This window comes from Scomber japonicus, chromosome 12 (genome assembly GCF_027409825.1).
Source record: "Scomber japonicus isolate fScoJap1 chromosome 12, fScoJap1.pri, whole genome shotgun sequence".
Taxonomy (NCBI): domain Eukaryota; kingdom Metazoa; phylum Chordata; class Actinopteri; order Scombriformes; family Scombridae; genus Scomber; species Scomber japonicus.
Genome location: NC_070589.1, coordinates 32,288,957 through 32,399,362, shown reverse-complemented (window position 1 = coordinate 32,399,362; position 110,406 = coordinate 32,288,957). Strand labels below are relative to the sequence as shown.

Here is a 110,406-nt window from a genome sequence, read left to right as displayed (position 1 = left end):
AAGGAGGGAGGAAGGAAGGAAGGAAGGAAGGAAGGACGGAGGAAAGAAGGAAGGAAGGTAGGAGGAGGAAGGAGTGAAGAAAAGAAGGAGGGAGGGAGAAAGGAAAGAAGGACAGAGTTAAGAAGGAAGGAAAGAAGGAAGGAAGGAAGGAAGAAAAGGGCGAGTAGGAAGGAAGGAAAGGAGCGAAGGAGAAAGGAGCTGTGGTGGAAGTATAGTAACAAAAAGACTTTGATACTAAAAACACTGAAACGTTGAAACATAGAAGATGAAGATGAAGATGAAGATGAAGACTCTGAAGCTTCATATTAAACTTAAAAGTATAATTTTGGGGTTTAATGGAAGATTTAGTTTGCATGTAAGCTAATAAATGGAAACTACAACAGCTACTGATCCCATTTCTAACTCTAAAACACTCATAATTAATAAATAAATACTTAATAAATCACATTTAAAGTAACTTCCTCACCTGTTCATGTGTAACTCTGAGTCTCTGAGTCCCGCTGAAGCTCAATTATCTCCTTTATCTCCTTTCCCGTGGATCCACCATGTTGCTTCTTGTTTACCGTCTCTGCTCAGGTAAAAGGGTGCGTCCCAATTCTCTTACATCATTGCATCCTCGTGCCCCCTCACCTGCGTCTGCGTCTTACTCCCGCCGCGCGTGCGTGCACGAATCAAACCAAGCGAGGAGAGAAAAGAGACATTTCAATTAATAGAAATGAGACGCACCCAGAAATGGTTGCAGCGGCCTGGAGGATGTCAGTCAGTCAGCGGGTCACGCCTCCTCAGTCATCCCGCCACCGGAGGGTTGAAGGCGGCTGCAGAGACTAACACCCCCCCCCCCAAAAAAAGGTAAAGGGCCTGAGGGCCTGATCTACTAAAGGTATGTATGTGCAAGCTGATCTACTAACGCAACTGTGCATGATATTAGCACGCGCTGTTTATTAAGTACGTTTACCGTAATGAATGTAATATGAGGAGTTTAGCTTACATTTACTCTGGGTAACCATGGAGACCAGGAAACATTTACAGTAATTATTAGTATAAGTCCACTTAACCTTTGTGTCGTCCTCCCGGGTCAAATTGACCCCGTCTGTTTTGACTGTTCCTTCTTTCCTCCCTTCCTTCCTTCCATCTGTTCTTCCTCCTTTCTTCCTCCCTCCCTCCTTTCCTTCCTTCCTTCCATCTGTCCTTCCTCCCTCCCTCCCTTCCTCCCTCCCTTCTTCCTTCCTTCCTTCCTTCCTTCCTTCCTTCCTTCCTTCCTTCTTCCTCCCTCCCTCCCTCCCTTCCTTCCTCCCTTCCTTGACTCAAGGAGGGTTAAATACACTGTAGGTGATAAAACATTTAATATTTATCATTATTTAGTGGTTACACCATTTGACATTTTCAGGAGCATTCAGTCTTACTTTTGATTAAAAATGGTGCAAATGTCATTTAAATGATATAAAACCAACAAAAATACTAAATGTACATTTTAACAAACCTGATGCTGCTTTTAACACTATTATTTACATCTGTATTTCTTTGATGGATAAAAGCATAAAGGAGTTAAATCATCTAGAAGATAAAACCATGAGCATCTCTCAGGGTTTGTGTCAGACGATCAGCTGATCAGCAGGTCTCATGTTCAGCGCTGACGAGTCGTCATGTAACAGGAAACAAACCGGTCTGAAGACGCTTTCACTAAAATAAGGTGCTGAGCTCAGGGATTGTTTTCTGCTGCTCTGATGAAACTGAATCTTTTCTCCTTCAGTTTTCAGAGCTGAAGGAGTTTGTCAGAAATCAGCTGTCGACTAAGCACTTCCTGCTCATGAGATGCCTTAATTACTGTCTAGTTTTTATTTACATGAAAATCACAGTAATGTATTAATGTGTTTCTACAACAAATCAGACAAAATATTACTATTAATGCAATATTTTAATGTAAAATTACGATATGACACTTTAATTACTGTAAATTCACAACAATTCACATTAATATGACAGAAACATATTTTCTTTTCACTTTAACCACAAAAAACACAAAATTACTGTAAAACTATAATATTTAAAGTCTGTGTAAAGCTGCGAGTCCGCTGAAGCCCCGCCCCCTACCAAGTGTCACCTGTCAAAGTCACCACCTCTACCAGAAACATGGACGCTACGTCTGAGAGCTTTCTGCGGCTAACTCGGCTGCTAGCTCAGTGGCTAACTCGGCTGCTAGCTCGGTGGCTAGCTCAGCTGCTAGCTCGGTGGCTAGCTCAGCTGCTAGCTTGGCTGCTAACTCAGCTGCTAGCTCAGCTAACTGGCTAACTGTAGACTGTAGTAGTAGTAGTGTGTGCTGAATGTATTTCTACCTCTACAGCAGCAGGGGCGGGTTTATGCTAATCACTAAATCCTGAACACAGAAATCTTGAAACACAGATTGTGAAGCCTAGCTCCACAATTCAAATCTAAATGGTTGAAATGCTTTTTACACCTTTTTTAGAAATACATTTTAATGACTAAATTACTGTAAAACTACAATATTTAATGAATAAAATACTCTCTGGTGCTGAACCTTTATCACAGTAATTACTTAAAATTTAGTTTATTGTAATAATCTGTATAAAAATCTGGTGATTATTAAAATGCTAAAATCATAAAATCTTCCTCTACTACTGTAATGTGCTAAAAAAATGCTTTAATATACCTTTTATTATCTTCTCAATGCCACTTTAAATCCAACCAAAGCTGCATATTATTTTCTTATTTAATTAATATTTTTTTCGGAGTGTAATTTCCTCCATTACGTCCGGTTGACCCTCCTCAGCCACCGTAGTGATTTTTCCAAGTTGCCTTTTTGTGTGTTTTTAACCTCGTACGATGAAAGTTGGATGAAGCCGATAAATAAAACATGTCGACCACATCATGCAGATATAACAAGGCGGCTTTAATTATTCACCAGCTGGAACTCTGACAGAGACGACGCTGCTAATACTCACACAGGAAACTAAAAGAAAAAAAATCAGTCGCCATGGTTACAAATATCTGTCAACATCCCAAAAGTGGAAAAAAACCCAAAATTGACCCGTTTAAAGATATTTCAGTATCACCTTACAGACAAAGATCCTTCCTTCCTTTTTGTCTTATCTTCTCTTCCTTCCATCTGTCCTTGCTCCCTTCCTTCCTTCCTTCCATCAGTCTTCTCTTCCTTCCTTCCTTCTTTTCCTTCCTTTTTGTCTTATCTTCTCTTCCTTCCATCTGTCCTTGCTCCCTTCCTTCCTTCCTTCCATCTGTCTTCCCTTCCTTCCTTCCTTCCTTCCATCAGTCTTCTCTTCCTTCCTTCCTTCTTTTCCTTCCTTTTTGTCTTATCTTCTCTTCCTTCCATCTGTCCTTGCTCCCTTCCTTCCATCCATCTGGCTTCCCTTCCTTCCTTCCTTCTTATCTTCTCTTCCTTCCATCTGTCCTTGCTCCCTTCCTTGCATCCATCTGGCTTCCCTTCCTTCCTTCCTTCTTGTCTTCTCTTCCTTCCATCTGTCCTTGCTCCCTTCCTTCCTTCCTTCCTTCCTTCTTCTCTTCTCTTCCTTCCATCCGTCCTTGCTCCTTTCCTTTCCCTCCCTCCTTCATTTCTTCCTTCCATCTGTCTTCCCTTCCTTCCTTGCTTCCTTCCTTCTTGCCTTCTCTCCTCTTCCTTCCATCTGTCCTTGCTCCCTCCCTTTCTTCCTTCCATCTGTCTTCTCTTCCTTCCTTCCTTCTTTTCCTTCCTTCTTGTCTTCTCTTCTCTTCCTTCCATCTGTCCTTGCTCCCTTTCTTCCTTCCTTCCAGCTTTCCTTCCTGTATTCTCTTTCTTCTCCTCCTTCCTTCCTTCCTTCCTTTTAATGATCCGGCCCACATGAGATTAAATTGTTCTGTATGTGACCCCTCCGATGCATTGATCGACTTCTGATGATTGATTTGATGTAAAAAAAAAAAAAAAGAAAAAAAAAGGAAATCATATTTGTGTAGTTGTAATAATCTGAAAGGTGTTTGCTGTGAGATCAATAAGAGCTGCAGCAGCGATGTGAATGAGATGTGAACTGAAGTGTGAAGGTGTGAAGGTGGAGGAAGAGGTGGAGGAAGAGGAGGTGGAGGTGGAGGTTCAAGTCCTTCACTGCTTAGTCAGGAGAGAGAAAAACCAGATCCTCACAAAGCTGCTGAATCAGCTTTTCTTTCAGCGTAATGAGGAAATGTTGATGCTGAACATACGAGAGGAATAATTAGAGATATGATTTTGTTCTTTTCCTCTCAAAACAGAGGAGTCAAACTAATTTTCATTCAAGGGCCACATACAGAACAATTTGATCTCATGTGGGCCGGATTATTAAAAGGAAGGAAGGAAGGAAGGAAGAAGGAAAAGAAGGAGAAGGAGGAGAATATAGGAAGGAAAGCTGGAAGGAAGAGAAGACAAGACAAGAAGGAAGGAAGGAAGGAAGGAAAGAAAGAAGGAAGGAAGGGAAGACAGATGGAAGGAAGGAAGGAAAGAAAGAAGGGAACACATGGAAGGAAGGAAGGAAGGGAGGGAGCAAGGAAGGAAAGAAGGAAGGAAGGAAGGGAGGAAGGATGGACAGATGGAAGGAAGAGAAGAGACAAGAAGGAAGGAAGGGAAGAGGAATAATTAGAGATATGTTTTTGGGTTTTTTCCTCCAAACTATCAGATGTATCACATTATCTGTTAGTAGGGCTTCAAATGGATTAACCCTCCTGTTGTTCTCGAGTCAAGGAAGGGAGGAAGGGAGGGAGGGAGGAAGGAAGGAAGGAAGGGAGGAAGGAAAGAAGGAAGGGAGAAAGAAAGGAAGGAAAGGAGGAAAGAAGGAACAGTTAAAACAGACAGGGTCAATTTGACGACAGGAAAGGAAGGTAGGAGGGAGGGATGGAGAAAGGAAAAGAGGAAGGAAAGAAGGAAGGTAGGTAGGAAGGAATGAAGGACAGAAGGAAGGAAGGAAGAAAGGAAGGACAGAAGGAAGGAACAGTTCAAACAGACGGACGACAGGAAGGTTAAACTACACCCATCTCTTTCTGAGAGTAGAAACATTTACCAAACCTGATAGTAACTGCCTCTATAAATAAAACCTTTGAAGGACAGGTATATTAACCAGCTGTTACCATGGAGACGAGGAGACGGAGACACAATGACAGGAAACACACAGGACAGATGTTTTTCCACCTGTGTTAATATTATAAGTTTGTCACTAATGCTGCTCGTCCAAACTCTCCATTAAGACACAAAACCTTCATTTAAATCCTTCTGTCTGCTCCTGGTTTCATTTAGTAGATCACACACACACATGTTAATACCCTTTATGAAAGATGGTCAACATCTTCATTCAACCACACAAACTTCTTTATTAAACTGAACCTGATTCAGTCATTTAAACCTTAACTCACTCAGGACTGATGAAGAAGGAAGGAAGGAGGGAGGAAAGGAGGAAGGAAGGTAGGGGGTAAGGGAGGATGGAAGGTAGGGAGGAAGGAAGGAAGGAAGGAAAGGAGTACAGGAAGAAAGGGAGGCTCAAAAGAAGGGAGAGAGGAAAGATGGAAGGGTGAAAGGAAGAGGAGAGAAGACGGTAAGGAAAGCTGGAAGGAAGGAAGGAAGGAAGGAAGGAGAGATTGAAGGGATCAAGGGAGGAAGGACAGATGGAAGGAAGAGAAGGCAGGATCGAAGGGAGGTAGGGAGGAAGGAAAGAAGCAAGGAAGGATGGAAGGAAGTGAGGAAAGAAGTATGGAAGGAGGGGAAGAACGAAGGTAAAATTAAAGAAAGAGGGCGGAAGGAAGGAAGGAAGGAAGGAAGCAAGGAAGGAAGGAAGGAAGGAAGGACGGAACAGTCAGGAGGACGACAGGAGGGTTAAGCCAAGATGTCTAAATATGTAACTCAGGACTCAGGTCTATGAGGGTTAGGGTTCTTCTATAGCTGATGAAGAAGGAAGGAAGGAGGGAGAGAGGGAGGGAGGGAGGAAAGGAGGAAGGAAGGTAGGGAGTAAGGGAGGAAGGAAGGAAGAGAAGACAGGAAGAAAGGCAGGATCGAAGGGAGGTAGGGAGGAAGGAAAGAAGCAAGGAAGGATGGAAGGAAGTGAGGAAAGAAGTATGGAAGGAGGGGAAGAATGAAGGAAAAATTAAAGCAAGCGGGCGGAAGGAAGGAAGGAAGGAAAGCAGGAAGGAAGGAAGGAACGAACAGTCAAAAGAGATGGGGTCGATTTGACCCTGGAGTTTAGGTTGTTCTATCGTAGCTGATGGCGTCGGCCTTTTCATCAGCTGATCACTTTAATGAGCTTCAATCTGTGAAGACTCTCAGCAGCTCGGTTTGGTTCAGATGTCGACAGTAATGAAACGTTTCCTCCTGCAGAGAACCGCTCATCACCACTCTGTCTCTCTCTGAGAGAGGGAGAGAGAGAGAGAGAGAGAGAGAGGGGGGAGAGAGAGAGAGAGGGGGGAGAGAGAGAGAGAGAGAGAGATGGGGGAGAGAGAGAGAGAGGGGAGAGAGAGAGAGAGAGAGAGGGAGAGGGAGAGAGGGAGCGAGAGAGAGAGGGGGAGGGGGCGATAGAGAGAGAGATAGATAGATAGATAGAGAGAGCGGGAGAGAGAGGGAGAGAGAGAGAGGGAGAGGGAGAGAGAGAGGGGAGAGAGGGAGAGAGAGAGAGAGGGGGAGGGGGCGATAGAGAGAGAGAGAGAGAGAGAGAGAGAGAGAGAGAGAGGAGGAGGTGCAGTGGGGGTTTACTCTGAAGAGAAGGGTTAAATAATTCATCCCAGAGAGGAAAAAGAGGGAGGGGAGGATGGAGAGTCCAGAGAGAGAGAGAGAGAGAGAGAGAGAGAGAGAGAGAGACCACTCAGGAAACAAAACGTCTTGGGTTCTCTTCACATTAACGCTCGTCGAGTCCAAATCTGCCCCGCATCATTTCTGCTTCCTGTGAGGACGTGAACCCGGGCCGAGCGTTACCGTGGCGATAATTAAACCGTAACCGTAGCTACACCTCACGTTTAAACTCCTATAGCTTTTGCCTGACCAGCGACACCGAGCCGAAACAAAAAGCTCCCATCAGCCCCTGGGGCAGCGAGAGACGCGGCCGTCCTAATTCATCACGCAGACAGCTGTGCTAATGCTGCTAATGCTAACGGCTCTGCAGGGGTCAAAGGTCACATCAACACCGTCTGACTGGACTCGTCACTTTGGTCTCATTCAGGGCCACATACAGCCCAATGTGATCTTATGTGGGCTGGTCCATTAAAAAGATGGAAAGAAGGAAGGAAGGAAGGAAGGAAGGAAGGAAGGAGAGATTGAAGGAAGCAAGGGAGGAAGGACAGATGGAAGGAAGAGAAGACAGGAAGAAAGGGAGGATCGAAGGAAGGGAGGGAGGAAGGATGGAAGGAAGAGGAGAGAAGACAGTAAGGATAGATCCCTTCCATCCATCCAACTTCCTTCATTCTTTCTACTCGTCCTTCTTCCCTTTCTTTCATCTTTTCTTCCTTCTGTCTGTCCATCCTTCCTTATTTCCTTCCATCTGTCCCTTTTCTCTTTCTTCCATCTTTCCTTCCTATCACATTTCCTTCCTTCTGTCTCTGTCCTTTTTTCATTTCTTCCTTCCCTCAATCTGTCCTTCCTTCTTCCCTTCCTTCTATCTTTTCTTCTTGTCACCTTCTTTCCTTCCTTTCTTCCATCTATCGAAGTTCCTTCATTCTCTCCTCTCTCCTTTCCTTCCTTCCTTCCATATTTCCTTCCTCCCTTCTGTTCTTTCTTCCTTCCTTCCCTCCATCTGTCCTTCCTTCCATTTTCTCTTCCTGTCACCTTTACCTTCCTTCCTTTCTTAATCTCTTCCCTCTGTCCCTTTTTCCTTCCTTCCTTCCTTCCCTCCATCTGTCCTTCCTTCTTCCCTTTCTTCTTGTCACCTTTCCTTCCCTTCTTCCATCTATCCAAGTTCATTCTTTCTTCTCTTCCTTCCTTCCCTCCATATGTCCTTCCTTCCTCCCTTCCTTGCTTCTGTCCTTCCTTCCTTCCCTCCCTCTGTCCTTCCTTCTGCCCTTCCTTCCATTTTGTCTTCCTGTCACCTTTACCTTCCTTCCTTCCTTCCTTCCTTCCCTCTATTCTTCCTTCCACTTTTTCTTCCTGTCACCTTCCTTCCTTCCTTTCATTTTTTCTTCCTGTCACCTTTACCTTCCTTCCTTCCCTCCCTCCATATGTCCTTCCTCCCTTCCTTGCTTCTGTCCTTCCTTCCTTCCCTCCCTCTGTCCTTCCTTCTGCCCTTCCTTCCATTTTGTCTTCCTGTCACCTTTACCTTCCTTCCTTCCTTCCCTCTATCCTTCCTTCCATTTTTTCTTCCTGTCACCTTCCTTCCTTCCTTCCTTCCATTTTTTCTTCCTGTCACCTTTACCTTCCTTCCTTTCCTCCCTCCATATGTCCTTCCTCCCTTCCTTCCCTCCATATGTCCTTCCTCCCTTCCTTGCTTCTGTCCTTCCTTCCTTCCCTCCCTCTGTCCTTCCTTCTGCCCTTCCTTCCATTTTGTCTTCCTGTCACCTTACCTTACCTTCCTTCCTTCCTTCCACTTTTTCTTCCTGTCACCTTCCTTCCTTCCTTCCTTCCTTCCTTCCCTCCCTTCCTTCCATTTTGTCTTCCTGTCACCTTACCTTACCTTCCTTCCTTCCTTCCACTTTTTCTTCCTGTCACCTTTACCTTCCTTCCTTCCCTCCCTCCATATGTCCTTCCTCCCTTCCTTCCCTCCATATGTCCTTCCTCCCTTCCTTGCTTCTTCCTTCCTTCCTTCCTTCCTTCCTTCCTTCCTTCCTTCATATTGAGTTATTCTCTCAGAGAGCAACATTCAGTATTTGTGTATTTTTGTTAACATCGATATTCCTGAAATCTGAATCTGAACCCAAAAGATGGATTTGGTGTGAAGTATCACTTTAAATCTGCTGCATTGATCTGATCCTCAGATATCTGCACAGGTTTCACACACACACACACACACACACACACACACACACACACACACACACACACACACACACACACACTCTGACACGAGACACTCAGAGAAGCTTCCTCTCAAATTAATTGTCAGATATCGATAATGAATCATTTCCCACCGATTAAAAGCCTCTCTGATAATGACTCCAACAGTGTGTGTGTGTGTGTGTGTGTGTGTGTGTATATGTGTGTGTGTGTGTGTTGTATCTGCACAGCCACAGAGCAGAGCAGGAATATTAGTTATTAATAATGAATGAGGCAGAGCAGCTAACAGACCTCAGATCAGCTGTGTGGTCTCAGATCTGGGTCACAGACATATTTATATATAATTAACCTTCTTGTGTTAAACTTTATATTTCACTATTTATTAAAACTTTATATTTATGTTTTATATTCTCTCCACATGAAACACTGAGACTCTTATCTTAGTTAACATCTGTTTAGATGAAGATGAAAATGTATCAATGAGATCAAATCAAACTTGTTTTTCTTAGAATCTGAATATTTGATCAAGGTTTAAGCAACAAGTACCAGGAAATACACACACACACACACACACACACACACACACACACACACACACACACATATATATATATATATGTGTGTGTGTGTATAAAGGTCAGTGATAAATAAGTGTTGGTGAGATGATCAATAAAAAAAATCAGTTAAACTAGTTATAAAAGTTCCTTCCTTCCTCCCTCATTCCCTTTCTTCTTCCTCCCTTCCTCCTTTCCTTCCGTCTTCCCTTCCTCCTTTCCTTCCTTCTTTCCTTCCTTCCTTCCTTCTTCCTCCCTTCCTCCTTTCCTTCCTTCTTTCCTTCCTTCCTTCCTTCTTCCTCCCTTCCTCCCTCCTTCTTCCCCTCCTCCCTCCTTCCTTCTTCCTCCCATCCTTCTTTCCTTCCTTCGTCCTTCCTTCCTCCCTCCCTTCTTTCCTTCTTCCCTTCCTCCCTCCCTCCTTGCCTTCCTTCTTCCTCCCTTCCTCCCTCCTTCTTCCCCTCCTCCCTCCTTCCTCCTCCCTCCCTTCTTCCTCCCTTCCTTCCTTCCTCCCTCCTTTCCTTCCTTCTTCCCTTCCTCCTTCCTCCCTCCCTCCTTCCTTCCTTTCCTTCCTCATTCCCTTCGTTCTTCCTTTCCTTCCTTGCTCCCTCCCTCCTTTCCTTCCTTCTTCCTCCTTTCCTTCCTTCCTTCCTTACTCCCTCCTTTCCTTCCTTCCTCCCTTCCTTCCTCCCTTCCTCCTTTCCTTCCTTCTTCCTCCCTCCCTCCTTTCCTTCCTTCTTCCTCCCTCCCTCCCTCCCTCCTTTCCTTCCTTCCTCCCTACCTCCTTTCCTTCCTTCCTACCTCCTTTCCTTCCTTCTTCCTCCCTTCCTTCTTCCTCCCTTCCTTCCTTCCTCCCTTCCTTGACTCAAGGACACTAGGAGGGTTAAATATCTATAATAATAAAACATGTTGAGATATGAATCTACCCCTCTGTTGAAACAGAAGCAAACATCAGACTCTCTGGATGATTTGAGCCACGCAGTCCAAATATAGACGAGGAGAGAACAGTGAAGCTGTCAGGAGGAGAAACGCTCCAACGCCAAAAACCTGCTCTCAAGGCGAAACTGCTGCCAAGAGAGGACGGAGGAGAGGAAGAGGAAGAGGAAGCAAGCTGAGACCTCTGAGCTTTGTTCAGAGAACTCCTCTTCCTCTTCCTCTTCCTCCTCCTCTTCTTCCTCCTTCTTCTTCCTCCTTCTTCTTCTCCTTCCCCTCTTCCTCTTCCTCATCCCCTTTTCCTCTTCTTTCTCCTCCTTCTTCTCCTCCTCCTCCTCATAGTCCTCTCCCTCTTCCTCCTCCTTCTCCTCCTCTTCTTCCTCCTCCTCCTTCTCCTCTTCCTCCTCCTTCTCCTCTTCCTCTTCTTCCTCCTGCTCCTCCTTCTTCTTCTCCTCCTCCTCCTCCTCCTCCCTCTTCTTCTTCCTCCTCCTCCTCCTCTCTTCCTCCTCCAACTCTTCCTCCTCTCTCTTCTTCTTCCTCTTCCTCCTCCTTCTCCTCTACCTCATCCTCTTCTTCTTCCTCCTCCTACTTCTTCTCCTCCTCCTCTTCTTCTTCCTCTTCCTCATCCTCTTCTTCTTCCTCCTCCTACTTCTTCTCCTCCTCCTCTTCTTCTTCCTCTTCTTAATAATACATTTAATTTGTATTGCACTTTACCTCCTCCTCTTCCTCCTCTTCCTCCTCCTAATTCTCCTCTCCTCCTCTTCCTCCTCCTTCTCCTCCTTCTTCTTCTCCTCCACCTCTTCCTCCTCTTCCTCCTTCTTCTCCTCCTCCTCCTCCTCCTCCTCCTCTTGGCACAGAGAGGAGTCTCAGTGATCAAAGTCTGGCAGCATCTCTCTCTCTCTGGGCTTTGAGGAGAACACTCGGGACGAGCATCACAAACAAACGGGTGAAGTACATCAGCTTCCAAAAAGCAAACAGGCCACAGGCGAAGCCGACGAACACCATCGATTCTGTTGCTGGTTTTCTTTTTCTTTTTTTCTTTTCTTTTTGCTCACTGAATGTTGCCCAAAAGTTTAGAGGGTGAAAAACGGAAACATCAGCCAAAAGTAACAAAAAGACATTTTATATCCAGCCTCAACATCAGACCTTTACTGAGGTTTAACAGTGAAAACCAACACTCAGTTTAAAAGTTAAGTCATATAATTATTCTCCTTGTTCAGGTTAATTCAAGTCTTTACAACAAAGTCAATGAAAAACATCCATATTCTCGAATTTCTTACCTGGAATCTGAGACGCTCTTTTTTACAACAACAAATGACAACTTTACAGATACATACGATGAGCAGGAACATCTGCATCAGGACTTAACATCGATGTTTGTTTCGTTTCTTTGTGTGAAGAAGAAATATGTTTTTAAAAAGTTGATTTTCTATCTTGAAACGTATCCGGATGGGACATTAGCTGCAGATGAAGGTTTGCTGATGTCATCAGCGGCACAAAGTCATTTAAAAAGGTTCAAATAATTCTGTTTCAATCCTCAAAGACTCAAATTTATATAATATTTTCATAGCGATCCTTCAGCTAGCAACTTAGCTCATGTGTCACTCTGATGTTAGGAGAGTTAGAGCCTCTAATCAGTCTGTTAAGCTTCCTGACTTCCTCCAGGGTCAAATTGACCCCGTCTGTTTTGACTGTTCCATCTGTCCTTCCTCTCTCCTTCTATCTTTCTTTCCTTCCTCTCTTTCCTCCCTTCCTTATTTCCTTCCTTCCTTCCTCCCTCCCTCCTTCTTTCCTTCCTCCTTTCCTTCATTCCTTTCCTTCCTCACTTCCTTCTTTCCTCCCTCCCTCCCTCTTCTTTCTTTCCTCCATCCTTCCCTCCTCCCTTCCATCCTTCCTTCCTTCCTCCCTTCCTTCTTCCCTCCTCCCTTCCATCCTTCCTTCCTCCTCCCTCCTTTCCTTCCCTCCTCCCTCCTTTCCTTCCTTGACTTGAGGACAACAAGAGTCTTTTAATCCCCATAAAGTTCAGAATGATAAATATCTTTTTAACCCAACATATCAAAGCTTTGTAAAGTTAAACATGTGAGTAATGGAGCCAGTCTAGTTTCTATATGAGCGGAGGAACATCAGGATCATCCACAAACCCTTCAGAGCAGCTGCAGCTGGTCGTTGGACTGACTCCAGATGTTTCCAGTGGACCTTGTTTGACGCTCTGACGCGGTACGATGTTAGCGATGTCGACGGTTGTGTGTTTGCTCGGGTCGACCTCTAACCTCTCAGGAACTTTACTTCTTCTGTAGAGATAAAAAAAAATAAAACACAGAAGAAACATTTTATTCAACAGATCACTACCAGTTGTCTAGTGATGCAGCCTGAAGCATCAGTGTTGTTGCCATGGTTACCTGCAGTTTAAAAAGGTGTGCAGTTGTTAGCTGTGGTGAATTGTCTGGATGGTCTAATAATAAACCAAGAGCTCAGAAATGCATTGGACATGTTTGTGAGGCTTTAGTAGAGAATTAAAAGGTCTGACCGAGGAGCAACTTAAGATGCAGCTGAAAGTCCTGGTCCTTTAACCCTCCTGTTGTCCTCAAGTCAAGGAAGGAAGGGAGGAAGAAAGGGAGGAAGAAGGAAGAAAAGGAGGAAGGAAGGGAGGAAGAAGGAAGGAAATAAGGGAGGGGGGAAGGAGGGAAGGAAGGGAGGGAGGGAGGGAGGGAGGGAGGAAAGGAAAGAAGGGAGGAAGGAAGGAAGGAAGAAAGGAAGGAAGGGAGGAAGGAGGAAAGGAAGGAAGGAAGGAAAGAAAGAAAGAGAGAAGGAGAGCGGGAAGGAAGGAAGGAAAGAAGGTATGAGGGAAGGAGGAAGGAAGGAAAGGAAAGGAAAGGAAGAGAGAAGGAGGGAGGAAGGACAGACGCAAGAAGTCAATTTGACCCAGCAGGACGACATGAAGGTTAAGAAGTATTTTCAGTGACTTCAACTAATTTTAACATCGAAAATAAGTAAAAAAAGTTCCAGAAAACCTTCCCAAAAACCAAAGTGGAGCCTTTAAATGCTGCTTTTACTCAAACAACAGTCCAGAATCAGCAAATATTCATATCTCACCTAATTTAACCAATTATCAAAGTAGCTGCTGATTAACTGCAGCTCTACAATAAAAATAAAAATGAATAAAATAAAACAGAACCCAGATGAGGAGCTTCTCCCTCTGGTCTCATTTCTCTCTGTATCGTTGGTGCAGAGTCGTCAAAGTTTCCAGATTTAAAGCGACTGTATGAAATGAATCTCAGACCTCATATGTAGAAAACATCATCAGAAGTGATTTATGGCCCAGAGGCAAAGCGCAGGAAGTGTAGTTAAAACCCAGAGACTATAAACATGACGTATTTGTATTGCATTAAAGGCGTTGCATTAGAAAGTCTCTAACCTGCAGCATGGAAGCTATCTGCAGTCACAAATCAGCACATGTTCTAATAAAAGCAAGGGAGGAAAGAAGGGAGGGAGGGAGGAGGGAAGGAAGGAAAGGATGAAGGAAGGGATGAAAGAAGGAAGGGAGGAAGGAGGGAAGGTAGGAGGGAGGGAGGAAAGAAGGAAGGAGGGAAGGAAGGAAAGGAGGAAGGAAGGGATGAAGGAAGAAAGGGAGGAAGGGAGGGAGGAAGAAAGGTAGGAGGGAGGGAGGGAGGAAAGAAGGAAGGAGGGCGGGAAGGAAGGAAGGGAGGAAGGAAGGTAGGAGGGAGGGAGGGAGGAAAGGTGGAAGAAAGGGAGGAAGGAAGGAAGGAAGGAAGGAAAGGAGGAAGGAAGGGATGAAAGAAGGAAGGTAAAGGAAAGAGAAATGAAGGAGGGAGGAAGGAAGGTAAAGGAAGGAGAGAGGAAGGAGGGAGGAAGGTAAAGGAAGGAGAGAGGAAGGAGGGAGGGAGGAAGGTAAAGGAAGGAGAGAGGAAGGAAGGTAAAGGAAGGAGAGAGAAAGGAGGGAGGAAGGAAGGTAAAGGAGGGAGGGAAGGAAGGAGGGAGGGAGGGAAGGAAGGTAGGAGGGAGGGAGGGAGGAAAGAAGGAAGGAGGGCGGGAAGGAAGGAAGGAAGGAAAGGAGGAAGGAAGGGATGAAAGAAGGAAGGGATGGAAGAAGGAAGGTAAAGGAAGGAGAGAGGAAGGAGGGAGGAAGGAAGGAAGGAAGGAGGGAGGAAGGAGGGAGGGAAGGAAGGTAAAGGAAGGAGAGAGGAAGGAGGGAGGAAGGAAGGTAAAGGAAGGAGAGAGGAGGGAAGGAAGGAAGGGAGGAAGGAGGGAGTAAGGAAGGTAAAGGGAGGAGAGGGGAAGGAGGGAGGATGGAAGGAAGGAAGGAAGGAAGGAAGGAAGGGATGGAAGAAGGAAGGTAGGAGGGAGGAAAGAAGGAAGGAAGGTAAAGGAAGGAAAGAAGGAAGGAGGGAAGGAAGGAAAGGAGGAAGGAAGGGATGAAAGAAGGAAGGAGGGCGGAAGGTAAAGGAAGGAGAGAGGAAGGAGGGAGGGAGGAAGGTAAAGGAAGGAGAGAGGAAGGAGGGAGGAAGAAAGGTAGGAGGGAGGGAGGGCGGGAAGGAAGGAAGGAAGGAAGAAGGGAGGAAGGAAGGTAAAGGACGGAGAGAGGAAGGAAGGTAAAGGAAGGTAAAGGAAGGAGAGAGGAAGGAGGGAGGGAGGAAGTGTAGTTAAAACCCAGAGACTATAAACATGACGTATTTGTATTGCATTAAAGGCGTTGCATTAGAAAGTCTCTAACCTGCAGCATGGAAGCTATCTGCAGTCACAAATCAGCACATGTTCTAATAAAAGCACGTTTCATTTCTCATAAAGGACATGGACATAAATCCTCTCTGGTTTCCCTTTGCAGACGTCTGATGTCGTAAATATGTGATGGAAGCACGCTGCGGAGAAAAGGCTCATCTTAAAGGATCAATCTGGAGCTAGTCTTTATTTTTCCACATGCAGAAGTGTTGCATCTAAAGTTTGATCTATCTTCTTCTTCTGTGGATTCATCAACGTCCTTTAACCCTCCTGTTGTCCTCAAGTCAAGAAGGAAGGGGGGAAGAAGGAAGGAAAGGAGGAAGGAAGGGAGAAAGGAAGGAAGGGAGAAAGGAAGGAAGGAAAGTAGGAAGGAAGGGAGGAAGAAGGAAGGAAAGAAGGGAGGGGAGGTAGGAGGGAAAGGGAGGGAGGAAGGAAAGGAAGGAAGAGAGGAAAGGAGAAAGAGGGAAGGAAGGAAAGGAGGGAGGAAGGAAGGAAAGGAGGGAGGAAGGAAGGGAGGAATGAAGGAGGGAGGTAGGAGGGAAGCGAGGGAGGAAGGAAAGGAAGGAAGAGAGGAAGGACGGTAGGAGGGAGGGAGGAAAGAAGGAAGGAGGGTGAGAAGGAAGAAAGGAAAGGAGAAAGGAGGAAAGGAGGAAGGAGGGAAGGAAGGAAAGGAGGGAGGAAGGAAAGGAAGGAAGGGAGGAAGGACGGTAGGAGGGAGGGAGGAAAGAAGGAAGGAGGGTGAGAAGGAAGGGAGGAAAGAAAGAGTAGGGAGGAAGGAAAGGAGGGAAGGAGGAAGGAGGGAGGAAGGACAGATGGAAGCACGCTGCGGAGAAAAGGCTCATCTTAAAGGATCAATCTGGAGCTAGTCTTTATTTTTCCACATGCAGAAGTGTTGCATCTAAAGTTTGATCTATCTTCTTCTTCTGTGTTCTTCTCTTCTTATTTTGACTCCTATAAATCTGAATTCTTCACTAAAAGCACCAAATGTGGATTCATCCGCCGCAGAAAATAGTCCCAAATAAATGTCCTACTTCCTCTTTATTTTGTTTGTTTCTTTAAGGCAGGGGTGTCAAACTCATTTTCATTCAAGGGCCACACAATGCCCAATTTAATCTCACGTGGGCCAGATCATTAAAAAGATGGAAGGAAGGAAGGAAGGAAGGAAGGAAGAAAGAAAGGAAGGAAGGACAGATAGAAGGAAGAAAGGGAGGAAAAGAAGGAGGAGAAGGAAGGAAGGAAGAAAGGGAGCAAGGACAGATAGAAGGAAGAAAGGAAGGAAAAGAGGAGGAGAAGGAAGAGTAAACAGGAATGAAAGACGGAAGGAAGGAAGAAAAAGAAGACATGAAAGAAGGAAGGAAGAAAGGACAGATGAAAGGAAAGAAGGGAGGAATAAGGAAAGTGGGCCGGACCAGACCCCTCGGCGGGCCAGATCTGGCCCACGGGCCGCATGTTTGACATCCCTGCTTTAAGGTTTTCATATCATTCTGTAGCTTCCCAGTTGTGTTTAAACCACAGACTGTATAAAAGAAATGGACGTAACATCCGTGACGTCACCCATTGGTTTGTGGACTGATGCTCGGAAGCCAATAGTTTCTAATCTGGGCAGCGCCATCTTGAAAATTTCAGGTGCATGCTGGGAAAAATAAAAACACGGATTCTACTTATATGGGCATGAGGTGGAGCCATGGGCAGGGCAGGGAGGTTGCTATGGTTACGAGGGCTGGATCTCGAGGACATTGGTCAATCAACCTGTCAATCAGGACGTAGCCACGCCCTAATGCATACCCTGCTTTATCGTCACATATAAAATCAGGGAGGCCAAAATGTCCCAAATGAACATCATACTGCATTGAAGAAGGCTTTAAACTAGCGATTGAGACCATAAACACATTTTGAAAACGTTTACTGAGGTTAGAAATCAAGTGAGAAGTTGGTGAATTCTCCATTGACTTGTATAGAGACGGTCGCCCCCTGGTGGCCTTTTGATAGAATGCAGTTCTAAGTTACTTCCTGGTTGGCTTCATTTCAGAGGACCTGAGCTCCCCGCCTGGTTCTATTAACAACTAACAATTAACTAACTAACAGTCTATTATCATAAAGTGTTTATAACCGTTTGATATGTTGGTGTTTTATCATCACACTCTTTACTGTAACTTCATTTTATTTCCTGTCTGTTTTTAATGACTCATTATTTACAGTTTCTTCTCTTCGGTCTCTTCTCTCATTTTCTAACTGTCGAGAAAGGTGCTAAAAAATAAATAAAATGTACTATTATTATTATCATTATTATTATTAATAATTATAAAGATGTGTCTTTTTATATTGTGGTTCAGTTGACTGAAGCAAACATGAAACACATCGCTGCCTCGTTACGCAATGACTCATGAGTCATCAGTCTACTGACGAACCAATTAAACACAAATAATTAATGAGCTTTAAAAAGTCATTTGTTTCTCTCTCTCTCTCTCTCTCTCTCTGCCCCCCCTCCCCCCTGCTCCCCCCCTCCGAAAATGACCACAGGGACTCTCCAGGGAGGACCGAGTCCAAAGATCTCACACTGAGTTTAATCTATAAAACTGAAATAAAAAGACTTTCAGCGCGTTCTGTTACCAGAGAAATCCATCTCCATCTTACCACACAATCTGTTACCATTAAACCCAATTGACCCTCGCCCCCCTCAACCCCCCCCCCCCCCACACCCCTCCCCTCCTAAAAACTCATCACTTCCTGCCCACAACGATTAAGTCATCCCATTTACCAATTAGTCCGTTTATAATGTTTAACCAGAGGCTTCCAGACGCTAGAGTGGCAAAATGATTTTAAGATCCTCTCTGGGGGAATCTGAGTGTGCGTGTGTGTGTGTGTGTGTGTGTGTGTGTGGAGACGACAGCGTGGGATTAGAGGGTCACATAAATGTTACGTATCAGACGGTGTTTTACATTTTTGGACGCGTACGGATCAACAGGAGTTCAGTTTATTATCTGATATAAAACAGAGAGGATGGTCAGAGGTCAAAGGTCAGAGGTCACTGCTATATTTTCTCTTTCTGATTTCATTTTCTTTTCTTTCAGGAGTTATTACAGTGTAATCCCTTATATTCTCTTTGTGTCAAATTTGACCCCGTGACATTTTAACAGCTTGTAAAAAAACACCACAAATGTCTTTTATTCTGAAAATCTGATAATTTTTCCTAAAGTGGCCCAAAATGCACAAAAATGAAAATATATTAAATGTTCTATTTTTGTATAGATGCTACAAATGTTTGTCAATTGAGGCTGTTCTGGGTCTACTGACATGTGTTTTAGTGAAATGAATAGTTAATAATAGTTTTAATAAGATAGTAGTTACGAGGATGTATTTTTATGATGTAGCAGTGAAGACTGATGGCTCTAATGGTTATACAATAAACCCCACACTTCCAGAAAGCTCTGCTCATTTTACACTTTACATAGAAAATAACATTTCAGACTTTTTCTTCTAAACACATTAAATAGGTCATAAATGTATTTCAACCATTTAGATTTGAATTGTGGAGCTAGGCTTCACAAACTGTGTTTAAGATTTAGTGATTAGCATAAACCCGCCCCTGCTGCTGTAGAGGTAGAAATACATTCAGCACACACTACTACTACTACAGTCTACAGTTAGCCAGTTAGCTGAGTTAGCCACCGAGCTAGCAGCCGAGTTAGCCGCCGAGCTAGCCGCTGAGTTAGCGGCAGAAAGCTCTCAGATGTAGCGTCTATGTTTCTGGTAGAGGTGGTGACTTTGATTGACAGGTGACACTTGGTAGGGGGCGGGGCTTCAGTGTTTGGGAGCAGAGAAAGAGGCTGATTTTTACACAACTTTGAAGCCTAATTTCATATATTTGGCGATTTTTTTTTTTAATCATTCAAATTTGGCAGGGTGGTTAACAACACACTTTTCTGTGGTATGTCAAACTCAGAACACATATTTATTCTTACTTTACACGGACTTTAAAGATATATAAAAGGAACAATGGAAATACTAGTTCTGCTTCTTTTTAAGTATATTTGACATGTGACATATTCTCAATCACTTTCACACAAATGCAAGATATCATTTCTATTATTAACACTGCAACATCAGAGATAGATGCTTAACCTTTGACCTCTTCTGCTCTGTCAGCTACACCTCTCACCTTTAACATGGTGTGTGTGTGTGTGATACGGTTTATGGAGCGAGCACCGAAGGCGCGACAATATTAATGAAATATGCTGATTTCCAGGAAGAGCGGCGCTGCAATTATAATTTAATTTCCTGCACAGCGGCTGACAGTGAGCAGCAGCAGCAGGACGCGGGAGGAGCTGCTTTCATTACTCTGTGAGTCCTGCCGCTTGTTTATTGAGAGGGGAATAAAGCTGCCAGAGGACGCAACGCTGCTACTGCTGCTGCTGCTGCTGCTGCTGCTGCACGCTGAGGACGCTCACACTCACTTCCTGCTTCACTCCGCAGCAGGAAAATTACCAGCTCGGCCAGAGAAGACGGGGGAAAGTAATTTAGACCATTTTCCCGCAGATAGGAACCGAAGTGAGTGTCTATTTATAGATTTATAGAGTAGATATATTTAATAAAAGTGACAAGGTGAACAAACTGCTGCAGCTTGAGTCAATGCAAGACCAGCATGAAAAACACACTTATTACGTTATTTTGAATTCATTTTTTTTATATTTTATTCGTTGGGTTGGTTGAAATTGGAGCTGTATTTAACAATTATTTTACTTTTCAATGAGGATTAAGGTTTATAAAATGTTTAATTATATATTATTTATGCTTGTTTTAAGTGTGCTGTCTGGTACTCCACTTGGAAAATGAAATAAAAGAAGAGAAAATATAACAAAAAGTAATAATAGAATAGAAAAAACACTTCTTTTTTCTTCCTTCTTCCCTTCTTCCCCTGCACCCTTCTTTCTTTGCTCCCTCCTCCTTCCATCCTTCCTTCCTTCGTCCTTTCTTCCCTCCCTCCCTCCTTAGTCCTTTCCTCCCTCCCTCCCTCCCTCCTTACTCCTTCCTTCTCTCCTAAATTCCTTCCTCTTTTCATCCTTACTCCTTTCCTTCCTTCCTTCCTCTCTCCCTCCCTCCCTCCTTACTCATTTCCTTCCTTCCGTCCTTCCTTCTTTCCTTCTCTCCTAAATTCCTTCTTCTTTTCATCCTTACTCCTTTCCTTCCTTCCTCCCTCTCTCCCTCCCTCCCTCCTTACTCATTTTCTTCCTTCCTTCCTTCCTTCCTTCCGTCCTTCTCTCCTAAATTCCTTCTTATTTTCATCCTTACTCCTTTCCTTCCTTCCTTTTTTCTGTCCTTCCTTGACCTGAGGACAACAGGAGGGTTAAACTATATTTTTTCATAACAAAAAATCTGCTCTTTATAAATTCATTTTTTATATTTTATTCGTTGGGTTGGTTGAAATTGGAGCTGTATTTAACAATTATTTTACTTTTCAATGAGGATTAAGGTTTATAAAATGTTTAACCCTCCTGTTGTCCTTGAGTCAAGGAAGGAAGGGAGGGAGGAAAGAAGGGAGGAAGGAGGGAGAGGAGGGAGAGGAGGGAGGAAAGGTGGGTCAAATTGACCCCATCTCTCTTTTGACTGTTTCTTCTTTTCTTCTTTCTTCCCTCTTTCTTTAATGTTTCCTTCCTTCATCCCCTGCACCCTTCTTTCTTTGCTCCCTCCATCTTCCATCCTTCCTTCCTTCGCCTTTTCCTTCCTCCCTCCCTCCTTAGTCCTTTCCTTCCTTCCTTCGCCCTTTCCTCCCTCCCTCCCTCCCTCCTTACTCCTTCCTTCTCTCCTAAATTCCTTCTTATTTTTATCCTTACTCCTTTCCTCCCTCTCTCCCTCCCTCCTTACTCATTTCCTTCCTTCCTTCCTTCCTTCCTTAATTCCTTCTTCTTTTCATCCTTACTCCTTTCCTTCCTCCCTTCCTTCCTTCCTTCCTTGACCTGAGGACAACAGGAGGGTTAAACTATATTTTTTCATAACAAAAAATCTGCTCTTTATAAATTATTATTTTTTATATTTCATTCATTGGGTTGGTTGATATTGGAGCTGAATTTAACAATTATTTTACTTTTCAATGAGGATTAAGGCTTATAAAATGTTTAATTATATATTATTTATGCTTTGTTGTAAGTGTACTATCTGGCTGATGTTTGTATTTTTCCAAATATGAGATAAAAAGTGAAGTTTTATCTTCTCTAGTGGAAGAAAATAAAGATATTTAATCAATAAATACATTAAAATTCGGAGCAGTAACAAAAGTTACCAAAATAAAATGTATTTTTGAACAATATGATAATTTTTCTTAGTTTAAATTCACCTCAGTTTTGATTTAAGGTGGAATTTGAGCATCTATCATTGATTTTAAGTTATTTATTTATTGAGGTTTTTAATTTCTTCTCAGATAAAATGAACCAAAGTGCCGTCTGCTGCCTCATTTGAGACATTTTGGGGAAATTTTCAGAGGCTTTTTCATCATTTCATCAAATATAAAAGATTCATCTCTGTCCAAACTGTAAAAGAGCTCCAACTGTCAGTCACTTTGTCTACATGAAAAAAAATTAATTGGATTTTTATTCCTGGTACCAAAGTCTTAACACATTCTTTCTCCCAGAAGATGATGATGATGATGATGATGATGATGGTGACGAAGCTTCACTCGATACTAATGTAAGAGCAGCGAGCCTCGTTGACGTCTGCAGCACGATGACGACGCTAAGCTAATCACTCTCGGTTTTTGGCGATGGGGAGCTAATTGAGTTGTAATCGGCCGCTGTAACGACATCAGCTGGTTCTGTTCAGTGTCTGCGGCCGCCCGATCCGCAGAGGATTAACGTCTGGACTGGAGGTGATGTGATGTCACAGGACTGATCTTAATCCCATCTGCTGGCGTTCAGATAAGAACCAGACAGGAGCGAGTCACATGGAGTCAGAGGAGGCTGCCAGCTAATGCGTGGTTTGATGCTACGATGCTGAACTCCTGCCTGAAACTTCACCTTTCAACCTTTTTTCTTTAAGAGTTTATCTATCACTCGTTCATTTCAGGGGTCACGGGGGTTTTCTCTAGACAGCTGACGAGGGCTACGATACCAGCACCAATCCAAGAACCCTTAAAGTGATACTGATACCAGCTGAGTCGTTACCATGGTTACCATATCAGCCTCCTTTAGCATCAGATTCTCCTCTTAAGTGTTCCCTGTTGATCTGTGGTGGGAGGAAAGAAGGATGGAAGGAAGGAAAAAGGAAGGAAAGGATGGAGGGAGGAAGGAAGAAAAGGAGGAAGGAAGGAAGGAAGGCAGGAAGGATGGAGAGAGGGAGGGAGAAAGGAAAACAAGTAGGGAGGAAGGAAGGAAGGACAGAGAGAGGAAAGGAGGAAGGAAAGAAGAAGGGAGGGAGGAAGGGAGGAAGGAAAGAAGGAGGGAGGGAGGAAGGAAGAAAGAAATGAAGGAAGGAAGGAAGGAAGGAGCATCAGATTCCCTCTTAGTGTTTCCTGTTTCTCTGTGGTGGAAGTATAGTAACAAAAAGACTTTGATACTAAAAACACTGTAACGCTGAAACATAGAAGATGAAGATGAAGACTCATTTGGACGCTGAAGCTTCATATTAGCTTCAGATCAGCTTTTTTTTTTTTTTTTTTTTAAGATTTTGTTGGCATGCTTTATTTAGCAGTAGACTGACAGGAAACATGGGAGAGAGAGGGGGGTGTGTGTCATGCAGATTGGGATTCGAACTGGGGTCGGCTGCGTATATGGCATGCGCTCTAACCACTCGACCACCTGCGCTCCGGATCAACTTTTAAAGTACCCATCAAGTACCAGCACCAATCCTGTCTTAATTTGTCTGGTTTTATATTTCTTTTTCCTCTTCCTAGTGTTTATTTCCTGCATGCTTTGAACATGTATTGCTTCTCTCTTGCATGTTTTCTTTTTTTCATTCATCTTTTTTGTTGTATTGTATTTTTGTATAATATTGTGTTAATTGTGGACCCTAGGACCCTGTTACCCAGCTCAATGGAGATCCTAATAAACTAAAATAAACTAAATAATTGACCTGCTTAGTACCTGAAAAACTGTGAGCAGGTGAACCGAGAAGAACTGCTGCTGATTGAAAGACAAATATAGGATATCACACTTAAATCATAGAAACATGAACATAAAAGGTCGGAAAATGACTTGCAAACAGGTAAAGGTGAATTTCCGTCACCACCTGAATGCATCACAACATCACAACAAGCGTACAAGATGGCGGCAGTAGTGTGGGACTTTTTTAAAGTTTCGGAGGAGGACAATTCACTGGCTGTTTGCAACAAATGTTCACGAAAAATACCACGGGGAGGGAGAAGTGGCATCTCCTTCAATACTTCCAACCTGAGAAGTCACCTACAACACAACCATCGATTTGACGGAGTTTTCAAAGCGTACGAGGACGCCTGCTCCGCTAAAGGCGGTAACAAGCCAGCCGCTAAGAAGTCACCTGGACTTACACCCATCGGTGAGGCTTTCGAGAAGTCTAAGAAATTTACCAGAGATGACACAAGGGCTAAAGCTATTGGGAATTTAATCATGGACATGATGGCGCTAGACGACCAGCCCTTCACCCTCGTTGAAGAAAGAGGCTTTACTCGTCTTGTTACTCACTTGGAGCCGCGATTCACCATGCCGAGCCGCCGCTACTTTGCTGATGTGTGCCTTCCAGCGAAATATGAAGCGATAGCCAAATGCATCCACACTTTAATCGACGACAACAACAACAACAACATAAGCTTCACCATGGACATTTGGACTTGTGATTTCAGCCCGGTAAGCATGATGAGTCTGACTGCGCAGTGGTTGAATGCAGACTTCAAACAGACAAGTCTAACTTGTGCCAGTGGTGCCTAATTTTTTATTTGTGAGAAATGCACTTTTTCCTAATTTTTATTTTTGTATTTATGAGAAATGCACTTTCCTCATTTTTATTGTATTTGTGAGAAATGCATTTTTACAGTTTGTGTTTACAAAGAAATATTTGATTCTAACTTGTAGAAGTGCATTATTTATTTTTTGGAACTTGTGGAATGCACATTTTCACTTTATTTACTTTAAAACCTGGTGCAAAGTATTTCAGTTCTAGAGGCCTTTATTTTTTGATGGTCATTTGAAATATCAAATAGCTTTATTTGATCTGGATCTTTTAGCAAATGTTTGCTTGCTAATAGTTTTTCATCTGAAAAAATAAATACCTTCATTTTAAGAGTTGAAACTGTTTTTGGTTTTATTTATAGTATTGATGTCATGATATATATTCAATCCACTTTTGCGCATTAGTCTTTCTTATCTCCAGGAATGTTATCGGTTATCGGTATCGGTATCGGCCTTTGGAAGCAGAATGTTATCGGTTATCGGTATCGGTTTAAAAAAAAAGTTATCGTGCATCCCTACTAATAAATAAAAATCTATTCATGGCATTATCTTTCTGAGCATCCTCACTTCACTTTTAGTGCCTAAAATACAACCCTGCACCTCCCAAGGCTTCATGAATCTACTTCATCAACGCACAGAGGCGAGAGGAAGAGAGGAGGAAGGACAGACTGGAGGGAAATAACAGAAAAGAGCCAAAGTGTGTGGTGAATTCAGTCAGAAGATGAACTGAACACACACACACGCACACACACACACACACACACACACACACACTGGGACAGACGTGATGGGCGTGTCTGCTGCTAGCTAGCCTCCAGATAGACAAACACCAAACAGTCCGGCGGTCTAATTCGTGTGCATGACGTCACTTTGCTTTCTGTCTGAACATTAAAATGGATGTAATTATAGTCAGAAAAGTGTACAGCAATGTTAATATAAGTTGCCTTTTAGACGGCGACTAAATGAATCTACGGTATAATCATGATCAGGAGGTGGAGGAGTGAGGCTCGGATAAGATTAACGACATCTTGAAGCCCGGTCTAAGTTTAGCCTTCGCACTCATCTTAGTAACAGGCAGGTAAACCTAATCGTCAGCACTTCCTTATGCAAGATGGATGGACTCATTACTCCAGAGCTCCTCTATACTGATGCCCTCCCCCTGGTTAGGAGGTCCAAAATGGTTCCCTGTAATAGGTCACCCAAGGCAAAGGCCCCGCCGGTCATTATATCTCACAGGTAATGAGGTTCGTGGATCGCCAACAGAGCACTCGAGTCTCAAGCCTTTCTCACTTTATTATCAGACGTGGAAGATGTTATAATGAGAGAACCGCAGACTGATAACTGCAGATGGTGCAATATTGATAAAGTAATTTGCTGTCAAGTTTAAAACCGGTGGCGATGTGGAGATATCAGGAGGCGTGGAGGAGGAGGAGGAGGAGGAGGAAGGGGTCAGGGGTTGGAGGATGAACACAGCGGTTATTCTGTCCGTGGTGTAAACACAGATAATCAAATCAGATCCTGAGGGACTCCGACGTTCATTATTACGACGAGACTGCAAACGCTGCAGAGCTGACAGTCTGGGATTAACATGAAGAGACGAAGAAGAAGAGGGAGAAGACGAAGAAGAAGAAGAAGAAGAAGAAGAAGAAGAAGAAGAAGAAGACGGAGAAGAAGAAGGGGAAGAAGAAGAAGAAGAAAACGAAGAAGAAGATGGAGAAGAAGAAGGAGAAGAAGAAGGGGAAGAAGAAGAAGGAGAAGAAGAAGGGGAAGAAGAAGAAGAAGAAGACGAAGAAGAAGAAGGAGAAGAAGAAGGGGAAGAAGAAGACGAAGAAGAAGAAGACGACGAAGAAGAAGACGACGAAGAAGAAGACGAAGAAGAAGAAGATGAAGACGAAGAAGAAGAAGAAGACGACGAAGAAGAAGACGACGACGCAGAAGAAGATGAAGAAGAAGAAGAAGGCGAAGAAGAAGATGACGACGAAGGAGACAACGAAGAAGAAGAAGACGAAGAAGACATAGAAGAAGAAGATGAAGACAAAGACGAAGAAGATGAGGAAGACGAAGAGGACGAAGAGGAAGAAGAAGACAAAGAAGAAGACGAAGAAGAAGAAGACGACGAAGAAGAAGACGAAGAAGAAGAAGAAGACGACGAAGAAGAAGAAGATGAAGACGAAGAAGAAGACAAAGAAGAAGAAGAAGAAGAAGATGAAGACGAAGAAGACAACAAAGAAGATGAAGGAGACGACGAAGGAGACGACGAAGAAGAAGAAGACAAAGAAGAAGAAGACGAAGAAGAAGAAGAAGATGAAGACGAAGAAGAAGACGAAGAAGAAGACGACGAAGAAGAAGAAGATGAAGACGAAGAAGAAGACAAAGAAGAAGAAGAAGAAGAAGATGAAGACGAAGAAGACAACAAAGAAGATGAAGGAGACGACGAAGGAGACGACGAAGAAGAAGACGACAAAGAAGAAGAAGGAGAAGAAGATGAAGACGAAGAAGACAACAAAGAAGACGAAGAAGAAGATGAAGAAGAAGACGAAGAAGAAGAAGGAGAAGACGAAGATGAAGAAGAAGAAGGAGAAGAAGAAGACGACGAAGAAGAAGACAAAGAAGAAGAAGACGAAGAAGAAGAAGACGAAGACGAAGTGTGTGACATTCTCTTTTCTTAACTTTTACAATCTTGTCTAAATTTGTCTGGTTTTATATTTCTTTTTCATCTTTCATCTGCTGACGCTAAGAAGGATCTGATGTCTGTGATCTCATTCTGGCTTCTGACAAGTTGGTTTTTCACAGTTTTGTTCATCATTTCTATCAGTTCTAAAAAAGTTATACTAGACGGGATAACAGCGGAGATCTGAGTCAGAACCGAGAGGAAACACAACACAAACTACACATGATAAACATCCATCAGCTTCCATACTTTCTGTGTTACACTTACACTGAAAAGTTTATTAGGATTAATTTATTATTGCCAATGATTGCCAAATATTGTCTATAGCTTCTAAAATGTCAGTCTTTGTTACGTTGATCTGTTTTAAATGATTATATTTTATTATATTGTATAAATATCTTTAGGTTTTATACTTTTTTTTTTTTAGGGGGGGGGGGGGGCATTTGAAGACATCACCTTCACTCCTCAGACCTTTTCATGGACATTTTAAAGTAGTTTCTTAACATTTTAAAGACGTGTTTTACTGTGTTATTTCATTTTAAGTGTACTTTATTGTTTTTATATTTATTTTAATTCATTGTTCACTGTGGGGGTTTTTTACCCGTGCTTCTGTAAAGCGTCTTTGAGTATCAAAAAGTGCTATACAAATAAAATGCATTACTATTAGGGCCCGAGCGCTGACCAGCACGAAGCCCTATTATATCTGTAAACCGACATACATGGGGGGGCGAGGGCCCGTTCATCGCTGCTTGCAGCTTTAATTATTATTATTATCATTAATTGACTCCATATACAACAAAATCAAAAAACGAATTGATCAGAATGAAAATAATCACTAGATGCAGCCTTTGTCTCTGGACCTGAAGCTGCTCAGTCGCCCTGCTGCAGGAAATGACTGCCATGTAATAATAATAACATAAAGATTTGCCTTTGCAGTTGACCCTGACCTCTGACCTTTAAAAAAAACCTCTGGGGACATTATCATAGGCGACAGGAGCTGCAGTATAATGTTTGATAAAATGCTTCATGATACAATTCCCACGTCGCCGCCTTGCCTTATGTCATCAACCAAATCCATTTTAAAACACAATCATGGCCTTCAGATCCATTTCCATTCTTGCCAGAGGCCGGATATAGAGTTAGTGGCTAAGCCTGGGGTCAAAGGTCGCTCCTAATCATCTCCAAACGACGCAGTAACTCAGCGGCCGGCGGCGCTGCTCACCTGTCACCTTGCCGTGGCGCAGCAGCAACAGCAGCTTAGCATTTTTATCCAATGTTTAATTTAAAGGAGCGGGATAGCGGCGGGGCTCTTTACGGTGTTTGATGGGGGCCGGCTGAAGGACAAGAAGCGGACGCGGTCGTAAAACGGTAATGGTGATAGTGCGGCGGCGGCGACGGGCGGAACCTTCAGGCGAAGGAGAGGAAACGGAGCTCAGCCTCAGCGGCCTTAATGTGATCATTAAGAGGTGGAGCTGCTCTGACTGATCCTAAACTAACCCTCACTGAGACTGTCACCTTCTGTCAGACTCTAATGCAAACAGGAAGATGAGCAGCGATTATATAATTTAATAAAATGCTGAGTCATACCTTCTGAAGTAGAAATATATATCAGCTGATTTTGGATCATTTCACCTGTTTTCAATGCAAGCTGAGTCGCGGTTATTTCAGCAAATATGCAAAAAACACTCGGTGAATAATTATGAGCAGAGGAGGAAATAAGGTGATGTTAATGCGGAGCGAGGTCACAGAGGGGGAGGGGGAGGGGGGTCGAGGTGGACAGGTCAGCAAAATGTCAGTCTTTAAAATGGGAGACCCTTATTTGTTACCAGCTTCCTGCCAACAGTCAGTGTTACTTTATTTTAAAGAACTCCTCCTCAGCCAGCATGTCCATGAGGGCCCCACATGGGTCAAAAGTGGGCTATGTGGGTACTGAGTGGGCTTGATCTGTGCAAATGTTGTGGGTCCCACATGGTTTTAAGTAACATGGGCCCCACATGTGAAGCCCACATTGGCTGACTGTATGAGCCCCATAAGGGATGTAAGTGGGCTAAGCTGGCATTGGCATAAACAGGACAAATTATAATGGCCCCTTATTGTTTCAGAAACATGGGTCCCACATGTGAAGCCCATGTGGGGCCCATGTTTCTGAAACAAAAGTGGGCTGGCTAAATAGGCCCCATTTAAGGTCCATTCTGATCCCACTAAGACCCCATATGGGCAAATACAGGTGGGGTCACCATGGAAATTTTGGACAAACCCACTTAGGACCCATATTTTCAGCCCAAATTGAACCCTATTGGGGCCCACATGGACATGCTGGCTGGATATAGTCTAATAAAGATATCTCTCACTTTAAATATGATGGCGACTACATTCTTATTTTAATCTGAAGAGCAGGAGGCTCGAAAATGTCACTCTTGATATCTCATTAAATTATACCTGCATTGTGTGGACTTTTAAGTTTGATGGTCCAGCTCCTGTTTTTTTTAATTTATTCCAGATGTGTGAGTCTATTAAATAAGTGTTAGGATGTTACAGTGTTGAGTGGAGGGAGACTTTAACCTGAACCCAACCGAACCTAAAAGTCTCACACTGTTAACTGAATAAATACATTTTGATTTATTCACTACTACTATCAGTTGATGTTGTATTTGGGTCACATTTAAAGAATAACTAGGAGTCCTGAGTGTGTTTCTCTCTCTTTCTCTCTCTCTCTCTCTCTCTCTCTCTCCCTCTCTCCCTCTCTCTCTCTCTCTCTCTCTCTCTCTCTCTCTCTCTCTCTCTCTCTCATATCTGCCCTTCTCTATTCTCCACCACGCTCCCTCGCGCCACTCTCATCGGAAGGGAGGAAGAAGGAAGTAAAGGAGCAAGGAAGGAATGGAGGAGGAAGGAAGGATGGAAGGTGGGATGGGTGGGAGGAAAGAAGGAAAGAGGGAGGGAGAAAGGAAAAGAGGAATGAAAGAAGGACAGAGGAAAGAAGGAAGAGAGGAAGGTAGGGGGAGGAAAGAAAGAGAGAAGGAGGGAGAGAGGAACGAAAGGAAGGGAGTAAGAAGTAAGGAAAGGAGGGAAGAAGGAAGGAAAGAAGGAAGGAGGGAGGGAGGGAGAAAGGAAAAGAGGAAGGAAAGAAGGAAGGTAGGGGGAGGAAAGAGAGAGAGAAGGAGGAATCTCTCTCTCTCTCGCTGTGACGCTGCAGCTCCGGTCAAGGTTATCTGTGTGTGTGTGATACGCTGTCATTAGCAGAGAGGGAGGGAAGCTATCGTCAACCCTGCTGATAAAATGAATCATGCACTGTGTTTAATATACAACATGCATCTGTAATTAGGTCAGCTGGGACCTGATAAGCTGGGGGGGGGGCATTTTGAATATGTGCGTATTAAACTCAAGGCCAAACAAATACTAACACCACTAAGCGAGACCCTAACACTTGACTCTGATCCATCCAGCTGCCTGCAGGCCACAGCTCAGCTCAGCTCAGCTCTTTATGCCTCATTAATATTATAAACTTATTATTTCTTACTGCATTACTGTCTGTTAGCTTAATAAACAGAAAAACATGTTTTACTGGATGAAACGCCAACAGAACCTCAGTTTAAGTCCAATTAGTGAACAAACCTATTTAAACTATGGAGAAAATATACTAACTATATCTTTATGTGTAGGCTACCTATGATAATGGGTTTTAACCCTCCTGTCGTCCTGTTTTGACTGTTCCTTCCTTCCTTCCTTCCTTCCTTCCTTCCTTCCTTCCTTTCTTCCTTCCTTCTGTCCTTCCTCCCTCCCTCCTTCTTTCCTTCCTTCCTTCCGTCCTCCCTCCCTCCTTATTTCCTTCCCTCCTTCCTTCCTTCCTTCCCCCTACCTTCCTCCCGTCCTTCTTTCCTCCTCTGTCCTTCCTCCATCCCTCTTCCTTCCTTCCTCCCTCCCTCCTCCTCTCTTTCTTTCCTCCCCTACCATCTTCCCTTCCTTTCTTTCCTTCTTTTCTTCCTCTTTTCCTTTCTCCCTCCCTCTCTCTGTCCCTCCCTCCTTCCATCCCTCCCTCCCTCCCTCCATCCCCCTTCCTTCCTTCCTTCCTTCCTTTCTTCCTTCCTTCCTTCCTTCCTCAGTTTAAATCCAATTAGAGTCTAACCCTATTTAAACTATGGAGAAAATATATTAACTATATTTTTATGTGTAGCTTACCTCTTACCACCTCTACCTCTTTTTAAGCTTCCTGTCGTCCTCCTGGCAAATTGACCCCGTCTGTTTTGACTGTTCCTTCCTTCCTTCCTTCCTTCCTTCCATCCTTCCTCTCCTTCCTCCATCCCTCTTCCTTCCTCCCTCCTTCCTTCCCTTCCTCCCCCTACCTTCGTCCCTTCCTTTTTTCCTCTGTCGTTCTTTCCTTCCTTCCTTCCTTCCTCCCTCCTTCCTTCCCTTCCTCTCCTTCCTACCCCTACCTTCTTCCCTTCCTTCTTTCCTCCCTTCCTTCTTTCCTCTTTCCTTTCTCCCTCCCTCCTTCCTCTTTTTCTTTCTCCCTCCCTCCTTCCTTCTTTCCTTCCTCCATCCTCATTCCTTCCTTCCTCTCCCTAGATTCCTCCCTTCCTTCTTTCCTCTGTCCTTCTTTCCTTCCTTCCTCCCTCCCTCCTTCCTTCCCCTACCTTCCTCCCTTCCTTCTTTCCTTCCTTTCTTCCTCTTTTCCTTTCTCCATCCCTCCCTCCCTCTCTTCCTCCCTCCTGCCTTCCTTCCTTCCTTCCTTCCTTTACTCAAGGACAACAGGAGGGTTAAGACCAAACTTGAGTCTTAATAAATAAATAATATGAATTATTATCTTTAATGTCCCTTTTTCTCAAACTTTGGAAGATCATATCACACTGAATATTTGGTTTGATACTTTCACAGCATGTAAATCTGCTTTATGCCCCAAAAACTAAACATAAACCTCTATTTCTTTCCCCTAACAGGTCTCCTTTAACTTCTAACATCATCACACACAGCAGAGAGTCTCTCCTGTGTGGCTGCTGACGACACTCAGCTGAAGTGTGGTTCCCTGCTGGACGGGAGTAAAGGGGGGGGGGGGGCAGTTTAGTCCGGTTCATCAGCAGTTTATCAGCAGAGCGACGAGAAGAAAACAGAGAATGAAGAATGAGAGAAAACATCTCACTGCTCTGCTCTACTTTCTCTCTTTAGTTACAGATTCTGACTCAGACAGCTGCTGATGCCACTAAACATGATTTTAACCCTTGTGTCGTCCTCCATCTGTTTTGACTGTTCCTTCCTTCCTTCCTTCCTTCCTTCCTCCTTTCCTACCTTCTTCCTCCCTTCCTTCCTCTCTCCTTTCCTACCTTCTTCCTTCCTCCCTTCCTTCCGTATCCCTCCCATCCTCCTTCCCTTCCTTTCTTCCTCCCTCCCTCCCTCCTTTCCATCATTCTTCCTCCATTCCTTACTCCTTCCTTTCCTTCCTTCCCCCCATCCTTTCCTACCTTCTTCCTCCATTCCTTACTCCCCCCCCCTCCTTTCCTACCTTCTTCCTCCCTTCCTTCCTCCCTTTCTTCTTCCCTCCTTTCCTTCCTTCTTCCCTTCCTCCCTCTTTTCCTTCCCTCTTCCCTTCCATCCTTCCTCCCTCCCTCCCTCCCTCCCTCCCTTCCTTCCTTCCTCCCTCTCTCTCTCCCTCCTTTCCATCATTCTTCCTCCATTCCTTACTCCTTCCTTTCCTTCCTTCCCCCCCTCCTTTCCTACCTTCTTCCTCCCTACTTTCCTTCCCTCTTCCCTTCCTCCCTCTTCCCTTCCTTCCATCCTTCCTCCCTCCCTCCCTCCCTTCCTTCCTTCCTTCCTTCCTCCCTCCCTCCTTTCCATCATTCTTCCTCCATTCCTTACTCCTTCCTTTCCTTCCTTCCCCCCCTCCTTTCCTACCTTCTTCCTCCCTTCCTTCCTCCCTCATTTCCTTCCTTCTTCCCTTCCTCCCTACTTTCCTTCCCTCTTCTCTTCCACCTCCCTTCCACCCTTCCTTCCTCCCTCCTTTCCTTCCTTCTTCCCTTCCATCCTTCTTTCCTCCCTTCCTTCCTTCTTCCCTTCCACCTCCCTTCCATCCTTCCTTCCTAACACCTTCCTTCCTTCCTTCCTTCCTTCCTTCCTTCCTTCCTTCCTTCCTTCCTTCCTTTCAATGAGTGTCCTATAAAGGGTTAAAAGTATAATTGGCTTTTTTCAGGACATTGACAAAAGGAGACAGAATATAGATGAGGATGCTGTGGATGATAACAGAGCTGCAGAATAAGGTCAGTATCGGGGGGGCCGGTTCCCCATCCATCGCTCTCTCTGCTCTGCCCTCCTTTCAGATCAGCTTCTCTCTAATATTACTTCAATTATTTGTGCAGTTAGTCATTTTAAAGACTGGCTTTGTAAACCTCTCAGCTGCTTTATGTGCAGTCGTAAAGTTTGAATTTGTGGCTCCAACACCAAAATCTAAACTTTTATATGTCATGTCACAAGAAATGAGTTTGTAATAATGTGTGTTTTTAGCTCTGTGTAGTTTATTTTTGCTTTTTATGATCATCTTTGTGTGATTAAATTACAGTTACTGATTACAAAGGAGGTTACAGAAGGGGGAAAGGACAGAAAGAAGGAATGAAGGAAGGACAGAAAGAAGGAATGAAGGACAGAAGGAAGGAAGGAAGGAAATGTGACAGGAATGAAGGAAGGACAGAAAGAAGGAATGAAGGAAGGACAGAAGGACAGAAGGAAGGACAGAAGGAAGGAAATGTGACAGGAATGAAGGAAGGAAGGACAGAAGGAAGGAATGAAGGACAGAAGGAAGGACAGAAGGAAGGAAGGAGGGAAGGGGAGGAAGGACTGAAAGAAGGAAGGAAGGAAGGAAGGGGAGGAAGGACGGAAAGAAGGAAGGAAGGAAGGAAGGAAGGAGGGAAGGGGAGGAAGGACAGAAGGAAGGAAGGAAGGAAGGAGGGAAGGGGAGGAAGGACAGAAAGAAGGAAGGAAGGAAGGAAGGAAGGAAGGAAGGAAGGAGGGAAGGGGAGGAAGGACAGAAAGAAGGAAGGACAGAAGGAATGAAGGAAGGAAGGAAGGAAGGATGGTAGGAAGGAAGGGCAGAAGGAAGGAAGAACAGAAGGAAGGAATGAAGGACAGAAGGAAGAACAGAAGGAAGGAATGAAGGAAAGAAGGAAGGAAGGACAGAAGGAAGGAAGGAGGGAAGGAAGGAAGGACGGAGGGACGGTAGGATGGAAGGACGGAAGGAAGGAAGGACGGCGGGACGGTAGGATGGAAGGAAGGAAGGAAGGAAGGAGCCCAACCCTGAACGTAAGGATAATGTAATGAAAATGTTGAGTAAACCAAGAGGAGCGTATCCAGATGAGTAATAAAGAGCTTAGGAGTGTTTGTGCTGTTGATTCTACTTCCTGTCCGTCACACTATAAACACATCTGTATCATGAGCCGAGCAGTTGCTGTGTTTGTACCTCTTCCTGTCGGTGGGCGAGCTGCTGCGTCTGCTCTGACTGGCTCTGGATGGACGTGGGACGAGCTTTGTCACTTTGATTTCACCTTCAGCCTAAAAGATCAAACATCAAACAGAGAGAGAGAGAGAGAGAGAGAGAGAGAGAGACATACAGAGAGAGAGAGAGAGGCAGAGAGAGAGAGAGAGAGAGAGAGGGAGAGAGAGAGACATACAGAGAGAGAGAGAGAGAAGAAGAAAGAGAGAGAGAGAGAGAGACAGAGACAGAGACAGAGACAGAGAGAGAGAAGAAGAAAACACCATATTAACTTAATGCAAACAGCATCTGTGAGTTCATTTCTGAGAGTTTACTGGCAGCAGGAAGCATCAGAAGCCAGATGGAGGATTAATAGTAGCAGCACCTGTCTCTATTTATAGAGTTCCTTCATTAAAGGGACATTTTGACATTTTTACCAGGTCTCTATTTTTAACCTCCCTGTCCTCAGGTCAATTTTGACAGGCATTAAAACTAAAAAATTTGGTATAATCACAGACTGTATAAAAGAAATGGACGTAACATCCGTGACGTCACCCATTGGTTTGTGGACTGCTGCTCGGAAGCCAATAGTTTCGAATCTGGGCAGCGCCATCTAGAAAATTTCAGGTGCATGCTGGGAAAAATGAAAACACGGATTCTACTTATATGGGCATGAGGCGGGGGCCATGGGCGGAGCGGGGAGGTTACTATGGTTACGAGGGCTGGATCTCGAGGACATTGGGCAATCAACCTGTCAATCAGGACGTAGCCATGCCCTAATGCATACCCTGCTTTATCGTCACATATAAAATCAGGGAGGCCAAAATGTCCCAAATGAACATCATACTGCATTGAAGAAGGCTTTAAACTAGCGATTGAGACCATAAACACATTTTGAAAACGTTTACTGAGGTTAGAAATCAAGTGAGAAGTTGGTGAATTCTCCATTGACTTGTATAGAGACGGTCGCCCCCTGGTGGCCTTTTGATAGAATGCAGCTCTAAGTTACTTCCTGGTTGGCCTCATTTCTGAGTTTTACACAGTTAATAAGATTCATCTCAAACTTTAATTCAAAGAGAGTTTGAGGTTTTGGTGTCTGTGCTTCACAGATAAAACACTAAACCTACTAACTGGTTTAATGTTAGGAATCAGCATTAACACACAAGAAAACACAAAAGTCTAGTGAGCTGAGTCCTCCCGGGTCAAATTGACTACGTCTGTTTTGACTGTTCCTTCCTTCCTTCCTTCCAGCTGTCCTTCCTCCCTTCTTCTCCCTTTCTTTTTTCCTCTCTCTTTCATCCCTTCCTTCTTTCCTCCCTCATCCCCTTTTCTTCCTTCCTTCTCTCCTTCCTTCCTTCCTTCCTTCCTTTCTTTTCTCTTTCTTTCCTCCCCTCTACCTTCCCCCTTCCTTCTTTCCTCTGTTCTTCTTTCCTTCCTTCCTCTTTTCCTTTCACCCTCCCTCCCTCCTACCTTCCTTCTTTGATCCTTTCCTCCTTTCCTTCCTTCATCCCTTCCTTCCTTCCTTCCTTCCTTGACTCGAGGACAACAGGAAGGTTAAAGATATGCAACCTTTGTTGTCATGGCAACAGTGAACACCACAATTAATCGAAATGTCCATGCCCAGCCCTACCGAGAGGTTTTGGGTTGTATGTGTAAAACCTGAGTGAGTATCTTCTAAAGTTAGTCCACCTTGTGCTTCCTTGTTGAGCCACAGCAGAGGAACAGTAACACAAAGCAAGAACTTCTTAATACTTTTTTTGTGAGACTAACTTTGAAAAATTTGCACTTGATTTTTCCGACACTGAACTGCTGAATTCTCATATTAGCTGCAGATGAACACCAAAAAAGCAATTTTACACACGGAGGACTATTGATCATGTCCTTAATTGCTTTAAGAAGGAGTTTCCTGGCTGGGCAGCAGATGATGCTTTCAGTGCAGATATTGTATTAAAAATAAATGTATGACATCACCACCTTGTTCTGCTCCAACTGGAAAAACCTATTCATTAAAGAAATCCTTAAAAAAAAGTTTCATCTCCTGAAGGTGTGACATGCATCAGCCGACAAGGGTTATTATAGTTAACGAAAACTAAAACTAAAACTAAAACTAGCAATGAAAGAATAATTTAGTAAACTGAAATTAAAATAAAAACTACAATGAACAATATAAAACTAACTAAAACTGAACTACAGATAAATTCAGCTTTGTTTTCTCCCTCGATTACTTCCTGTCCTGCAGCAGCCGCTATGCTGCTACCCCTAACCCCTCCAGAGGGGGGCAGCATAGCGGATATCAACTTCTTTCCTTTCCTCCCTTCCTTTCTCCTTTCCTTCCTCCTTTCCTACCTTCTTCCTTCCTCCTTTCCTTCCTTCTTCCTTCCTCCCTTCCTTCCTCCCTCCCTCATACGTCCCTTCCTTCCTTTCCTTCCTCCCTTCTTTTCCTTTCCTCCCTCCTTTCCTTCCTTCTTCCTTCCTCCTTTCCTTCCTCATTTCCTTCCTTCTTTCATCCTTTTCAGCTTCTATAAATCAAGGCTTTCTCTTAATACCTGAAAAACTAAGACTCCCTTTCTCCCTCCCTCCCTCCTTCCTTGTTTCCTCCCTCCCTTCCTTTCCTTCTTCCCTTCCTTTCCTTCCTCTCATCCTTCCTTCCAGCTAACCCTAACCCTAAGCCATCTTCGTGGAAATTAAAAAGGACTTGATGATTTCAGCTTCTACAAATCAAGGCTTTCTCTTAATACCTGAAAAACTAAAACTAAGACTAAAACTATCATAACCTTGCACCCCACCGGCCTCTGGCTCAGGTGTGCACGTGCATGAGCAGCAGATGTGTGTGTGAGTGCACGTACTCGGGGCATGGTGAGCACCAGGTGTCCGGTGGTTTGGGACCTCTGCGCTGTCGAGCTGTCCGGCTTCACTTCGGCAGGCAGCACCATCTGAAATATCTGCAGAGTTTAAATTATTCACAACTTTAATTAGCAAGATTAATGCGCTGATCTGGCACCAAACACTGTCCCCGAGTGTCAAATGACTTTAATCATTAGCCGCTCTTTTTATAGGCACATTTTCCCAAAGAAAGACTTGAGAGAGTGACCAGAATAGCTCAGTGGCAATCAATCACCTGACTGAAATCCCATGAGAGCCAAAAGTATCCACATGGGGAGGAAAAACAGCATTTAATAAGGCTTATTTCAATCTTCAATCTTTTATAATATCATATAGAAGGAAGAGGAGGAGGGGGGGGGGGGGTTTAGGGAAAACTCCCAAACTGCATCTCATCTTGTGGTGCCGCAGTGGTCGTATGTGTCTGACGTGATCTACGCACCTCTCAGATGACTCCCACCAGTCAATCCACCCCCGCTGCCACCTTTTAAATGACTTCATATTAAGAGGGGAAGTTTTAAAGGGCCCCTGCGTTGATGTATCACTGCGTAAATCACCACACCCGTCCAATCAGGCCGACCCCTGGCGTAAAACAACCATCCATAAATACGCTAACAGCAGCTTGCAGCAGAGCCGTGACATTCAAAGCATTCCTGCTCCTGTATTTTGTAATTTGTTGAGGTTTTTTTTTTCTTTTCTGGAGGGTGAAAAACAGGGAACAAGAAACAAACAAACAGGAAAAATTACAGGTTTTGGATTTATGTGTGTGCAAACAGCTGTTTAATCAGGCTTAAAGGTCGCTGCGGTCTGTTTGCTGGAGATTAAAATCCTCGTTGAAGCTGCTGAGAGGAAATATGACGGAGTGAGCCGACACCTGGAGGTAACTCTGTGGTTACGATGACATGCAGGACTGAGCTTCCCCCTTTTTTTCTTTTTTTTTTTTTTACAATAAACCACACCACACTCAAGACTGATAAAAAATCACCTGACACAAGATAAATACTCAACGTCTGCTGACACTGAATCTTCCACTCGTTGGCAGGTAGCTCAGCCGACTTGCAGGTTGTATTTTATTCTAAACATCCACGCTCGGCTGATCAGATTTTCGGACCCCAGAGAGAGAAAGAAAGAGAGAGAGAGAGAGAGGGGCTCAAGTCCACGGAGGGGAAATGACTCCACAGCAGGTGTAATAAACTCTCTCTCCATAAAACGTATCAGAACGTCATACTTAGGATGAGGTTTGATGATTCAGCCGTTTCTGACAGCCTTTTTATTTGCTCTAAATCTGACTCTTCATCCATCACACTTCTCCCTGCGTCCAACTCAGCAGCAGCGAGCGCCATCATCATGAATTCACAGCAGACATTCGGACTCATAAATCAACGCTAACTGTTGACAAATCATCTTATTATCACGTCGTTAAAGCAGAAACAAACGAGATGTGATGAAAAAGACAGAAGAGGTCAAATTTTAACTAAAAGTGCTGCTTTAGTCCGGTCATTTTCTGTATTTTATTGTTCAGTTCTGTCATCAAATCTTATGTTTGGAGCCAGTTCAACAATGAAATGATCTTCTAAGCAGTATTATGTGTGTATTCAAAGTCTGATATCTCTTTTTCTTCTTGTTGATGTTCAAAAACTAATAAAAACACATCATTGAGTCACATCGCTGCACTGGGTGACATGTTCCTTTAATAAGAAGAGATTGATCCTGTTAGTTTGGTTATGCTACTCATACATCAGAAGAGTTTAGTCACCGGCTGGTCTCACACTATGATTTTACAAATACTGTGAATCTTGTAGCGTCACTATTTACAGACGACAACCACATTCTTATTGTGAATTTTGAGCTTTTCATTGAGGTCCACGTGGCAAAGACTAGGAACAGATTGAGTGGTACTGACCTAAAACAGCTCAGATTACCATTTTACACTAAGGGTGCTTTCACACCAACAGCAGTTGGTCCGCACTAAACAGTCCATTCGGACCAAAAGCTCTTAGTTTGTTTCTTTTTCGTTGGTGTGAAAGTATCAATTGCACTCGGGTGCACACTAAATCAAGCGGACCGAGACCTCCAAAAAGAGTTGGTCTCAGTCTGCACCAAATGCCGACCTACCGGAAGATGAGGGAACGTCAATCGGACCAATCTTGGTTCGTTTGCAGGTGTGAACGTGGACCACACCACAGTCTGTATGCTCATGTATGTAACTATTTTACTGCCTGGTGCGGACCAAATAATCCAACTAGTGGTGTGAAAGCACCCTAACTGATGGAAATGACAGGAGCGTGCTGCACCTATCATGATTTCTTTCTGACTTTAGACATTTAGTCTGTGAGTGTGGAAACCGTTTGGTGTGAGGTCAGCATTAGAAACGTCTCTAAGAGACTGATAACAGCAATAAGATAGTAGCTCTCAGAGGAGCATCATCCATAAAGGCCGCTACGCTTCTATAGTAGCCCAGAAAGGACAAACCAAACAAATTTGCCTTTCTCATTTTTTGCAAGTTTCGTAGCATCTGTCCGTTCTCCTACATCCTTTGAGAGGGTGAAGGTCAGGTATTGGTGTTTAGATGTTCAACCTCACCACTAGGTGTCAGTAAATCCTACACACTGCACCTTTAAATCTGTGTTTTTAAATTAATCTGTTAATTAAAAGCAGCACAGTACCTTTCCTTTGATGGTCACTCTGGCGTACGTCGTCTGGATATCGATGTCGAGCAGAGAGGTGTCCATGTGTCTGTGTGGGTGGGGGCAAAAGAGCAAAAATATACAGTATCTGAAGCTTATATGAGGCTTCAGCAGTCTGATATCTTCCACATTTACAGTCTTTTTAATGTAATATATCCTTCTTTATATGTGTGGATCGTCAGTCGTACCTGTAGACAGCCAGGTCTAAGACGATCGAGTTGTTTTCATCGTCTTCGGTGAGACAGAAGTCGAGCCTGAAAACACACAATTCCTCAATTTGCATGATTTTATGTTTTATTGTTTCCAATTATTTGTTTTAAATGCTTGTTTTATGTAAAGCACATTGAGTTGCCATTGTGTATGAAATGTACTATATAAATGCCTATAAGAAGTATTCTATATGAGACGCATCGACCCACCGAACAGGACTTAACGAGCCGCTCATGAAAGGTCGCTGAGAGTTTCAACAGATCAGATGTTTGGTTGAGTTTTATGGCGGTGCTGCAGTGAACCGCTCTGTCCCGCATCATGTAAAGTGATTCATCATTAGAAAAGGACACACAGCTGACCCGAGTGTGTCCTCAGCTCAGATTACAAATGAAATCAGCCGTGTTTTAGGGCCTTGACCCCCCCCCCCCCCCCCTCCTCCCGCCACCCTCCCCGTGGCCTTGCTCTGGGTATAAACCTCTGGCTAATGGAGGGAGACCGGGGGTTAACCCACAGCGATCAGGTTGCTCGCCTCCACATCAACACGCTGCTGTAGCTCTCTGATGATGGCAGCAGTTTGTGAACGCAGCTCGGTTATGAAGAGCTGAGAGAGTTAAACGTGACAGTCGAGCCGTGACTTGTTTCCTTTATTGTTATTATTTTTTCCGATAACACAACTGAAGCAGGTTGATTGGATGTGTTTTACTGAGCAGCAGAAAAACTGAACTTGAACAGATTATAAATGTTTCTTTGTGCTGCTGGTTGATTATTTTCCCCCCCACAGTTAATCACAGCTGCCGAGTCTGAACCGCTGCAACATTACAGAGCGACTGTAAGCAACGTTTCTGGAAACAATGAGGCATTTTTCTGAGCAGACTGTGCTGAAATAATCAATCACTCATTATTTTCTCTTTGTAAGTTCCCAGAGAAGACGAGGCGATGCTGAGGTACATGTGCAGGATTATTTGTTGTGGCGAAGCTGACATATCCTACTGAGACTGAGTAATTTTTTATTAATGCATTTCACTAACTTATACTTCTTTCAGCCAGGCGGGGGGCTCCGGTCCTCTGAAATGAGGCTAACGCGGAAGTAACTTAGAGCTGCATTCTATCAAAAGGCCACCAGGGGGCGACCGTCTCTATACAAGTCAATGGAGAATTCACCAACTTCTCACTTGATTTCTAACCTCAGTAAACGTTTTCAAAATGTGTTTATGGTCTCAATCGCTAGTTTAAAGCCTTCTTCAATGCAGTATGATGTTCATTTGGGACATTTTGGCCTCCCTGATTTTATATGTGACGATAAAGCAGGGTATGCATTAGGGCGTGGCTACGTCCTGATTGACAGGTTGATTGCCCAATGTCCTCGAGATCCAGCCCTCGCAACCATAGCAACCTCCCCGCTCCGCCCATGGCCCCGCCTCATGACCATATAAGTAGAATCCGTGATTTTATTTTTTCCAGCATGCACCTGAAATTTTCAAGATGGCGCTGCCTAGATCCGAAACTATTGGCTTCCGAGCAGCAGTCCACAAACCAATGGGTGACGTCACGGATGTTACGTCCATTTCTTTTATACAGTCTATGCTTTCAACTCATATGTTGAGCGTTGCTGAGTGAAAAGGATAATATAATTACAAAGCTTTGAGAATATATAAAAACATCTCGTCTCCTTTGTTTAATGCTACTTTCACTTTTATGGACTCCGTTTATGTAGCGTTTTATAGTTCACTACCAGGAGCAGTTTGGTTTTTAGTGGATACTTTCAAGATCTTTTCAAATCAAACTGTCACAATAGTTGAAAATGAGAGCAGCACAAACTAAACTCCAGTCACATATTAGGCTGTCAGCAAAAGACTACATCAGCACTGTATCAAACAGCATGTTTGACCCTTTAATTGTGAGTAGTGTTATTTTCTGCATGTTTCACGGCTCAGTTCATACTTGGGTTCATTGACGTTCAGGACTCGTCCGTCAGCTGTTATCAGAGTTCTTGGAGGCTTCGGCTTCTTCTCCTTCTGCCTGCAGAGAAACATTAAGAGTGTTAGTGGAATACAGTGTGTGTGTGTGTGTGTGTGTGTGTGTGTAGAAAAGACAAGTGGCACCTTGGTGGCACCGACATAAGACTTACAACAAACTTGATGCATGACTTCATTGAGCAGCGTATCACTCCGCCCAATCTAAACTAATGAAAACACTATGGAAAAACATACATAGTAGGAAATAGTCCCCACTTTTCACAACATCATAAAGAATATATTTATCACATCATGAATTATTCAAATCATTTAAAACATCAAACGAAAACCAAAATCACCAATTCTTCACAAAATAAATCTCATATTACTTAAGGATCAGTTAATTGGGGGTCCGTTCTATAAAGCCTGCTCAGAAAAGCGGGGCTTATTGTTTAACACCTGACTTGAATGAGCCTAACAAATGAGATCAGGCTAAAGCAGTTTCATGAAGGCCGATCCACATTCACGCAATCAGACTAATTAAAGACAGGTTCGAGTATTCAGACTCATTGTGTGTACACGGCACTCATAAGCAGCCCATGACGCCAAACACAGATCAAACTGATTCACGATGGCAAAATCCACCACAACACAGCAGAAGCCATCTCCAGTAGACACTTCTGCTGGAGACATATAAAGAATTTAAACAAAAAGAAATACAGCAGCAATAAAATGAGCCAGACTAATGAAATAAGCCTGGAACCGGGCCCAGGAAAAGGGTAAATGTTTAGGTCTGTGGTTAAGGTTAGGGTAAGGTGAGTAATGGTGATGGTTAGATTATTAGTCTCCAGAAAATGAATGTCAGTCTATGTAATATCCCTAAAAGTGACCATGGTCTGATGTGTGTGTGTATGTATGTGAGGGTCAACTGATAGATGACAGTACGAGGGTTATAGGGTCTGAGCTCTGAGGGGTGAAGGAGAGAACCGCCCCTCCTCCAGGAGCATCCATAAAGATTTAACACTAAGGATGCAACTAATGCTCATTTTCATTGTCTATTATTGTCTGTATTAGTTGTTTGGTTTATAAAATGTCATAAAATGGCGAAAAAATCTCAATCAGTGTTTCCCAAAGTCCAAGATGACGTTGTCTTCAAACATCTTGTTTTGTCCACAACACAACAAGATATTCAGTTTACTGTCACAGTCGATGAAAGAAACCACAAATATTCACATTTAAGAAGCTGGAATCAGATAATTTAGTATTTATATTTCTTAAAAAATGATCCACAGCATTAAATTCATTATCAAAAAAATATTTCAGATGTTATATTTCTTTGAGTGTGCTCTAAAATCTATGCAGTATTAATATCACACTCTTATCAAAATAGTTGAGACAATTAAAAATGTATTTAATAGTTGAAAAGTAATCGATTAGTTGAGTTATTGTTGCAGCTCTAGCTAACATACACACACACACACACACACACACACACACTTACACACTTACACACTTTTTGGTGTATTCTTGAACTGAAGCCACATTTCCTCCCCTGAGCTGAAGGGTTGACTGTATTCTCATTACCATCTGGTGTACAAGCTCTCACTCCATTAGCCTCATGAAGCGGGCTGTGACACACACACACAAACACACACGTCCGTCTATCAGACCCACTGAGCAGCAGATGAATGGGAGTCGGCGGTCGAAGCAGGTGAGTGTTTAGCGCCATCATGACAGCCGCAGCCGTACATCAGTCCACTGAGGGGGGCGGCAGGGGGGGGGGGGGGGGGGTGACAGAGTGTTGGAACAGCCTTCAATCTGCTGAACTCCTCCACGTTAAGTTCATGTTGTTATTAGAGTGGCGGGCTGCAGAGAGACCTTTAATGAGCTTAAGTGGAGCTGTGGAGGCAGAGTGAGATGAGGCACTAACACTTCCTGGGTTAATGCTTCCATTACCACCGTTGGTCCTCCATGTTAACAGAGAGACACGCTGTCTCCTTCCTCACACTTCATATTAATGTTAGCGGAACGCCTGCTCAAGCCTCCTCAATACAGCTGTGAAGCTTTTCATTCATTATTTGGATTGCTGAGTATAATATATATTCAACAGCTGACATTTAATCAGGCTTTATCTGTAAAGCACTTTTCACACATAGTAAAGTGCTTGTGGTGAAGTATCGTACAGTATACAGATACTAGAAATACATTTCAGTCAGAGGTGGGAGGTAACAAAGTATCTGTACGTCATTACTGTTCTTCAGTAGAGTTTCCAGGTATCTGTGCTTTACTTCTTACTTTTCCTCCCTACATGTGAAGATAAATATCTGGACTTCTCCTTACATTGTTAAAACTGGACTCGTTATTTGTTTGAACCTCAGTGACTTTATAAAAAGAACACATGACGTGCAAATAAACGATAAAACACATCTTTTTTCTTCTTTTGGTGTGTGCGCTCCATGTTCCCTGTGAAGATACCGGCCTGAATGACGGCTCATATCAACATCTGCTACTAGAAGGAAAGTCCAACAATGTGCAGACGGAGCAGGAATACGACAGTAGCAGGAAGACTCTACCATATGAATACATGCTGTGCACAGTTTACACAGCTCCATTATAACAGCGATCTGTAACAGTGAGTGAGGAGAGATTAACGCGATTAAAACAATTAATGCGTTATGATCAGCCTGTAATCTCATCGCAATTAATGTGTTAACGCTGACAGCCCTAATATTTATATTATATATATCATTTTTTTCTGTCTGAAATTTGGCTGCAGCAGAACCAGACTGTGTCCAGTGATTGTTTTTCTGTACTCGTCGTTAACAAAAGAGGAAAACTATCATATGCTGTGTGCCGAGAACTTTATTGTCAGTTATCAGGAGAGGTATTGTGTATCACTGACGATTTTTACTTTTGTACTTAAGCACATTTCAGAGCCTGAACATTCTCTGCTGGATCAGTACTTCTACTTTTATCAGAGTCTTTTTTCTGTACTGAATGTGAGTACTTTTGCCACTTCTGATTGCAAAACTAACACCAAAAGTCAAAAACAGACCAACCATCCAGAGCACATACTGGACAGTGCTGGAGAAGCTGTGCTGATATGTCTGCTGGCCACTTCCGAATATTCTGGGAGTGTCCTAATATTACTTCATACTGGGTAGATGTAATAACGGCAATCAGATCAACTATCAGCTTACAGCTTGATCTCAAGTTATTCATATATCTAGGAAACATACCAGTAAATGGCTGAGCAGTGAGTGTCCGACAATCTAAGACTGGATAGAAATAGTAAAATAAAGTCAAAGCTCCAGCAAAGCTTGTATTAAAGGAGAACTTTATAAACAGACCAACACATTCTACGAGCTTCGACTTTCTTCACACTTCCTTCTCCGTGCACCTTGGAAGTAGGTGAAGTTGTGCCAGAAACCTCCACCCTGTTTCTATAAATAGTAAAAAGGAAAGGACGAACATTTTCCCTGAGACGTGATACAGAGAAAGGTAACAGATACTGGAAGAAATGGAGATGGTACTTAGATTTGAGATGACTGTATTACAGTTTAATGTTTGGAGCTCCACACTGGGACTTTTTAAGTGGACTTTGTGAATGTATAGAGGAGGGTATCTCAAAGGACAGCTATAGACTCCCTCACCCTCCCCACAAACTCAATCCACTGGCTCCTATTCTTGCTTTGAATGATATCCAGCATTTCACATTGCAGTAGATGACTCTGTCTGTTGTGTTTGTTTTGCTTGTGTTGTGTTTTGTGGGAATGTTGGGTCTCTTTAAATTAAATTAAAGAGTACGGTCTACACTTGCTCTATGTGTAAAGTGTTTTAAGATGACTTTCATTGTGATTTGGTGCTATATGAATGAGGACTGACTGATTGATTGATTGTATGTGTGATTGTATAAAAAAAGTATTGCTACAACAATAAAAATAAAGTTAAAAATGTGCTTTTATTAGTAGCTGTACTTTAAGAATGACATGAGTTTTAACAGGAGAGGTATTTCCTGTGTGTATGTGTGTGTGTGTGTGTGTGTGTGTGTAGTACTCTGTTCCTCTCCCTGCAGGTAAACTGAGCCTGCCAACATTTCTTCCCTCTCATGCACGCTCAGCTTTCACAGTGACCGATTGAGATGCATGGCTGCAGGTACGAGTGCTCTTGCCAACTCTGCTGACATGATTATTTAGCTTCCAACAGCCAGGGGAAGCCCAGAGACATGCTGACCTATCCGAGGAATTCAAACAACGACAGGTCCCTGTGCCAATCAGCTACCAGCCTACATTTGTGCTGTTAAATTATTCTGATTTGTATTTAAGTGTTTCTGTTCAGTGTTTGTCTAGATTTGACAGTCTTCGTCGGTTCTTGTCTAGTTTTCGTCAGTTCTTGTCTAGTTTTCGTCAGTTCTTGTCTAGTCTTCGTCAGTTCTTGTCTAGTTTTCTTGTCTAGTTTTCATCAGTTCTTGTCTAGTTTTCGTCAGTTCTTGTCTAGTTTTCGTCAGTTCTTGTCTAGTTTTCGTCAGTTCTTATCTAGTTTTCGTCAGTTCTTATCTAGTTTTCATCAGTTCTTGTCTAGTTTTCTTGTCTAGTTTTCCTCAGTTCTTGTCTAGTTTTCTTGTCTAGTTTTCGTCAGTTCTTGTCTAGCTTTAGTCAGTTCTTGTCTAGTTTTTGTCAGTTCTTGTCTAGCTTTAGTCAGTTCTTGTCTAGTTTTTGTCAGTTCTTGTCTAGTTTTCATCAGTTCTTGTCTAGTTTTTGTCAGTTCTTGTCTAGTTTTTGTCAGTTCTTGTCTAGTTTTCATCAGTTCTTGTCTAGTTTTTGTCAGTTCTTGTCTAGTTTTCATCAGTTCTTGTCTAGTTTTTGTCAGTTCTTGTCTAGTTTTTGTCAGTTCTTGTCTAGTTTTCATCAGTTCTTGTCTAGTTTTTGTCAGTTCTTGTCTAGTTTTTGTCAGTTCTTGTCTAGTTTTCATCAGTTCTTGTCTAGTTTTTGTCAGTTCTTGTCTAGTTTTTGTCAGTTCTTGTCTAGTTTTCATCAGTTCTTGTCTAGTTTTTGTCAGTTCTTGTCTAGTTTTTGTCAGTTCTCGTCTAGTTTTCGTCAGTTCTTCATCAGTTAATCTCTGTACTTTTGGGGTTTTTTTGCACGTCCGAGGAAATAAAGATTTTTCTGCCCTTTTATTGGCTGTGACTCAGGAGGTAAAGCATTCGTGCACCAATTGAAAGATTGGCGATTCAATTCTATGCTCCTCCAGTCAACATGTCAATGTGTCTTTGAGCAAGATAATTTACCCCGATTTGCTCTGATGGCTGCATCAATGGTTTGTCAATGGTAAGTCTCTATCTGAAGAGCAGCTTGGCACCCTGCGTTGAGGCTCCTGTCATCAGTTTATGAATGTGAGTGAAAGGGTGAATGTGACATGTAGTGTAAAAGTGCTTTGAGTGGTCAAAGAGACTAGAAATGTGCTATATAAGTAGAATCCATTATCCATTTGGTCTCTACATTTGTGTCCATCTCAATCAATCAATCAATCAATCTTTATTTGTATAGCGCCAAATCGCACTTTACACATAGAGCAGGTCTAAACCGAACTCTAATTTTAAAGAGACCCGACATTCCCACATGAGCAAGCATTTGGCGACAGTGGAGAGAAAAAAAACTCCCTTTTAACAGGAAGAAACCTCAGAACCAGACTCATAGTGGGAGAACATCTGCCTTGACCGGTTGGGGTAGAGAGGAGAGAGAGGAAGGAGAGGAGAGAGAAGCACAATGAAAATGAAAATCAACGCTTGTAGGTCCGGGACTGGAATCTGTCATGTGGTAAGGTTTTCCATCTGCTCTGCTTGTCATGAGAGTAACGTGATAATTTAGTGTAAAACACACTCAGTCATTGACAGGTTGGGTGTGTTTGTGTTGTGGATGAATCGGGGTGAGACGGAGGTCAGGTGTCTTCATCACTCCTTCCCCCATCTCATTCGAAGCCATATACTGTTGGCTTGTGAAGGTCAAACTGCGGCTCTCTGCTCTATAAAATCCTGCTCTGTAACTTTTCTCAGGGGTGTGACGAGGCATCTATCAAACAGCTGAGTCAGGCAGAGATCAGTGCTGACAGCTCCACTGCTGCTTTCTGAAGAGTCCGGAGCTGAGGACGATCCGTTCAGACAGCTTTCAGTTAGCCATGAACGAATCGAGCTGCGGCGAAGTCTTCATCTGATTAATGTACAGCAGCACCGTCACTGCAGAGAGGACTCAGCTCACAGGACACACCTTTGTTTGGTGGTGTAACATTGCACACTGCAGAGGTGTGGTATCATTTTATTAGAGATTAGCAGTCAAACAATGAATTGATCGAGTAATTAACTGTTTGATAAATGCCAAACATTCACAGGATCAGCTGCCTTTCTCTCTTTTATATCACTGACAACTTCCGGCTGTTGGTTGGGTAGAATAAGACATTTGAGGATTTGATGGAAATGGCTCATTATTCTGACATTTAATAGACTAAATAATGACTTAATTGATTAAAAGGATTCTGAACTGAGCTTTCAATTAGAGCTACAGAGGATTAGTTGAACATGATCAAACGTATCTGGTCGTTTAATTTGGAGGACTCTTTGGTACAGGAGGTGATGTTGATCCAGTGATTCCCATGTGGAATAAAAGTGGACATATCAGTCTTATTGCTTCTGTAAAAATACAGGTTTTTGTCTCATACATTTCTAAAAGAATGTTTCTGTCATCTACATTTATACGAATATGTACCTGAGGATGTGACAAGAAGATCTCATTATTTTTAAATTCATTTTTCTCTATATATCGTCCAACAAAAGTAGTTATCGTGTCAGAACTGCTCTGTCTCCCAGATGGACTTTACTGATTTTATGACCTATGAGTTTGATCTGAACTTGAAAAACGGCTTTTAGCTTTGGTGCATCTGACTCCTCTAAAATAAACACACTTATACCTTTTGGATATTTAAAAAATTTGATCTTAAACATCCCAACTTCTATTTCTAATTGCTTTGTATAATTGTTTTGTTGTTTTCCTTTTCTGTCTTTGTAATTGTCTCGATGTCATTGTGAATGAGTTTCATCCTCAATGATCTATCGAATATAAACAAAGGTTTACCACTATTACCACTACTACCCACAATGGAAATAACAATTAATCAATCAATAAAAAACAGGCTGATTTTTACTGTGAAGCCGACATTTAGATAGTTTTCTATAATCTTCTATAATAGTGTTATTTTGTCCACCAGGAGCTCAAATATTAGATTATTTGTGTTTTGATAGCTGGCGTCACTTTTTCATTCTCTTCATTAAAACAACCAACAACACTTTGCACATTATCTCTCAAACCCATCGCACATCAATTAACTTCGTCCATTTATCAGCCTGTCAGTTTCTTTTTGTTTTTTTTGTAACTTGAGCTTCACAGACTGGAGGTTGGATCTGCTGCTCGTCTGGTGTTATCCTTCCTCTCAGAGGAACAGAGCAGCCATTAACACACAGAAGCGTCTCCTTGCTGACCTTATCGGAGAATCCACCTCAGGAGCAGGAAATTCATCTTTACTGACAACCCAGTGACGGCACGACTGCATGCATCAAGTCAGCGCGCTCTGACAGCCACGCGCAGGGAGACGATAGAAACGGCAACACCATATCACCCTGATTTTATGCTTGGACAACACGCAGGCCCCGGGATGGCTTTGTGTTACGGATTAGGAAGCCAAAAATCACTGGTTGGCTAAATCAGGCTCATCCAGGTACAACCCGACTTCTTATCATTGTTTATTACGCTCCTGTGGAGACTTATGAATAAAATATTATTCATATATTACAAGGGATGAAAACAACTATTCTCTGCACACACTGTCACATGCATATACTGAAGAAACTCAGACAATAAATGTGAGTTATAAACAAGACAATAGATTTGGTTTCATTTAATTAAAAATGTGACGATTTGATGCTTTTCTTCATCTAACATCACAGTAAAGTGAAGGTATTTGGGGGTTTTGGACATTTGAAGATGACACTTTGGGTGTTTTCACTACTTGTTATTGATTGATTGGTTGCAGATGTCCGGATAACTGAATATTTTCCATAACTTTTTTTAACAAACACGGCAAAATCTGAAAGCTGTTCATCATTTTGACAGATTACACTAAAGATGATCAACTGTAACTTTAAGTTATTCACACTCCTGTCCACTTTGTGGCAAGTGTGCATATTAAATACAATTATTAAACTAATTAATGAATGTTTTCTGGTGTCTTTAGTCCTCTGTGATTGTAAACTGAGAATCATTGGGTTTTGGACTGTTGGTTGGGATAAAACACGACATTTAGGTTTTTATCTATCAGATGACTGGGGAGTATCTTCTGCAGCCTGACAGGCAAAACCAGAGCAAAGAAAACCCCACATTACTTACATCTGCTTTATAACTGTGAATGGACAGTGTTGACATTTTTATCACCTTCTCTTTTTGTCTCAGCTGAATTTTGATAACTGGACGAGTTGATATTACTTAAAGAAATGTTTAGTAACGTATTAACTGAAACTATACAAATACACAGAAGCCTAACAGAAACACTCTCACAGCCGGGAAACAGGCCAAAGTAAAGAGTTTCCCTCGGGAAGCGCTAACGTATGCAGCTCAGATCCTCGTGACTCTGCGGCTTGAGATGTTATTAAAAGTAAACGCTGTGGTTCAGCACTGTCAGTGAGGTGGAGGGTGAGATAGACAGATCCTCCCTATTATAGAAAAACAGGCTAGAAAAATATACGACACCCCTCTCCTTACACACAAAGAGAAGAAAAGAAAAAAATCAGCTACTCCTGCAGTCTGTTTGATCAGCGAAGCAGCCAGAAAAAAAGCTGATTCTGACCTTATTAAGAAGCTTTATTCAATTCTTGATCTTTTCCCCTCTTTGTGTCCGACTCCTAAGCAAAATGTACAGTATGAATCCCTGCAGGCTGCAGCAGTGCACTGTGGTCCAACGCTGCACTGAGATCAAGGAGGGCAGAGATGTGAAAGATCAGCTGTAGGACTGCAGAGCTGCTGGTGTGAGAGTTAGCACTAAATCCACTTTTCTTCTTAGTCAACAACGTATATGTGCTGTTTACTCTGTTATCAATTGAGCCTGATTCCAGTCTGTTCATTGTGATGGTGCTTATTTATATTTTCCCAGAGAAATACATCATCTTTAAGATAAAACGAGGTGTTGATTTACTCTGTGATAATACTGTGCAATGACAATATCGCACTAAATCCATAAAAACTGTGTTTAATGATCTTAAATGGAAAGTTCTGGTTAACGTGAGATGTAGAGAGTAATATAAGTGAATATATAGTTTCTACAGTATATATTAAAGCTTTCAGAGGTTAAAATTACACCATGGATGTAGATGTGAACGTCATTTACTGCAGACGCGCTAATCTTACTTTTGTAATACGTCAGTCGAAGGTATCCGAGTCCTGATCCAGAGCTTTTTCAGTCCCACATTTTAAATCTATAAACCTCACTGCAAGGAAGTCATTAAAATAATCTTTATGTAAGGGAACATGAGGTCAGGGATTACTGTGACCAAAAAAAAAACCCTGACTGAATGAAATGTAACTGCTAGAAGTAAAGACAGTAAGACAAAGGAATGGTATTTAATGTGAGTCGTCGTGTTTTAGCTGATCCACTGAACGGATTAAGTCAGTACAGGTAGAAGAACGACACAAAAGGTCGTAATGTCAGGCGCCCAAAAGCGACATATAGTTAAGTTTGAGTGACAGATGTGATCCAGCAGCTGTAGTACTATGTGACCTGGAGCAGTGGTGCAGTTCAGATGATGACGTTTATATATATGTATTTGTCATTCAGAGAAGGAGGAAGTGGACGGACCCAACAGTTGACTTTGCCTCAAGAGACAGATGTTCATTTCCTGTTTCCAACCACATAAAAAGTGTGACTACGATCGTCACCAAACCTTTAACCCCGTGGTTATTATTGTTGCCATGTCGACGAAGGTAGCCTAACTTTAAGGAGGTAGTAACTTTAATCCACCTGAACCCAAACCATCATCTTTAACTAAACCTAACCAGACCTTAACCGATGGCTGGCTATTGTTTAAAAAATGACGATACAAGAACCCTTAAAGTGATACCGATGCTTCATTAGATTCTCATTAACACATGTAGGTCTTTCTTTTATCGTGTGTAACAGTGTGTAGTTTAGACTCACTTTAGAGCGTTTAGGAGGCATCTTGGCTGCTGAACTGCTAAGCATGCTAACTCATATTCACCACGACTTCACCACCACAGACGGGTCGTAGCTGCTGTGGGAGTGGGCCAATCACATGATGCATTAAATACAAGAACGCTTGTGTTGTTTGGCTGTGAGCAAGTCCATATAAATATTCAGATTTTCTAGCTCTGGGTGCAAAAAGGATCGAATGCAGGTATTGTTTGATGGAAGAGTTTCGATACTACTTGGTGTCGATTTATTTCGGTCCATACCTTACAGATATTGAGAACCATTATGTCAGCCCTGCCTAAACCAGAGCGCTGTTACATCATTAAAACATCATGTCATGTTTAAGAGTGATGTGTAACAGACCAGGCGGGGAGAGTTCTGGTCCTCTGAAATGAGGCCAATGTGGAAGTAACTTAGAACTGCATTCTATCAAAAGGCCACCAGGGGGCGACCGTCTCTATACAAGTCAATGGAGAATTCACCAACTTCTCACCTGATTTCTAACCTCAGTAAACGTTTTCAAAATGTGTTTATGGTCTCAATCGCTAGTTTAAAGCCTTCTTCAATGCAGTATGATGTTCATTTGGGACATTTTGGCCTCCCTGATTTTATATGTGACGATAAAGCAGGGTATGCATTAAGGCGTGGCTACGTCCTGATTGACAGGTTGATTGACCAATGTCCTCGAGATCCAGCCCTCGTAACCATAGCAACCTCCCCGCTCCGCCCATGGCCCCGCCTCATGTCCATATAAGTAGAATCCGTGTTTTTATTTTTCCCAGCATGCACCTGAAATTTTCAAGATGGCGCTGCCTAGATCCGAAACTATTGGCTTCCGAGCAGCAGTCCACACGTAACGGATGTTACGTCCATTTCTTTTATACAGTCTATGTAGCAGACAGATGATGATGTCATCCTGCAGATTACAGCTGATTAAGGCGCCAGACTAGTAAATGCTCTGTAGTCACGTATTTGGTTGTTTAATATAGAGGACTTGTTGGAAAACTTGTACTTGTATTATCGGTCATCCGTATCATTACAATAATCATCAAACTTTCCTGAAATCCTCCGACACTGTAGTTCTCACTGTTGGAATTTATTAACCGGACAGTCACATGATCAAACCAGCTGAGGAGCAAAGATCAGTAGGTTTTTTCCATACATTTCTATTAGAATAAATGTCAATCAGTGAATGTTTCTGTTACACAAACATGTTCCAGACAAATATATATAGAAAATACATTATCATTTTTATATAAATTTGTCTCTTCTGATCGACATAGACCCTTTATTTTCGATGGCAGAGGCGGGCAGGATATGAAGGTTTTGTTTCAGAAGAGGAACAGAAGAATTCATTTAAAAAGAAAAAAAATCATTTCCATTGGCCTTTGACACTTCTTCTCTCTTTCCAGCTGCTAACTTTTCTACCTCAAGCAGTCACCAAACTGTTTTTGCCATATTCATATTCAAATGTCGAGTCTTTCCATCTTTTAAAAAATGCATGAAAACAAATGAATAAATAGAAGTCACAGAGACACACATACTGGTAGAAGTGGTCAGCTTGTCCAGTAACCAGAGGGTTGATGGTTTAACAATCAGACCCAGCAGGAGAGTTTAATCCCCCTGTGAACTGGAGGCTTCGGGCTGGTATCGCAGAGTCCACTTCCACTGTCAGAGTGCCCTTGGACAAAGCTTGGACCGACCCTGAAGTCTCAGAGGAGCTGGATGAGTGTAGGAGGCTTCGTGTATTTATTATTCTGGAGATGTATTACATGTCAGGTTTATTTGTATGGTCTTTAATCACGCTTACAGTTCCTGGCTTTACAACACCCACACCATGCAACAACGGAGGACTGATGCTGCAACAACCGAGACAACATTTTAGGATTTATACGACCGTTATGGAAAAGCTCTGCGAGAGCAGAAAAATATTTTATAGTGAGAGAAAGAAATAATTCAACCAGCTTCTTGTGGACACTCTGGCAGTAAAAAAAACAAAAATAATCAAGTGTGGTGTCTGTTTATTAGTTGTGAAAGACTGCTGACTAATAACGGCTATAATCAGAGGCTTGACTGTGACTGCGGATGTCTCGGGGTCAACTCGTCAGTCCACTGGCTGCTCTCACTGAGTGAAACCTCACAGCTGCCAGCTGATATAACTGCAGTGACAGAGAGGCAGAAGGTGTGTGTGAGTGCCAGAGAGAGAGAGAGAGAGAGAGAGAGAGAGAGAGAGAGAGAGAGAGAGAGAGAGAGAGAGAGAGAGAGAGAGAGAGAGAGAAGGCTCAGGGAGGAAAGGATGTGCAACACACACACCCAATTAACACCCCAGCACCAGGGTCACCTTAAGGGTGAGCACTAATTAGCAGCATGGCGGGAAAATTAATTAGTCTTTGACAAATACTTTGCTCACTCACCACCGACCGGCCTGAAACATGCTGAGGTTTGATTGGTTCACGAACTCGAATGTCTTTCACGTGATTAGTTCAGGAGGGCGTCCGCAGTGACTTTACACCTAAATAAGCTGTAATTTATTTATTTTAACTACTCAACAATAACTGACTGACACTCTTAAGTATTAACACCTTAGAAAAAGTGTTTACAAGCTGCTGACTCAACAACATCGAAGTTTTATGTCCAGCTGATGAACGTAAGTCCAATATTCACTCTCTTTTAGCTCAGTTTTGGTCTCAACCAGCACTTGAGAAACATATCTGGCTCTTTATCTGCTAAACGTGCCACTTTCTTCACCAGCTAGTCTCTAACTGTGTCAGTCTGTTGTTTGCTGCTGGCCTGGTAGAGTACAGTGGGATTATCAGAGAGGAAATGTGCCAAAAAAGACAAACAAAACTAGGAGCTAAAAAGTAGCTGCGGGCAAAACAATCAATATCCCGCCAAAAATAGAAAAATCCATTCAGATGAGAATCACTGCTCTAATATTATACAAATCATGCCAAAAGTTGATTGCACTGTCGATTCTTCCTTAACTTGAAAAATAAAATAAAAAAACTAGGGCTGTCAAACGATTATTTTTTTTAATCGAGATTAATCACAGAATTTCCATAGTTAATCACGTTTTTAATTGCATGTTTAAAATCCTGTTATTTTCCATTTGAAGGCAGTTTTAAGCCCATAATGTAAAGCATTTCTTACCAGAGTGTCTTAACTGGGAATCAATCACGGCTCTGCTGCGACTCCCACACTCCAAAATGGTACTTTAGTGGAGCTGAAGTTTGCTTGGCTTCACCTGGGTGTTTAGCGTGGAGGTGCTAACTCAAGAAGTTTTTTGAAGTTAAACAAGCCGTTCAAAAGTCCAGTAGCTCTCTTACTTTCCATCAGCGCGGTAGGTTTACTGCAGGAGGCCACTTCAAAGCATAGCGCTACAGCTAGAGGAGCCGTCTATGGGTGAGTAGAAGGGACAAAAAGGCTTGCAACATTAAAATGCGATTAAAAAAAATGTACGCGTTATGGATTGCATTAATCTAATCACGATTAACACGTTAATGCTGACAGCCCGAAAAAAACATGAAGAAAAATAAATAAATAAATAAACTCAAAATCAAATGAATGGAGGATTTACTGCAGGTTGCTGTATTAGACTGCAGCAGGAACTCTGTGTATGTAAATGAAAAGGTGATGACTTTGTGTGACTTCCTCTGTCAGCCTTTTTTTTTTTTTAACGGATGTGCTGAAAATCAACATGACAACGAACTGTGCAGACACACTGAAAGAAGCCTTCATGTCGTCACACACATGAACACGTCGGCAACAATTATGCCCCGAAACACTTCTGTTGAAAAATGCTCCACTTATGTCTTATGAGTGCCGTGTTCAGAGTGTGTTAAGTGTGTTTGGCAGCCGGCCGCACAGTTTAACCTTCACATGTTCAGGTCCATGTACAGCTTCTGTATGTTAAAGGACATGTCTGCAGATTTTTATTCTTTTTTCTGCTGCCAACAAATCTTCATGTTTGGATCCAAGCCAACAATGAACTGATTCACTAGCTTAGTATTATGTGTGTATCTAAAGTCTGATATATCTTATTCCAAGGGTTGGGAAGGTTAGTTTGGAAATGTAATAGATTACAGATGACTAGTTACTCTATTTAAAATGTAATATGTAATGGAACTATTTCAATGACTTCATTAAAGTAATGTAACTTGATTGACATTTGATGACTTTTCTAATTTTCTAACCAATGTCTTCAGCTGTTAGGGTAAATGTTCCCTCCTTCTAGCCTTCCTTCCTTCCCTCCGTCTTTCCTCCCTTCCTTCAATCCCTCCATCTTTCCTTCCTTCATTCCCTCCGTCTATTTCATCCTTCCTTCCTTCCTCCCTTCCTCTGTCCTTCTTTCCTTCCTTCTTCCCTTCCTCTATTCCTTTCTCCCTCCCTCCTACCTTCCTTCTTTCCTCCCTCCCTCCTACCTTCCTTCTTTCCTCTGTCCTTCCTTCCTTCTTTCCTTACGTCCTCCCTCTTTTCCTTTCTTCTTCCTTCCTTCCTCCCTCCCTCCTTTCCTTCCTTGTTTCCTTCCTTCCTTCCTTCCTCCCTCCCTCCCTCCCTCCTTTCCTTCCTTCTTCCTTCCTTGAAAATGTATTCATTAGTTCATGTAGATGTTGGAATATAAAATAAAGATATGTCATGAATAAAGTGGGTTTATTTAGTGACTCCATTTAAGCCCACATCATGATTTATTTACTAAATATTAAAGAAAAATGTTGATTTCAAAGAATTATAAACAGCAATATATGTGTTCAGTAACATGTTAAATATTAACAAATGAGGGGAAAAAAACCCTGAGCAATATCTTGAAGGTCCTCGGTTGTTGTCCACAAACTTCAAACATGAAACCCGCTGCACTGGGTGTCGTATTCCTTCATTATGAAGAGTTTGGTCACGTTAGTTTGTTTTAGAAATGGCTCCAAAGACTAAAAACAGCAATAAGATTATAACTCTCAGAAGAGTAGTTCTGTGTAATTCAGACATCACTGAGCATGTGCAAGAAACACGGTTCTTTTTACAGCTTTGTTAGTTTGTTCTGCTGCATATATCTCAACCTCTACATTATACATTTCTCAGGAAGCTCCAGTACAAAGTTAAGAGGTTGCGATAGGAACTGTAGAAGCCCTAAACTGAACTGTTGCTAATTTAAAAGGACCAGTTTGCAGGATTTAGTGACATCTAGTGGTGAGGTTGCAGATTCAAACCAGCTGAATACCTTTTCCTTTTTCTTCCAAGCATTTAGGACAGGGGTGACAAACATGCGGCCCGCGGGCCAAGTACGGCCCACCAAGGGGTATGATCCGGCCCACTTGCCATCCTGTGTTCTTGTCCATCCTTCCTACCTTCCCTTTTTCCTTTCTTCGTTCGTTCGTTCCTTTCCTTCTATCCTTCCTTCCATCTGTCCTTCCTCCCTTTCTTCCGTCTGTTCTTCCTTCCTCCCTTCCTCCCTCCCTTCTGTCTGTCCTTCCTTCCTTCCGTCTGTCTGTCCGTCCTTCACTGTCTGTCTTTCCTACCTTTCTTCCCTCCTTCCTTTTGCCTGTCTTTCCTTTCGTCCCTTCTTATTTCCTTCCATCCTTCTTTCCCTCCATCTTTTTAATGGTCTGGCCCACATGAGATCAAATTGGTCTGTATGTGGCCCTTGAATGAAAATGACTTTGACACCCCTGATTTAGGAGAACCTACAATCTCTAGATCCAGTGTTTAGTGTGTCTGTTACGGGCTACTGTAGCAACATGGAGGGCTCTGTAGAAGTGGACCTGCTCCCTATATAGATATAAAGGGCTCTTTGTAAGCTCATGAAAAGTGATTAAACACTTAAATAAAAAAATAAAATACACTTATGGACATTATATTCTATTTCTGCCAAGCCCGTCCCACCAGATGCCACTAAATTCTACACACTGCACCTTTAATCTTAATGTTACAGAGAAATTGCCAAGATGTGAAAGCAAGTTTTGAGGTTCTTTAAATCCAGTATTTCAGGTTAATTAAAATAAAGTTCGTCCTCTAGTCTCTGGCGGGCGTCACTGCCAGTATCCTCCTGCTCCTCAGTGCACCTAAACACATGCAGCGTCAGTAAATCATCCAGGATTATTGGCAGGCTCCACCTCACCGACGGATCCATTACTCACAAACACATAAACAAAACGTCAGAACAAAATCCTCTCTGACCCTCTGAATCTTGCTCACGTCTCCGCCGAATCGTCCCGGAACACTTTGCTCTTCTTAAAAAAACTCCTCATTAACCCGACAGATGAACCTGCGCTGAAGCACCTGAGGACCAAGCCTCATCTGTCCCGCTAATTGTTGTGTCAAATGTAATATTTATGTCTGATTTTTGCTATTGAGCTGATGTTTCTTTTCATTTTGTTCCCAAAAAAAATGATTGTGACCTCAGCCATGTGGTCATTAAAGTGATTGATTGATTGATTGATCTGTTCCCTTGGCGATTGGATGAGAGGACAGCATGTTACACCAGAATCACCTGTAGCCTCAGCACATTTCACCATCAATACTAAAGACAAATGGTCTAAAACCTGCATTAAGCTACTGAGGTATATAACACCACATGGCCTTAAGTTAGACAGCATGCAGTGATATTTTAGAGTAACACTTCTAACTTTGACTCTCTGACACACAGCAGCTCATTAAAGAAATGTTTTTTTCCAGCAGAGAAACCAATCTAACACCATCGAGCCAGGTTGGATCTCACTGATGCTCCTGTGGAAGCAAATCCCTGCAGCTAGGTCCAAACATCTGCTGGACAGTTTTATGTATGTCTTAAATAGTTTTTAGTTGTCTTAAATGTTCATATGGCTCAGGGAGTGGTATCGATATTTTGTTCTATTGTTGTTTGGAAATAACTTGTTCTGTTTCTCCTCTAAGGAAATAAATCAAATCAAAAGGGAGAAATTTATATTTTATATTACTTCTTTCAGGATCGTAAATAGACTGTACTTATATAACACTTTTCTAGCTTTTTGACCACTCAAAGTGCTTTTACATTACATGTCTCATTCACAGATTCATACATTGATGATAAGAGCAGCTCATCAGGAGGAGACTAACATTCACACACCATTGGCGTAGCCATCGGGAGCAATTTGGGGTTAAGTACTTTGCCCAAGGACACATCAACATCGACTGGAGGAGCCGGGAATCAAACCTCCGCTCTTCCAATTGGTGTACAACTGCTCTACCTCCTGAGCCACAGCCACCCAGAACAAACTAGTTTAACGTTATTTCAATTAAATGCCGTTCCACCATCCGCTTACATAGCTGCAGATCTTATTTCCATATAGAAAGTCAAATGCTGTATAAAGCAATGAAGTGTTGTTTTATTGTAGGCAGAGCAGAAGGTCACACTGAGCCTGATTGCATCCTGCTACACAACACAAGGAAAAAAAACCCAAATTAGCTTTCCTCCTCTAAAATATCCTTGTTATCTAACTTACAAACATGAACACTCATCTTTTCCTACACATTAGTTTGTTGAACGAGTCACCAAACAAAGATTTACCAGGGACAACGCACCTCTGATGTCAGTTAGAAGCAGGATTAGCTAGTTAGCTGCTCAGCTGCAGAACATTAAACAGCATGTATACCTTCAAAAGTCACTTCAGTCCAACTAAATGTTGGCTTGGTTGTTGCTCTTCAAACTTCCTGTTAGTGATTTTTTTTCATTATTATTTTGTATTGCTTTTGTACTTCTTATTTATTGTTCTTTGTTATTGTTTATTGACGCTCTTCTATTTTTACTGTCCACTTCGCTGCTGCAGTACTATAAATTTCCTCATCGTGGGACTAATAAAGGAATATCTCATCTTATCTTAACATGCTGTCTATCTGTCAATGACTTATAACCACAGCAGCTTGTACATAAGGTTTGACACCAGTAGTCTCCCAGCACCTGTCAATCAAACACAGATGCACAAGCTTCCCCAACTGCAGTCATTAAACAGAGACACCAACACACCCGACAACAAGAGCATTTTCTTATATTTCCCCAAAGACCCTTTTTCTTCACTATAATAAAACAAAACTTTACAGAAGATGAATGATTACATGTGTGTTCAGTAGAAGCCTTTATGACTGCTCAGGTGTTCACATACTTACTGCTGGTTAGGAGCTTCATGTGTCAGCTTCACTTATCTTTAACAGCTGATTTGATCTGTTGAAGTGTCATTTAGAGAAAGACTGAACCAGCCTGCTGATTGTGTGTCAGTGTGTGCTGCAGCATCACCTGCCATAATGTTTGATGCTACAGTGCCATCTGGTGGTGGAAACAGGAAACTACAGCTCTACATCACTCAGTCATATGTCCAAAGTCAAAAATCTGATAAAAACCTGAATTAATCCCCTATATTGTAAATGCAGTTTGGTATTATTTAAGTCAGAGGTGTCAAACTCATTTTCATTCAAGGGCCACAAACAGCCCAATTTGATCTCATGTGGGCCGGATCATTAAAAAGAAGGAAGGAAGGAAGGAAGGAAAGAAGGAAGGACAAATGGAACGAAGGTGGGAAGGAAAGAGGAGAAGAAAGGAAAGACAGGTGGAAGGAAGGAAAGAATAAAAGTGAGGAGGGAAGAAAGAAAAGAATGGAAAGGTTGGAAAAAAGGACAGGAAGGAAAGATGAAAGGAATGGAGGAAGGACAGATGGAAGGAAGGGAGCAAGGAAGGAAGGAAGGAAAAAGACAGGAAGGAAAGATGACAGGGAGGAAGGAATGGAGGAAGGAAAGATGGAAGGAAGGATGAAAGGAAGGGTGGAAGGACAAATGGAAGGAAGGAAGGAAGGAAGGAAGGAAAGAAAAAAGACAGGAAGGAAAGTGGGCCGAATTGGACCCCTCAGCGGGCCAGTTCTTGCCCACGGGCCGCATGTTTAACACCCCTGATTTAAGTTATTAATATGAATTCCTTCTTGGACTGTTTTTAATGTTATTTTAAGTCAAATGATTAAAAACTCAAACTGAACTTGAAGTGTTTCCACTTAGTCTGCTCAGGTAAAGAAGGGAAAGATCACTCATACTAAGAGGAATAATAAAGGTGTAAAGAGTTTTTTTTACTTCCTATATTGATTCAGGAGCGTTGTATATCAATTTGAAAGCATATTTTTATTGATTTCACATTCAGATTTTGTAATATTGTCCCTCAAAACTCTGCCCTCACACTCTAGTAGCCTCTGTTTATGCTTAAATTATAGTTTTTCCCCAGTCGTTACTCAAGAGAGAGGTTTATTAATTTGAGAGCATGATTTAAGATAGGTGGAAGTTATCCTAAATAATATGCCTAATAACTGGAATAACTTACTTATAACTATAGATAATAAAATCCCATTTAAATGACAATAAAAATCTAAAATCATGTGACTTACTTCTCTTCGGCCCTCTTCTTCTCCTCCAGGTGGCGGTGAGCCTCCACACGAGATTCAGGGGTAAATGAACACGGTGTGTGCCAGAACTCCCTCTCCCGTCGCTCCTCATCTGAGTCCGTGATCTCCTCCACTTCCTGGTTCTCCTTATCCTCCGTCGACCCTGGACTTCAGAGACAGAAAACACAGTTAACCTTCCTGTCGTCCTCCCGGGTCAAATTGACCCCCGTCTGTTTTGACTTGTTCCTTCTTTCCTCCCTTCCTTCCTTTCCTTCCTTTCTACTTTTTATAGTTTTACTTGCCTGCATTTATTAAATCATATTAATGTAAATGTTTAAATACAGTAGTTATACAGTAGTTTTTAGGGTTAGTGTTTGACACCTCTATAAACTGACTGGACTTGTGAGTAACAGCCTTTAATATCTTGACTTTTCTTCTTTCTTCAGTCGTTCTCTGACTGTAAATAAGCCGTGTTAATGGACTTCGCACTTATATACCCAGACTAGATGATATGGATAATTACCTTTACTAATAGTAACCTGGTTGCTGTAAATATGTGATTGCATGCAGCAGATCAGGAACTATACTATACTATACTATACTATACTATACTATACTATAGGAGCTGTTAGTGATAGAAGATGCTACTTTTTTGGGGTGTGTTTGGTATCTGAATTTAACAGAGCAGCTTATTTAGACTTCTACAGACGACTTTGTGTTAGTTGCAGTGTCTTTCTGGTTCAAATTGAGCTTATTTGTAACACGAGGAATGATCTGAGTTGTAATGATCTCTGCTTTCTGTCTGCAGTCTGTTGTTATGCACATATAAAGTTGTAAAAAGTTGATTGGAAACCTGATTGCACATATACGATGCAGAGTAATCAATGTGTTCAAGGAGTAATCAACCTGAAAAACTTTAATTTGATTGTATTTATATGCATGTAAACTCACTGAGTGACCCAATTCTCCACATTTGAATGCAGCTTCAGTATTATAATGAGTATAAATTCATTTGGAGTCAACAGGAAGTCATCATGTGTCTCCTCACTCTGTGTTGTTGATGTCAGTGTACCAGCGACCGTCGAAGCCTGGTTTCCTCTCCTTGTCTCCTTTCCTCTCCTCTCCTGCCGCCTTCCTTTGCGCCTCTTCTTTCTCCCTCGCTCTTTTCCTCACGTACTCCTGCTCCTGCTGCAGCACTCGCCTCCTCACCTCCTCCAGACCCTGAAGGGCTCGAATCCTCTCCGACCGGTTGATCTCCGTGCCGTCTAGAAACTGACGACAGAAACATAAAACCTTTGAATCTGCTTCAGGATTAACCCTCCTTACTCCTCCCGGGTCAAATTGACCCCATCTCTTTTTGACTGTTCCTTCCTTCCTCCCTCTTTCTTTAATTTGTCCTTTGTTCTTCACCTCCTTCCCTCTTTTTTCCTCATTTGCTTTCTTCCTTCCTTCCTCCTACCTTACTCCTTTCCTTCCTTCTTTCCTTCCCTTCCTTCCTTTTTCGTCCTTACTCATTTCCTTCCTTCCTCCCTCCTTGCCTGCCTCCTTCCTTACTCCTGTCCTTCCTTCCTCCTTTCCTCCTTTCTTTCTTTCCTTCCTCCCTCCCTGCCTGCCTCCTTCCTTACTCCTGTCCTTCCTTCCTCTTTTCCTCCTTACTCATTTTCTTCCTTCCTTCCTTCCTTCCTCTTTTCCTCCTTAATCATTTCCTTCCTTCCTTTCTTCCTTCCTCTTTTCCTCCTTACTCATTTCCTTCCTTCCTTCTTCTTTTCCTCTTTACTCCTTTCTTCCCTTCCTTCCTCCCTTCCTTGACCTGAGATTTTGACCAGATTTCCTTATTTTCCTTCTTAGTATTTGGTTTCAGCATCAAACTGTTGTTGATCATTTTTTAAGCTTTGCCTTTCAGCTATCCAGCAGTTAAAAGATCATCACGGCTCATTTTATAGCTCTAATTATCATTTCTAAGAGTTATTATAACATTATTCTCTCTGCTGCTGCTTCTTGCCCTGTTGAACTTCTGAAGTGATGTGTGTTAATCTCAGTGAATAATGAGTGAGATCAGAGAGAAATGATGGAGTTATCCTTTAAAAACTGAAAAAAGGATTATTGTTATTCACTAATCTGCACAAGTTCACAACACATGACGACTTTCAGACAAATTTCAGCTTCTTATAATGATAGAACGTATTTTAACCCCAAACAAACCATTTGAATGCAAACTTTTATTAATAAAAACTTTCTCAGCAGAATCTTTCTTTGGTTGCTTAGTGTTTCAAGAGCTGGCAAAAGACTGACTGTGTTTTTATAGAAAACAAAAATCATGGCGAAGACTATAAAAAAATATTTCTGTATAATTCTCATCATCTTACTCTTGTACATAATATTACGATTATTTTATTATATTTTTTAATACTAGTGTTTTTATTGCTTTTCTACTGACTTATTGTTCTTTATTCCTTTTTATTGGCCCTCTTTTATTTTTATTATCCACTTTGCTGCTGCAATAATGTAAATTTCCCATCATAGGATTAATAAAGGAATATCTTATCTTCATCATTATGGTTAAAGCCCTTCTGTCTGTGGATCATGTGGTGTAAACACTGTTAGAAAATAGTGAAAATCACATCATAGAGTCGAAGGAGACATCTTCAAATGCCATAAATATTTAATTTATAATGATATAAAATGTTGTAAACTAGCAAATTATCACATTTTAAGAAGCTGGAAACAGAAAATATCTTTATTTAACATTTAAAACTCACTGATTGTCAAAACTGTTTTAGCTTTAAAATGATATTAAACCTTCTTAGACTCTGCAGAATCAACATGTTTGATGAAGTAAATATGAAGAATAAATCAAAGTATTGGTATTTTCAGTTAGAGTGAAGTTACCTTGAGTTGAGGCAGCGAGGCCACCACATACTGTCTGTACCCCTCGTACTCGGTGCAGGGGTTTCCCACCAGGAACAGCTCCTTCAGGTGGACGTTGTGCTGCAGAGACTCGACGCTGCTCAGCCGACCCACGAAGTTCACCGTCAGATCCAACTTCTGGAGGCTCTCGCAGCCTGCAGACACCAGAACGGGCTGTTTATGGGACTCATGATCGCTGGATTCATTATTGAACTTCATCATGGTTTTCATATGGCGCTTTTCCACGGGATCATCCCTATGTTCCCCGCTTTGTATGTGACCGGGGAACATAGGGATGATCCTGTTTACAGTTAGCCAGTTAGCTGAGTTAGCCGCCGAGTTAGCAGATGAGTTAGCCGCCGAGCTAGCATCCGAATTAGCCGCCGAGCGAGCTGCTGAGCTAGCAACCGAGTTAGCCGCGATCGAGGAACATAGGACCCGGGGAACATAGGTACGCTCCCCTTTTCCACCACACAGTCCCAGCTCGACTCGCCTGGCCTCGACTCGGTTCCAGGAACGACCTTTTCCATTGCAAAGAAGTACCTACTCAACGTGGGCGGGGTCGTCATAGCAACGGCTCAGCGTTAAACTGCCGTGACTTCGTTTTATACGCGACACAAACACATAACCAATGGAGGACATGGAGGCGATGGTGTACTTGCTGCTGTATGAGGCTTTCTGTCACACACAAAGCAAGAACATTGAGCCGTATGACTGTAACGATGTTGCCGGTATTTAAAAATGGCGGGGTTGATTCTTGTGTGGGACGGCTCATGTCTCTTCCAGTGACTCTCTGACCAATCAGAGGCCGGCAGTCTGTTGACGTCACATTTAGTATCGGCTCGGCTCGCTTGGAATCTCAGCAGAGCAGGTAATAAAAGGTACTTCCTTCCTTCCCTTCTTCCTTCCCTTCTTCCTTTCCTTCCTTCCTCCCTTCCTTCCTTGACTCGAGGACAACAGGAGGGTTAAGTAAAGGTTGTGACAAAATATTAGTTGATTTCACTAAACTCTTAAAGTGTGTCCAGTTAAAACATTTTAATGAATCCAAGTTAAACAGAAACTGTCTCTGTAAACTGACCTTCGAGGTTTTCAATGACTTCGATGTTGTTCAAGGCCAGATTCAAATACTCCAGCATCTTCAGGCGGCCCAGATTCTCTAAAGAAGTTAAAAACACGCTGCTGTTAATATTTGAGTTAGTTCATATCAGAGTGATAGATGGATGTGGTACCTATTCTGGGGATGAGGTTGTTCTGCAGGTAGAGGATCCTCAGGTCTCTGCACCACCTGTCGATGTGTTCGATCCTCTCGATGTCCTGCTGGTGAAGAGAAACTTCTTCCAGAGAGAAGATCTCACACTCGTTGTGTTCGGCCCGCCGGCGGACCATGTCCTCTGTGACTGGACAGACAGAGAGAGGGTCAAACATGTCTAAAGAGGACAGACTGACTAAGCATCTCTTTAGCTTTAAACGTCCTCTTTCTTTGTTTCTCATCTCTTTACTACATTAAATCATTAAGTCAAATCTTCATCTTCTATGTTTCAACGTTACAAAGTCTTTTTGTTACTAACCTTCCACCTCAGCTCAACATGAAACACTAAGAGGGAATCTGATGCTAAATTACTGCTACTACAAAAAGTACTACTACTACTACTGTAACAACTACTACCATTTCTATTACTACTACTATTACAACTGCTACTAAAATACTACTTCTACTACAAGTACTACTACTACTGTAACAACTACTATACACTAGTATTACTACAAAAAGTACTATTTCTACTATAAAAAGTACTAATACTACTATTACTACTGTTACTACAACTACTACAAAAAGTACCACCTCTACTATAAAAAGTACTACTTCTGCTATAAAAAGTACTACCTCTAATATAAAAAGTACTACTTCTGCTATAAAAAGTACTACCTCTAATATAAAAAGTACTACTTCTGCTATAAAAAGTACTACTTCTGCTATAAAAAGTACTACTTCTACTATAAAAAATACTACTTCTACTATAAAAAGTACTACTACTACAAAAAGTACTACTTCTACTATAGTATTACTTCTACTACCTAATAAGCAGACCAGAATTAGCAGCAATATGAGAAGTTTATTGTCTTATTAACATCGTTATTATTCACTATTATAATGAAATGAGGTCAAATACGTAAATCTAAATAAACTGACTGCATTAACTGCGCTAAAGAGACACAAAAAACTACGAAATGAAACCGGTAAAGATTATTTTAAGCGTTAAAACGTTAAAACGTTAAAACACAAAACCAGCAGAGATTATTATCATCATTAAAATACACAGAAAGATGTTTTAATGTGTGTTTTTAAACGTTAAACTGGTTTTTAGATGTTTGCTGACTTACTGTAAACCATCTTCCTCTCTGTTGCCAGGCGTTGCTATAGAAACCAACCTGATGCTGCGTTCAGGTGACATGGGAAATACAACTACTACAGAGCTGACTGGGAAAAAGGAAAGAAGTAAGATAAGATAAGATATTCCTTTATTAGTCCCACAATGGGGAAATTTGCATTATTACAGCAGCAAATTGGACAGTAAAATAACATAAAAGAGCAGCAATAAGACAAGAATAAAGACCAATAAATAATAAGGACAAAAAAACAATAATAGTAAAATATATATATTTTTTAAGTGTGACATTATTTATAAGAGTATTGGTATTGAGTGATAATACACACACACACACACACACACACACACACACACACTTAGCCACTTAGTATCTCAAAATAATGACTTAATTGTTATAGTGGCGTTGTGTTTTTCTTTTTGCCGTGTTTTTGTCGTTGTCGTTTGCCCTTCAGGGCCACCGTAGTGCTGAGATCAACTGTAGGGGTACTTCGGAGTGTTAGTTTACGAGGCGTACCCGAAGGCATCACTCTGAAGCTTTTATTTTGAAAGTAGCTTTACGGATATTACCAAGAAGGAGCAGACCGACAACAAACAACAGCTGCACCTCCTGGTACCTGCAGGTTAAAACCCTGAACCGGACACCGGAGCCGACCTGCTGCTCTGTTTAATGCCCGTTTAAACGCCTCACCCTCCCTGCCAGATTACCGTCCCCGTCCCCCGGTTCACCGGTTCACCATGACGACCTACCGGGCGTTTCACTCCCAGCTGACGTGCATCATGGAGGCTCTGGCCAAAGCAGCAGTGGCGGAGATCTGCGAGCTGGTGGACGGAAGCTACGCGGCGCTGCAGCTGGAGATCAGCCGCAGCCGCAGAGACAACGAGGCTCTGCGGAGGAAGCTGCAGCTGATCGAGGGCATCATCCAGCGGGGGGGCCACCGGGGCCACCGGGGCACCACCGTGGCGATGCTGGACTACCAGGACCAGCAGCAGCAGCAGCAGGAGGAAGAGGAGGAGGAGGCCGACGGGGGGCTGATGATGGATTTCACTGTGGGTGAGTTTGAGGGGCCTTTGTCACTCAGTCAGTCTGATATGTGGAGTTCAATGGTAGCAGCAGCCTGGAGACCCCCAACTAAATGGGACCCCCAAACAGCCAAAGACGTATTATGATGTTTAGATAATAATAAACTAACTAACTAAAAGGCTCCCAAACAGCTTAAAACAGGGATGTCAAACTCATTTTCATTCAAGGGCCACATACTGCCCGATTTAAATCTCATGAGGGCCGGATCATTAAAAAGATGGAGAAGGAAGGAAGGAAGGACGGACAAATAGAAGGAAGGAAGGAAGGAAGGAAGGAAGGAAGGACAAATAGAAGGAAGAAAGTAAGGAAAAGAAGGAGGAGAAGGAAGAGTAGACAGGAATGAAAGACGGAAGGAAGGAAGGGAGGAAGGACAGATAGAAGGAAGAAAGGAAGGAAAAGAAGGAGGAGAAGGAAGAGTAGACAGGAATGAAAGACGGAAGGAATGATGGAAGGAAGGAAGGAAGGAAGGAAAGACAGATGGAAGGAAAGAAGGAAGGAAGAAAAAGACGACAGAAAGGAAGGAAGGGAAGATGTAAGGAAGGGAGGAATAAGGAAAGTGGGCCGGATAAGACCCCTCGGCGGGCCGGATCTGGCCCACGGGCCGCATGTTTGACATCCCTGGTTTAGAACATGAAACTAGTCCAGGGTCCCAAACTAAACAGGACCCCCAAACAGCTAAAGACTCATTATGATATTTAGATATGAAACACATTGAATTATGTTACTATTAGAACTCATTTTAGCCCAAAATAACAAAATAAAAGGTCCCAGAACAGCTTAAAAACATGAAACTAGCCCCCAACTAGAAGAGCCCCAAACAGCTAAAGGTTTATGATGATGTTTAGAGGAAAAAAGACCCCCGAAGAGCTTAAAAACATGAAACTAGCCCGGGTCTGCAACTAAATGGGACCGCCAAAATAAAGAAACAAAAACGCCCCCAAACAGCTTAAAGATAAATGTTAGTTTACGCTGCAGGTTCAGATGTATTATTTAATGAAACCCATTTCTGCCAGAGTGATGAAAAAAATAATGATGTAAGTCGTTATAAAGAGAAACTCTCTGTAAGTAATGACTTAGTAACTAAAAATAATGATAATCGTATGACTAATTAGTACATTTTGAGATACTAAGTCATTATTTGTTAGCTACTAAGTTATTTTGAGACATTAAGTCGTTACTTTGAGTTACTATCTTATTATTTTAATACTATCTCATTATTTTAATACTATCTCATTATTTTGAAACATTATCTTATTTTGAAACTCTATCTCATTATTTTGAAACACTCTTATTTTGAAACACTATCTCAATATTTTGAAAATCTATCTCATTATTTTGATAGTCTCATTATTTTGGCTTACCGGATCTTTTCTTTTTCATCACATTGGCAGAAATGGACTTTGTTAAATACTAATTAAACTATCCAGTATTACACAGACTTTTACTTTGAAGGTATTTTTCACTTTGCTGAATAGTTTAATATATTAAAGGTGACGAGTTTATACACATATTTACAGTTTGATACGTCCCACCAGGATCACTGTAACTCACTTTCCTCTCCCTTTCCCAGAGCGTTCCTTAGCAACCAGCGCGTTGCAGCTGCAAGCCTCGACTTTCAAAAGAAGTGAACGTGTTCCCGTGTTGGAGGCGGCTCCACCTGTGAACCCTGTAACCAAAGAGGTGAGAGGACGATGTTGTTGTGGCAGTTTATCCTTTACAATAAAATAAAATAAAATAAAATGAAATAACTCACCTCTGTGCCCCAAGCTGCCCTGAAACCTTCAAAATAAAAGCATTAACCACCACTCACATCCACTAAAATAACACTAATGAAATATATCAAACTTATTTAGATATATTCTTTAAAACAAACAACGAACGCTCACTGTGAGGCCGGTTGTACACAGAGGCAAGGTAACGTACATTTGGCTCTCCTCAAACTAAATTTAAGACAGTATTTTTGGGGTTTTTTATTCCATGGAGGGGAAAAAAATAATCTATGCACACTGATTTCTACCAAAAAATGATATAGAAGTAGACGACTGGAATGAAGAGTTAATCTGAGGATTTATTTATTTATTTTAAATTTATTATTAATTAATTATTATTTATTTATTTATATTATTAATTTTCATTTTTATTATTTATTTATTTATATTATTATTATTTTTTTATTATTTATTTATTTGTATTATTATTTTTTATTATTTTTTATTTATTTATTTCTTTTTAAATTTATTTTATTTTTTTATTTTATTTTTTTACTATTTTTTTGTTGTTGTTAATTGTATTTATTTATTTTTTTCTCACAGTTAATTATATTTATTTTTATGTACTGTATTTCTGTTTGATTATCATTATCAGCTCTTCCAAACTAAAAACCATTCAACCATCATAACTTCCTCCAGTTTAATGTACGGGTTTCTAAAAGCCAGACTGACTCCAGACTCTCTGCTCATATCAGATCAAATAAAACATGATGCTGAACTTCTTTAAAGATTACAGTTGGCAGCTTCTGTTTAATGTTTGAAAGGTGAAGTTACTTTAGACTCAGTTTACTTTAACAACAGGTTTCATCTGTCCGTTAAGACCAGGAGGAGACGACATCATCCTGTTTGTCTGGATCTTCTGGATGTGTGTGTGTGTGTGTGTGTGTGTGTGTGTGTGTGTGTGTGTGTGTGCGCTGGCACAGCTTGCTTGTGTGTGTGTGTGTGTGTGTGTGTGGGCACAGTTCGCTTGTGTGTGTGTGTGTGTGTGCACAGTTCGCGTGTGTGTGTGCACAGTTTGTGTGTGTGTGTGTGTGTGCGTGTGTGTTGGCATAGTTTGTGTGTGTGTGTGTGTGTGTGTGTGTGTGTGTGTGTTGGCACAGTTCGCGTGTGTGTGTGTGTGTGTGTGTGTGTGTTGGCATAGTTTGGATAAATGTTAATATTATTATAACAAAGTAAAACTCCCTAACTGCCTTCAGGAGCTTCATCTGTGTTGCATTAACCGCATAGTCACGTCTTTTTGTTTTTCTTCTTCTCCCAGGACTCTTCGCCGGCCGCTGTGGACGAGCCGAGCGATGAGGACGTCGTTCTGATAAAGGAGGAAATGTCAGGAGAGGAAGAGACGAAGGAGGAAGACACAGCAGCAGACAACAAGCTGCTTCTCAAAGAGGATGGTACGAGGAGAGAGAGAGAGAGAGAGAGAGAGAGAGAGAGAGAGAGAGAGAGAGAGAGAGAGAGAGAGAGAGAGAGAGAGAGAGAGAGAGAGAGAGAGAGAGAGAGAGAGAGAGAGAGAGAGAGAGAGAGAGAGAGAGAGAGAGAGTCTTCCTCCCTTCTTTCCTTCCTTCCTTCCTTCCTCCTTCCTTCCTCCCTCCTTCCTTTCCTTTCTTCTTCCTTCCTCCCTCCTTTCCTTTCTCCTTCCTTCCTTCCTCCTTCCTTTCCTTTCTTCTTCCTTCCTCCCTCCTTTCCTTTTTCCTTCCTTCCTTCTTTCCTCCCGCCTTTCCTTCCTTCTTCCTTCTTCCTCCTTCCCTTCCTTGCTTGATTCGAGGACAACAGGAGGGTTAAACTATTAAACTAACATAACTTTTCTCGCTGCCCCACTTAACTTTACTGATACAATAGGGCTTCGTGCTGGTCAGCGCTCGGGCCCTAATAATAATAAATATAATAATAATAATAATAATAATATTTAATAATTAATGTTAAATCCTGTATTTTCTGTCTGTAGGCTTTTCCACAGTACTGTACGTGTATATAATGTTCCTGGGATTAACACAGAGAGAGGACAGCATCAGTGTGTTTCTTTCAGTAGCAGTCATTAGTTTACTGAGATCATGTAGTATTAAATTATTAAATATAAATGTTATTTATATGATGTTCTGTACCAGAGGAAAAAGGAAGGCACTTTTCACATGTCAGGAGAGGACATGTGAGAGGACAGCAGGTGTATAGACTGTTCTCTTTAATTAGCTTCAGTCCCTTCAGTAGGTCAATATTTACGGAGGCGTATTTCTGCCAAGCCACAAAAAGTCAAAGTCAACAGGATGAGTATTACATTATAATTAAGGCTGGGTATTGGTGCTCGACACTGGGACTGGGCAATAAATCGTTATATAATATGGATATTGTGATATTTTATAGATATCATCTTAGAGTTTGAATATCGTAATAGCATCATGATATGGAGTAAGTGTCTTTTCCTGCTTTTAAAGGCTGAATTACAGTAAAAATGACTTTTCTATTATCTGCCTTTATCCACTTAGTCTTTATATCCACATTACTGATCAAAAATCCCCTTTTTGCTGCATAAAGATTGCCTAAGCACCGATAGTCATCTCTTTAATATTGTTAAAATATCGATATCGAGGTATTTGGTTTTGGTCTTCTGATTCCTTTTTAAATATCGTGTAAAGTCAGACCTCTCTGTAGCCTTCATGGTATCTATTATATGTTTTAAGCCTCCTGTTGTGTTCCAGTCAAGGAAGGAAGGGAGGAAGAAGGAAGGAAAGGAGGGAGGGAGGAAGGAGGGAAGGAAGGAAGGGAGTAAACGAAAGAAGGAAGGAAGGGAGTAAAGGAAAGAAGGCAGGGAGGAAGAAAGGAAGGAGAGAGAGAGGAAGGAACGACAGAAGGAAGAAAGGGGGATGGAGGATGGAGGAAGGAAGGAAGGAAGGGAGGAAAGAGAGAAGAAGGAAAAAAAGAGAGAAGGAGAGAGGAAGGAAGGAAGGAAGGAAGGAAGGAAGGAAAGAAAGAAGGAAGGAACAGTCAAAACAGACGGGTCAATTTGACCCGGGAGGACGACTGGAAGGTTAAGCCTCACTTCTATCTACTAACAGCTGGAGGGAAATAAACACATCAGATAGAGATCACGATGTTTGCCTGCCCCCCCTTCCCCTCCCCCACCAGACCAATGACGAAGTGTAGGAGAACATCACAGGGAGTCCTCCTCTGCCCGAAACCAACTATGAGTTTCATATTATAACCTAATGAGTTGATCCTCCTCCTGTTTCTGTTTGTGGCGTGGCAGCAGTACACTTATACAAATATTAAAACATAACAGCACAAAGCAAAACACACACAGCACACATAGGGAGCTCTTCCACTACACAGTTCCAGCACGACTCGACTCGACTCTAGGGATAGTACCTGCTACTTTTTTAGGTTCAACCTGTTCTTGTTTAAGGAAAGAAAATCACAATAATTGAAATATAAAATTGCAATACTTGAATCGGGACCCAAAACTCGTCGGCACAAAAGCATATCGGTACTTTTTTAGTACTTGCTCTGCTGAGGTTCCAAGCGAGCCGAGCCGATACTAAAATGTAACGTCATCAGACTGCCGGCCGCCGATTGGTCAGAGAGTGTCGTCACTGGAAGAGTCATGAGCCGTCCCACACAAGAATCAACCCGCCATTTTTAAATACCGGCAACAGGGTTACAGCCATACGGCTCAATTTTCTTGCTTTGTGTGTGACAGAAAGACACATACAGCAGCAAGTACACCATCGCCTCCATGTCCTCCGTTGTTTATGTGTTTGTGTAATAGACAGAAGTGTTTGTCTCAAAGTTTTTCAGTCTTGGTTCTCCACTAGTCGCTTCTCTTCTGTTGAGTGTTTAAACTGTTCTCTGATCTGTGTGAAGGAACGGAGGTGCAGCGGTCGGACGTAGACGACAGTGAAGAAGGACCGTCTGGACTCGTCATCTCCACCTGCTCGACTGAAGCGAGGACCGCGTGGGAACACGGCAGCAGCAGCAGCAGACCGCCAGATCGACTCGAGCCTCGATTCGAATCCCACAGTGTGCCAGGGTCTCCGGGCCCAGCGGGGGGCGCCAACGCCGACGACAGCTCTTCAGATGTCGTGTTTGATTTTGCGTCGGAGTCGGACTGCGAGACCACAAGAAAACCGTTCCTCTCCGGGTCGGGAGGAAGCCCCGCCTCCATGCACGGGACGTCGGACCTGAAACGAGGCGTGTCCCTGATCAGCTCCCTCCCCTACGACACAGAGCTGGATCTGTGCTCCTCGTGGACCAATCAGGGGCTGCCGAGCATGATGACCGTCCCTCACCAGCAGTACCTCAAACCGGACCACCGGCCGTCACTTCTGGACAAAGTGTCAGACTTGAACGCTGCCAGTTTCCCGTTAGCGCTGGGCCTCGCCGCCTCCAGACTGGAGCCTCTGGACCTGAACCGGTACTGCAGGGACCGCCGCTTCGTCTGCAGCTACTGCGGCAAATGCTTCACGTCGTCGCGGAGCCTGGAGACGCACGTCCGCGTTCACACCGGCGAGCGACCTTACAGCTGCGCTCAGTGCGGGAAACGCTTCACGCAGTCGGGACACCTGAAGACGCACCAGAGCGTCCACACGGGGGAGCGGCCGTTCGCCTGCGAGCACTGCGGCAAGAGGTTCGCCGGGAAGCAGAACCTGAGGATCCATCAGCAGAAACATCACCCTGCCGAGCAGAGCGCCGCCGCCGTTTAACCGTTAGCTTCCTGATACAGACGCACTGATGGTACTGAGACGGGTCCGAACCCAACTTCTGATTTAAACATTTCAGTTGAAGGCCTTTTGAAAGGAACGGGTGCTTTTAATACTTGTGACTGTTCTCATCCCGTCAGGCCTTACAGACGCAGAGCAGAACGAGCGACTGTGATCTGATTCAGATCAATTCTTACCTCAAACAGAACGCGGGCCGTTTTTGGGTCCGCTTCGACAACTTAAGGGAAAAAAAGTGCCGACTTCCTCGGTGAGAAGTGATTCCTGTAGCGAGCCGACTTCCTGTAAGAAGCATGTGAATGTTCATTGTTTGGTGTATATCTGGAATTAAAAGCGTGCAATTCATTTTCTGTTTGTTTCCGTTGTTTCATAGACGTGGAGAAGATTCATCTGGCTGTTGAGGTGCTGACTTCCTGTCATTATTTATTAAGAGGGCAGCATTAAGATAATTAGTTGTCCAATTGATAGGAAATTAATTAACAATTCTGATACTTTGAATAATTTGAGTAAGTTTTCAAGTAAAAAATACCAATATTTGTTGGTAGCAGCTTTTAAAAAATGAGGATTTTCTGCGTTTCTTACTTTAATTTCATCATAAATTGAATATCTTTGATTTTTTGTACTTTCATGTCACTTAAAGGGATTTTCTTTGGGTTTTTTTGTTTTGTTTTTTAACATTTTATGGATTATTTTTTATTTATGAAGTAGTTTTATTATCAATTCTGATTATAATGGGTGATATTTATGATTACAGGAGAGGACACCCGATAGGACCACAGAGTTTTACTTAAACTGAGATGATGAATCCCATATGAGCTTTTAATGATATGAAGTATTTATTTAGAAAAGTGACCAATCAGCAGTGACATTATTTACTCAGATACATTAGAGTAGTTAGAGGTGAAGTGTTGCTTTAAAAGGATCATCTTGGTTTACATTGGGAGTTTCATGTTTGTAGGTTTGTCCATCATAACTATCAGTGATCATCTGTGCTAGAGATTACTACTCAAATGATCAACAGGAAATTACTTCACAACTATTTTGATCAATAAATCATTTTTTTTGGTCATTTTTAAAAGGTTTGCAGTTTCTTTAATGTGAATATATTCTGCTTTCTTTAGTCCATGATGAGTTGGTGTTTGTTTGACCATTTTCTGGCATTTCATAGACCAAAAAACTTGGGAAAATAATCCACAGAATAATCGATAATAGAGCTGCGACGATCAATTGATAGAAAATGTATCTGCAACTATTTTGTTTTACCATTTACCAACCATTTTTTTTAATCGTTCTCAGATTTAATGATTTTAATGACGATTTAATGTTTCTCTTTGTCAAACATGACAGTTAAATGAGACGTAACATATTTTTCTTACATTTTATAGTCCGGGAGATTAATCAAGAAAATAATCTGCAGATTAAAAAAGTAATAAAAATAATCATTATAGTCGCAGCCTGATTGAGACCAGTCAGACTTATTTCTAGTGATGTGACCACGTTCATGATGGGGTTGGTACGGCCGACGTCCACCCAATAACTGATGCAATGTTGTGGGTCTTTTTAACGTTCATCCCTCCAGGCTTATTGTGTCCTTTCTGTCTGTGTGTCTCTCTGTCTATACAATGTCCAATAGAATCACAAACAAATGCTTTTCACACAATAGAAACACAGAGAAACACCAGCTGACTGAACTCTCACTGGTTCTACTGGTTTCTGTCAAATCCACACGCTGAATCCGAACAGTGTGACGATTGTAACGTTGAAAGATATCTACTTGATTTGACTCATTTGGATGTTTGAAGCATCACATTAGCTTCAGATAAACTTTTAACCCTTTGAAGGTCTGCTTAGCCATTCAGTAGAGGTCACTTTGTGTCATGATATCTGGTCAAAACCAAAATCTATTTAATTTTTTGGGCAATCCACCCACTTGTATGAGGTATGTAATGCAGAATGAGTCTCTAACATGTTGTGTTTTTGAACAAATGAGGTCTGAAAAACATAAAATGTAGAGTCAATGAGAAAAAAATCCATGTTTTTATGTTATCATGGCCTAAAAGAGATAGGAAAAGGAAAAACATTTCTTGGTGTGACCTACAAAGGGTTAAATACACAGTCCTCCATCACTTCCATTGTAAGTGCGTTATGAAGGGAGCTGCCAATGGTCAGTATGAACAGGAGGAATGATTACAGCAAGAAAAACAGGTTTTACTGTTCATTTTGGGTTTCTGACTGTTTAAGACAGACTTGATTGATGAAAATTGTGAATATGTCCTTTAATAAAACACTGGTATGAAACTCTTTTGTCAGACATCCAGCAATACTACGGTGTAATGTTGAGTTTCTCTTTGTTCCCTTTTTACAGTTTAAACAATAGCCACACACATGAACACTGCTCGTCATTCAAACCATGTACACAATAGAGTCCATTTACAGACCCGCTGACTGCAGCCAGCTGGAGTCAGTTTGAAGATGTAAGAAATCATATTTGCTCATTTTTGGCAGTAAAGTTGACTGTGCTCAATCACAACACTGAGTGGTTGTAAGTGCTGACCCCGGAGCAGGCTTCGGCTTATTTAACAATGATTGATGAGGGTTTATTTGTGTGTCGTAAATGAATCTAGCCTCAATTTATACGCGAGTACTTCCTTGATTTATGAATGAAGTGGTACACACAAGTTGAAGCAGCTGCACTGTGTGTGTTTGACCGTTCAGCCGTGGTCATCACTCCAAATTTCTGATGAAATGGGAGTTGAGCTGCTACCACGTAATGAAAAAACAATATTTGATAGCCCTGCTCCTGCTGCTACAGCCTGAACACTCATTACTCCCACAGCTCCACCACCAGCTGCTGATACTTGTCCAATTCTCACTCCCTGATCTCCCCCAGACCACCATCATGGACAAAGTAACCCCCCTTCTCTCAGCTATCAACACAGATCAGATCAAAGGCGAGCTGAGGAGACTCTGTCCTAGCGAGGCAGCTGGTCTGGATAAGGCCAAAGAATGCTTAAGGCCTGGACTGTCGGACTGGGGGAGCCCCTTCAGCATGTTTTCCATCTCGGTCTACAACTGGAGAATGCCTCTATACTCTGGAAGACATCATGTCTCATCCCAGTTCAGTGTGCTGAATGACCTCAGACCGGTTGCCCTGGTGTCACATATCATGAAGACCTCAGAACGGCTCCCGCTCTATCTCCTTAGATACCAGGTCCGCCGTCCACTCGACCCACTGCAGTTAATTTACCAGGAGCAGGTGTGACAGATACCATCCTCTATCTGCTACACAGGTTTACCCTCATCTGGACAAGAGGAGCAGTGTTGAGATGAAGGTGGACTCTCATCCTAGTGACCCATGACGAACACTGACACTCAATTAAACCTGAAGAGTTCGGTTTAGAACCTGCTCTATGTGTAAAGTGCCTTGAGATAACCTGGTTGTGATTTGGCGCTATACAAATAAAGATTGATTGAATGATTGACTCTTTACAGGAAGGGGCAGAGCTGTCACAAGCTGCTGGACTGTCGGTTACTGGCTAGATAAGCCTACTGCACAATTGGAAGAAGTACTTTACTTCAGTATTTCCATGTGTTGGTACTTTGTACTTCCACTATACTACATGTCACACATACATTTTAAGGGCCTACAAGTATGATTTGTGACATCACAACCAGTCTGAAAGCCAATCCTGGTCCAATATTTGACTTATGCATCATTTGGAAACTTGATCTTCCAATATACAAACTTTGAAAATAGACTTTACAGTGAAGGAGGAGGAGACATCTTGTATTCAGCAGTTAAATTTATGAAATTAAATATACACGGTTGCCCATAAAGTTGGAATAATTTAGTTTTCAGACACATTCCTCTTTTTATTTTCTATTTATACACATGAGTAATCAAATTTGACCAGGTATAATGAGACTGATCAATACAATGTTGAGAATATTTACACTTTATCAATCAAGAATACATCACATTTTCACAATCATTTCATGGAAAGAGGTCAAAGATATTTTATTCCAACTTTATGGGTGACTGTTTTAGATTCTGGATTGTTTTTATGAAGTAGGAGTAGGTTTAATTTTAACAAGATTAACTGAAGTTTTTTTGGGGGAAAACTATCAAAAACAAATTATTATGAAAGCAGAGTATTTTATATACACCTGAACACAGGCCTGGAGGGATCTGAAATGATTACAATTATTTTCAAATGGTAAGATATCATGACTTCATTACATATCTTTGTCACAAGTGTTTTTAAGGGATAATAATGATCGAGTGTTATATCAATATAATGATTATTACTCCTTAATATCGGTTGTAGGAGCTATTTGTTAAATTTGGTTTTGTTTAATTTTTAGTTTTAGTTGTAAATTTAATTTATCAATTATGAGTAACTTTGTTGGCTTTATTTAGGTTAGATTTAGATCATATTTTTTGTTAGTTATTTCTTTAGCATATTTATATTTGCATAGTATTTTGATTTATTTTTTGGTAATTGGTTAACACTGTGGGCACTTGGTTATTTGGGTAGGTAGGCACATTGAGGACCAGCATGCATCTGGGTTGGCCTATGTTTCTTTTTTTCTTTGTTCTTTTGTTTATTTTATTTTGTTGCAATAAATCCAAACAAAAAACCCCGCAAGATTGTAAAGAACATTCATCTTCTTTTGCCTGCGTTAAACCACATCTCCCATGGTGCATCAGCACGCCTTTTGATTGTGTTTGGTTTAAAGTTTAATTTGTTTTTTTAAGGACAAATGGCCACTACATCTATATCAGCCTCAAATACAATATATCCACTATCAGTCTTGTCCAACAACAACAACAACAACAACCGACTTTTAGTTTGAAATCAAGTCGTCATTGTATTCCGGAAACGGGAATCTGAAGAGAAACTAAAAATTCTTTTCCTAGGATAGCGAATGAATGAACAGCCTAAAGTCTGCCTCTTTCTGGGTAATAAACGTTGCCTTCTTTAGTTGGGTTGGTTGATTTTACGCATGAGTGGTGAGATTGGTGCAGGTTATAGTAAAGAATATAAAGCTTACCCAATGAAAGGCAGAAGGGGGCGGATCACGCCTTCGCCATCCTAGAAATAATATGTTGCGGAAGGCAGGGAAATAGAAACATATCCTTTGTAATTGGGGACGAAGGTTGGGTTACGGTCCAAACCGAGCTGCTTAGGTTGTTTCAGAGCCTGCTGGAGCCCCAATAACGGGAGTCTTTGCCGGGTTTGGTGTCCTCTTAAACGGAGGGATGTCTGTTTTATCCAGCAAGGCTCTCCATGAGCAGCTTTGCCTCATTATGGGAGCCCTGACCAAAGCTGCAGTGGCCGAAATCTGCGAGCTGGTGGATGAAGGTTACTCGGTGCTGCAGCTGGAAATCAGCCGCAGCCACAAGGAGAACGACGACCTGAGGAAGAAACTGCACCTCATCGAGTCCATCGTGGTGCGGGGGAGCTGCGGGGCCAAGACGGCGGAGGAACCAGGGGGGGTGGTTGTAGTGGAGGCCGCGGAGGGAGCGAGGCAGGCGGGGACAACACAGCAGCAGCAGCAGCGGGGAGACGAAGCAGGAGACCGGGGTACTGCTGCGGGAGGAGACGGAGGAGCTGTGGTGGTGCTGCGGGAAGAGGTAGGCATGAACCCGGCCTGGCTCACACTCTTATTAGGCTTTTGAATCTGTATATTTTTTTTAATTCATCTCTATTTTATATTATTATTGCTTTTAAATTGTTTTATAGCTTTTTAAATTAAAACTGTATTTTAGAATATGTCCATTGACTGTGGAGGATAGTTTTTTGGTCATAATTCATAATTAAAATTAAAAGTCCAAATAGAAAGTTACTAGAGATAACATTATCACACTATTATAAATGTTATGTTATTTAGATGTTTTTTTTAAATTAATCTCTATTTTATCTTATTATAGCTTTTACATGTAGGCCTATTTTAGAATATTTTCATTGACTGTGGAGGATATAGGTTTTTTTGGGTCATAATTAACATTAAAAGTCCAAATAGAAAGTTACTAAAGTATTATCACACTATTATAATGTTATTTGTCTTTTGAATCTATTTTATCTATTTTTAAAAAATCATCTCTATTTTCTATTATAGCTTTTAAATGTATTTTAGAATATCATTGACTGTGGAGGATATGTTTTTTTGGTCATAATTAACATTAAAAGTCCAAATAGAAACTAGAGACAACATTACTTTGCTGTACTACTAGGAATAATCAGGCCGTCATTAAAGTTAAAAATGAAAAATGTGAAAAAAAAGCAAATGTAAAATGATCATTTGACAATGAAAAACGTTTAAAATGCTCAAACTGAAAGCTTAAATGAAAAGGAAAAAGATTAAATTGAAAATGGCGATGGAAATAAGAAAAAGGGAAACATCAAATATGAAATTCAAAATGGAAAATGGAAAAAAACTTAAATAAATAAAAAACTTTATGATTTATTTATTTTACTGAATTTGCCCTTCAGACCATTTGGCATCTGACATTTTAAATTTAATTATTTCCATTTGGCTTTTCAAACTGTAGGCCTATGTAGATGAAGAGGTGATGCCCAAAGGCTGGATGGAGGGTTTGAAACAGCTGACGACTTTAACTATTAATATATTACCAAATTAGTTGCAGGTTATTTTTCTATAAACCAAACAACAGATGAATCAACTTATCATTTAAGCTGGTTGGTTTGACAGAACAAGACACATGAATATATCACCTTCATCTGTTATTAAGGACATTTTATTGACTAAATGATTTGACTCCTAAAATAAATGTGAGACTTATCTTTAACCCTCCTGTTGTCCTCAGGTCAAGGAAGGATAGGAGGAAGGAAGGAAAGGAGTAAGGAGGAAAAGAGGAAGGAAGTAAGGAGAGAAGGAAGGGAGGAAGGAAGGAAGGAATTTAGGAGAGAAAGAAGGGAGAAAGGAAGGAAGGAAGGAAAGAAAGGAGAAAGGAGGGAGGGAGGAAGGAAGGAAAAGAGGAAAGAAGGAAAGGAAAGGAAAGGAGTAAGGAAGGGGGGAGGAAGGAAGTAAGGAGAGAAGGAAAGGAGGAAGGAAGGAAGGAATTTAGGAGAGAAAGAAGGGAGGAAGGAAGGAAGGAAGGAAAGAAAGGAGAAAGGAGGGAGGGAGGAAGGAAAGGAGGAAAGAAGGAAGGAAGGAAAGGAGTAAGGAGGGAGGGAGGAAGGAAAGGAGGAGAGAAGGAAGGGAGGAAGGAAAGGAGGAAGGAAGGAAGGAATTTAGGAGAGAAGGAAGGAAGGTTTATTACATTTATGTTCATTAATATGCACTGTCCCTATCCAAAAATAAACTATTACTACTACTATTACTTATATTTTTGGACTTAATGGGCTTCCATACATGTAAATTTCTACCACAATAATATTATTGATCATTTGGAAGTTGACATGTCCTTGCATCGTTTCACACTGTGTCATTACACCTTGATAAATGTACATGAACTGCTGCATATGGGACAGAAGGAGTTTATAATCATCTCCAGAATCAGAAGTTAATTATCTTCTTATCTGTGCTGCAAGCCTCTGCACATGCTCCGTGCACACTGATGGCAAGATGTTGATAAGTTATCTCCAGATAGTTTTTTTTAAATGTATTATTTTATCTCAGTCTTGTTGCCCCGGGCTGAAAGTCATTTTCTCGTTGTTAATTACTTCGTTATCGCAATGAAATCAGAAAGCTGCTGCTGCTGCGATAACGCGATCATTGACGAGATGTTGAGGTGATGGGATTAAAAACATAATGGCAACCATAGACGCTCTAAAGTTTCTATAGAAAAGCACCAATGTGGAAGCTAATCTATGGTCAGTGTATTCATATTTAAATGTACTGTTAGCGAAGCATTTAGCTCTATCAACATCATCATCTCACTTTCACAGCTATAAAATAAACATCTTGTATTAAATGCATCACTTTCCTGGTTGCTTACTTCATTGTTTAAATTTGAATAATAATAATCATCATATGTGACCTCAGTGTTGTTCATCTTCTGTCTCCTGCAGCTTCCAGATGTGGTGCTGATCAAAGACGAAGACTCGGACAGTAACGACACCTTCAAGGACGGTGAGTGTGGACGACATGGGTCTGGATCACATGTGGGGTCACTGGATATGTAGCTAGGTACTTATTAGATATCTGGGCCTCATCGTTCATTTGAAGGAGCACTGAGTTAACGCAGCATAGGTGCTTTTCCCACAACACAACACGTCATCTAGTAAAGAGCTTCACTGGTCTATCAAATACATGCAGGCACACACTACTGATAAACGGTATATTTGTCCTATTATTTATAGTAATGTTAAACATATATTTCTATACATATTTCTTGTTGAGGTGAGTAGCTGTCTCGCGGAGTAGCATCCAGCGTCAGCCGGCATGATGGAGTCTAACGAAATTAGTATAGAAGAAAATCGTTTGTTTAGCAGCATTTTGGGAACAGACAAGACATGAACAATATATAAGCACTGTAAGAAAATAGTGCCGTACACAAGCACTATGCAAAGACACCTATAGAAGCACCAACAGCTCTCTATTGAAATCAACTGCACCTGTGAAGCAGACACTGAAAGCCCAGACAATTTTTATGTTCAGTATGTGGGAAGGAGTTCAGTTAGAAAGTCACACAGCTTCAATCAGAAGGTAGAAGTTCAGAAATAGTTCATGCACAGTTATAAAGTCTGAAGAGAAACCATAAAAGAGAGAAGCCAGTCAGTTGAGCTCATTGTTCTCTTTTACAGCATGTGATGATTCATGCTCAGAAAGTGGAACTGAAATCATGACAAGATGAAGAGTTAAAACATTTCAAAATGCAGCTGCATTATTTTACCTTTTGTGAGTTTCAGTCAAATTCCAGTCATTCAAGTTGTCTGTTAACATCTTGTCTTGCCTCGTGACCTGGGTGTATCGTCACCTCCTGACTTATTTACAAAGCAATCTGTAAGTCAGAGGATAAAATAACTCACTCAGTGCTCAGGCTCCAAATTTAAACAGATAAACAGAAGAAAGTGAATGAATCTGTGTTTCCATACACAACTGTTTGCAGACACTAACTAAACAGTTGGTGGCGCTGTTGTCTCCTGCATAAAAAAGAAGATATGATTAACAGCCCTGTTAGGCTTGGGTGGTAACTATTATTTCATATCTTCCTACCTTCATGTATAACTGCTGGACTCATGATGGCATGTATTATACCGTCTACTCTAGTAGTGATGCGTGCACCTACCTGACCCCATATGAAAGTCAATCCATACAGCTCGACCCCCAAAAATGTGTCAGCCAACCACCTGAACCCGACCTGACCTGTACAGAAGATAAAAGATGAATATGAGCGCTCAGATAAAGATACAAGGCAAAACTTGAGAGAAAATGAACACTGTGTCTTGTTTACCTGTTTATCAGTTACAGCAGCAACGTTACTGAAAGCCACCAGATGAATATCAGCTCTAAAAGTGAAAATGTTCAGTGAGTTTCATTCAACACAAACACGAGACATGAGTAACTCATATTTTGGCCGAAGTTTGCAGCAAAGTTACAAACGTGAGTCACTTCTTCTGCAGCCTTCACTTCCTGCCGAGTCATCATTTTACCATGTGTTACCCAAGCCTGAGCCCTGTGTCACATGCACAGACACATATTGATGCTGCCCAGAGGCTAAAACAGAGATCTGACAGGGTGGCTGTGGTTCAGGAGGTAGAGCTCATGTTAAGATCGGCAGTTGAACCCCAGCTCCTTAAATCCACATGCCAGACTGTCCTTGGGCAAAATAAAGCATCCCAAAGTGCTCCTGATGATTGTGCTAGTGCTGTGTGAGTGTGAATTAGATCCTTATGAGCAGGTTGGCACCTTGCATGGCAGTGTATGAATGTGTGAATGGGTGAATGTTGACATGCTAAGCAGTTTGAGTGGTTGGAAACACTAGAAAGACGCTATGTAAGTGCTGGCCATTTACAGTGAAGAAACATCTTGGTGTTGTTGTTGAACATTTGATTGAATCATTTGTCTTGTCTTACCTTTCAGAGGACAAAGTACCTGCTGACAGAGTGACAGCTGCAGCCAGAGAGAGCGCCACGTCGTCTCCAAATAGTCGGAGCATGAAGAGACCTTGGCCGGGAAACGAAGACGCTGAGAGGAAGTCTTCCTCTGAGCTCACACTGAAAAGTCCAACGTCATCCAAACAGACACAGAAGAAGAGCGTGTCTGTCTACAGTCTGGACTCTCCTCGCAGCGAGCCGGGCTGCTCCGGTCAGCTCGGCGGTGACGAGAGGGAGGCTGGAGAGCTGGTTTGTTCGTACGCCTCACAGATGGACCCTGACATCCATTTGGTCCACCAGGAGTGCTCACTGGCTCCTCCTATGTCGAGTGCTAGCAGACAGATGTATTACAACAACAGCACTCTGATTGACTCTCAGACTCATACAGATGAACTGGATCTCACTCCAACGTGGAGCAAACAGTCCAAAAACCACATGGCTTTCGCTCAGTTTCACCAAAACGAAAACATGGACGGTGACGCGTTCGGACTCAAGCTGATAAACGTGTCTGGCTCGACGCCCACAGACTGCCAGCTATCCGAAAGCAGCAACTCTGCTTTTGGGTACGACGAGGCCGACGCAATGAGCTTCGCTGTGTACAGGGACCAATCAGGTCTGTCGCAGCACTGTAACGGGGCGGGCAAAGGGAAGCGCTTCATATGCTCCATCTGCAGCAAGACGTACGCCACGTCTCAGAACCTGGAAGTTCACATGCGGATCCACACGGGCGAGAGGCCGTTCAGCTGCAGTCAGTGCGGCAAGAAGTTCACGCAGTCGGCTCACCTGAAGTCACACCTGAGCATTCACTCCGGAGAGCGGCCGTACGCCTGCACACGCTGCTCCAGGAGCTTCATCGTCAAATACAGCCTCACATTACACATGAAGAAATGCCACCCTGACGCCTGAGCCATTTCACATCAGTTTTGTTCTATAACATTGTGTGCTGTGTGTGTATTCATTTTTGTGTTATGGAAAAGCCACTTAAACAAACCTCTTTATGCTTTTACAATCATGCGCTTTACAATCATAAGTTTTACAATCCTTTTACAAGTTTTACCTTTGAGTCATCACTCTATGAGATCATGTTTTATTTGCTCATGCAGATGCGTCCGTCTCTCCCTCCTATTCAGACAGATTTCCGGCTGACCTGGTTCAGGTCAGGCCAATCACAACCATTTATCTGATGTGGGTTTGATATGACGACTGTACAGAGGAATGCGGCTGAGGAATTTTTGTAAACAACCAACATGGCTGCCACTGATGTTGAAACTGCTGTTGCGACAGGATGGCACGCATTTCCTCTGAAAGAAGAACAAACTGCACTTAAAACTTTTGTTGATGAGAAAAATATGTCAGTGCTACGTCACAGTTTCATAACTCTGATATCCAGTTCAGAGGCACTTTGGTGTACACACACACAGATAAAACCCTTTGGAAATAAAAAATGAACTGAGAGGCCACAGACTAATACACATTTGTGAATTGGTCTGGTGATGTCAGGCTATGAGATAATTTATTTTTAGAAATAGCTTCATTCTGGAAATTTTAAAGAAGTTTGTAATGATTTCTGTCTTTGCTGTTCAAATAAGTCTGAATCACTGAAAGTCTGGTGTACAGGCCTAACCCATTTCAGGACAGTTAATTCATGTGTGAGAAGCAGGATACTGTATAAGTAATCTACAGTACAAAATTGTGTCATTCTTTGTTAATAAACAAGATCTGAAATTAGTTTTGTATCAGTTTATTACCGTTATACAACAGATTTGTGTTTGTTGAAGGTACGTGCACACAAGGAGGAAGCAGAGGAAAACTGCGAGCCTAGTCACATCAAAAAATGTAAAAGAAAAAAAATCAACCTTCCAACTCCTCTGAAGCTCTGACATGTTGCATCTTCTTTATAAAAGTCTTAAAAATAAAAATGTAAAAAGCTAAAAGCAGTCATGATTGTGATTTCAGTTGTTTTTAATACAATACTTTACAATGATAACATCTTAAGATAGTGACAGGCCACTGCAATAATTATGAATAGTCTTTTCTCCTCTTAATATAATTTTATTGTATATTTTTTCTTACTAGTTACTAATTTTAAGGGGGCTATTTTTTAACTGTTAGGCTTTTTGTATATATTTGTTATTTATTTATGTAGGTCTTATTTATTATTATTACTTATGTATGTTATTTATTATCATCATTTATGAATCTTATTTATTTATGTAGGTCCTTTGTACCTATCTTATAATATCATAAAATAGTGACGGGGCACTGAAATAATTCTGAATCCTCATCATTTTCTTATACTTTTGCTTAGTTTTAGGCTTTTTGTATATATTATTTGTTCTTATTTATGTATTTGTGTTTTGTGTTTAAGTATGAGCTATTGGATACATGAATTTCCCCTATGAGGATGAATGAAGTATATCAATCTATTTATCTATCTACCTGCAACATTTTTGAAAATACCAAAAATAATGTAAACTGACACTCTGCACATGCGCACTCGTGTTGTGTCGGGTGGTTGTCACCCTCGCATCACTTCCTGGTTAGACTCGAGACTGTTTACATCAGGTGAGGCTACCTCGATAAACGCACAGCAGGCGCGTGCGCTACTGTTTTGTCATTTGCCACGAAACCCTAATCTGGATTATTCTTTTTCGTCGAACGCACGCGGAGGAGGAATAAAACATGTCCCCGGCCGCCGCCTTCCACGCGCAACTCGCGTCCATCATGGAGGTGCTCGCGAACACGGCCGTGGCGGAGATCTGTGAGCTCGTGGACGGCGGCTACGCGGTGCTGCAGCTGGAGATCTCGCGGAGCCGCAAAGAGAACGAAACGCTGCGGAGGAAGCTTCGTCTCATGGAGCTGCGAGCTGCCCGCGCGAGCGCCCTGCGAGCCATGGCCACCGCCAACGGCTCCACTTTGCTTCTCGCGGGTGGCCGCGCACGAGCTTCGTTGGCCGCTCATCACCCCGGCAACGAGCCGCGGAGGAGCAGAACACCTGGAGGTAACCGTTACAGTTCGAATGTACTAAACTGTTCAAAATGTAACCGTTAAAATTTAAATTTAGCAGACGTTAAAACGCTGCTCCTGCTTGTGTTGTGTTTACTCGCATAATACTGTCCCATTGGAAATCAAACCAGTTACCTCAGTGTCCTCTTTTAAAACGCTCTTAAAAACTTATTTTTATAGGGTTAGCTTTTAACTAATGAGTTCTTTCTGACCTGTAATTATTGTTTATTACATTAATTTATCCATTGTCTTTATTTATTGATTTTATTGTAATTGAATTGTGTATATTTGTTTTTATGTTTGTGAAACACTTTTATAGAGGTGCTATATAAAAAAGCTGATTATCATTATCTATTATCTGTTCACAAAACAATATTTAGTCCATTAGCATTCAAGTGCATTCTTCTGGACCCTAGAAACCATAAAAATGAGTAGTTTTATTGTTTAATTGAATTGGTATTGCATGGTGGGCGGGTGGTGTTTATCTGTATATCCTGAACATATATCAGCTAATATATCTATATCGAATTTTTTTATTCCCTAATATTGGTATCGGCATCTGCCTCAAAAATCCAGTATCGGTTGGGCTTTAGCAGGAAGACTTTTTTTTCCAGCGGTTTTGTCAAATACCTTGTTGTGTAAGTTTAACTGTTAACCGTGTCTCCTCCAGGTGAGGTGTCGCTGTCCAGAGTGTCCCCCCAGGAAACGCTGCGGTGCAGGAACATCCAGCCATCCTCAGACTCCAGACAGGAAACCACGCAACAGGCGGTGAGTAGAGGAGGATTACTGTTTGACTGGTTTCCTTTTTGTTTTTTTCCCCTCAGTTTTATTCTCTCTCCTCTGATAGCACCCTGCAGCATGTGAGTCGGCCAAACTGACGACTGCAGTGATCAAGGTGGAGGATGATGATGAGTCCTGGTCTCAGCCTGAGCAGGAAAGTGAGTACAATCAGCATAATTGTGTAAAATATTAGTGAAATCTGCTAATTTGTGCGCTTGAAAAAAGTGTAAATTGTGATATTCTGCTGTTCTTTTCTCTCTAGAAGATTTCTGTCATGTTATTCAAGGACAGCAGACGGAGACAGAAGCTGCGCCTCTATTGACCAAACAGGAAGTAATAGAGGATGGTGGCACATCTCTGTCATGGACGGACGGTGACATCAGCTCCAACACCAGCAAGATGCCAGACAGCAGTGACCCAGCAGGTTATGACTGTGTGATATATGAGCCGCAGGTCCAACATGGCCCCTGCAGTACCCAGAATCCTTTGCGTGAGGACCCAGGCTGCTCGTATATGTTGAATACCAGTGAGAGCGTTTCAGATGCGTCTGATTTAGGTGGCAACTTCTCGTTCCCTGTCAGTGAGGTGACTTTGTCTGTAGCAGAGCACCAGCAGCCCGCAGGCTTCCAGGACAGCCAGCAGAGGGCGCCGTTACCTGCAGATGAGCCGCAGCTTCCTGTGAGGAAAGAAATGCAGCATGCTTATGTCAGAAGGGACGGATGGAGACGTCAGGACAGCATCAGCAGAGAGGATAGCAGCGGGAAGGCGTTTGTCTGTAACTGCTGCGGTAAAACTCTGGCCTGCCTGAAGAACCTGAAGACACACATGAGGGTCCACACAGGTGAGAAGCCCTTCGTCTGTGCACTCTGTGGCAAACGCTTCTCTGACTCCAGCAACCTGAAACGCCACCAGAGTGTCCACACCGGCGAAAAGCGCTACGGCTGCGTCCACTGCGGTAAACGCTTTGCCCAGTCAGGATCCCTGAAAGTCCACATGACCGTCCACACGGACTGCAAACAGTTTAGGTGTTCGTACTGTGGAAAGACCTTCATCTCCGGCAGCCACCTGCGCCGCCACATCACCGTCCACGCAGGAGAGAAACGCTTCGCTCCAACGTCTCAGTGACAGGTGGGACCATTGGAGAATAAGGTTAGGGGTGAAATCCTGCAGGACAGTGAAAGTTCTTCAAGGTGGACAAAATAAACACACACCAAAGCTGAAACAATTGTTATGTAAATGTTAAAACTCTTTGGTTCTAGCTTCTCCAATGTGAGGAGTCACTGCTTTTCTGTATCAGTGTTAACTGAATAATTTTGGGTTTGAACTGTTTATCCGTCCAAACAAGACATTTGAATACTTCATATCTTGAGCTCTGGAAAACTGGGGACAGACATTTTTCACTGTTTTATAAACTAAACAATTAAAAAAGTGTAATATACAAAATTCAGCCCCCATCTCAGACCACAACGAATTGTTCAACATTAAAATTGGGTTAAAAAAACACGTCACTTGAACAGACAGCTCATGAAACTCATATCAATATGAATGATCTGCATATGAAAGATGTTGTTACTGTATTGCCACATTTTAGTGTTAAATTATAATGAGAAAGCTTCTGACCACCATGTTAGAAACAGGTTGGATTAAAGAGCTGTCCAGACCAAGAATGATAACTTTAAATATAGAGTTTTAAAAGTTGTTCTAACTCAACTATGACAGTAGTGAATGATATCATTGGGATAACTTTCAAAACAGTTTGATGAATGATAAAAACACTGACAGCCAATCAAAATCCATCCTATAAAACCATAGAGCACAACAAAATCTTCATTCAGCCTGACATTTCCAGTGAAACTTCAAAGCCTGCAAATATCTTAATTATGGAAACTGACTTTTGTAGTCTATTGTAGCGTATCTTTAAATAGCAAAGAGTTGGTGTGTGGTGACATGTAGCAGGGTTGAATGTTGTATGTTGCACTATAATAGAAAGAATTGAGATAATTGACACATGAATCGATCATAAAAATAACAATAATAAATAATGATACTGACCTTTGATTCTCCTGCTTTACTTCTAAAAGACATTCAGTAAAAAATGCTCATTACTCCAGAATTAGATTATTACTGGACGGTTTTAATCAGAGTATGATTGCTGTGTTCAGATTTGCCCAAACAAATTGTACCGAGGTGGACAACCAACCTTGGAAATTTGCTTTAGTGCAAATTTCTGCTTTAAAAATGTTTACGTCAACAGTTCAAATGTTTCAGAAGCATATAATCTTACATCCAAAAATCACAATTTTTGTTGCATCTGCAGTGTTTTTGTTATTTTGGATGAATCTATCACCTGCATGCATTTGTTGGCAGATTTAAAAAGATAGCACCTGCAACTTTACCCCCCGCCCCCTTTCCCTTAATAACTCCTGTATGTTCACTATTAAAGTTAATTGTGGAACGAGGAAACACAACAAATGCCATGTTTACATTTTGTGATACTATCATGAACAGTTTTTTTTATGATTATCATGTCATTTTGGAATAAAGGCAGCTCCAAACTCTGGCGTCTCTTATGATTCATAGTAGTTATCTGACAGGGGTTTGAATATCCACATTGAGAGCCAATAAGATCAGCTATTCCTGAAAAGTTACTCTGTTCATTGTCATCTCTTTTTTTCAATGTATTTTTATCTTCATATTATGCAATACTGAATATTTTCATTCACACATTTTCATATCACCTAATGGACTCTCCTAAATAGAAATAATGTGGTAGCTGTATCACAACCCAGTTAACCAGTGGATATTTTGATGCAGTTGTGGATTGAGATAATGATTTATAACACATACGATTATTAAAATAACAAATGTAGAGGATTACTTGTAGAGGATTACTTGCCTTACTTAAATTTGAATTGAACTACTGGCTCACTTTCCCCTCTCTTCTTAATGTGAGCAAATTGTACCAATGTTTATCCTAAAGTTAAGGTTAGGGTATGTTTGCCTGAGCAGTGACAGCATGCAGCCAGAGGGTGGCAGCACATTATCATAACAGTAGTGGGATAGTCATGAAAACAGATTGATATGACAGCGCGTGATTGGTTGACACCGAAGGAAGACTGGTGTGCAGTCCATACATGTTGATCTGTTTTTCAGATCACACAGACATGAGCTTCATTGTATAAAAAGGGTTAAACTCACAGAGCTTGACAACTCCTCCCTCTTCCTCTTGCTCTCAAACACAACAAGCTCCACTCTGCAGTTCCCTCCCCTTCAGATCTACAGTTTGAAGATGGGTGTAACCAACATGTGGAGAGATGTGAGCCGACATTTATTAAAGCAACACGGGCTATTTATATCAGAGCTCAACCTTGTTTCACTTCCGAAAGTGAAACTCAGACAGTCATTGTTACTGAGAGCTGAAATGGCGCAGCAAGGAGCTCAGCTGGACCGAGAAAACTTTTCATGTTCGATCTGTTTGGATCTACTGAAGGATCCAGTGACTATTCCCTGTGGACACAGCTACTGCATGAGCTGTATTAAAAAACATTGGAAAAGAGAGGATCAGAAAAAGATCTACAGCTGCCCTCAGTGCAGACAGACCTTCACACCAAGGCCTGTCCTCATGAAAAACACAATGTTGGCAGATTTAGTGGAGCAGCTGAAGAAGATTGGACTCCAAACTGCTCCTGCTGATCACTGCTATGCTGGACCTGAAGATGTGGCCTGTGATTTCTGCACTGGGAGGAAGCTGAAAGCCTTCAAGTCCTGTCTGGTGTGTCTCGTCTCATATTGTGAGAATCACCTCCAGCCTCATTATGAATCAACAAAATTTAAAAAACACAAGCTAGTTGACCCCTTGGAGAACGTCCAGGAGAACATCTGCTCTCGTCATGATGAGGTGATGAAGATGTTCTATCATAATCAGCAGAGTATCTGTTCTCTCTCCTCTGTGGATGAACATAAAGGCCACAACACAGTCTCAGCTGCAGCAGAAAGGACTGAGAGGCAGAGAGAGCTCGAGGTGAGTCGACTAAACATCCAGCAGAGAATCCAGGACAGAGAGAAAGATGTGAAGCTGCTTCAACAGGAAGTAGAGGCCGTCAGTCGCTCTGCTGATAAAGCAGTGGAGGACAGTGAGAAGATCTTCATTGAGCTGATCCATCTCATCCAGAAAAGAAGCTCTGATGTGAAGCAGCAGATCAGATCCCAGCAGGAAACTGAAGCAAGTCGAGTCAAAGAGCTTCAGGAGAAGCTGCAGCAGGAGATCACTGAGCTGAAGAGGAAAGACGCTGAACTGAAGCAGTTCTCACACACAGAGGATCACAACCAGTTTCTACACAACTACCCCTCAGTGTCACAACTCAGTGAACCTACAGACTCATCCAGCATCAATATCCGTCCTCTGAGATACTTTGAGGATGTGACAGCAGCTGTGTCAGAGCTCAGAGATAAACTACAGGGCCACCTGAAGGAGGAATGGACAAACATCTCACTGAGAGAGACTGAAGTGGATGTTATACAGCAAGAACTAGAGCCCAAGACCAGAGCTGAGTTCTTAAAATATTCACGTGAAATCACTCTGGATCCAAATACTGCACACAAAGACGTGTTATTACATGAGGGGAACAGAAAAGCAAAAGTAACAAGACAACAACAGTCTTATTCTAGTCACCCAGAAAGATTCACTAAATATTTTCAGTTCCTGAGTAGAGAGAGTCTGACTGGACGTTGTTACTGGGAGGTGGAGTGGAGAGGAAGCACAGTGCGTGTAGCAGTCACATACAAGAATATCAGCAGATCAGGAAGCTTGAATGAATGTCTATTTGGAAGCAATGACAAATCTTGGGCTTTAAGATGTGACAATAACAGTTATGAATTCTGGTTCAACAGAATCTCAACTCCCGTCTCAGGTCCTGTTTCCTCCAGAGTCGGAGTGTACCTGGATCACAGAGCAGGTATTCTGTCCTTCTACAGCATCTCTGAAACCATGACTCTCCTCCACAGAGTCCAGACTACATTCACTCAGCCTCTCTATGCTGGACTTTGGCTTAATTCTGTTGGAGCCACAGCTGAGTTTTGTGAACTCAAATAGACTGAAGTCATTTTGGACATCATGTGTCAGATTCTGTGTCGTAATTCTTCATTTTTTGTCTCCATGTTTCTGAACTGCACAAAGGCCAGCTGTCAAATGGTTGTCAATACTGCTTTCCTTTTAATTTGTTTTGTTCTGTTAATGTTTTGCATTTCTTTAAAATACACTTTTTACCCATGGAAGCTAACACTGATCATGATGATGTTGTCGTTGTTCTAAATGTAAGTTCCATGTTTGTATTGATGTATTTGTTTCATGTTGTAAAACCCCAACTTATTATCCTGATAATAGTCAATAAGGAGATCATGTATTATGTTCTTATACATAGCTGAAATTGTGTGAAACGTATTGTGTGATTGAAATTAATCTGAACATTGAATCATTGAACAAGAGTCATTTAACAAACTTTACAGATTGCATGTGTGAAAAAATTGAAGCTTTACATCATGAATAAAGAAGTTTATCTCAAGAATGAACAAAGTATTCTCTTCTGTCTTCATTTCAGGATCTCATGCAAAGCTTGTGGAGAAAATATGAAACTAATATGAAAGTTTATTTGAGGCTGTTTTCCTCCTGACAAACCATAAAGTACAGAGTTAATCTTTGTCGGTCGTTGAACTTTCAGGTCAATCGTTAAAACAGATTTGGCATAAAGAAATGAGCAAAGTTCACTATCACACTTGTTGCTTTTAAGAAACTAAAAATAAAAAGGAAACACATGAGAATTAATTTGATTAAATTTGGATGTGCAGACATTTTATTAAGGCCTCACTCTGCCACCTCACAGTCAGACGGTTCTGCACATTAACACAGATTAAGATTTGTGTTGACACCTGCTGTTTTTCCTGATTATCTCCTTTATCATGTTACTATTTGTAAAACATCCACATCATAGCAAAGTAAAAAGCAGGAATGTGGGTAAAACACAAACCTGAGTTTGGCTTCATCAGTTCCTGACTTTCAGCCAGTTTGTGGCTCAGAGACACAGAGCTGTTTGTGCTAACAGGAAACAGGAGAAGTTGTGATGTTCAGTATCCTCACATTGGTCTAATTCCTAATGTTTCACCAGGACTGACAGAAATCAGCTCCTGTGAACAGAAAGAAACACAGATGTTAACAACTGCATTGTAACACAAATCAAGTCAACACAACAAGAGTCCAAACAGGTCAAATATCAGCTTCTTACCTGCACAGGTGAAGCAGAAATAGGATCCCACTAAAGATTTAGATCAATTCACGAAGGCCAACACACAGTTAGTAGTTACAACCAGTAAATATCCAGCTCCCTTTAAAAACTAAAATCACTGTTATTTCTCAGACTGTGAGAAGTCATAATACTACTGCTGCTGTATCTCAGTATCATCAGTTCTCTCTCATCTGTCAACAGATGTGAGCAGTCACAGGAATCAGCCAGCAGGTGGCAGCACATCATTATAACAGTAGTGGGATAGTCATGAACAGATTGATATGACAGTTTGTGACTGGTTGACTCTGAGGGAGACTGGTGTGCAGTCCATACATGTTGATGTTTTTCATCATCAACCCAGCATGAAAAAGCAGAGTTTCATGTGTAATAAATGTGAGGACTTCCCAAACATGTCTCCATTTTTCTCTATTGTGTTTGAAATGTTGTATTTAAGAAAAAGTTGAAGTGAGCTGGATTTTAGGAGGATATTGTACAGTATCTACAGTATACGACTTTGACACCAGAATGAAGGTGAGCAGTGTTTTCAAGTTAGACATGAGCCTCATTGTGTAAAAAGGGTTAAACAAACAGAGCTTGATAACTCCATCTTCTTCCTGCTCTCAAAACACAACAAGCTCCACTCATTTCATTGTTCCCTCCCCTTCAGATTTACAGTTTGATGATGGGTGTAACCAACATGTGGTAAGCTGTCAGCTGACATTTACAGACAGTCATTGTGACTGAGAGCTGACATGGCGCAGCAAGGAGCTCAGCTGGACCAAGAAAACTTTTCTTGTTCGATCTGTTTGGATCTACTGAAGGATCCAGTGGCTATTCCCTGTGGACATAGCTACTGTATGAGCTGTATTAAAAAACACTGGGAAAGAGAGGATCAGAGGAAGATCTATAGCTGCCCTCAGTGCAGACAGACCTTCACACCGAGGCCCGTCCTGATGAAAAACACCATGTTAGCAGCTTTAATGGAGCAGCTGAAGAAGACTGGACTCCAAGCTGCTCCTGCTGATCTTGGCTGTGCTGAACATGAAGATGTGGCCTGTGATTTCTGTACTGGGAGGAAACTGAAAGCCCTAAAGTCCTGTTTGCAGTGTCTGGCTTCTTATTGTGAGAAACACCTCCAGCCTCATTATGAATCACCTGCATTCAAAAAACACAAGCTGGTCGACCCCTCAGAGAAGCTCCAGGAGAACATCTGCTCTCGTCATGATGAGGTGATGAAGATGTTCTGTCGTACTGATCAGCAGAGTATCTGTTCTCTCTGCTCTGTGGATGAACATAAAGGCCACGACACAGTCTCAGCTGCAGCAGAAAGGACTGAGAGGCAGAGAAAGCTCGAGGTGAGTCGACTAAACATCCAGCAGAGAATCCAGGACAGAGAGAAAGATGTGAAGCTGCTTCAACAGGAGGTGGAGGCCGTCAGTCTCTCTGCTGATAAAGCAGTGGAGGACAGTGAGAAGATCTTCACTGAGCTGATCCATCTGCTCCAGAAAAGAAGCTCTGATGTGAAGCAGCAGATCAGATCCCAGCAGGAAACTGAAGTGAGTCGAGTCAAAGAGCTTCAGGAGAAGCTGCAGCAGGAGATCACTGAGCTGAAGAGGAAAGATGCTGAACTGAAGCAGTTCTCACACACAGAGGATCACAACCAGTTTCTACACAACTACCCCTCAGTGTCACAACTCAGTGAACCTACAGACTCATCCAGCATCAATATCCATCCTCTGAGATACTTTGAGGATGTGACAGCAACTGTGTCAAAGCTCAGAGGTAAACTACAGGACATCCTGAAGGAGGAATGGACAAACATCTCACTGACAGTGACTGAAGTGGATGTTTTACTGTCAGATTCAAAAACAGAGCCCAAGACCAGAGCTGGATTCTTAAAATATTCACGTGAAATCACTCTAGATCCAAATACAGTACACACAGAGTTATTATTATCATCTGAGGGGAACAGAAAAGTAAAAAGAATGAGTCAACAACAGTCTTATTTTAGTCATCCAGAAAGATTCAATAAATATTATCAGGTCCTGAGTAGAGAGAGTCTGACAACACGTTGTTATTGGGAGGTGGAGTGGAGCGGGAGAGGGGTTGGTGTAGCAGTCGCATACAAGAATATCAGCAGAGTAGGAGGCGCAAATGGATGTGTATTTGGATTAAATGACAAATCTGTTATGTTACTTTGTGACAGTAACACTTACACATTCTGGTTCAACAACATCTCAACTCCTGTCTCAGGTCCTGTTTCCTCCAGAGTCGGAGTGTACCTGGATCACAGAGCAGGTATTCTGTCCTTCTACAGCATCTCTAAAACCATGACTCTCCTCCACAGAGTCCAGACCACATTCACTCAGCCTCTCTATGCTGGAATTAAGCTTAATTATGTTGGAGCCACAGCTGAGTTGTGTAAACTAAAATAGACAGAAGTCATTGCAGACTTCATGTGTCAGATTCTGTGTTGTAATTCTTCATTTTTTAGCCTCATCAAACTGTTGTCAATGCCTCTTTTCATTTGTTCTGTTAATGTTTTCATTTTCTTTAAAATTCACCTTTTCCTGTGTGTTTTTATCCACGGAGGATATCACTGCTCATGCTGATGTTTTTAACCTTTGACATTTCTTTAGATGGAAATTGAATCTTTGTTTTAAATCTTAGCTTCACGTTTGTATTGATGCATTTGGTTTTTATTTCTGAAAACAGAGAAACCAGCTGAACTTCCTTTATAATATATACACTGTTCTCATCATTTAATACATTTATAAAGAATTGTAAAATAAAATGAATTATCCTGATAATAATCAATAAAGAGATAATTTATTATATGCATGTATAGCCTACAGCTACAATTCTGTGTTAAAATAATTGATTGATTGGATGAAATGAATCTGAACATGAAACCATTGAACAAGAGTCTTTTAACAGACTTTACTGATTGGATGTGTGAACAAACTGAAGCTTTACATCATAAATAAAGCAGTTTACCTCAATGACAAACCAAGTATTTTCTTCTGTGTTCATTTCAGGATCTCATTCAAAGCTTGTGGAGAAAATATTTAACTAATATGACATTTTATTTGAGGCAGTGTTCCTGCTGAAACACCACAAAGTACAGAGTTCATCTTTGTCTCTGAACTTTCAGGTTAATCATTACAGCAGCTTCATCAAAGAGAAATGAGCAGTTTTCTGTCACTTGATGTTGTAATAAACACAATTATATTTGTACATTCAGTCAACACAGAAGATTTTGTACTCAAGCCTGAAAAACTGAAGAAATAAGAAATAATTTGATTAAAAGTGAGTGTAAAGATGTTTTGTTGAGTCCTGAAAAACAATAACTTTACTTATATTTATAGAACAGAAGACAACAGAATTTGTGCTTCAGTGTTTAGTTCTGTCACCTCACAGTCAGACAATTCAGGTTTGTAAAGTTTTAATCCAGATTTAATAAATACCTCTTGTGACTAATTTTGTTGTGAGTTTAATCTCTCAATCCACAAACTATCTGCTGTGCTGAAGGGTTTGTTATTTATGCTTAGTTGAGAACAAAGAAGTGCATCTAAAACTGTCACAATTAGTATTTCTGATAGCGTTGATAGATGTATTGCACCATCATAGGTAGTTACTCTACCTATTCTAGTTCAGAAGTGATTTAGAAATCATTTAATGATAAAAAAAAAGGTGAAAAAGCTGCATTCAGTCTAATCAGAATCATCATCAGGAGAACTTGACATTTTCATTCTAGTTTTAAGACATTAAGATTTGTGTTGACACCTGCTGTTTTTCTGCCAATTTCTTATCATGTCACTGTTTGTTAAGCATCCATATCATAAACAAAGTAAAGAAAAGGGATGTGGGTAAAGGACAAACCTGAGTTTGGCTTCATCAGTTCCCGACTTTCAGCCAGTTTGTGGCTCAGAGACACAGAGCTGTTTGTGCTAACAGGAAACAGGAGAAGTTGTGATGTTCACTATCCTCACTTTGGTCCACTTCCTAATGTTTCACCAGGACTGACAGAAATCAGCTCCTGTGAACAGAAAGAAACACAGATGTTAACAGCTGGACTGAAACACAAATCAAGTCAACACAACAAGAGTCCAAACAGGTCAAATATCAGCTTCTTACCTGCACAGGTGAAGCAGAAATAGGATCCCACTAAAGATTTAGATTCAACGCATGAAGGCCAAAACACAGTTAGGAGTTACAACCAGTAAATATTCAGCTCTCTTTAAAAACTAAAATCATTCTTATTTCTCACACTGTGAGAAGTCACAAAACTACATTAAAAAATCATTAGTTCAATTTTCATTTGAAAAAAAAAAACCCAACAACTTTGTGATCAGCTTTTAATTGTTACCTACTGGTGAATTCAGCCATGAACGTGAAACATAAACTTTAAATGACCACTTTTTCATCTCTCAGCTGTTTTCTGCTGTACCTCAGTATCGTCTGTTCTGTTTCATCTGTCATCAGGTTGTAAAATGAAGCTATAAAACAGATCAGCTGTGTTACAGTACCTGTCAACAGCTGTGAGCAGTGACAGGAAGCATCCAGCTGGTGGCAACACATCATCATAATAGTAGTGGGATACTCATGAAAACAGATTGATATGACAGTGTGTGATTGGTTGACCCTGAGGGACACTAGTGTGCAGTCCATACATGTTGATACGTTTTTCATCATCAACCCAGCATGAAAATTACAAGATGCCTAACTTTAACAAAGCAGAGTTTCCTGTGAAATAAATGGGAAAAGGTGAAAAACTGTGTCCCTTCACAACTGAAGCAGAGAGAAATAATCACAACACCTTAGAAATTACATACAGTACTTTAAAGTAATTTTACATGAATATGTATTTAATTAAGAAGCAAAATACAGACCAATGTGTTGGACCTGCAGTCGGTTGGAGGTCACATGATGAAGCGGCTCTGTTTAACATTCAACAGTCACATTCACAAGTTATATAAATGTTACAGACCTCAGACATTAGTTATCTGTGAAAAGATGAAGTGTCCTGTTTTATAGAGGAATAGCAGAGACAGGAAAGGTTAGTTGTGTTCATTCAGCAGGCTGTTTTCTGTCTTTATTAAAACAGACTTCATCTTTCTTCTCTTTAAAGTTTCTTTTCACAATAATCTTCAATTAAACTCCACAATTCATCCATTCTCAATGCTACATTGATGAACTGGCACAGGTTACTACTTCTACACACCAGTCAGCTCTTACATTTACCAGTAATAGCTAAGTTACCAAATATAGCTGTAAAATCTTTGTGAACTTAAACACACAATATTTTACTGCTGTTGTAAACGACTTCCAAAATATACTTCCTGCCAATAACTTGAACACTATTTCAAGCTTATTTTGTACAGCCTACTCTGTCTTACTGCTTACATAAACACTTTTACAAAATACATTATAAACACATTTGGTCATTTGCATTACAACAAATATTGAATGTTTTACCGCATGAACATATTGCATTGACTTGAATGAGTGGCTAATTAGCATCCCGACTCACTCGCTAATAACCTAAAGTAAACATTTCATTAAATTTGCACCCAACAGCTAAGCAGTTAAGGCAGATATCCAGCAGATACAATACTAAACATTTAAAACACCAGTAGTTAGGCCACCATTTCGTGTCATTGTTTAATCATGGGGAACTAGCAAAACTCTTGTTACTCCGTCTGAATTCAAAATGTTTGTAACACAGTTTTCTACTTTAAACTCGATCTGAACCACACTAGAAAGGCTTGAAGTGTCCTCAATGCTAAGTTGTGACAAGTTTACACACATTACTAACCTGTTTTATACATGAAAATCAGAGACAGGAGACATCAGTGGAGTTCATTCAAAAGGCCGTTCTCTGTTAAATGAATGGGGAAATCATTACACACAAACTAATGGTCATTTTGGTGGATGCTCCATCTAGTGGCAGAAAAAAAGAAGTGCACGCTACAAAATCTTAAACCCATAATAAAACCATGTGTAAATTTGGCCTTTTACGCATACAAAAACACATAAAACAGCAATTCCAAACTAATAATTGTGACCATACATTTGTAGGTGTCACAAAAACTCTGATATCACATTACTCATTCATCATAGAGACCCATGTGTAGTGGCCTAAGCTGCTAGTCAAATTGCACATTTACTAAGCTTGCTGCCCTTTAAGACCTCAACTTGAATATGTATTAATAATAATAATAATAATAATAATAATAATAATAATAATAATAATAATAATAATAAAATAAATAAACAAATAAAATAAAATAAAAAACTTTACTAATAGAGCTCTTTTCAAAAAAACAAGTTACAAAGTGCTTGACAATGTAATGTTCTACTGCACACTTTTCTGTAATATTAATTATTGAATTGGATTGAGTAGTAGTCAGCATCCACTTTGTGTACCCCTTGTGTGTCATTTGGTTTGGCCAAGCCAGTATATATATGTGTTCCCTAATGTCATTATGTAAGTCTCAGTTTCTTTGTGTTAGATGGATTATAGTTAACTTTTGATCTCTCTTTATAGGCCTAGTTAGGTTTTTGGTTTTATAAAAGTTTTTGCTTCCTTTTGGGTAAATAAGACCCTATTTCTGTCTCCTCATTACCACACTGGTTGATCCCAAACAGTGACACAATTATCAGATGTCATTGTTTCATTTTAAAAGTCCTCTGAAGATGTTTACATCCTCAGTAAGTTTCTTTCAAGGCACAAGAAGAAACAGCTGAACCTTACTGAGTTGAATGCACAGTATTTTATATTTAAACAAGTAAATCCTGCGAATCTGCATCGATTCAAAAGTTAAGAACAACCATAATTAAAAATAAGGATCTGCAGGAACCCTGACATTAAATTAACCTATTTCAAAATGAGAATCTGCAGGCTTGTGTTTTTAAAACTGAGGTTCGTCGCTCCTTGTGGGTGATGCTGTATGAGCTCCAGTTAGGTGTCTGGCATGACATCTTGAAATAAATAGCTTTTTGTCCTCAACATGAGCTTTGCTCCAAGACAACAGAGCTGCCATGAAGCTCTGAGCACACAAACCCCTTCACCACAATAACAAGGCAATTCATAGAGGGGTCACATGGTCCGTGCATTGACAGATGGATCAAAACTGAACATCTGAATTAAACTTCTTATCAATTTTCTTAAAACAGTTCTGGGATTAAAATGCTAAAAGACGCATGCTGAATATTAATTGATTAACATTTTGGGTCTTTGATGTTGTAATGACTGTTGTGTTTGTATTTAAAGAAAAGTTGGTGGGAGCTGGATTTTAGGAGAATATAGCAGTTAAGAGAAATAGGGAGTCATCCAGAAAGTAGGTGGGCAGTGTTTTTTAAATGAGACATGAGCCTCATTGTAAAAAAAAGGGTTAAAACACAGAGCTTAGTAACTCCTCCCTCTTCCTGCTCTGAAACACAACACGCTCTGATCTGTCCACATATTTATTTGTTCCCTCTCCTTCAGATCTGCAGTTTGAAGATGGGTGCAACCAATATGTGGTGAGCTGTCAGCTGACATTTAGTGAAGCAACACAGGCTGTTTATATCGGAGTTCAAGCTTGTTTCACTTGTCAGAAAGTGAAAGACACATCATTGTTACTGAGAGCTGAAATGGCACAGCAAGGAGCTCAGCTGGACGGAACAAAATTCTGCTGTTCGATTTGTTTGAATCTATTGAAAGATCCGGTGACTATTCCCTGTGGACACAGCTACTGTATGAGCTGTATTAATAATTTCTGGGATGAAGAGGATGAGAACAAAATATGTAGCTGCCCTCAGTGCAGACAGACCTTCACACCGAGGCCTGTCCTGATGAAAAACACCATGTTAACATCTTTAGTTGAGCAGCTGAAGAAGACTGGACTCAAAGCTGCTGCTGCTGATCTCTGTTATGCTGGACCTGAAGATGTGGCCTGTGATTTCTGCACTGGGAGGAAGAGGAAAGCCCACAAGTCATGTCTGCAGTGTCTGGCCTCTTACTGTGAGAATCACCTCCAGCCTCATTATGAATCACCTACATTCAAAAAACACAAGCTAGTCGACCCCTCGGAGAATGTCCAGGAGAACATCTGCTCTCATCATGATGAAGTGATGAAGATGTTCTGTCGTACTGATCAGCAGAGTATCTGTTATCTCTGCTCTGTGGATGAACATAAAGGTCACGACACAGTCTCAGCTGCAGCAGAAATAAAAGACAGGCAGAGAGAGCTCGAGGTGAGTCGACTAAACATCCAGCAGAGAATCCAGGACAGAGAGAAAGATGTGAAGCTGCTTCAACAGGAGGTGGAGGCCGTCAATCGCTCTGCTGATGAAGCAGTGGAGGACAGTGAGAAGATCTTCACTGAGCTGATCCGTCTTCTCCAGAAAAGAAGCTCTGATGTGAAGCAGCAGATCAGATCCCAGCAGGAAACTGAAGTGAGTGGAGTCAAAGAGCTTCAGGAGAAGCTGCAGCAGGAGATCACTGAGCTGAGGAGGAAAGACGCTGAACTGAAGAAGCTCTCATGAGGATCACAACCAGTTTCTACACAACTACCCCTCAGTGTCACAACTCTGTGAACCTACAGACTCATCCAGCATCAATATCCGTCCTCTGAGATACTTTGAGGATGTGACAGCAGCTGTGTCAAAGCTCAGGGATAAACTACAGGACATCCTGAAGGAGGAATGGACAAACATCTCATTGACAGTGACTGAAGTGAAAGTTTCAGAACCACAGCCCAAGACCAGGAATGAGTTCTTAAAATATTCACATGAAATCACTCTGGATCCAAACACATCACACGAAGAAGTGTTACTATCTGATGGGAACAGAAAAGCAGAACGAGTGAGTCAACAACAGTCTTATTCTAGTCATCCAGACAGATTCACTGTTTATTGTCAGGTCCTGAGTAGAGAGAGTCTGACTGGACGTTGTTACTGGGAGGTGGAGTGGAGAGGAGGAGCAGTTCGTGTAGCAGTCGCATACAAGAATATCAGGAGAGAAGGAGAGGCAAATGAATGCCTATTTGGATTTAATGACAAATCTTGGATGTTATATTTTGACACTGACAGTTATGGGTTCTGGTTCAACAGTATTAAAATTCCCATCTCAGATCCTGTATCCTCCAGAGTAGGAGTGTACCTGGATCACAGAGCAGGTATTCTGTCCTTCTACAGCGTCTCTGAAACCATGACTCTCCTCCACAGAGTCCAGACCATATTCACTCAGCCTCTCTATGCTGGAGTTTGTCTTCATGATGGAGATGCAGCTGAGTTCTGTAAACTCAAATAGACAGAAGTCATTTCAGACTTAATGTGCCAGATTCTGTGTTGTAATGCACAGAGATCAGCTGTCAATCAAACTGGGATTATCAATAATTTATTTTTCATTTGTTATGATAATGGTTTGAGTTTTTTTTTTAAATTCACTTTGTCCTGTGTGTTTTTGTCCATAGAGGCTATTACTGCTCATGATGATGTTTTAACCTTCACTGACATTTCTTCAGATGAAAATGTAAACTTCTTTGTTTTCAAATGTGAGTTTCATGTTTGTATTGATGTATTTGCGTGACATTCTTCTTTCTTTTTGAATACGTAAAGAAATGTGTTGTATAACTACAATCATCTTGATAATAATTAACAAAGAGAGCATTCTTTATTATGTTGTTGTACATAGCTGACATTCTGGGTTAAACTAATTGATTGTTTGGTTGAAATTAATCTGAACATGGAGTCATTGAACAAGAGTCAGACGGTTCTTGGTTGTAAAGTTTTGTGGAGTGTAATGTTTCACCAGGACTGACTGACAGAACTCAGCTCCTGTGAACAGAAAGACACACAGATGTTAACAGCTGGACTGAAACACAAAAGAAGTCAACACAACGTGAGTCGAAACAGATCAAATATCAGTGTCTTACCTGCACAGGTGAAGCAGAAATAGGATCCTAGTAAATATTTTAATTTAATTCATGAAGCCCAACACACATCAGTTAGGAGTTACAACCAGTGAGCATTCAGTTCTCTTTAAAAACTAATATCACCCTTTTTTCTCGGATTGTGAGAAGTCACAAAACCAAATAAAAAATGCAGCAGTTTTATTTTCATTTGAAAGAAACAGTACACACATTAAGAAACTTTGGGATCAGTTTCTAATTGTTAACTTCTGGTAAATTCAGCCTTGAAAGTGAAACATATACTTTATTGATCACTTTTTAAAAAATCTCTCAGGGGTTTGCTGCTGTACCTCAGTATAATCAGTTCTGTGAAATCTGTTTTTAGGTTGTAAAGTGAAGCTATAAACAGATCAGCTGTGTTACCTGTGGACGGGTATGAAGAGTAACAGGAAGCAGCCAGCAGATGGCAGCACATCACCATAACAGGAGTGGGATACTCATGAAAACAGATTGACATGACAGCGTCTGATTGGTTGACTCTGAAGGAGACTGGTGTGCAGTCCATACATGTTGGTCTGTTTTTCATCATAAACCCAGCATGAAAATTAACTTAATGTTTCCTGTGAAATAAAAGAAAAAAGGTGAAAAGGTTTCTCATCATAACTGAAGCAGAGAGAAGATAATCCAGAACAATTGAAGCTACCAAAACTATGAAATAAATAAAGTTTAGATTGTACAAATTTAAATAATCACAAAAACATCTTATCAATCACTTCTGAGTCTGCATGGATTCAAAATTTAAGACCAACAATCATAAAGACAACGATCTGCAAGAGCCCAGAGATAAAAATCAACTTATTTCTAAATGAAAATCTCTATTCTCGCATTTTTAAAACTCAGGCTTGTTGTTTCATGTGGGTGGTGCTGTACGAGCTCTAGTAACGTTTACGAGATGAAGTCCTGACATGACTCTTTGTCCGGCTCAACACCTGAGACCAGTTTGTTGTGGGAGACCTTAAGATGAGCTTTGCTCCAAGACAACACAGCTGCCAGGAAGCTCTGAGCACACAAACCCCTTCACCACATTAAGGGCAATTCACAAAGGTGTCAAATGGTCGGTGCACTGAACTGAACATTTAAGATAATTGACTAAAAGCTTTATTTTAAACAGTTCTGGGATTAAATGCTAAAAAAGGATATTTTGGGAAATTCAATATTCAATATTAAGAGTGTTTGATGTCTTCATTCTTAAACTATTGTGTTTGAAATGTATTTTTAAAAAGTTGAAATGAACTGGATTTTAGGAGAATACAGTAATTCAGAGAAATAGGGTGTCATCTGAAGACCGCTCCCAAATTCCCAAGATTACTGACACCAGAAAGCAGGTGAGCAGTGTTTTCAAATTAGACATGAGCCTTATCGTGTAAAAATGGTTAAACACACAGAGCTTGAAAACTCCTCCCTCTTCTTTCTTCTCCCAAAACACAACAAGCCCCAATCTGTCCACATATTTCCTTGTTCCCTCCCCTTCAGATCTGCAGTTTGAAGATGGGTGTTACCAACTTGTGGTGAGCTCAGCTGACATTTATTCAACACAGGCTCTTTAGATCAGAGCTCAAGCTTATTTCACTTCTCAGAAAGTGAAATACACACAGTCATTACTGAGATCTGAAATGGCGCAGCAAGGAACTCAACTGGACCGAGAAAACTTTTCTTGTTCGATCTGTTTGGATCTACTGAAGGATCCAGTGACTATTCCCTGTGGACACAGCTACTGCATGAGCTGTATTAACAACTTCTGGGATGGAGAGGATGACAAGAACATCTACAGCTGTCCTCAGTGCAGGATTATTTTCACACCGAGGCCTGTCCTGATGAAAAACACCATGTTAGCAGTTGTAGTGGAGCAGCTGAAGAAGACTGGACTCCAAGCTGCTGCTGCTGATCTCTGCTATGCTGGACCTGAAGATGTGGCCTGTGATGTCTGCACTGGGAGGAAGCTGAAAGCCTTCAAGTCCTGTCTGGTGTGTCTCGTCTCATATTGTGAGAATCATCTTCAGCCTCATTATGAATCAACAAAATTTAAAAAACACAAGTTGGTCAACCCCTCAGAGAAGCTCCAGGAGAACATCTGCTCTCATCATGATGAAGTGATGAAGATGTTCTGTCGTACTGATCAGCAGATTATCTGTTATCTCTGCTCTGTGGATGAACATAAAGGCCACGACACAGTCTCAGCTGCAGCAGAAAGGACTGAGAGGCAGAGAGAGCTTGAGGTGAGTCGACTAAACATCCAGCAGAGAATCCAGGACAGAGAGAAAGATGTGAAGCTGCTTCAACAGGAGGTGGAGGCCGTCAGTCGCTCTGCTGATGAAGCAGTGGAGGACAGTGAGAAGATCTTCACTGAGCTGATCCGTCTTCTCCAGAAAAGAAGCTCTGATGTGAAGCAGCAGATCAGATCCCAGCAGGAGACTGAAGTGAGTCAAGTCAAAGAGCTTCAGGAGAAGCTGCAGCAGGAGATCACTGAGCTGAAGAGGAAAGACGCTGAACTGAAGAAGCTCTCACACACAGAGGATCACAACCAGTTTCTACACAACTACCCCTCAGTGTCACAACTCAGTGAACCTACAGACTCATCCAGCATCAATATCCGTCCTCTGAGATACTTTGAGGATGTGACAGCAGCTGTGTCAGAGCTCAGAGATAAACTACAGGACATCCTGAAGGAGGAAGGGACAAACATCTCACTGACAGTGACTGAAGTGGATGTTTTACTGTCAGATTCAAAAGCAGAGCCCAAGACCAGAGCTGGATTCTTAAAATATTCATGTGAAATCACTCTGGATCCAAACACTGCATACATGAAGCTGTTATTGTCTGAGGGGAACAGAAAAGCAAAACTAATGAGTCAACAACAGTCTTATTCTAGTCACCCAGACAGATTCACTGTATATGAACAGGTCCTGAGTAGAGATAGTCTGACTGGACGTTGTTACTGGGAGGTGGAGTGGAGCGGGTTAGGAGTTCGTGTAGCAGCCGCATACAAGAATATCAGCAGAGTAGGAAACTCAAATGAATGTGGATTTGCGCTCAATGACCAATCTTGGGCTTTAAGATTTTACAATAATTGTTATACATTTTGGTTCAACAACATCTCAACTCCCGTCTCAGGTCCTGTTTCCTCCAGAGTCGGAGTGTACCTGGATCACAGAGCAGGTATTCTGTCCTTCTACAGCGTCTCTGAAACCATGACTCTCCTCCACAGAGTCCAGACCACATTCACTCAGCCTCTCTATGCTGGACTTTGGCTATTAGATTCTGGAGTCACAGCCGAGTTCTGTAGACTCAAATAGACACATCATTTCATACTTCATGTGTCAGATTCTGTGTTGTAATTAATTTTGTTTGTCTCAATGTTTCTAAACTGCACAGAGATCAGCTGTCAATCAAACTGTTGTCAACGCCTCTTTTCATTTGTTCTACTGAGGTTTTGAATTTCTTTAAATGCTTGTGTGTCCTGTGTGTTCTTATCCATAGAGGCTCTCACTGCTCATAGGGACGCTTTTAACCTTCATTGACATTTCTTCAAATGAAAATGTGAACTTCTCTTTTTTCTAATTGTTAGTTTCATGTTTGTACAGATATACTTGTTTGTTGTTGTTTCTTCCTTCACCATTGAATTTCAGTTCTTATCAATTTGTTTTAAAACTAAGTATTCAGATAACAATCAATATGGAGATCATTAATCATTTATTTGTACATAGCTTACATTCTATGTTAAAATAATCAGTTGTATGGTTGAAGTGAATCTGAACATGAAATCATTAAACTAGAGTCATTTAACAGACTTTACGGTTTGGATGTGTGAACAAAGTGAAGCCTTACATCATGAATAAAGCAATTACTCTCAAGAATGAACAACTTATTTCCCTCTGTATTCATTTCAAGATCTCATTCAAAGGTTGTGGAGAAAATATGAAACTCATATGAGAATTTATTTGATCCAGTCTTCCTCTTGACACACCACAATGTACATAGGTCATGTTTGTCAGTCTGTCGCTGAACTTTCAGGTTAACATTAAAACAGCGTGGTCACAGAGGAATGAGCAGAGTTTTCTATCAAATGATGCAGTCAATGAACAAGATTTTATTTGTATGCTCTGTCAATGAAGAGGATTTTTTTTTACTCAGGCCTAAAAAAAATTGAAGAAATAATAAGAACTAATTTGATTAGATTAGATCAATTTGATATTTTGTTGAGTTCTCCTGACACACATAATACACTTTATTTACAGAACATATATTGTGTCGTGATGAGTGAATGAGGCTGTCTTGTTGGTTCAGTGTTTGGCTCCATCGCCTCACAGTCAGACAGTTCTGGCTTGAAAAGTTTTAATCTCAACTTCATTAAAACCTCTTGTGAGTAATTTTGTGGTGAGTTTAATCTCTCAATCCACAAATTATCTGCTGTGCTGAAGAGTTTCTGTTATTTATGCTTAATTGAGAACAAAGAAATGCATCTAAAACTGTCCTGATTCAACCTCAACAGATGTGATTGATTTGTTGCAACATCACAAGTAAAGTTACTCCACCTTTTCTAGTACAAGAGTAATTCATGATCATGTAATCATAACAAAAGTGAAAAGACTGCATTCAGTCTAATCAGAATCATCATCAGGAGAACTTGACATTTTCATTCTAGTTTTAAGACATTAAGATTTGTGTTGACACCTGCTGTTTTTCCTGCTTATCTCCTTTATCATGTTATTGTTTGTTAAGCATCTACATCATAAACAAAGTAAAGAAAAGGGATGTGGGTAAAAGACAAACCTGAGTTTGGCTTCATCAGTGGCCGACTTTCAGCCAGTTTGTGGCTCAGAGACACAGATGTGTCTGCTAACAGGAAACAGCAGAAGTTGTGATGTTCAGTATCCTCACATTGGTCCACTTCCTAATGTTTCACCAGGACTGACAGAAAGCAGCTCCTGTGAACAGAAAGACACACAGATGTTAAGAGCTGCACTGTAACACAAATCAAGTCACTACAACAAGAGTCCAAACAGGTCAAATATCAGCTTCTTACCTGCACAGGTGAAGCAGAAATAGGATCTCACTAAAGATTTACATTAAATTCATGAAGGCCAACACACACATAAGTTAATAGTTACAACCAGTAAATATCCAGCTCTCTTTAAAAACTAAAATCCCTGTTAGTTTTCAGACTGTGAGAAGTCACAATACTACTGCTGCTGTACCTCAGTATCATCAGTTCTGTCTCATCTGTCATCAGGTTGTGAGGTGAAGCGATAAACAGATCAGTTACCTGTCAACAGGTGTGAGCAGTGACAGGAAGCAGCCAGCAGGTGGCAGCACATCATCATAACAGTAGTGGGATCGTCATGAACAGATTGATATGACAGTATGTGACTGGTTGACCCTGAGGGAGACTGGTGTGCAGTCCATACATGTTGATCTGTTTTTCATCTTCAACCCAGATTTTTAACTTTGAACACAGCAGAGCTTCCTGTGTAATAAATGTGAGGACATTCCAGTACATTAAAGAAATTGGAAGTCATCTGTACTACTTTGACACCAGAAAGCAGGTACAGCAGTATATAACTCCTCCTTCTTCCTCTTGCTCGCACTCTGTTCCACGTATTTCCTTTTTCCCTCCCCTTCAGAGCTACAGTTTGAAGATGCATGTAATCAACATGTGGTGAGCTGCCAGCTGACATTTACTAAAGCAACACAGGCTGTTTAGATTAGAGTTCAAACTGGTTTCACTTCTCAGGAAGTGAAACTCAGACAATCATTGTTACTGAGAGCTGAAATGGCGCAACAAGGAGCTCAGCTGGAAATGTATGTCACAATTATTAGTTTGGAATTGCTATTTTATGTGTTTTTTTAATGTGTAAAAGGCCAAATTTGCACGTGTTTATTATATAGGGTGTACTTCTTTTTTTCTGCCACTAGATGGAGCATCCACCAAAAT

At 41.5% G+C, this 110,406-nt stretch overlaps 7 protein-coding genes across 7 annotated transcripts; 6 read left to right on the top strand and 1 right to left on the bottom strand.

The window, feature by feature from the left end:
* Nucleotides 1-12,523: 12,523 nt before the first annotated feature.
* On the bottom strand, nt 12,524-66,830 carry dnaaf11 (dynein axonemal assembly factor 11). Its single transcript, XM_053329517.1, is given in 12 exon segments — nt 12,524-12,710; nt 34,178-34,269; nt 37,036-37,131; nt 39,736-39,805; nt 39,945-40,010; nt 41,908-41,978; nt 61,531-61,729; nt 62,580-62,803; nt 64,421-64,593; nt 65,517-65,594; nt 65,668-65,835; nt 66,821-66,830. Coding segments are annotated over 12 exon segments (1,434 nt in total).
* Nucleotides 66,831-67,763: 933 nt separating this feature from the next.
* LOC128368662 (zinc finger protein 467-like) lies at nt 67,764-74,420 on the top strand. Its single transcript, XM_053329520.1, has 4 exons — nt 67,764-67,879; nt 69,480-69,589; nt 70,937-71,069; nt 73,531-74,420. Exons 1-4 carry the CDS (start codon nt 67,792-67,794, stop codon nt 74,367-74,369), a joined length of 1,170 nt encoding a protein of 389 aa, XP_053185495.1. The 5' UTR covers nt 67,764-67,791; the 3' UTR covers nt 74,370-74,420.
* Nucleotides 74,421-79,647: 5,227 nt separating this feature from the next.
* Nucleotides 79,648-85,812, top strand: si:dkey-7l6.3 (zinc finger protein 252). The gene is made up of 3 exons (XM_053330858.1): nt 79,648-80,022; nt 82,424-82,484; nt 84,438-85,812. Exons 1-3 carry the CDS (start codon nt 79,648-79,650, stop codon nt 85,355-85,357), a joined length of 1,356 nt encoding a protein of 451 aa, XP_053186833.1. The 3' UTR covers nt 85,358-85,812.
* Nucleotides 85,813-86,796: 984 nt separating this feature from the next.
* Nucleotides 86,797-89,697, top strand: LOC128368654 (zinc finger protein 23-like). Its single transcript, XM_053329511.1, has 4 exons — nt 86,797-87,452; nt 88,128-88,225; nt 88,305-88,395; nt 88,500-89,697. Exons 1-4 carry the CDS (start codon nt 87,134-87,136, stop codon nt 89,360-89,362), a joined length of 1,371 nt encoding a protein of 456 aa, XP_053185486.1. The 5' UTR covers nt 86,797-87,133; the 3' UTR covers nt 89,363-89,697.
* A 1,839-nt stretch (nt 89,698-91,536) lies between these two features.
* On the top strand, nt 91,537-93,696 carry LOC128368630 (tripartite motif-containing protein 16-like). The gene has a single exon (XM_053329483.1). The coding sequence runs from the start codon at nt 91,542-91,544 to the stop codon at nt 93,327-93,329; it is 1,788 nt and encodes a 595-aa protein (XP_053185458.1). The 5' UTR covers nt 91,537-91,541; the 3' UTR covers nt 93,330-93,696.
* A 616-nt stretch (nt 93,697-94,312) lies between these two features.
* LOC128369779 (uncharacterized) lies at nt 94,313-103,813 on the top strand. Its single transcript, XM_053330857.1, is given in 3 exon segments — nt 94,313-96,942; nt 102,008-103,043; nt 103,045-103,813. Coding segments are annotated over 3 exon segments (3,480 nt in total). The 5' UTR covers nt 94,313-95,267.
* Nucleotides 103,814-106,072: 2,259 nt separating this feature from the next.
* LOC128368671 (tripartite motif-containing protein 16-like) lies at nt 106,073-107,814 on the top strand. Its single transcript, XM_053329530.1, has one exon. It carries the CDS (start codon nt 106,088-106,090, stop codon nt 107,765-107,767), a length of 1,680 nt encoding a protein of 559 aa, XP_053185505.1. The 5' UTR covers nt 106,073-106,087; the 3' UTR covers nt 107,768-107,814.
* Nucleotides 107,815-110,406: the final 2,592 nt, after the last annotated feature.

What these genes read in the sequence shown, in the direction of transcription:
- LOC128368630 (XM_053329483.1), top strand. Translation starts at nt 91,542, where the DNA reads ATGTGGAGAGATGTGAGCCGACATTTATTAAAGCAACACGGGCTATTT.
- si:dkey-7l6.3 (XM_053330858.1), top strand. Translation starts at nt 79,648, where the DNA reads ATGTCTGTTTTATCCAGCAAGGCTCTCCATGAGCAGCTTTGCCTCATT. An exon ending in TGGTGGTGCTGCGGGAAGAG is followed by an intron (nt 80,023 to 82,423) that starts GTAGGCATGAAC and finishes TGTCTCCTGCAG; the next exon opens with CTTCCAGATGTGGTGCTGAT. An exon ending in TAACGACACCTTCAAGGACG is followed by an intron (nt 82,485 to 84,437) that starts GTGAGTGTGGAC and finishes CTTACCTTTCAG; the next exon opens with AGGACAAAGTACCTGCTGAC.
- LOC128368662 (XM_053329520.1), top strand. Translation starts at nt 67,792, where the DNA reads ATGCTGGACTACCAGGACCAGCAGCAGCAGCAGCAGGAGGAAGAGGAG. An exon ending in TGAACCCTGTAACCAAAGAG is followed by an intron (nt 69,590 to 70,936) that starts GTGAGAGGACGA and finishes TTCTTCTCCCAG; the next exon opens with GACTCTTCGCCGGCCGCTGT. An exon ending in GCTGCTTCTCAAAGAGGATG is followed by an intron (nt 71,070 to 73,530) that starts GTACGAGGAGAG and finishes ATCTGTGTGAAG; the next exon opens with GAACGGAGGTGCAGCGGTCG.
- LOC128368671 (XM_053329530.1), top strand. Translation starts at nt 106,088, where the DNA reads ATGGCGCAGCAAGGAACTCAACTGGACCGAGAAAACTTTTCTTGTTCG.
- LOC128368654 (XM_053329511.1), top strand. Translation starts at nt 87,134, where the DNA reads ATGTCCCCGGCCGCCGCCTTCCACGCGCAACTCGCGTCCATCATGGAG. An exon ending in GAGGAGCAGAACACCTGGAG is followed by an intron (nt 87,453 to 88,127) that starts GTAACCGTTACA and finishes TGTCTCCTCCAG; the next exon opens with GTGAGGTGTCGCTGTCCAGA. An exon ending in AGGAAACCACGCAACAGGCG is followed by an intron (nt 88,226 to 88,304) that starts GTGAGTAGAGGA and finishes CTCCTCTGATAG; the next exon opens with CACCCTGCAGCATGTGAGTC.